At 35.6% G+C, this 122,525-nt stretch overlaps 3 protein-coding genes across 3 annotated transcripts; 1 reads left to right on the top strand and 2 right to left on the bottom strand.

Annotated features, from left to right (window-relative positions):
* The first annotated feature begins 10,487 nt into the window (after positions 1 to 10,487).
* Positions 10,488 to 10,979, top strand: LOC148943915 (protein CFDP2-like). The gene has a single exon (XM_089101282.1). It carries the CDS (start codon positions 10,488 to 10,490, stop codon positions 10,977 to 10,979), a length of 492 nt encoding a protein of 163 aa, XP_088957408.1.
* A 2,929-nt stretch (positions 10,980 to 13,908) lies between these two features.
* Positions 13,909 to 68,162, bottom strand: LOC148943914 (uncharacterized). Its single transcript, XM_089101281.1, has 8 exons — positions 68,035 to 68,162; positions 65,991 to 66,145; positions 33,423 to 33,593; positions 31,176 to 31,178; positions 30,628 to 30,783; positions 20,918 to 21,504; positions 16,959 to 17,333; positions 13,909 to 13,956 (listed from the first exon to the last, which is right to left on the bottom strand). The coding sequence occupies exons 1-8, from the start codon at positions 68,160 to 68,162 to the stop codon at positions 13,909 to 13,911; spliced, it is 1,623 nt and encodes a 540-aa protein (XP_088957407.1).
* Positions 68,163 to 73,025: 4,863 nt separating this feature from the next.
* Positions 73,026 to 98,088, bottom strand: LOC148943913 (uncharacterized). The gene is made up of 4 exons (XM_089101343.1): positions 98,057 to 98,088; positions 91,632 to 91,711; positions 89,668 to 89,838; positions 73,026 to 73,216 (listed from the first exon to the last, which is right to left on the bottom strand). Exons 2-4 carry the CDS (start codon positions 91,699 to 91,701, stop codon positions 73,026 to 73,028), a joined length of 432 nt encoding a protein of 143 aa, XP_088957469.1. The 5' UTR covers positions 91,702 to 91,711; positions 98,057 to 98,088.
* Between the last annotated feature and the right edge of the window lie 24,437 nt (positions 98,089 to 122,525).

Genomic DNA, 122,525 nt, shown 5'->3' with positions numbered 1-122,525 from the left:
AGACAGTCAATATCTACCAAATCATATTATTGAGTTAGGACTAAAGTGAATACATCATTCAAACTTTAGCCTATAAGGTTCCTTTCCTTTTTTCCTATAAGGTTCCTTTCAACCTTATAGGAAAATCCTATGTGTCTGATTGAACCTTTTAGCAGTGGTTACATGATGACTTCTGGTTCGTTCACACATTGCAGAAATCTGTCCGTTTCTGTTAGAACTATGGCTGAAATAACGCTGCGTTATGAGGCAAAATTTCAAATTATTGCAACAGCGTGACCTAGAGTCAAAGCGGTAAAACGACTTATTGGTATCCATATCGTGGATATTCCCTGTAGCTATCATCAAAGCATCAAGTTACGTTCTTACCCTCTTCTGAAAGCTGTTGAGCAAAAGAGAGACCTAGAGTCAAAGCGGTAAAACGACTTATTGGTATCCATATCGTGGATATTCCCTGTAGCTATCATCAAAACATCAAGAAGGGTATTACGTTCTTACCCTCTTCTGAAAGCTGTTGAGCAAAAGAGAGCCAAATGACACCATTTTTCTTAGTTTTCTTATAGCCTGGTTGCGCAGGATCATACAAGCTGGGCTAGCCTTCAACAAAAGTTATAAGATCGTGTAGTTTTTGATGAACCATACTCATGGTTTTATTCATTTAAAAACCTTGCCAATATTCCGTCTTGATTTGACCAAAACTTTGCGGAAAGCTAGACATTTTTGAAGCATGAAAACGAACGGAATTTTTGCATGGATTGTAAATCCACATGAATTTCCGCAATGTGTAAACAAACCATAATTGCTCTGATAGAAAATACATTATAGTCCACTATATCATATGCAGCGCAATGCACTAACCAAGGCAATTCGTATAGAAGGAGTTGTCATTCAGGTTTCAGGATTCAGGAACGGGATGATTTCCCTCTCGCAGTACAGCCATGGGGACGTCCGTGGATGTCTAATCTTCACTTCTTATTCATCAAACACGTATAAACTCTCTTTTTATGAACTGCTTTCAAATGTCCATAATTCTTCCACTTTTCTTCAAAAACTCTATAACAAGAAGTGTAATCACAACATTTTCTTCTACATTTTCTAATCCAACCAGTAATATATTTAGGTTTGGCTGCCTTCTCTTAAGTCAAAAAATTCCACTATTTCTCGTCTTTCTTCTGCACTCTCACGGCACTCTATTAACAAGTGTTCAATGGTCTCTAAGCTCCCACATTTGGGACAATTGTCACTTTCTCCCCAAAACCTTGCTTCGTAAAATCCTACTCCTGCATGGTTTGATCGAAGGTGGAATATTTTCTTTGCTTCAAATCTATTTAATTCTGTGTACAATTAATTCTTTTATTTTTGTTCCATACGTAGCAGATTGCATAGCATGATGGTACTCTTTAGACTTAGAGATGCCCTAGATAAAGTTTTAAGAGAAGAACAGTGTGGTTTGAGGAAGGCAAGAAGAAGGATGGACCAAATTTTCGCTCTCGGATTAATAACTGAGAAGTGCCTGAATAATCAAAAACTGTTAATCTTCAGTTGTATAGTATATGAGCAAACATTCAATTCTGTTCATAGAAGAGCTTTGGCGAAGGTCTTATCCTTGTATGTACCAGACAAATACATTGAAGTGATAAATAATACACATAAGAATAACACTGCTGCGGTTAAGGTAAGAAATAAGGTCAGGTTAAGGTAGGAAATCAGCTGGTTTCGTATGAAATCACGAGTTAGACAGGGTTGTGTTATATCCCCCTTTATATGGACAATTGTAATGTACTTTTTCTTAAAGAGCACAGATAAGGCAACAGGAAGACTCTACTGGACTTAGATCATGCTGAAGCATCCTAGACGAAGGTGTAAGCAAAATGAATGAAGTGTTAGAAGTTTAGAGAGCTCAAGATACTGTATATATAATTAGAAGTAAGTTTACCGCAGATGATTTCTGTCTCTTCATTCTCAGTGCGAACAAAAAGCTCCTCCCACTTCTTCATGCATTAGCGGGTTAGTGTGTGTGCGTCAATCAATGAGAAATGGTTCGAGATTGTATTATTTCTAATTGCGAAAGCAGAAAAAAACTTGGTGAGCCGGCCAAGTGGTTTGCAACTGTCCTATCTCACAGGTATGACTTAATTTACATACAAATTATGACTTAATTTATTATTTATATACAGTGGACTTAACTGATTAGCCTTTGTAGGATTTCTAAAAAAGGAGGCGAGGGGTTAATGAAATTTGTGAAAATCAGGAATTTTTATTTCTTCTAATAACTGGTGGAATAGATGTGATGGTTTCAGGGGCGGATCCAGGATTTTTTTAGGGGGAGGGGGCACAAAATAGGTTGATCCGATAAACTTACGTTAAGAGCAAGTTTAATTACTACAAACTTGCGTTAATTAGGTAAATTACACTACTTTAGACAACTTTAAGGGGCCACCACCCTCCTCTGGATCCGCCGTTGGATGGTTTATCATTTTTTTTTCACGTCATGATATTTATTTTCTTAGATTGTGCCCACGACGTAATTTCCCTTTGAGAAAAAATTGATAAAATTTAAAAATGAAAGATCAATGCGAAGCGCCAAATGCCATAATCAAATGTGATCGCGTTATGGCATTGTTCAAATAGAACTTATTTTTGACTAATATATACAGTGGTTCAGGGTGTGAGAGTAGATTTGAAAATTAATGCTACGGGGACTAAGACGCTAAGCATAGGAATATATGAAGACGAAAGAGTGGTGTTTAGTAAGGAGAAGATGAATCAAGTCGATAGTCTCAATTACTTAAGTGGTATAATTAGTAAAGACGGTGGATGCAGTGAAGATGTTAATAGTAGAATAGCCAACGTCCAGGATGTTTTTTTTCATTTGAAAAAAGTTTAGAAGATTAGGAAAATAAGTCTGCGAACCAGGATTAGAGCATTGGAAGCAACATTAAGGGCAGTAGTGAAGTATGGTTCTGAAGCATGGGTGCTCCAAAAGACGGCGGAAGATTTGCTAGATGTTTTTCAGAAAAATTGCCTTGAAGCTAGAATAACTCGATCCTTCATAGAAAAAAAATTGTTTAAATGAAAGTAAGGATCGACATTAAAACTTAAAACGAACAGAAACTATTCCATATTTGACAAGGCTGCCCCCTCCTCAACGCCTAGCTCTTTAAGCTAAATTTTTTTATTGTTTAAAAAAATAAAGTTGTAAGACAGAGTAAAACTTTAGCGTAAAGAGCGAGGCGTTGAGGAGGAGACAGCCCATTCATATACAGAATAATTACTGTTCGTTTTAAGTTTTAATGTAACTCTTTACTTTTAGTTAAAAAAAACTTTTTTTTATTTAATTTCTAAACGTTTTTGAATTAACGCAGCTTTGATTTTGGCTCACTGTACATAAATAATAAAACGAAATCTGCATATTAATTTTACTTTTTTTGGCTACATGGCTTTCTCGAAGTTTTGTTCTGACGTAAATTACGAATTACTTACGTAACGAACTTCTATATTCGTATGTTTTGTTACGTACATAAGGTAGTGTGCCCCCTAGTCAATACCTTGCTCTTTACGCTAAATTTCGAATTTTGTTCGAATCACAAGTCCCTGAATCACAAAGGCTGCTAATTAGACAAGATAACTCTTTTGAAAGTACAAAAAAAACTTTAGCGTAAAGAGCGAGGTATTTACTAAGGGGCGGACCCCCTCATGAATGTAATAATTTCTAATCGTTTAAGTTTTAATGTTGCTCCTTACTTTCAGTTGAACCAAGCTTCTTTCTTTAATTTAATTTCTGATCGTTTTCTAATTAATGCTGGGAAATCCGGCACCGCCTTCATAGAAATGTCTGTACCCAAAAGGAAACATCCTCCATGGAAAGAACCTACACCGTAATCCTCTCCTCCAGCCCTCCCCCCCACCCTAAAATCTTCCACCTAAAACGTCTGTGTACTTCCAATTAACCGAATCTAGCCGTAAACAATGAACAAAATTCATAGCTTGCATCCCGTCCCCCGGGAAACGTGGGGGATTAAATAATTCTAAAAGACATATTTATTAAATTGTTGACTATGCTGAACCGAATGGCTATCTCAAAATTTTGATTGGGTAACTTCGGGAAAAAAATGAGCGGGGGAGGGGGCCAAGTTGGCCTCCGATTTGTTTGGTCACTTAAAAAGAGCACTAGAACTTTTAATTTCCGTTCGGATAAGCCCACTCACGATATTCTAGGACTAATGAATTGATATCATCTTTCCTGGGGAAAAAACAAATGAAAACGCATCCGTGATCAATCTTCTGGCAAAAAAATATAAAATTCCATGTTTTGCAGATAGGAGCTTCATAATTCTAGAGTATGGTTTTCCAATAGGCTGAATCTGATGGTGTGACTTTCATTAAGGTTCTATGACTTTTAAAGGGTTGTTTAAAAATGATCGGAGTGTGACCAGCCCCCTCCCACGTCCTCTTTAACTGTCCTCTCTCAAAGAATTCCGATCAAAATTTTGAGATAGCTATTATTTTGAAAATAGTCTAAAGTCAAATATCCCTATGAAGGCGACATGGTCCCTCAAATTACCCTGGGCACGGGCTGTAAGTTATGCAATTTAAATATTCTTTACAAAAAGGGTTCGTTATTGGTAAGGAAGGGCCAGATCGATCCTTGGTATCCAAACAGGGAATTCAGAAGTAGCTTTCGAAAAATGCTGAGTTGCCTTCCAATCACTTCCGATTATCGAAAAGGGTACTAGCCATTTCAATTTCCAATCGAATGAGCTCTTTTGAAGTTTCTACGACAATGCTTTCTATGAAAACCTTATAAGCCCCCAGGGCATAACTTTTTACCCTTGCATCGAGATATGTGTGTGGAACTTTTTGCACACACATCAAAAATGAACAAAAATTAATTAAAAAAACTTTCCGAAAAATGAGTTTTTCAAAGAAAAGTAAAGGCCATTTTAAACTTAAGCTCAGCTGATACAAATACCTGTTAAAATTCAAACTCAAAACGACCGGAAATTACTATTAGAGAAAAAACCAACAAAGAGAAAAATCTCTAAAAAAAAACACAAACAAACGAGACTGTGGCCAGTGGAGAGAAAAGAAAACAACAGAAACAAAACAACGCGGATATTTCGCCTGTATACAAACAAGGCGTCTTCAGCACGAAAGACACAAAAGAAGAACAAGATAAAACTAAAAACCAATAAAACCACCACCAAAAAAAAACAACAAAAAAACAAAAATGTACAATCGGCGGAAACTGATCCACGTAGGGAAAAGATGCTAATATAGAGTTACTTCAGTGAGGACACCATAGTAACTGAGGAAAAATAAAAAAAACTGTAAATTACTTTAATTATTCAGTTGCGAAATAATCCCTTTGTTAGCTATTACTGAAGCAAATCGTTTTGGTCTAGCAGGTAAAATAGTCCCCTGGTGATTATTTAAAATCTTTACTCCCTTATTGACTATTGATTCATTCTTTAGAAGGTTATCATAAATTGGATTAATATTTAAATTACCCGTGTCCCTGTTTATGGAAAGGTTAGCAAACATATGTTTTTTTTAATTTCTATGGCTTCCCTGGCCCATTGGGTGTAACCCTTATCATTAGAAATAGCCAAGGCTTCATCAAATTTTACAAAATGATCTGGTTGAAGCCAAATATGCTCTTCTAAAGCTGAAACGATAGTTTCTGTATGTTTGCTTAATTGTAGGGTTTTTTTCTATTGAATTTCGGTGTTCAATAAACCTTTCAACAAATTTTTGGTGAGTCCTAACAATATAGAAATTCCCACAAGAACACGGACTTTTATACACCCCACTTACTAGATTTCCTCGAGTTAAATCCTTACCAGAACTAAAAAAAACTACCCATTGGCCTCAGCGATTGGAAACATGTATCAATACCAAATTTACGTAAAACCCGTGAAAGTTTCTCACCCAAACCAGGTACATATGGTAATGAAATGAAGGTTTTTGATACAACTAAATCTAAAGACTGAGAAACCTCAATAACCCTACTTTTATGTTTAACCCTTCTATTTTCAATTATTTTATCAATGAACTTAATTGGATAACTATTAGAAAACAAATTATCACTCAAGTAAAGTATGTCCGAATGCAGGAATTCTTATGAAAAAATTATAAAGTTTCTATCCAATAGTAAAATTGAAAACCCCCTTTTCACCGACAGAGGATGGCAAGAATGAAAATTTTAATACATATCGTTGTGTTTTAGTTTTCTATAAATCAAGAAAAGTAAATGGAGATCCCTTTTAATTAATAAAATATCCAGAAAAGGTAATTTATTATTATGTTCAAATTCAACTGTAAATTTAATATTATCATCAAAACTATTTAAATGTTTACAAAATAGGTCTAAGGAGTCCAATCTAAGCTTCCAAAAGCACATCATATTATATATGAACCTGCCACAGAAGTAAAGCGATATTCTAAATATGCGTATACCGGAGGTTTCAATGGCATCTATGAATAGATTTGCCAATAAAGGAGAAAGAGAAGCCCCCATAGGTAACCCAAAAATTTGTCTATAAATTTGTCTATCTTTCATACTATTAGAGAGTAAATGAAACCCAAAACGAACAGAAACTAAATAAACAATCATAACAAAAAACATACAACAAATAATAAAATAAATGAATAAATAAATCAGAAAGCGAGTAATTCATTGACATAATACTAACATAAATATTAAAACGAAACAAAATATTTGACTATAATTTGTAATTATAGTAAAAAACTATATTTTGAAACAAAATAATTTGAGTTTGGATTCCTTTCCAAGCTCAAATTACGGCTTTACACATTACATAACCATGACGAGTAGATACTTTCACAACAACACATAACCTCGCATACACATTTTTAAAAACTCGCACAACTGACCGATTGAGACTTCGCTGCTGCGTAATATATATAAAATGAGAATTCACGCTATAATAAAAATCACAAGATACATCTTGAGCAACACGTAATAACAACTCAAAACTGACAGACATTAAATAATCAATAAGATAAAAAAAAATACAACCATAAATAATATACATGAATAAATAGATCTTAAAAAAATTAATTCTTTTAAAAAATTTGAAAATCAAGATTAAACGAAAAAAAATATTTTACTATTGAAGCATAAATGATACTTAAGACAAGCATATATTAAATAAACAATCAATTCAAACTAAAACATAATAGTTATTAGTGTACATGAATAAATAAATCTTAAAACGAGTGAAAATTAAAATTGAATATTTAAATCAAGCTTGAAACGATCAAAAATCACTACAAACAAGAGTTTGGGCATCGCCTCCTTCTCTCACTGTAAAAGTTTAAAACCTACTGCGTCACTGGCACTTTACTGAAAACTACATGCGTCTTGAACACTCTTGGAAAGTATAAACATCATCAAATTTATTATTTGATGTATAATGATATTAATTGTTGAAAGATCCATCAGTTCAAGAATTTATTTCACTGTAATTTTATTTTTATTTTTACTGCTGTAAGACTTAAAGAACTAGAAAAGAAAATATTTGTAATATAATTCGTTTTCCGTTAAGCGCCAATGACGCAGTAGGCTTTCGATTTTTCTTTACATTTAAGGAAGGGGGCAGTATCCAAACTCTTATTTGTAGTAAAACTATATTTGTCTTAACTGAACACTCTGATTTCCTAATTCTACGGATGCAAAATCACCAACAGATTTGTCGAAAGTAAGGACCTCGCTCTTCGAAGTATTAGAATGGAGACTAATTTCGGCATACTCCCTACTAAGCACAGAAAAATTATCCTCAACAGACGATGCAGTTCTACTTAAATTCAGGATGTCGTCAGCGTAATTGAGTATGGAAAGGTCCAATCTTTTAAAACCAAAACTAATTCTAGCCTTTTATTGGGGTGCAACTAGTATATATTATACAACGGTGGTGAAGTTACGCCACCCTGGCGGAGTATATATTATACAACTAGTATATATTATACAACGGTGGCGAAGTTACACCAACCTGGCGGATTCCTTTCCAAACGCAAATTACAGCTTTACACTTTACATAACAATGACGAGTAGATACTTTCACACAACACATAATCTCGCATACAGATATTTTAATAACCGCACAACTGAACGATTGAGTCTTCGCTGCTGCGTACTATATAGCAAATGAGAATGCACGCTAGAATCAAAAGCACGAGAGACATCCTGAGACACAAGGACGAAAAACTTGCCACTATTCTCTATATCCATCAAAACGTTGGCAAGAATATAATGAACATGTTCCTAACTAAAGCCTTCCTTAAATCCAAATCTGTTTTCCGGAGTTGAAAAAGCCTTATTTATATCCTTAATCACTAGTAACTCCATCAATTTACTCAGAACAGAAGAAACTGTTATAGGCCTATAGCAACAACATTGCCGACTATCTTTAGCTTTTTTTCGGAACCCGAGTCAGTACCGGAAAAAACCGGGAAGAAAGAGTCGGGACAATACCAGAATTAAAAAAGATTTGGTAAAACAAATGTAGATGCTGAAGCAGCTTATCACTTGCATGTAATAAATGAAAACCACTTAATTGATCACAACTACGCAAGAACTTGTTTCGAAGGTAAATGATACCACTATAAATATCAGAGGCCGTACCTACAAAACGAATATCTGATTCAGTATAAACTAAACTATCCACAATTAGCGATTCATAGAGGGTTTTTAACACTGGATCAGGTGGAGAAAATTCGCTGGTGAAATAGTTAATCCAGTCACTCTCACTTGGAAGCTCTGAAGCGACACCTTTTGACTTATTTCCCTCCAGTGAATATCCGAATTTCATTTGGGTTAGTTGCAAGACATTCGCTCCTGCAGTCAATAATCTTAGCTTTGTGATTCGCAAGAAACTTAGCAAAACAACGTTTGGCACATAACCGTATGTTAATAACGGCACCCGATTTTGGCCGATCGCAATCATTCCATATTTGGTGCCAAAACTTTGAAGATTTGCAACTTTGTTGTAAAGCCGAATTTATGGACAAACCAGGTATATCTGAACCCCAACGAACTTTCCGTACAGGAACAGGACAACGCTGAGCCCAACGCATTGCATGTGTGATTTCACTACAGTAAATGTTGATTAGAATTTTTTTTTCCGACTCAATAAGGTCCGAGGATTGTAGCAACAGTTAGAAAGGGATCTTCATTTTATCGAGTGTGGCATCAAGCTCTGCTATATAGCAACATTTATTTTCTTCCAGTCACATTTGAATTTCCACTTCCGTTTCTTATCATCTTTTTTAAAGAGAACACTATGAATGACAAAAGAGTTGAAGATTGGTAAATGATCCGATACTGATATGCTAAATTCAACATGGCTTGAGCCGTTCGCAGTCACACCGTTCGAGCAGAGCATGAAATCAAGCGAACTTGTCGCTCCGGATTTATGGATATACGTATGCGAATGGTCATTTGGGAAAAAATACAGATTGGACAGAGCATACAGAAATACGATTTCTAAGGCATCAGAAGTCTCTGAGACCTACTGAGATTTCTTAGTAGGGGCCTCTCCCAGGCCACTGAGAGCGTCCCCAGGTGGCGGATAGGGGAACGCCCTACAGATATGTAGGGTACCTCCATTGAGGAGGAGGCGCGGATCAAGGGAGAATCAACTCCCTGGGGGTCCTTAATTGAAACTGGAGCACCCTTGCCCGGGACTGTAAATACGGGTGGAGGAGGAAGAAGGCCCCTTAAATATACACTCAGCAGGGTTGATAGGCTTGTGGACACGTCCCGTTAGTTACAAATCTTTTCCCAGCAATCGGTTAAGTAGCATGGTGAAGCAGAACACCATTGTGGGAGGACCCTCTATAGGAGGATACCTGCGGAAGGGCGGAGGATCCAGATTTACGGACAACGGCCTCTGAAAGGTGGTGGAGAGGAATAACTTGCCGCCACCACCCTTTTTGCCAAGAAACCACCTCTCTTGAGTATCATGATAAAACGACTCAGTATTATGATCTGCTACCGCGTCCGGGGTAACCGACGAACAACCAATTTTAAATGATGATAATGCGATTTTACATTCCACCGCGTCCGGGGTAACTGACGAACAACCACTTTTGAATGAGGATAATGTGATTTTACATGCTACCACATCCGGGGCAGCTGACGACCCTAGTTCTAGGACGACCCCCACCCGGGGCCAAAATTCACACGGTTGTTTTGCTCCGACGAAAACCACCCTACACTTTGACATGCTAAACATCCGAACACTTGCCAGACCGGGAAAACTAAATCTTGCCCTTGAACTGTAGAAGTACAATTGGGATGTTATCGGCCTCTCTGAGACGCACCTCCCCCGAGCAAGTGGGGAAACCCTCTTTTGAGCCTCCCTCTTCTTGTCGGGCCGAAAGGATGGAGTTCATCGACAAGGTGTAGGATTCTTCGTATCACCAACTGCCAAAAAACCTCTAATCTCTTTCACCCCAGTCTGAGAATGAATAACCGTCTTACGACTGAAGGGAGCTGCCAAGAATATTTCTTTCATCCAAGTCTATGCCCTAGACTCCGTCAGAAATGTGAGGAAGAATGTGATGAATTCTATTTCGCACTACAAAGCATCATCGAAAAAATCCATAAGAAAGACGTACTGATCGTAATGGGGGATTTTAACGCTATAATAGGCACGGATAATACCGGTCAGTCCGATATAATTGGGCGTTTTGGTAACGGTAAACTGAATGCAAGAGGTGAACGATTACTGGACTGCCATCGACGTAAAGTGACCTGGAGATCCCCAGACGGTAAAACCGAGAACATGATTGATTATATGCTTATATCGAAGCGCTGGAAGTCTTCAGTACTAGACACAGTTGCAATACCAGGAGAAGGCTTCGACTCTGACGACACTCTCCTGATTTCAAGGTTCAAGCTAAGAATGAGAAAATTTCAAAAAGCAACAAAAATCCCGAGATTCAGGGTGGATTAGCTGCAGGATCCCGAAAAAAGGCAGACCTACACTTCCACTCTATCTGAAAAATTTCGAGAGATCCTGGTAAATAATTCTTCCTTGACCACCACTAATTAGATAGACTCCTTAACCGAGCAGGCCACAACAACAATCATTAATACAGTGAACGACGTCCTCGGACGAAAAACTCTCAATGAAAAACCATGGATCAAAGATGAGATCATTGCGCTATGTGAGGATAAGCGACTTTTTTGTAATAAATCGACCACCACAGCCGGGATACTTACAAGCTACTCAAGAGACGAGTAGAGCGAGAGATCAGAAAGGCACTACTTAACCACCTGTGGGAGAAATGCGAAGACTGTGAAGCACTGGTCAAGAAAGGGGAACAGCGGAGCAGTTTTCAGAATGGTACCCAAGCTAAGCCGGAAAATAGAGCCGCAGACATCAGTGATCCTGGACAAAGACGGAAATGAGATTAGCGATTCAAAGATAAAACTTGAAAGATGGAAAGAATTCTTTAACGATAAACTGAATCCACCAGTAGCTGTGGATCCTGAAATACTAACCCGCTTCCTCATACCCGACCAAGAATTCAGACCACCAACCCCACTCAGAAACCGAGTCAGAAATCAAGTCGCTCAAACAAGGAACAGCCCCTGGACCGGACGGAGTCACCGCTGAACTCACTAGCGTCGGATCGGATGATGTATCTGATCTGTACCACGCCATTGTATCCGCGGTTTGGGAAACTGGCCACATACCCCGTCAGTGCTGAAAGGCTGCCATTGTTCCTATTCACAAAAGGGGTCAAAGACAGATTGCAGAAACTATCGTCCGATCAGCCTCACGAGCCATCAGTCACGTGTCTTGACATAAGTCCTACTCTGACGCTTGCCTACGCTAGACAATCTTGCCTACGCTGATGATATTGTTGAGCTAGCAGAACTCTGCACAAGAACTGCAGGCACAAGCTGATAAACTCTACGATACCACAATTCCGTTTGGGATGGAGATCAATGCCAGCAAGACCAAAGTCGTCCATCGTACTGCGGAATAGACTTTGCTATTTCTACATTTTTCGCGACCAACTTTTGCGCCATTAATAGTTCGCTTACATTTTCTGACATTTTTGGTTTTGAATTAACTCAAAATAATTTTTTTTCACTTAACATATTTTTGGGGAGGCTAATATCTCATATGAGATATTTTAAAGGGTTTTCCTGTAATAGCTTAGCGATTATAGGCCTAATTACTTTTCTTATATGTCTGTACATCTCCAATGATTTAAATTACAAAGTTTATCACATAACTAGTTCGCATGTTTTCCTCCAATTTCCGACCGTGCCATTTGTAGCGATAAAAAAAGGGACTGAGATTATTGCGGTAATAAAGATTGACCGCGTTAAATGTAATATTATGCTTTAAAGCTGTGTACTTACACCTTATAATTTCTTCCGATAGCGCCACTTATAGCGCAAAAGATTGTGCCATCGAGGCCTGCGCAACAGCAATGGGGAGTAATGTTGATGGTTGACCGTGCCACCCGCTGAAAGTGAGAAAACAAAATATGTAGCTATATAAATGTAACCTCTTTTCCTTGAGTTATATGGAAATCAATTACCTCTAATGTTATGTAGAAAACAGATTCCTGGGAGCGCTACCGCTGGAGGCATACGAACTAATTACCTACTGTGCGACTAGATACAGACATATAAAATAAAATAAACACAAATAGAAAAGCAATAGTTTTATTGAGACTTACATTTAGAGGTACAACAGCGCTTCACTTCAAATGGCGACAACAAAGGCAAGGATTAAATTGGCTCTCAAAAATAATTTTGATGGCAATAGAGACAATCCATAATTGAAACAAAAAACTGTTTTTTTCACTATATCACAAAAATATAACTTCTGCGCTTTACCAGCTTTTTTACGATTGACCCAAGTCCTGTGGAGGGGGCCGCTATTTTGTAATTATGTTCGCAAACTCACTAAATTATGTGAACTATCTATCCAATGATTTGTTTTAAATATTTCTGATGATTAAACGTTCACAACTTAAGCTTACTGTGAACTATGTATCTAGTAGTTTTTTTATTGTCGAACATCTTAGCCAAATTCAAAACCGTCTAGCGTCGTTGAGGCTAAAATGCAATTTCTCTTTTTACTGATAAGGAACTTTTCTTTTTTGAAACTAGATTTAAACATAATTAGAGGAAGTCGAAATTATCTTCAGAAAGAAAAAGATTTTATTTTTTTGTATTTTAAATATATCACATTTTACTCACGGTACAAAATTAACATGAGTAGGACTGAAAACCCTCATGCCTTCTCAAGAAAAATATGAATGTAGATTAGCAGTTTAATTTACATAAGCTAATATTTCTTCCTTAATCTTAATAATTTTAATTTTTTAAATTAAAAAAGTGAAAACATTTAAAAACTTTTTTTTCCTGTAAAGCGCAAATTCCGTTTAGGTCTTGAAAAGGCATGGGGATTCTCAGCACTACTCATGTGCTCCTGCTCATTTTTAGTTTGATAAAGCTCTCTACTTTTCTTTGAGGAACTTATTATGTGGAATTTTTTTTTAATTAGTTACAAAAAGAGGAGACGCCTCGCAATGATTACTAGAAGAACACGTAAGTAAGATACTTAACTTAAATTTGTAATGATTTCAAAAGTTTCATTCATTTACTTGCCAAGATGCCTGGCAAACGAAATGCATAGAAATAAAAAAAAATCTCACCACAAACTTTTTATAAGGACCAGAAAAATTATGTTTGCTCCATCCCACCAATCAAATATTTTTAATTTTCCTCAGCCTCCACCCCCCCCCAAGAAAAATACAATCACCAAAAAAAATTCACAAAAAAATAGAATGTGTGACCTTTTAATAAAACCTATTCACTGTGAAATCTCTGTAATGAAATATACTCGCTTGCCTTTAGGCTCCAGGTACCCACAGTTTATTATCCGCTGGTTGTCTGCACAGCTAGAAATTAGTAAATTAACAGGAGTTACACACAAATATCTATGATCTTACGAACACTTAAGGCAGTTTGCCTTAAGATTATCAACAAACTGCCCTTTCAGTAAGTAACCAAATCTCCAAACTCTAATTTTTATCTCACTTCCAACATTACTGCACACCGACAAGGGTGACCTGAAGGTATCCTTGTGATTTGGAACCCTCCACCCCAGTTGAAAAAAACATATTACATTCAAAAGGACCTCTTTCTATCTAATATGTTAAAAATTGCTTATCCAGACTTGCAAATGTTCAGAGGCTCCCCCCGAGGGAAGAACTAGGGTGGACAATTATTTCAACACTAAAAATAAGAAAGAGAAATCAGATTACTGAGAAGTTAATCTCAATTTATTACGCTAAATAAATAACGAAAAACAAATAGAAACAAATGTAAATTACATTAAAAGAAAAGAAGAAAGTAAAAATACATAAGAACATAAATATACATTATACATTATACATTACAGTAACATACATTATATTATGCATACATTATACATTATATTATACATACATTATACATACATTATAAATATACAGTAAGAAGAACATAAATATACATTCATATTTTAAAAGCTATAGGATGCATGAAGCATTGAAACTTTCAAAAACTTCAATTTTTTTTTCAGTAGTTTCAACAATATTTAAAAATGATCACGACATCAGCAAGGTGTAATTTCAATATTTCTTGAACCCAACACATTATACCACATAAAAGATAAGAAGAAAAATAATACAGAACACAAAAAAAGAAAGAATTCTTACATACAATCCGAAAATAAAGAAACAATAACAAAAAAAAGAATAATGAGTGTAATAAAAATAGTTTCAGAGAATTCCTGATCACGAAAGCTGATCAAAATTTTTAAAGGGTTAGGTCTATATAAAATTCCAAAATAAATAAAAAATAATTTAAGTCTATTTATTGTTTTTAAATTGCTATTATTTCATTTATTTTTAAATGGGATTTAAAAACATAGGAAAAGGGATTTATAAACATAGGATTTTTTTAAGAAAAAATAAATTTCTAAGTAAGATGAAATAAGGTACCAGGAATAGCCTTGTTTATTTATTCATTTTTTTTTGCTAATCAGTGTGCTCAAATCTTGTCTCTTTTGAAAGAAAACAATATTAAGGTAGATCTGAGGATTCTGATATTACTTCTTATAATGTTTTTTTTTTTTTTTCAAACCTCTTTTTTATTCTACCATGTTTTTTCTATACTTAATTTTTTTTTTTAAAGGAGCAATAGCTTCGTTTTGCTATTTTGAGGGATCAGAAGCTTTGTGAAGAGGTAACATTAAGGTTCAAACATTGTGATATTTAGTAATGCTACATTTGAGCAGGGTCTTTCATACTAGGCAAACCAGATGTTGAGCAATTGTCTGGATAAAGTATTTCCTCTAATCCAAATCAATTTAGACCTCTGGATGGCAGCATAATTAATTCTGACCTCCCTTAATACCCTGCTTGTTTCAGAAAGAAGAGAAAAATATGGGTTCGTCCAATCTTCAGTCAGAAGGATAGAGGGGAGAAAGGCCAGATTAGAATGGGTAAAGTTGCTACAGACCAAATGATATTGCTTTCTGAGTTTGTTTTTTTTAGTGGAAATATTACATAAACTGTGCCATTACATTTGCCAACTACACAATTTTGCACATTACAACACTAGAACAAACCAATATTTCTCATTTCTTTACTTCTGCATTAGTTATCCCAAGGATATATAATCGGTCAAAATGACTTCAAAATCTCTTAATGAGCAGATATCACCCACCCCCTTTATCCCTTGAGTAGGAGTCCTTGTGAAAATCATAGTTTTAGGGATTTACGTCTCTTAGGACAGATCAGAAACTACATACATTTTGGTTCACAATGTTGCATTCCCAATGATAAACAATGAAACTTTCATAAAAGATGAGAAAACATTATAGAAGAATAGAATAGATTTTACTGGGGTGTTTACTCAAACATGGATACATGACAAAAGAAAATCACTGAAAAAATGAACAAAATTGTTCCACAAATCAATTAATGAATTGAAAAAAAATATATAAATGATTAGAAAAAAAACAATGGAACGGTTTACAATAGGGTACAGCAAGACCTAAGAAGTTGTTATTGTTGACTATCAACTATCAGGCTTTTTCTGAGAATGGGTTGTTTTACGATTATTAAGATTTAATTTAGAGGAATATTCTCTCTTGCATACATCACACTTAAACGGTTTCTCACCAGTATGTACTCTTTGGGGGTTAATCAAATTGCCAGACACAGAAAAAGTTTTATCACATGTAAAACACTTAAACGGTTTTTCATCAGTGTGTACTCTTTGGTGGTTGATCAAACTGCTTGACTGAGAAAACATTTTCCCACATACATCACATTTATACGGTTTCTTACCCGTGTGTACTCTGGTGCTGAATAAAACTGCTTGACTGAGAGAAATTTTTCTCACAGACATCACTTTTAAACGGTTTCTCCCCAGTGTGTACTCTTTGGTGCTCAATCAAACTGTTTGACCTAGAAAAAGTTTTTTCACATATATCACACTTATACGGTTTCTCACCAGTGTGTACTCTTTGGTGGTGTATCAAGCCGACTGACCCAGAAAAATCTGTCTAACTTATATCACATTTATATGGTTTATACTCCGTGTGCACTTTTCGCTGCATTATCAAATTGCCTGACACACAAAAAATTTTCTCACAGAATTCACATTTGAATGGTTTATCCCCAGTGTGTACTCTTTGGTGAATAATCAGACTGCTTGACCGAGAAAAAGTTTTCTCACATATATCACACTTAAACGGTTTCTCCCCACTGTGCACTCTTTGGTGCACAATCAAATTGATTGACCAAGAAAAAGTTTTCTCACATATATCACACTTAAACGGTTTCTTACCAGTGTGTACTCTTTGGTGCTGAATCCAACTGCTTGACACAGAGAAACTTTTCTCACATACATCATACTTATAAATCGTAAAAGGATTCTGTGTAATAGCAAGTGATGTACTTCCCTGTAGTTCTAACTCAGACGCACTTGGTGAAAAATGACCATGTATAACTATATGTTGACTCGCATCACCAATACATTCACATAAACAAATAGGACATCTTCTTGTCTCACCCACTTGGTGTTTTATAATGTGAACAACAAAATCCCTGTAGTTGCAAACAACTGCAGGGCAGAAAACACACTCTATTGGTGAAAGTTCTTCACAGCCGGTGTCTATGTGAAGATCTAGCACGAATAATGATTTTTCTGCTTTTGCACAGGAGGCGCAACGCCAAATACCAGCTGTTAATTCTTCAATAACCTTCTCTGTCAGCTTCTTTACCTTCACGATTTAAATTACAAAGTTTATAGCATAACTAGTTCGCATGTTTTCCTCCAATTTCCGACCGTGCCATTTGTAGCGATAAAAAAAGGGACTGAGATTATTGCGGTAATAAAGATTGACCGCGTTAAATGTAATATTATGCTTTAAAGCTGTGTACTTACACCTTATAATTTCTTCCGATAGCGCCACTTATAGCGCAAAAGATTGTGCCATCGAGGCCTGCACCACAGCAATGGGGAGTAATGTTAACGGGTGAATGCGCCACCCACTAAAAGCCAGAAAATAAAATATGTAACTATGTAAACGTAACCTCTTTTCCTTCAGTGTTCTGGAAATCCATTACCTCTAATGTTGTGAAGAAATCGGATTCCTGGGAGCACCACCGTTGGAGGCATACGAACTAATTACCTGCTGTGCGACTAGATACAGACATATAAAATAAAATAAACACAAATAGAAAAGCAATAGTTTTATTGAGACTTACATTTAGAGGTACAACAGCGCTTCACTTCAAATGACGACAACAGAGGCAAGGACTAAATTCGCTCTAAAAAATAATGTTGATGGCAATAGAGACAATCCATAATTGAAACAAAAAACTGTTTTTTTTCACTATATCGCAAAAATATAACTCCTGCGCTTTACCAGCTTTTTCACGATTGGCCCAAGTCCTGTGGAGGGGGCCGCTATTTTGTAATTATGTTCGCAAACTCACTAAATTATGCGAACTATCTATCCAATGATTTGTTTTAAATATTTCTGATGATTAAACGTTCATAACTTAAGCTTCCTGTGAACTATGTATCTAGTAGTTTTTTTATTGTCGAACATCTTAGCCAAATTCAAAACCGTCTAGCGTCGTTGAGGCTAAAATTCAATTTCTCTTTTTGCTGATAAGGAACTTTTCTTTTTTGAAACTAGATTTAAACTTAATTAGAGGAAGTCGGAATTATCATCAGAGAGAAAAAGATTTTATTTTTTGTATTTTAAATATATCACATTTTACTCACGGTACAAAATTAACATGAGTAGGACTGTAAACCCTCATGCCTTCTCAAGAAACATATGAATGTAGATTAGCAGTTTAATTTACATAAGCTAATATTTCTTCCTTAATCTTAATAATTTTATTTTTTTAAATTAAAAAAGTGAAAACATTTAAAAACGTTTTTTTCCTGTAAAGTGCAAATTACGTTTAGGTCTTAAAAAGGCATGGGGGTTCTCAGCCCTATTCATGTGCTCTTGCTCATTTTTAGTTTGATGGAGCTCTCTACTTTTCTTTGAGGAACTTATTATGTGGAATTTTTTTTTAATTAGTTACAAAAAGAGGAGACGCCTCGCAATGATTACTAGAAGAACACGTAAGTAAGATACTTAACTTAAATTTGTAATGATTTCAAAAGTTTCATTCATTTACTTGCCAAGATGCCTGGCAAACGAAATGCATAGAAAAAAAAAATTCACCGCAAACTTTTTATAAGGACCAGCAAAATTATGTTTGCTCCATCCCACCAATCAAAAATTTTGAATTTCCCTCAGCCTCCCCCCCCCCCCCCCCCAAGAAAAATACAATCACCTAAAAAAATTCACAAAAAAATAGAATGTGTGACCTTTTAATAAAACCTGTTGACTGTGAAATCTCTGTAATGAAATATACTCGCTTGCCTTTAGGCTCCAGGTACCCACAGTTTATTATCCGCTGGTTGTTTGCACAGCTAGAAATTAGTAAATTAACAGGAGTTACTCACAAATACCTATGATCTTACGAACACTTAAGGCAGTTTGCCTTAAGATTATCAACAAACTGCCCTTTCAGTAAGTAACCAAATCTCCAAACTCTAATTTTTATCTCACTTCAAACATTACTGCACACCAACAATGATGGCCTGAAGGTATCCTTGTGTTTTGGAACCCTCCACCCCAGTTGAAAAAAACATATTACATTCAAAAGGACCTCTTTCTATCTAATATGTTAAAAATTGCTTATCCAGACTTGCAATTGTTCAGAGGCTCCCCCCGAGGGAAGAAGCTTTGTGAAGAGGTAACATTAAGGTTTAAACATTGTGGTATTTAGTAATGCTAGATTTGAGCAGGGTCTTTCATACTAGGCAAACCAGATGTTGAGCAATTGTCTGGATAAAGTACTTCCTCTAACCCAAATCAATTTAGACCTCTGGATGGCAGCATAATTAATTCTGACCTCCCTTAATACCCTGCTTGTTTCAGAAAGAAGAGAAAAATATGGGTTCGTCCAATCTTCAGTCAGAAGGAGAGAGGGGAGAAAGGCCAGATTAGAAGGGTAAAGTTGCTACAGACCAAATGATATTGCTTTCTGAGTTGGTTTTTTTTTTTAGTGGAAAGATTACATAAACTGTGCAATTACATTTGCCAACTACACAATTTTGCCAATTACAACACTAGAACAAACCAATATTTCTCATTTCTTTACTTCTGCATTAGTTATCCCAAGGATATATAATCGGTCAAAATGACTTCAAAATCTCTTAATGAGCAGATATCACCCACCCCCTTTATCCCTTGAGTAGGAAACCTTGTGAAAATCATAGTTTTAGGGATTTACGTCTCTTAGGACAGACCAGAAACTACATGCATTTTTGTTCACATTGTTGCATTCCCAATGATAAACAAAGAAACTTTCATAAAAGATTAGAAAACATTATAGAAGAATAGAATAGATTTTACTGGGGTGTTTACTCAAACATGGATACATGACAAAAGAAAATCACTGAAAAAATGAACATAAATGTTCCACAAATCAATTAATGAATTAAAAAAAAATATATAAATGATTAGAAAAAAACAATGGAACGGTTTACAATAGGGTACAGCAAGACCAAAGAAGTTGTTATTGTTGACTATCAACTATCAGGCTTTTTCTGAGAATGGTTTGTTTTATGATTATTAAGATTTAATTTAGAAGAATATTCTCTCTTGCATACGTCACACTTAAACGGTTTCTCACCAGTATGTACTCTTTGGTGGTTAATCAAATTGCCAGACACAGAAAAAGTTTTATCACATGTAAAACACTTAAACGGTTTTTCATCAGTGTGTACTCTTTGGTGGTTGATCAAAGTGCTTGACTGAGAAAACGTTTTCCCACATATATCACACTTAAACGGTTTTTCACCAGTATGTACTCTTTAGTGCTTAATCAAGCTGCTTGACTGAGAAAAAGTATTCTCACATATATCACACTTAAACGGTTTCTCCCCAGTGTGCACTCTTTGGTGCACAATCAAATTGCTTGACCTAGAAAAAGTTTTCTCACATATATCACACTTAAAAGGCTTCTCATCAGTGTGTACTCTTCGATGCCGGATCAAGCAAACTGCCCCAGTAAAATTTGTATCTCAGACGTAACATTTATATAGTTTCTTCCAGTTGTGCAAATTTCTATGAAGAACCAAACTGCCTGACTCGGTAAAAGTTCCGTCAAATACGTTATACTCGAACAGTGTACCCCCAGTTTGTACTCTTTGGTGATTAATCAAATTGCTTGACAAACAAAAAGTTTTCTCACAGACATCACATTTAAACAGTTTCTCACCAGTGTGTACTCTTTGGTGCACATTCAAATTGATTGACCAAGAAAAAGTTTTCTCACATATATCACACTTAAACGGTTTCTCACCAGTGTGTACTCTTTGGTGCTGAATCAAACTGCTTGACACAGAGAAACTTTTCTCACATACATCATACTTATAAATTGTAAAAGGATTCTGTGTAATAGCAAGTGATGTACTTCCCTGTAGTTCTAACTCAGACGCACTTGGTGAAAAATGACCATGTATAACTATATGTTGACTCACATCACCAATACATTCACATAAACAAATAGGACATCTTCTTGTCTCACCCATTTGGTGTTCTATAATGTGAACAACAAAATCCCTGTAGTTGCAAACAACTGCAGGGCAGAAAACACACTCTATTGGTGAAAGTTCTTCACAGCCGGTGTCTATGTGAAAATCTAGCATGAATAACGATTTTTCTGCTTTTGCACAGGAGGCGCAACGCCAAATACCAGCTGTTAATTCTTCACTAACCTTCTCTGTCAGCTTCTTTATATTCACGATTAGTTTTGGGCCTAAGAGTTTTGGCTGATCCACACCATCAGAACTGCACACAGCAGAATGAATTGTCTCTATAGTAAAAAATTATTTTATTAAAACTAAATAAGGTGAAAACGATTCAATAATTATGTATCATAGCAATTACAAATAAAAGACGAACATTCTATAACTGTTACCTTTTTGGGATCTACACTGCCTACCACTTTCGAATGAAACAAATATGAAACAAAGAAACTTAAAAATACTTTCACTTCATAGAAGAATTAGAATTTTAATAATAATATAATTTTTTTATCAGCTTTAAAACTTGAAAGTCATACGGGATTAAAAAAAATAGATAGGTTTTAACGAATAACTTCCTTTTCTACCCCTCTCCCCTAGTGGAACTTATATTAAACTTTTATCATAATTTTACTTTGAAAACTAATTTAACCGCAACGGTCTATAAATTAGGAAGGCCATTGTGCCAATAAAATTCACACTTGCATAATATATCGCAACCAGGGTTCACACGGCCACGACTTCACGCGCGAATCAGCGACGTTTATCTTTTTTGAAGATTATTTTATTAAATTTCGTGATTAGTTTCAACAATATTGAAAAAAGATAAAATTAACTATTTAAAATTTAATTTAAATTAATTAAAATTGATTTATTTATCTTTAAGAACTAATAGCAGATTCATGCTACAGAAGAACTTCTATAAAAATCGTTCAATAGCAGTTAAATAGTAATCGGCTGTTAATTAATAGACGGGGAGGAAGACCATAAATGGGACACTGAGGGCTGCTTTGACCCTGTCGGGTTACTTACAAGACTGGGGACATTGCAGTCAACACTATTCCCACATGGGGAGTGGCACAATTCAAGAAAATTATATCCTAGTGAACGAGATTCTGAGATTCTGATTAATGGATAATTGCTATGGGCTGTTTTTTTGGTGGGCCAAAACCCCTTTTTCGGGCAAAAAAACCTCTCCCCACTTAATTATCTACTATGGGTGGTATTTACAGCTAACCTTATTGATTAGGTAATTGTAAACCAAAGACTTATCCTTATACGGTACACCAGACAAATACTGTTTTAATGACAATTAATTAAAAAAAAACTTTCCAAAAATAAAGTTTTTCGAAGAAAAGTATAGGCCATTTAAAAATTAAGCTCAGCAGATACAAATACCTTTAAAAATTCAAACTCAAAACGACCAGAAATTTCTATTATAGAATAAATGAAACCCAAAACAAACAGAAATTAAATAAATAATCATAGCAAGAACATACAACAATTAATAATATAAATGAATAAATAGATCTTAAAGCGAGTAATGCTTAGATTGAATATGAAAATCAAGCTTAAAATGAAAAAAAAATTACTATTGAAGTATAAATGAAAATTAAAACGAACAGAAATTAAATAAACAATCAATGCAAACAGACATACAATAGATAGCATGCAATAGATATTAATGTAAATTAGTAAATAAATCTTTAAACGAGTGAAAATTAAATTGAATATGCAAATCAGGCATGAAACGAACAGAAATCACTATAAAAAATAGTTTGGGTATCACTCCTTCTCTCACTGTAAAATTTTAAAACCTACTGCATTATTGGCGCTTTACTGAAACCAATATGCGTCTTGAACAGTCTTGGAAAGTATAAACAACATCAAATTGAATATTTGATGTAGTGGTAAAAAATGGGTTTGTGTCAACCTCAGAGTTTTTATTATCCGATGCTTGAACTATTTTCAACAAAATTGCTATCTCAAATTTTTATCGGATGGGTTTGGAGAGAAAGGACGTGTGGGGACTAATTAAACTTTGGTCTCTTTTGAATATTTAAAAGTGAACTAGAACTTTCTATTTTCAATCAAATGAGCCCTCTCTGAAGTTTATACGACGACCACTTCTACATGAAGAGCCTCTGGGAAAAAAAGTAAATGGATTGTGGGGGGAGGCTAGCTGCCCTCCAATCACTTTTGACTCTTGACACTTTTGACTCGCAGTTTTTTGTTATCAGAACTCTGAACTATTTTTTAACAAAATGTCTATTTCAAAATTGTTATCTGATGCATTTAGGGCGAGGAGGAGGGGGGGGGGTGCTAGTTGCCCTCCGATCTCTTTTGACTCTTAAAAAGTGAACAGAAACTTTCATTTTCCAATCAAATGATCCCTCTCCTAAGTTTATACGAGCATCCCTTCAATAAGAACTATATATACCCCTATAGTATTACTCCTAACTCCTGCCTCCGGGCCCTGGCGGGTTCCGTCGACACAAGAATTTTTCTTATCTGACATTTGAACTATTTTTCATGAAATGACTATTATTTTATCGGATGGGCTTAGGGAAAAAAGGGTGTGTGTATGGGGGGGGGGCTAGTTGCTATCGGATATTTCGGATATCGGATATCTTTGACTCTTAAAAACTGAACTAGAAATTTCAATTTCCAATCAAAAGAGCCCCCTCTGAGGTTTAAACAAGCATTCCTTTCATAAGAACCATATACGCCCCCATGACAACACTTACAACGCCTATACTCCGGGCCCTGGGGGGATTTTTTGTTATCTAATTTTTGAATAATTTCCAAAAAACTGGCTATCTCAAAATTTGTAGCGGATGGGTTTGGGGAAAAGAGGGTGGAGGGGGGGGGGGAAGTTGCCCTTAAATCTCTTGACTTCAAAAGTGAACTAGAACTTTCAATTTCCAATGAAATGAGTCCCCTATCAAGTTTATACGAGCATCCCTTTCATAAGAACCATACATGCCCTTAGGGCATAACTTAGAACGCCTTCCCCTGGGCCCTGGGGGGTTGTATTAACACCAGTTTTTTTCTTATCCGACCTTCGAACTATTTTAAAAAAAATGTCTATCTCAAAATTTTCATCAGATGGGTTTGGAAAAACAAGGCGAGGGGGAGGACTAGCTACGCGTCGGATCTCTTTTGACTATTAAAAAGTGAGCTCGAGCGTTCAATTTCTGATCTAATGAGCCCTCTCTGAAGTTTATTCGAGCATCCCTTTCATAAATTCCATATATGCCCCAGGACGTAACTTAAAACGTCTGCCCCCAGGCCCTTGGGGGTTGTGACGACACCTGAAATTTGGTATCTGACTTTTGAACAATTTTTAACTTAATGGCTATTACAATTTTTTTTTGTATACTTTTGGGGAAAAAGGGGCGACGGGGGGGGGCTAGTTGCTCTCCAATCTCTTTTGACTCAAAAAACTGAACTAGAACTTTCAATTTCCGATCAAATGAGCCATCTCTGAAGTTTTTACGAGCATCCCTTCAATAAGAACCATATATTCCACCAGGGCATAACTTAAACACCTGCTCTCGGCCCCTAGGGGGTTGTATTGACCTTGGAGTTTTCGTTATATGGTCTTTGAGCTATTTAAAAAAAATCTATCCCAAAATTCTTATCGGATGGCTTATCGTGGAGTGGGAGGGGCTAGATGCCCTCCAATCTCTTTTGACTCTTAAAAGTGAACTAAAACTTTCAATTTCCAATCAAATGAGCCCTCTTTAAAGTTAATACGAGCACACCTTCCATAAGACCCATGTATGCCCCCAGGTCATAACTATTTTTAACAAAATAGCCATCTTAAAATTTTTTTGGATGCATTTGGGAGAAAGTTTCCGGACGGGGGGGGGAGGGGCTGGCTAACCTCAAATATATTTTGACGCTTAAAAAGTAAACTAGAACTTTCAATTTCCAATCAAATGAGCCCTCTCTGAAGTTTATATGAGCATTCCTTCCATAAGAACCATATATGCCCCCAGGGCGTAACTTATAACCCTTGCCCCTGGAGATTGTGGGGGAAGTGTCCAGTTCATTCATGTAGTTTCCAAAGCTTTCAAATATGTTGAACAAAATGGCTATATCAAAATTTTGATTAAATGTTTTTGGGGAAATGGTGGGTTCGGAAGAGGTGTCAGTTGCCTTAGAATCACTTTCGACTATTGAAAAAGGAACTAGCCATTTAAATTTCCAATCGAATGAGCCCTTTCTGAATTTTCTACGAAAACATTGTCTATACAAAACCTTATATGGCCCCAGGGCATAAGTTATAACCCTTGCCCTGAGGGCTGTGAGGGGGGGGGGTTGTCATCGTCAAAGACCTAACTTCCAGAACTTAAAACTACGTTGAATAAAATGGTTATATCAAAATTTTGATTGGATGTGTTTGTGCAAAAGGTGGGCGTGAGCGGGGGGTTAGTTTCCCTTTCGACTATTAAAAAGAGCACTTGCTCTTTGAATTTCCAATCGAATGAGCCTTTTTTTAAGTTTCTACGACAATGCCTTCTATAAAAACCTTATATGGCTTCAGGGCATAACTTACAACCCTTGCCCTGAAAGCTGTGGGGGAGTGTCTTCCTCAAAAAAATAATTTCTATTTGGAAATCAACTACGCTGAACAAAATGGCTATCTCTAAATTTGGATTGGATGTGTTTCGGGAAATTGCTTATGACTATTAAAAAGGGCACAAGCCACTCCAATTTCCAACTGAATGAGCCCTTTTCGAAGTTTCTACAACAACTTCTTCGATACAAAGCGCCCTTCTCTAAAGGGAAAAAATAATAAATAATAAATTGTGCCAACATCGTTCTTATATGCCCCCGGGCATAACTTAAAACCCTTGCCCTGAGGGTTGTGGGGAAGTGTCCTCCTCAAAAACATATTTTCTATCTAGAAATCAACTACGCTGAACAAAATGGCTATCTCAAAATTTTGATTGGATGTGTTAGGGGGAATGATGTGCGTTGGGGGGGGGGGGGGGGGCTAGTTGTCCTCCAATCACTTTTGACCCTTAAAAAGGGCACTAGAATTCTCGATTTGAACCCCCATTCGAATGAGCCCCTTTGAAGTCTCTACGACAAACCCTTGCATATAAAGTGCTTCAGCGAAAAAAATAATAATAAATAAATAAATAGATAATAATAATAAAACATTGGAGCCGTATGGCCTTTACTATAGCCAACGCTATAGCGTTGCCTCTGATAACACTTTTTCCTATGTCCAAGAATAACATTAATTTGGTTAACATAGGAAATACGGATTTCCGTATTTTCGTATTGATCATCAGTTACTATGTTCTGAAAATTTCTACTTTCGTGTTAAAGCTATAAAGTAGCAAGTCTCGTATTAAATCTCGAGTTAAGCAGGATTGTTTTCTATCCCCATTGACATGGATTATTTTTATGGACCTTGTCTTAAGAAGCACAAGAAAGGCAATAGGAGAACATGGAATCCAAAGGGGGTAAAACCTCTGGACTTAAAATTGCCTACGGATTGTTTCGGGTACCCAACTAACTGATTATATTTCAAACGATAGTCTGTACGAAAAGTGCAGTTTAATACTGCTTTCTAGGGCTATAATTGAGAGAAAGATTGAGATGGCTAGGGCAAATTCTACGGATGGAAGATGACTGATTGCCAAAGATTGTCCTTTTTGGCCAACCGTCTAAGGTTAAACGGAAAGCAGGTCGTCCGCGGTTGGGGTGGGAGGACCTCACTAAGAAATATTCAAGGGAAATGGGAACTTCCTGGGAGGGCGCAAAGAGGGGGGCTATGAATAAATTGGGATGGAGGAGCAGCGCGTATTTCTGTGTTGGCCTCAAGCGTTTTGGTGCTTCGATTTGTCGTTAGTAGCACTAGTAGTAGTATTTAACTCTGGAAAATAATAGTCAGCAATTTTACTTGCATCTGATCTTTTGCAAAAACTGAGTGAGCACGAGAGGAGGTATAGAAAGCATAGAAAACATAAAGCATAAAATTTTTTGTTGCCACATTTTAGGCACTACCATAGAAGATTTACAAAAAAAAAATGAAAAATAGACTCAAGCATTGGATTTCAAACACTCCATTATGCCTTGGATTTATGTTACCCTTCAAAGTTGTAATGCTGTGAAACGCCTACAGACCTTACTTACATTAAGTGAATAAGACACTTGTATGGCGGGATTCATTTTTTTCGAATCTGTGAATTCAACGAGTCGTAAATATGAAATTACTCATAATTTTCAACAGAGAATTATTTAAACTTGCTTGAAAATTGGAAATTTTACCTATATTTAATGTCTTCAATTTGTTTTTATTTAATGTTTAATTATATCTAATGTCTAATTAAATTATAATGTCTAATTAAATTTAATGTCTTTGTATTTCACTATGACAGATTCAAACTAAATTTCAAAAATGTGCTTGGATGAATGGCTAAAACTGACTCAACTATGAAAGGAAATCATGACTGTCGACATTAACAAACAAAACTTGCAGAGGGAACAAACTTTAATAACCTACGGGCTACAATCTAAACAACCAATGCAGAAATGTAATTGTCCTGTTTTTAAGAAGAAGGAGAGGTAGGAGGAGAGATGCAAATTTTAAACAATGAAATATAACTGTTTTCCTGATTGTAAATAAAAACTGTTGATCAGATTCAGCTTCCATTAGGCCCAAGTTTAAGAAGTTTAGCCTGAAAAACACTTTTGTTAGTACTATTTAAATGCTATAAAAACATGAAAAATTTGATGTCACACTTAAGAAAAAATTGTACTGTTCTCTTTTCTTTATTTAGATATTTCTTATGGTCCTTTGCCATCCCTTTGTCCAACAAAAATAATAAGATTCGTCCTTTCTTGCATCTCTGCATGTTTTGATAGGGTAATTTCACTCCAAGATGTTTTGACTAGAAAGTCTTTAACTCATGTTTTTAATTCTGTAGCTCTACCTCAAGCTCGTCCATATTCAGTACGGTTACCATATTTTACTTATTCTAATTCTTCAACATTTTTTCTTATTTTGGGAATTTTTATGTCGACTTTCAAAATTTTATTCTACGTCATAGTAATAAAACAATATGGTATGAAAGCAACAAAAATCTAAGTTGCTAGGGCCATCGATTTCCTTTAGCCCGAATCTGGAATTTTGTAATTATTTGTTTCTGTTGTTTCTTATATTTTGTTTCTTTAGCTAGTTTAGATTATCCTTATAATTCCCAATAATTCCATTTTTTTAGATTTGCTGCTTGTTTGTGTTAAAATTCACGATGTTATCAATAAAATTTAATTAAGAATGTTTAGTATAATTTAGGTTTGTGTATATTGGCCTGTATTTATATTGATTTGTTGTTTAATATTTATATGATCAGTTTCTTCATTTTATATTTATTTATACTTTCCAATTTTGGAGGTTAATAAAATGCTTGAATTTGAATTATGATATGTTGTTTATATTGTCTGATATATTGTTGATGTTATGCTTGTAAAATTTACGAAAACTTTTATATTTCACAAAATATTTCCTTTTTCTAACTAAGTTCACAACGCCATAAGTTACAAATACCTTTGTCATTGTTGTCCATATTTTGGAAGTCCAAATCAGATGTTAAATTGGTGATTCTGGATGCAATAGCCACAGGTAGCTGTTGATGCTCAGATGATAGAGTTTAGATAGAAGTTTCTATGGTCGTTTCAGCTTCAATTGATTAAGTATCATAAGCTTGCAAAACAAAAATAAAAAAATAAACACAGAGACAGAAAATAAAAAATTGGAATCAAATATTATCAATAATTCAACAATAAATAATAAAATCCTCACAATATAAAAAAAAACAGACTAAAAAAGTGATAAATGATACTAAACATTAGAGCTCAACAAATTTAAGCGTTATAATTTGATTGAACCGTAATAATAACGGTAATAATAACGCATTCTTTTTTAATTTTTCTCTAAAAAATGACCGTATTACATGTAAAACTAATAGGAGATTGAAGTGTAATAACAGTGTGATAATTAATTAAAGGTAATTTGATTAATAGAAAACCAATTACATTATTTAGCACTAAATTCACAAATTTGCATACCCAAATGATAGCTAATTAATTTTTAGAAATAGAAATAACTAGAGCTAACCTATTTATACTTACCGAGAACTAGCTTTTGACACTTGAAAGGCAAAACAGCAAATTATCAGAGCTTCTACCTTACACAATTACCTTTTGAGTTAAAAGTTTAGCCAATGTTAATCTGTTGTTTCTAAGGTGTTCTTGAAAAACTTTACTAAGATGTTCTAAAACTATTAAAAACTATTAACAGTGGGGAAGATGCCCTTGCACTAAAAAGTCACGTATTTATATCATAAAAGCAGGTGTGAGGTTACGATGATCCTTTGCCACTTGTCTCTTGGTGATTGTTTTTCTGTTTTAATAGCATGGGTCTACTCAGATACCAGAGTGGGGTAAAACACACGCTTGCATTTCTTACTATAGGCTACTATGCACCATGGTTAGCTCTAATTTGCTCTTTACTAGGTTGCAGCAGTGATTCTATTCTTCTTGTTATACTGCTCAGTAAAGGACTTAAAAGGGATGCACTAAGTTTCAAACAGGAACAAAATATAATTTTTTTAAGTATGGCTTTTGTATACTTTAAAAAAATGTATTCCGTTTATTTAGTTATAATTCTTGCTTTGCATCACTTACTAGATATTTTATAATCGAAATAAAAATAGCAGTGTCTTTCAATTTGACTTTTTAAACTATATTGTGGCAATAGATTTTTCCAAGCAATCTCTTTCTATTTTTCACGGTAAAGGATAGTTATGAATCTGGTCTGTTTTTGCTACTGAGTTGTTTAGTATTCTAGGCATTTAAACTTCATAATGTTGACTTTTCCATGTAATTAATCAAATTTGGCAATTTCCCTGTAAGTTTTTTTTTAAAAGTAAGTTTTCAGTAAGTTTGCCTTTCTGATGTAAAGTAAAGTAAGTTTTTAAGGTAAGATTGTCCTTCCGATACCCAACGGTCAGTGGTCTGAAAAGCAATCTTACTATCAGATGCAGACTCCTTTCTGAACTTAACAAATGATGACCTTTCCATACCTTAAACCTGATTATTTTAGACAATAATGAGAATAACACTGTTTAACTTTATAGAGCTCCAGGTTTGTGACTCAGAGCATGTGAGACCGCAGTTTCAGAGTTGTATTCTCTGTCAGTGACCTGCATCTGGTATCTTCTTCTCTCTTAAAATTTGGAAATGGAGCGACTGATATGGCATTAGTAGATCAATACTTCAGTAGAGTGGGAAAATGGAAGATGATTACATTTAGTTGGATTGGGGGATGCGTGAAATGAGGAACTTCATTTTTCCAACTAATATTACAACGTTATAATTTTCAAATATACCTTCGTCATTGCAATCCAGATCCTGGGAGTCCAACACAGATATTAAATTGAATATTTTGGATGCAATACTCAAAGGTAGTTGTTGATGCTCATATGACAAAGAAGAATTGAAAGTTTCTCTGATCGTTTCGACATCGTCTGGTGAAGCATATGCAGCTTATATAACAAAAGCAAATAAAGAGATGGAAAATTAACAAAGTAAGATAAAATATTCTCAATAATTAAAAACCCCCAAGACATAAAAAACAGACAATAGATGTGAAAAATGACACATAATATGAAAACTAAACAAATTAAAGCATGATAATTAGGCAAACAGGAACCCAATTTCACAAATTAGCATTTTCTCCACATATTAAATTCGGGCTATACATAGAGTGTGGGACGTTGTTACGTATGCAATATAAAGCTTTGAATATGTGTCTTCAAGTTTAAAATCCTTCCAGAGTATTTAGCTAACTAACACAAAAGCCTTAAGCTTTAGTAGCTAAGACTAGGAATGGAAAAATACCCTTCATATATAATATACTTCAAAAGTGTCCTTCCACTTTCTTCTCCTGGTGCCAACACCTGGGGAGTGCCACCCTACATGGTCTTTGCCACCTGGTAACGCCACTGCTCTTACTGCGTTGAAGTAGAGTGGCTTGTAAGTGTGATTCATACGTAACAATTCTATCTTTGCTTTTAAAGTAGAGCTCTATTTTAGGAGAATATTTGACACTGACTGTATTGTTTTTTGTTCCAACACTTGATTTCCATTGATGAGTTTTCCAAAAATTCAGAAGGCAAACTGAGTCTTACTGTAAACATGTAGTGAATGCTATTTGAAATTATTTGAAAAAAACTACGTTTTCTAAAGAGTTAAAGAGGCTGAGTTACAAGGTCAAACCTTAAAACGTACAGGGATTAGGAGGCACAGTTGGGGGCTGCCGCCCCCAAACCCCCGCTTTCGCAGCCTTTAAATAAAAAAAAAGTTTTTTAAACTGAAAGTAAGGAGCGACATTAAATCTTAAAACGAACAGCAATTATTCCGTATATGAAAGAGGCTGTGCCCTCCTCAACGCCTCGCTCTTTACGCTAAAGTTTCTATTGTTTAAAAAAAGAGTTGTGAGAAAGTCAAACTTTAGCGTAAAGAGCGAGGCGTTGAGGAGGGCACAGCCTCTTTCATATACGGAATAATTTCTGTTCGTTTTAAGATTTAATGTCGCTCCTTACTTTCAGTTTAAAAAACTTTTTTTTATTTAAAGGCTGCGAAAGCGGGGTTTGGGGGCGGCAGCCCCCAACTGTGCCTCCTAATCCCTGTACGTTTTAAGGTTTGACCTTGTAACTCAGCCTCTTTAACTCTTTAGAAAACGTAGTTTTTTTCAAATAATTTCTGCACGTTTTTGTACAGTTTATTACTTATTATTGCTTGACTAACTGTTAGACGATTGTGTATTATTCTTTTCTTTCTCGACAGGATGTTTTAAGGGTCGACCTTGTAACTCAGCCTCTTTAACTCTTTAGAAAACATAATTTTTTCAAATAATTTAAAAAAGAAACTGAGTTTTTTTTAAAAATTTAAATTCAGTATATAAAAAATTTGATCTAACGGTGGATCGAATTCGGGTTTTCCGCCTGACAGTAAGGAGTCTCACTGCTACACTAAAGAGACATAATTAAAATTGTTTTTTAGTAAGGTGATGAATCTTTTTGACGCAAGCAAAACTTGATATTTGGTTTTTGGAAAACAGGGAAGGAGTGATCAGATTGAGCTGAAATTTCGACGATAAGCTTCCAGGCCCCAGGAAAGCTTATCCTCTAAATTTCAGCCCGATCAGACAACGTTAAAGGGGGGTTGTGGTGGGAAAAATTAACATGGGCTAATATAGGAAAACGAGGTTTTTCGTAAATGTAAATTCGGGGGATAATATTTTCGGTCTGAAAATATCAATGGCCCTAACATGTCGAATTCTGCTTCTAATGAGTCCTCATTCAACTGGCTCCGTGGTTAACTGTGGCCTGTAGGCATGTATAAGAAAAAAAAAGAAATGATGCTGAGGAATTGTAAGTGGCTCAATTTGGTTTTTTGAAAACAGGGAATGAGTGATCGGATTGAGCTAAAATTTTGAGGATGATCTCTCGCGCCCTAGGAAAGCTCAACTTCTAAATTTCAGCCTAATCGGACAACGTTAAAGGGGGCTGTGGTGGGAGGGTCCAAACTTCCGGCCCAGTTTACCCCATGAAGATAAAGTCGGAGGAGGATGAAATTTTGCAAGTTTCTTAGTTTGAGCTTGGGCTACAAAATGCAATTACCGCCATCTCTCTGCGACCTCTAGGACATGAAATCGCTTAACATTGTGGTGGGTCGCCTCTTTATAGAGGCACAAGTGTTCCTCCTTGAACTTTATATAACAATCATATATTTTCTGCTGGATTTACAACAATGGAGACAAAACAAATGGAGTGACTGTAATAAATCATCTACAAGTACAAAATATTTACACTAAAATACTTAGCACTACAGTACAAAAGGACACTAATGTTTGATATTTTATTTTAGAACTGAAACAATTTCTTTGAACAAAATAAGCTAATTGTTTTCTATAAAGAAACTTGCTAATTCAAAAATTTACAGGAATTGTTGTCCATAATCTATTGCATAGTTTCATGTTCTATTTTTTATTGTTATGGATTCAGCATTTTCAAATCTAAAGATGATGAACACTTAGCAAAGCATAATTTATTTTAGCTTTTCTCAATAAAATATTACCCAATATATACTATTATACAAAAAACAAATGCTTGATAATTACCTTTATAGTCAAAACATGTGGTGCCTATTTCCTGAGGGTCAGGTCCAAGTTTATATGGTCCTGAAATGCAGCAAAAAGTACCTACAGGAGCATCTTCCCATTTAGGAGACAAAACATTGGTTTGAAAGTCAAAAGGCTCCTCACAGTCACTTGGTAAAGCCTCTTCAACTTCTGAAAGAGAGCATAAATAAACGAGACATCAAACACATTCAACAGAAATGCTTACAAAACAAGCCCAACTACATCCCCATTTTCAACACAATATCCACAAAAATGAATAATGACCCATATAAGGACAGAAATCAAACTATCTTTGGCAAATAGCCAACACAAAATGTAATGCAGTTGCATGTTGTTTGATTTTTGTTATTTTCACTGAAGAGAACTTAAGTAGTAAGAAGAAAAAGAAGCAATCATTTACTCTAGAAAAGCAGCCGTTTTCTTTTTTTAAACAAATTTTATTGAATAACTTACCATTTTTAAAAACAGAATTCTCAAGAATTGCAATAGGCTCAGCCATGTCTTGAATTTGAGGGACATCCATTATATTATCTCTGAAATAAGTTAATGTCATCTATAAAACATATAATACTGTAAACAACACTTGGAAATGGCACTCCAGTTTTAAATTATTACCACAAACTATCCAGATTGTTATACATTCAATGTGATGTATTTTCAAACTAGTATTTTTCCCCACTTTTTCACAACTTTCTTAAAATGTTTTTTTTTTTTTTTAATGTCTGTTTTTTTGCCTTTAATTTTGTTGGAGTAATGAATACATTATAAAAATGCAGAATACAGGCTTTTATTACCTTGAAAAAGCAACACTTTCTCAATCATATTCAAAGCCCAGACTAGGACCAAGGAAGATGCATGATAGTTTAGCTGCTAACCTTGTCTTAAGTCATGTGTTTTGAAAATTATTTTGATGAAAGGCTTGTTGATGGTTTTAAAGATTAAGAAAAAAAAATCAATAAAGCTTTGAAAATAATTTATTGCTTACTTCAAATCATAGAACCAAGATGATAAAAATTAATATTCTGTAGATGATCCAAAGATGTAGCATAAGAATGTCCCTGAGTGTAGAAAATTTATTTCTCCTTTTGGCTAATATGTTGTCACTTTATTTACTAATGTCAAAATAGGACTAATTCTGGTAGTTATCCAAGGCCTTTGCTATTTGATCATACAAATTCTGTATTTTCCAAAGTCCATAACCAGCTGTTCCTACTTGATTTAGTGACAATTGATCTAAAATTAGACGCAAATATAATTTAAATATTCACCTAATAAAAACCCTCAAACACAAATGATTAGCCCCCCCCCCTGCCTCTGATTAGCTTCTGTTAACAATTGACACATCCCCCAAAACACATGTCGTGTGTCTGGAGGTTAGTAAGCAACCCCTTAAAAATTTTCAGAGAATGTCCCAAATATTCTCTTTTATTTGAAATGAACTTAAACAGTGGGTAGCAAGAAACATCAAAACTTCTGGCTGGAGACAATAGTCTACAACAAATAAATACTTGGCTGATTAAATCTAAAAATATAACACAGTAAAACAAACCCATACTTGATTATTCAAATCAAAACACAAAATGCTTGAACATATATTAAAATGTTAAAAATTACTAAAAATATGTCCAAGATAGTTAATAGAATCATTTCTTCCAGCGTTGTAACTCTTATGAGATTTTGACCATATTTGAGAAGAAAATAAAATTTAGTATGTACAATCTTCAAGGGTAAAGCTTGTAAAGATAAAAATGAGTTTATTAAAGCGAAATGAAAATATATAGATTGATAAAGTGAAACCAAATGTATTTTTTTTTTGGTCTTTCATTTCTCTTCATATGCTTCTAAGAATTTTATTTTTTATTTCCAAGTTTGGAAATAGTGTCTGCTTTCCAAATCTCTTTCTCTTCTTTTGTCTTTGTTGTGGGGACAGCTATGCCTTTGGACCTAAGAAAAAACGAAACCTTCTAGATTATAGACAGTAAAAGACAAATAAAAAAAAGAAACTAGATATCCTTTTAACCTTGCTACAGATCCGAGGGAAATTAATTTTTTTTTCAGCAAAAAAAAGATACCCTTTTTACAGATGGAAGTGACTTTTCTCTTACTCCAAAGGGGGTTAGAAAGTTCCATGCCACCCTGTACCATTGCCCTGGAAGTGTTAAATCGTAAATCAATTTGACAATTGCAATTAGAAATGCAAGTATTTTGTGTCTGGATTAATGCATTCATTTAATTCTTTGTGTACTCCCCAACTTATTTACTTCGTGGGATTTTTAGAAAAAGAGTAAAATTTGTGATTAGCTGCTTATATTTTTGAACACATTGTATTTGATGGAAGCTAATTCGATTATTTCAGCTCTCATTTCTAGCATTTATAAGACCTCTCTTAGATCCTCATGTGCCTCCAGAGACACACAAGGGTATTTTACCAAAATAGAAACCCGTCGTTCCATAAAAGTGCTGCCACTATTTTCCATAAATGACATCCAAGCAACTGCAGTGGTCTGTTCTTTTAGCCTAGGTTTAAAAAAATTAAATCTTTGTTGAGTAATTGATGTTTTTGAGCATTTAGAAAGTATTAGGGTACTTTAGCTTGATTCAAGGGACAGAGCCTGTCATGTGTTGTTGTTTTTTCTGTTGGTTTTATATGATTATTTAATAAAAATATATTCAGTGATTTATTTTGTTCTTCTTGTTAGTCATTACATAGGAAGGGCCACTTGAAAGTAATCAAATGTATCAATTTAATATGATAGCAGCAAAATAAAACGTGTGCACAGCGTTTCAAACTATAAGTTCGAAACTATAACTTCAAGCAGTAGTTCTAAGTGATAAAATATACTGTATTAAAAACTGACAGACTTAAATTATTGTTATTAGTCTTTAATATGATTTGTATCCCCAATCAATCTTTTCAGTTTGTGTAAATACACACGTTTAGTTACTAAGGAAAGGTTCCATAGTACACGCTCCTGAGCCATTAGTAATAAATTAGAATCCATCTTAGTGGGAATTACTAAGGATTGGGATTTGCTGATTCCTAAGGAATTGCTATTTTACTATTTGTCGTGAAATAGCTTTTAATACTTATAGTTTTACATAACGTAGTCTTTAATGGATTAACTGAGATTTTAAAGCAGCGTTTCCATTTCATATTTAATGCAAAAAATGGAGAGCAAATAAACCAATGGGAATAGTCTTTTGATCAAAATTATTTTCTTGCAATGGTTTTCAGAAGCAACCACGATAGCTGTTTTTCAAAACTTTGATTGGTATAGACAGACCACATTAGATCGTCAAAGTAGACTTTCTTTCTCGGGAGATTATCACATTCTAGGTGACAATGATTTTCCTGTTCAACCTTGGCTACTAGTGCCTTTTAAGAAGACTGAACAGAATATCAACAGAACAAAAAAATTATAATTTACAACTTTCTCAAACGAGAATTGTAGTTGAACATGCTTTTGGGGACACTGTTAACACGTTGAGATGTTGCTCAAATATTTATGCTCCCGTGTTAAAGGCAGTGAAGATTGTTACAGTGTCTTTTTTTTTACTCACAATCTAATTAGTCTATAAAAAGGAAACAGTGATTTTATTTGTGATAGAGACTCTACACTGACAGTTCACATCAGCATGAATAGGACTCTACACAACCCTTTTATAATCTCACAAAAAAAAGGCTTTGAAAAGAAAAACCTCATTTGTAGTTAGATGAACTAACTTGTAACTTATCTCTTGTAAGTTTCAGTTAAATCAACTTGTGCTTTATTGACAGTTTGATACATTTCTGTTCGATAATTAAAGGATATACACTGGTTTTAGGGACTGATAATCTTCCTTATTCAATATCCCATATATTTTTATTTTCTATGCACACATACAACTATTATTTTCACACTTTGCATGTTTGTCACTTTGACCGTATTGAAAAAAAACTTTCTGGTAAAATGTACTCTGTTTTTTCTTTAGAATGGAAATTGAAGCAAACATTTAATCATGATTTTGTGGCCAACTTATAAGTAAAACTGTGATAATGTTAATCATTTTTACTTAGTCCTGAGATTTTGACCATATTTGAGAAAAAAAAAACTTTAGATGGTTCAATTTCGGAAGATTAGGGTTGTAAAGATAAAAATGAGTTTATTAAAATAAAAATACGTAGATTAATATAGTCAAACCAAATGTATGTTTTCTTGTATTTCATTTCTCTTTATATGCATCTAAGAATTTTCTTTTCATTTCAAAGTTTTCTTGATGTCTTCTTTACAAATCTCTTTCTCTTCTTTCGTCTCTGCTCTTCTTATATTCTATAAAAGCTCGCATTTACTCCTTGTTTTGTTCAAGCAGCTGTAATTTTTTTTACTGTTTGTAGCTCTACATGGCTTAACTTGTTGTGGAGACTGGTATGCCGCAGGACCTAAGAACAAAAGAAACATTCTAGAGTATAAACCATAAAAGACACATAAAAAATCTCCACCTCAGCAAAATTTGCTACTTTTTCTTTCCCGTAAGGCTTCTAATTGTTTTAAATTTATCTTTCATAAGAGTTCTACATACATTTTTCTACAAATTGATACCTTCCCTTGCATATGTTTTGATTTATACTCGCGTTTAGTATATTTTATACCCTTGCATAAACAAATAAAAAGTCAAAGCTTAGATGTAAAAACTTTTAACTTTGAAACCTCTAAAATTATCAACAGTTTTTGTGGTACCAAACTGTAAGTAAGGAGCGACCCAGCACACTAGTAATCAAAAATTTAAAGAACGGAATTTTGATACCAATAGATATATAATGAGAGTCGGATTTTTATGCTGATTTCAAATATATAAGTTTCATCAACTTTAGTCTTGCCCATCAAAAGTTACGAGCCTGGGAAAATCTGCCTTATATTCGAAAAAAGAGGGAACACCCCCCTAAAGGTCATAGAATCTTAATGAGAATCACACCATCAGAATCAGCATATCAGAGAACTCTTCTGTAGAGGTTTCAAGCTCATATCTGCAAAAATGTTAAATTTTTTGCCAGAGATCAGGGATGCATGTTTATTTGTTTTTTCCCCAGGGGTGATTGTGTCGACCCAGTGGTCCTAAAATATTGCAAGAGGGCTCATTTGAACGGAAATTAAAATTTCTAGTGCTCTTTTTAAGTTACCAAAAAATTGCAGGGCGACCAGGCCCCCTCCCACTCATTTTTCCTCTAAGTCACCACATCAAAATTTTGAGACGGCCATTTTTTCAGCATAGTCGAAAAATCTAGTAATTATGTCCTAGAGGATGAATCAATCCCACAAGTCCCTGGGGCTGAAAGTTATGAACTTTGCCCATTGTTTACATATAGTATCGGTTATTGGGAAGTATAAAGACGTTTTCAAGTTTTTTTTTGTTCGTGTGTGTGTGTGTGGAGAAAGTTTTCATTGGGGAAGATAATTTTTCCATGCGCCAGATTTCCCAGCATTACTTAAAAAAGGTCAGAAATGAAATAAATAAAAAAAATTTCAACTGAAGGTAAGGAGCAACATTAAAACAAAAAGAAATTATTACGTATATGAGGGGTTTCACCCCCTCGTCAATACCTCGCTTTTTACACTAAAGTATTATTAGTACTTTCAAATTTATTCTAATTAAATAGCCTTTGTGATTCAGGGGTCATTCTTGAAAAATTCGAACTTTAGCGTAAAGAGCGAGATGTTGAGGTGGGGGCGACCTCCCTCATATACGTAATAATTTCTATTCGTTTTAGGTTTTACTGTTGCTCCTTACTTTCAGTTGAAAAAACTTGTTTTTTTTTTATTGAGTTCCCAAAGAATTGAATTCTGAACATTATAGCTAAAAAAAATCAAGATTTATGCTGCAAAGACAAAACAAATTTCCAACTTAAAAAACTACGACAAAATGTTAACTTTGATGTTTATGTAACCTACATCTTCAAAATCATCAAAAATAAACTGACTACAGATATTTCCCTTTTTTATGGTTTGTGCACAACTAACATAGTACTGCAATCACAAAGCAATATTAGGTATTCATTTTTGTACACAAAAAATATACAAAGCCTACAGATAATTTTTACAGCAGAAAAACTAAGCACATTGTGATAATTTTAAATGGTTAGTATTTCCTTACATATATATATATATATATATATATATATATATATATATATATATATATATATATATATATATATATATATATATATATATATATATACATATATACATTTTTTCTGGTTTGAAAGTAAAATTTATAACCAAGATTTTTTAACCATCTCATAAGTAAAACTTGGTTGACAAAGTTAAGCATATAAAGTAAAACCTGAAATTTTGATCATGGCTTGAAAATCTATGTAGTACTGACAGAAATAATCATAATTTCAAAATAGACATAATAGTCTATTAGATTATCGTTTTGAGTAATAATAAACCACGTTTTTTATTTGTATTAGTTTTTAAGGAAATTTGCCAGTTGCCAAGGATTCTGAAATACAAAAAAAAACAGACAAAAAAAGGTAAATAACAAACCAATTAATTTATTCTCTAAACCTTCTTGTCTAGACGTACTTTCTTCCCCAGGACTCTCGGCTTCACAATGTGAAACATCTAATGTAGTGTCTTTTTTCCGTTTTTTGGTAAAACTACTGGATGAAAATTCTTTGGGGTCAGACCCACAAGCATCTGCCACAAATGTTGGATGAACAGAATGGGCCTGCCCAACTATTTCCCTTATCTCTTCAATAAAAGGGGGTGCATCCTCCAACTTGTTTAGCTCAGCATATCTTATAGAATTTTGTCATAGGTAAATTTTCTTTTACAATTTAAATTGCCTAGGGCTACAACATAGTCCAAAGTGTTTCCCAAATAATTTAAACAGAGATCAAGGATTCCAAATCCAAAGAAAATTACAGTACTGTTTATTCTATCTTATCTCTGAAACTAATGAAAGAAAGGAATGATCTATCTTGCAACTTCAGCCAAAACTAGTTTGGTACAAAACTAGGTCACTAAACCTCTAATTAGTAGTCACTTCATATCTGTTTCAATATATAAAAGTAGGTTAGATCGTATCTAAATTTAGTCTGACCTCAAACTCCATGTTGATTTATGTTGATTTGTAGTTTAAGCTACAAGTTCACGTTTCAAAGTTTTAAAACTAAATAATGCTGTCTCTTTTTTGATTAAGAACAACCGGTCTTTTGGCGAGAATGTTTCGTTTGATCACAAACAATTTTTTCAGGTTTCAAGCAAGTCTATTTTTGCGACAAACATTCAAACTGGTAGAACCAATTCTGTCATTGGTTAAACCGACTGGTGCACGCAAAAAAGCGCCTTATCATTTGGTTTTTACTAGTTTTGGGCGAAGAAATTTACTTGATTGGCTTCCTTTTTACTAGATGTTGCCAAAAACGTGTGCATGTTGCGGCTTTCGCCGCGATACGCCCATTGGCGTGCGAAAGCTAGTAAATACATTTGTCATCGAAATGAAAACAAAACTAAAAATTAGCTAGTGTGTATTTTTTTTTCTGCTTGTGCGACATCTTAATATGATTTTTTTTTGGCCATTAGGCTTATTTGCTTTCAAATATATAAGAAATGTGTTCCTAGTTATTCATTAGGTCCAAACAGTTTCTTCCAGACTCCTAATTTTCGACAGGCTCGGCCTTACTCCATAGTTTAACCAACTTTTCTGATAGTTTTTAGTTTCAGTATACACTTACAAATAACCTTCACAAAATTTTCTGGTGCACAAAAAAAACAAACAAACGACCACGAAAAATTAAATTCAAAGTAAAAAACAATAATAATAAAGTCCGAATCGACAGACCAAATTCGACTGTTTCAAAGCTTAACCGCCGGTCCTCCACCCTCTTCTGTTTCCCAGGGACCGGGTTCGTTCGCTTTCATCTTCCATTTTCTGCATCTATAACTTGGAGCGGGTGGAATCTCCCACTCCAAAACACGTATGGTGTCTCTGAGGCAGAGTTGCTTTGAGTGCATGAGAGCTCCAATTTCGTCGATATTTAATTGGTTTTCCCCAGTCAACTTGATAATATTTAAATTGGAAAACTGCCCCTCTGCACCAGCTGGAGTATTGGATATAGCAGAAAAGGTCAACGTAAACTTGGGGAACACTCTGAACATGGCTTTCCCGTTACCATCTTTTAGTTTGGGAAGCATCTTCCAGAATGTAGGAGGACACTCCAAATCTGATTCTGATACTATTTCTGAAATAAATTCACTTCGAATTTGAATTTCTACGTATTCACTATTAAGGTCCTCCAGCATCTTCACCCTTTCCCTTTCGGTTCTGCAGTCTGTAACAGCAACATGTTTAAACCTTTGTAGAAGAGGGGAAAGTGACATAGTTTCGTTGCTCATAGCTTTCAGTGGATCCAGAAGTTCTAAAGATGTAAGAACAGGGTCATCCAGTCTTATCCTAGTACGGATCTGCTTAGCAAGTTCCATAAGATAAGCAAGGCAGGCTTTTCGAATAGCTTGCACACAGTGACGTCAATCTTCCACTGACTGACTTTCAAGGTGCAACTCGGTATTCATGCCAAGTCTAAAATTTTCAAGCTTCAAAAAGTTTTCAGGACTGCTCACGTTCAGGGAAGTAAAGTTACCTTTGAGCTGTTCAGGACAAAGGAAACACAGCAGAGTAGACGATTAAAGCTCATGGGTACGTCTCAAAAGGCAATGAATCCTTGTTCCGCATGACTGGAACTCAAGGTTTAACTTGTTGATCTTTGCCAGTATATACGAGAGGAAGTATAAGTAGGCCTTATTCACGTCTATATCCACCGCACTTAGCAGCTTTTTGGCTTTATCCCTTGCAGAGCTGTCCGACGATGTTAGGGACAAGTCTGTCAGATACAAATGCAAGGCTAATCTGTTCAAGTAATCTGTTAATTCTGGCTTCAAGCGACAACCAGCGCGTGTTGCTAATTTGCAGAAGTCTGTGGTTGGCAATTTCACAAACTCCTGGAAAACCTTCAGTTCCAACTGTCTCTTAGGGCTTGCACTTATGAAGTTGATGAGTTCCTTCACGAAAATTTCGACTTCAGCAGGTAAGTGCTTCGCTGCAGAAAAAGCACACAATGCAGCAGTATGGCAAGTGCAACCAAAGACAAACAGCTGCGGATTTTCATGCAGCAGCTGGGCTGTTAGGCCGTTTTAGCGCCCCAAATTGACCAACGCATTATCAAGACCAAGCCCAATCATATTTTCTAATGGAACATCAACTTTTTTAAAGTACTTTCTCAGATCCTTTTGCCCACTTGCAGTTGCGTTGTCCACCTTTAGTAGTGCCAGGAATTCTTCCCTCAGGGTATTCTCACTGTCTAACTACTTCACAATAACAACTAGGGACTTTTATCTGATCTGTCTGTGCTTTCGTTGGTGATTATTGAAAAAACGCTCTTCTAAAGAACAGATGCTAAAGTATCCTTGCCATGAAATCATATAATATTTTTAATAATGCCAGTCAATTTAGTTTGCTTCATTTCAGTATGTTTGGCTGTAGCTGAATCCCCAAAAGACTTTTTCAAAACGGGAACAAAGTATCAATTTTTGTCAAAGGAATATCTTCAGCTGCAACTCATGCTGCAAGGCGTAATTCAGTAGCTGACGCCATCCTATCACTGTTCTCTTTTTCTTGCCTTTTCTCGTTTCCAACTGCTCCCTCAACTGTCAGTTGTCCCAATGCTGCTTTTACGTTCTTCTTATGAAGCTAGCTTGTTGCGTGATTCTTCATGACAGTCAAATTTCCCATCAGTTTTTGCTGACAGTATCTGCAATAGGCCTTTTTGCTTCCGTCTGGCGATTGAATAAGGAAAGGTTTCAGCACTGAATCAGTCAACCACTCTGGTCAAAACTTCTGTGCATAGTGCAGCTTCTTAGACTTTTGACCAACAGACTTCCCACGAGTCTCTGAGTCCTCCGCCAGATCGACTGTGGCAGATGTAGATGCAATTTAATCGGATTCCTGCAAAACAATGCTTTCCAAAATTGCTATTAATTCTTGAACACAGTCCAGCCCAGTTTGATAATGTTGCTGATTAGCAAGATTAGCTATCCCTATAGTGTAGGGTGCCTGATAGAACCAGAATAGACATTAAAAAATGAGTTGTTCATATCCTGTATCTACTGGGCAGCATTTCTGTAACTTTACAGTACATGTTACTGAATAACATAGATTGAGAAATGAGTTGTTTTTGGTTAATTTCAAATATAGGATGATAATGATATATTTAGGAAATATTCATACCATTTGACTCAGAGTTTAATGCTGTATCCAAATATAGCAATTATTTCCAGTGTAAGCTCATCCTCTAGATTCTATAAATCAAGCTTTTACGGGGTACAAAGGGATTCAAGGCTGGGCTGCAGGGTTGTAAGTGTGGTGGCCTAGACCCTGAACTCCAAGTAAGCCAAAAACTAAACTGAAAATAGGGTTTTCTATCTGAGAATCTGGAAACTCCAGGCCTTTTAAAATTTCTGGAATTAATATCCTCCAGAAATGATTGTTATATTTGGACTGAGGGTTCAATTTGGCAAAATTCTACTTTAACTACTTTTGGCTGTCTTGGAAAGGGGTTGGGTTATCAGGACCCTCTAGAGAGAGAAGGAGTGGAGGTAAATACTTCAAAATACATTCCCAGACATACTTTAGCCTGTAGACCCAACCCTGGAAGTTTCATTTTCCTAACCCAACCCCTTTCCAAGACACCCAAAAGTAGTTAAAGTAGAATTTTGCTAAATTCAACCCTCAGTCCAAATGTAACAATCATTTCTGGTGGAAATTAATTCCAGAAATTTTAGATATATATTAAAAATTTTAGAAATTTTATATATATATATATATATATATATATATATATATATATATATATATATATATATATATATATATATATATATATATATATATATATATATATATATATATATATATATATATATATATATATATATATATATATATATATATATATATATATATATATATATATATATATATATATATATATATATATATATATATATATATATATATATATATATATATATATATATATATATATATATATATATATATATATATATATATATATATATATATATATATATGTATATATATATATATATATATATATATATATATATATATATATATATATATATATATATATATATATATATATATATATATATATATATATATATATATATATATATATATATATATATATATGTATATATATGATCACCTTGGGTGGTTGGCTTTTGTTTTGATTCCAATAGATTCCCAATCTTCACAAATCCAAGTGGCATTATAGCTTCATTTTTAGTTGGTAAGATTTGATACACAGAAAGCTGATTTTGTCAACCTTTAGACACCGGAAGTAAAGTGTTTGCTTATGAAAATAGTTGACTGCTTGTCTGTCTCTGAGACAGACAAGCAAAATTGTAAATTGTAAAACAGAAAAGCAAAAATTGTAAATTGTCATATGTTTACGATATTTTTTCCCCTGAATTCATGGAAAATAAAAAAGTTTTGTTTACTATAAATCGTGACTTTTTAATAGTTTTTTCTAGATTTCGGGAAATTTACTAGATCCTCTAAATTTACTAGATTTTTTTTTACTAGATCTAGTAAAATCCTACTGACGGTGGCAACAATGAGCATGATCTTTCCCTATATCACCCATTATAAACACCCGGACCGAGGTGCGAGTGCTCCAGAGAAGGTATAAACATAGGCGACATTAGATGTTTTCACGGGTAGACAAGTCAGATATCTCTTGAACGTGAAACTTTGCATCAACGTTGGAACACTAATTTTGAAGAAACTAATTTTGAACTACTTTATTCCAATACATATATGAAAATCGGTACTTAGTAGTGCAATGCTATTATTAGATGTTTTTAGGAATTTAAAATAGGTTTCGAAGTCTCAAGTTGATTTAAAAGGCATTTTGAGAAAGTTTCTACCAAAATACGTGTTCCAGGGTAACTGGACCGCTGATGGCAGATCAAATGAAAGGAGCTGTTTGTACGTGCTAATGCAAGAATAAGTGGGAGGAGCTTTTTGTTCGCACCGAGAATGAAGAGCCAGAAATTATCTGCGGTAAACTTACTGCTATATCTTTATACTGTGATTAGAATTTAGAATCTACATTTCGACATTCCTCATAATTCCTAAAAAGAGTGTGGAAAAAAATTGTCGTTTTCAAATTTAGCAGTGGTTACATGATGACTTCTGGTTCATTCACACATTGCGGAAATCCATGCGGAAATCCGTCCGTTTCTGTCAGAACTATGGCTAAAATAACTCTGCGTTTTAAGGCAAAAATTTCAAATTATTGTAAAAGCGTGACCTAGAGTCAAAGCGGTTAAAGGACTTATTGGTAGCCATATGGTGGATATTCCCTGCAGCTATCATCAAAACATCAAGAAGGGTATTAGGTTCTTACCCTCTTCTGAAAGCTGTTCTTGATTGTTCTTGATAGAAAGCCTTCTTGATTCAATTCTTGAATTACTTTCCCGAGCATCATATATTCTTGAGGGGTGTCCAATTCATTCAAATTTATTCCAACTTCAACTACAAAGTTAGCAAACGTGCCTGCAATTTCATTCCCTATGATTCCAGTGTGAGCGGGAATCTACTGAATGAAAATCTTTTTCTTCTCCGTTGCTGCATCTAGCTTAATGTAGCAGTTTATGACTTCTATACTTGGTTTTGGCATGATGTTAGTATTTGTAATAGCTTGAATAGTGCTATTTGAATCACAATATTTACAAATTTTTCTTTTTCACATTCTTCAGTAAAATCTAGTGAAGGCCTTTCTAATAGCATATACTACTGCCTGAAATACACTGTATTCGGGGGGCAATTTGAATTTTCTTGATATGTTTTTTTGAGGGGACCAAAATGCTATTCCAAAATGCTTAGTTTCATGCAACTTTAAATCCATCAGTAAATACTGTGATATATCCTTCATATTCATTACTCATCAGCATACGAAATGCCATTTCTTCAGTATATTTGGTATATTTGGTTCCACTTTGAAATCCAAATTTGATAAAATCCTGTTTTCCTCCCATGATGGAGGAACTTCTATTATACTCACTCTTAGCATTTTTGATGCTTTGTTTTCTACTCCATGTCTTCTACATATTTTTAAAAGTTCTTCCATACAATTAAATTAATCTCTGGCTTTGCATGCGTTGGCAGTTACTTGTCGTCCCGGTTTAATAATTTTTGACTTAACTGGGGGGTTATTTTCTTTAATCCAAATCTTCTGCACACATTTGACTATTCTCATTTTTTCCCCTTGTTTCCAAGTCTAATAGACCACTTTCTGATAACAGAAAGCTAACAGGTGTAGTTCTCCTGGCTTCAAATGCTATCCTTATGGCTGAATTTTGAATTACATTCAATCTCACAATTGGGCGAATGGCAAGCTGTCCCACATATTGTTAAGCAGTATTCCACTTTAGGTATAATATATTTTGTATAATATTGAATAAGGAATTCTGATGACAAACCTCCGGATATAAAAGCTAAATTCTTCATCATCTATATTCGTTTCAGGCATGCTGACTTAAGATACATCACATGGGTCTACCAGGTGAGCTGATTGTCCACCACCACACCTAGTATTTTTGCTTCATTCACATATTCTATCAGATTTTCATTCAGATATATGTTCTGGAAGGATCCAATCCTTTTCCTAGTGAAAATAGTTGCTTTTGTTTTAGCTGATGAAAATTTCAAATCAGCTTCCTTAGCCCATTTTTCTAGTTTCTGTAAGACCTGGGCCATTAATGTCTTTATTTGGTAGGTGTCACGGGCCATAACCCAGACATTATTATCATCTGCAAAAAAAGGTACACCATCATCTTTTTCACTAATAGGAATGTCAAATGATTCTATATCATATATGTCAGGGCTCAAGGCGAAACTCTTCTTCCTTTCAGATAATCTTCCAACTGCATTAGCATTTGACCTTTGATTTCTGCTTTTATTAGGCCTCCAATCATTTTTCTGTGAAGCATGTTATCAAAAGCACCCTTAATATCTAATAAAACAGCTGCTAGTATCCATCTATTTTGCAAAGCGAAAAGTGCCTCCTGTTTCAAGGATGTAAGACTGTCCTCTGCACTTCTGTTTTTAAGAAAGCCACAATGGATGTCTTCCAGAATTTTTTTCTGGTCCATCACAACTTCTAGCCTTTTTTTGATCATCCTTTCCATCACTTTCCAATCACAGGAAGAAGGTTAATGTATCTGTAGTTTTCAATCTTTGAAGGATCTTTTCCAGGCTTTGGTAACATCACTGCTTCTCTGTATTTCCATTCATTGGGAAATTTTCCCATCTTCCATGCATCATTTATTATTCCCAATAATACTTTTAGCCATGATACAGGGAGTGCTCTAACAAATTGTGGTAATATATCATCAGGTTCCGGAGATCTATTTGGCAAGTTTCTTATTAGATTCCTCAGTTCTTGTTCAGAGCAAGTTCTTGTCTGTTGTATGGCTCATCTTTTCCCTGTGTTCCAAGCTGGCCGGCTTTCATCTCCATCGCTCTCTCCTTTTGGAAGTTGGAATCTTTTCGTCAAATCACTGAGCTCATGAACTTAGCAGCTGCATCAACTTTTCACTTTTCGTTTACAAGAACTGTAGTACCATACATTATTGGAGGGTTGTTTCTGTTTGAAATAGGTCCATTATTCATCTTTTTCATAAATTCATACACTTTCGTAGTGGGCTTTCTAAAGTCAAGGTTATTTATTAAAATACTCCATGCTTTTCTCTTAGCTTCCATCACTGATTTCTGGAGCTTGGCATTTGCTCGGTTTTTTTTTTTAATATGATTGTGTATACTAAATTCAGAATTATATAATCTTCTCCTTTTACTAAAAATCACGTTTGGGTTCAGAGCATTCTTTGTTTTCCATCAGATAGAGCCTTTGTGAGCACTCACTTCCCTATATGGCACTATATTATTGGCTTTTTTCATCGTTGTGTCTTGAAATAATTCAATTTTCCTTGACAATTCCACTTCTTCATCTGTTAATGACTTCACATCAAATTCTTCAAATACCCCAGTAAGAAGGGGCCAGTTCACATTTTTTTATCTTAAATCTTTTCTTCGTTTCACCCCTGAGAAGAGCTTCTTCATTAAGAGTTCAAAATATAGGACAATGATCACTAGATAACTCACTTCCAGTATCACGTTCTATGTTTAATTTTGTGTATATACTTGGGCTACATTATACCAAGTCAATTGTTGTTTCCTCTCCTGTCTGAGGGTTAAGCCTTTTTGGCATGCCACTAGGTGTCACTAAACAAATTGAATTGTTTATTAAACAATTCTCTAGGCTGGTACCAGAATTATTAATAATTCTGCCTTTGCACCAAGATTTGCTGTGTGCATTCATATCACCAACTAATATCAAATCGTCTTGAACTAGAATTTCACTTATAGTTTCTTCTGTTCTTTGACTCAGTCGTCCATTATTTCCCTCTAGATTATAAACATGTAGAACGTTAACTTTCTTGTTGTTTTCCAAAAAAATCTGGGTTCTAGTTATATACAATTCTTTATCTGTAGGTTGATGATGCGTCGATTCCAATTCCTTGTGATGTATATGGTTTTTAATTCCAATCATTACACCTCCTTTTTTTCCATTTATTCTGTCATTTCTCAAAATGCTAAAACCTTTGAACGGACTCACATTTCTAGGTTTAAGCCATGTTTCTTGAATGCAGAAAACATCAATGTCTTTTTGGTAACAGTATTGTAGCAACAAATCTCTTTTTTCTCTCATAATTAAACATGCATTCCAAGATAATATTTTCAGCTACATTAGGGGTTTGATCTATTTTCAAAATCACAATTAACTTGGCAAACCATTGATATGTCACTGCGACTAAGTTTTCCCAATTTCAGCTCTTCTACTAAATCGCAAAACTTATCTATCTTTTCACTCAGTGGTAAGTCTTGAATAAATAAAATGTCAGGGGTTGTCAACATCCCAATCACTAATTTATTTGCTGTCCAATGTTGCAATTCTGCTGCAGTTTTACTTATTATTCTTTTTTCTGGGTTCAAGTTTGATTGCACTGCTTGAGCATAGTTTCTATATGTAATCCTTGCTCTCTTGAAATCCATAACATATTTTTCAGCAACCTCTAACACTTTTTGATTTTCTCTTCTTATGAGGCAAATTAAAGACGTTGATGAGTGATTTTCTTTACAATTTGCACACTTGTATTTATCGGTCCTTTTATCTGTGCTTTCCATTTTAAGTGGACACTCTCGGCTTTGGTGGTTCTTTGCACATCTTAGGCAAACCTCTTTTGATTTACAGTCTTTTTGTAAGTGTCCATACTTTTGACACTCATAGCACTGCATTACCTTCCTATGGTAGGGGAAAATGTCTCTTGTTAATTCCACAACACCAAATGGTACCCGGGATAATGTTGGCTTCAAAAACTACCATGACTGATAGGTTGTCCTCTAGCTTTTGAGGTCTCTGTTATATCTTTGTAGTCTAATAACATCTTTCACTGCAACACCAGACTGGATACTTGTTGGTATCTGATCTCTTGATAAGTACAATGGGATACTTTTCATCACTCCTCTTGGAAATTTTTCTTTCCTTATAACTGTAACTTCAATGTTTAGCACCATTTTCATCTCCAAAGCAGTCTTAAGTGTACTTTAAGATGCAGGAAGATGATGTTACCATCTCTATTAATCTCAAAGTCAAACCTACTTTTATCTTCTACTTGAAAAACATTGTGAGTTCATATTCGTTGGTGAATTTGGCACCTTGCTCAACAGCCTTGATAATAACACTACCACAAATCATTTCAGTTTCTGGAATATCTAATTGAGGAAGATTGAAATTTGGTTGATTTCGGCTTTTTATTGCTTGGCCACTGGTTGTCTGAATATCACTTTTTCTGTGGAAAAACTTCCGTTTTGGAGCTTCTCTTTCCATTTGGATTCTGTCACTACTAATTGGAGATGCCACCCTTCTTTTCAAGTTTTTTCTTCTTTGAAGGAGTTGTCATTGAAACTTTGATAAGAACTCATTCGATTGGAAATAAAAAGCTCTAAAGCCTTTTTCATAGGCAGCGCTGCCTAAGTAAAGAACGATATTGGCGCAATGTATTATTTATTTTTTTATACCAGGGCACTTAATATCAAAGGAGTTGTCATAGAAACTTCGAAAAGGGATCATTCGCTTGGAAATTGGAATGACTAGTGACATTTTTAACAGTCAAAAGTGATTGGAAGGCAACTAACACCCCTTTTACGCCAACCATTTACCCAAACACATCAAATCAAAATTTTGAGATAGCCATTTTGTTCAGCGTATTTGATTTCCAAATGGAAAATATGTGCTAGAGGAGGACATTCCCCCACAACCCTCAGGGCAAGGGTTACAAGTTTTGGCCTGGGGGCATATGAGGTTTTTATAGAAACCATTGTGGTAGAAACTTAAAAAAAGGGTCATTAGATAGGAAATTAAAAGGGCTAGTGCCCTTTTTCATAGTCGAAAGAGATTGGAGGGTAACTAACCCCACTCCCACACCCACTTTTCCCCCAAACAAATCCAACCAAAATTTTGAGATTTTCAACTACGTTCAACGTAGTTGAAAGTTCTGGAAACTTAGTCTTTAAGGATGACAACCCCTCCACAGCCCTCAGGGCAAGGGTTGTAAGTTATACCCCGGAGCGTATAAGGTTTTATAGAAAGTGTTGTCTTAGAACTTCAAAAAGGGCCCATTCGAATGGAAATTGAAATGGCTAGTGCCCTTTCTAGTAGTCAAAAGTGATTGGAGGACAACAAACATTCCTTTCAAGCCCAACATTTCTCCAAACACATCCAGTCAAAATTTTGAGATGGCCATTTTGTTCAACACAGTTGAAAATTCTTGGAAATATATCTTTGAGCAGGACACTCCCCCCACAGTCTTCAGGGCAAGGGTTATAAGTTCTGCCCTGGGTGTATATAAGATTTTATTGAAAGCTTTGTCTTAGAAACTTGAAAAAGGGCTCATTCGATTGGAAATCCAAAGAGCTAGTGCCCTTTTTAATAGTCGAAAGTAATTGGAGTCAACTAACCACCATCTCAAGCCCATTATTTCCCCAAACACCTACAATCAAAATTTTGAGATAGCCATTTTGTTCAACGTTTTTGAAAGTTTTGGAGATTAGGTCTTTGAGGATGACAACCACCAGAAATACCTCAGGGTAAGGGTTGTGAGTTATGCCCTGGGGGCATATAAGGTTTTTATAGTGTTTTCGTAGAAACTTCAAAAAGAGCTCATTCGATTGGAAATTGAAATGGATTGTGCCTTTTTTAATAGACGAAAGCGATTAGAGAGCAATTGACCCCCCTCTCACACCCATCATTCCCCAAACATATCCAATCAAAATTTTTAGATAGGTATTTTGTTCAACGTAGTTGAAAATTCTGGAAATTATGAATTTAAGGATGAAACTCCTCCTACAGCCCTCAGGGCAAGGGTTGTAAGTTATGCCCTGAGGGCATATAAGGTTGTTATACAAAATGTTGTCGTAAAACTTCAAAAAGGGCTCATTTGATTGGAAATTCAAAGGGCTAGTGGCCTTTTTAATAGTTGAAAGTAATTGGAGGGCAAGTAATCCCCCTCTCACGACCACCATTTCCCCAAACACAGTTGGTCAAAATTTTGAGATATTTATTTTCTTCAACATAGTTAAAAGTTCTGGAAATTGGGTCTTTTAGGATGATAACCCCCACAGCCCTCAGGGTAAGGGTTGTAAGTTATGCCCTGGGGGCATATAAGGTTCTATAGAAAGTGTTTTCGTAGAGACTTCAAAAAGGGCTCCTTCGATTTGAAATTGAAAGAGTTAGTGCCCTTTTTAATAGTAGAAAGTGATTGGAGTGTGACTAACTCTCCTCTCACCTCCACCATTTTCCCGAACACATCCAAAAAAAATTTTGAGATAGCCATTTTGTTCAACGTAGATAAAAGGTCTGGAAATTAGGTTGTTGAGGATGACACAACCCCCCACCCCCCACAGCCTTCAAGGTAATGGTTGCAAGGTATGCCCTGGGGGTATATAAAGTTTTTTATAGAAAATGTTGTCGTAGAAACTTCAAAAAGGCTCATTCAATTGAAAATTTAAAGGATTAGTGCCCTTTTAAATAGGCTAGTCAAAACTGATTGGAAGGCAACTAACCCCCCTGTCACGCCCGCCATTTCCCCAAACACATCCAATCAAAATAAATTTCCAGGACATAGAATATACTGATGATTTAAACATCCTAGATGAAAGTGTGAGCAAATTGAATGAGCTTTTAGAGATTTTGCGAGTTCATGGTGCTAGAATAGGTTTAAAATTAATGTTAAGAACACTATGTCACTAAGGCTAAGAATAAGTAAAAAAAAGTGATTTTAGGTATCGAAAAGGTCGATCGAGTGGACAGGTGGTGGGTGCCTTGATGATGTGAAAAGTAGAATAACCAATGCTCAGTGTGCTTTTTAACAGTTGAAAAAAGTTTGGAACAATAGGAAGAAATGTCTTCAAACCAAGATTAGAATATTGGAAGCTATAATGATGACGGTTGTCAAATATGGTTCTGGAGTATTGGCTATCCAAAAACGGGGGAAGATTTGCTAGGTGTTTTCCAATGAAATTGTCTATGGATTGTTTTGGGTACCTAACTGCCTGATTGTATTTCAAATGATAGGCTATAAGAAAAGTACAGTTCAATCTCGCTTTCTAGGACTATAATTGAGATAAAGGTTGAGATCATTAGGGCATGATCTGCGGATGAAAGATTGCCAAAGATATTCCTTTTCGGTCAACCCTCTAGGGTTAAACTGAAGGCGAGTCGACCGCGGTTTGGGTGGGAGGACCTCATAAGAAAATATTTAAGGGAAATGGGGACGTCCTGGGAGGGTGCAAAGAGAGAGGCTTAGATTAAATTAGTATGGAAGAGGAGCGCACGTAGCTGTGTTGGTCTCACGCGTTTTTTGGTGTTTTGGTGAGTCGCTAGTAGTACTAGTGGTAGTATTTAACTCTGGAAAAGAATAATCAGCAATTTTACTTGTATCTGATTATTTGCGAAATTCTGAGTAAGAACGAGAGGAGGATGACAGTAGAAAGCATAATAACTGACACCATTTTCTGGTGCCACATTGCACTTTATTTTTGCGCTACCCTAGACAAGTTTATAGAAAAAAAGACAGAGAAATAGACTAAGCATTGGATTTCAAGCACTCCATTGGACCTAGGGTTTATGTTCCCCTACAGAGATATAATGCTGCGACAAGCCTACAGATCTTAAATGCATTAATGTTTACATTAAGACTTATTTCGATCGGCTCCATCAAAATTATTCCGTTATGATGGCGCTTTTTGCAACTCTGTTTTTTCCTATACGTTTCAATTGGTGTGGTTTATTGGTTAAAAATAAAATATAGGGTGGGCCAAAGCCAACCAATGTAATTCCTTCTTGTTTAGCTTGTAAGTTTGACAACTACAGTATACGGATATGTTACTGCGATGTATTGAGCCGACGGCTTTCTCATACTATTTTGAAGTGAGATTGAAAAAAGAAAAAATAATGGCTGAGGAGTTTTGGCACCTGTTATTTTTTTCAGGTTTAGCTGTAAATCTGAAAGGCTTATTTTATAGTCAGATTACCAGTTTTTTTCCCTTCAACGATGCTTGCACAATATAGTTGACTCGGGTTAGCTACCCATCTTTAGGGCGATCGAAACACGTTACAAAAGAAAATAATTTCTATAATTTCACACTGCTTTTCCATTTACAAAAAAAAATAAAGAGAGAAAAGACGGGCTTAAACTGAATTAAGCTTCTTCCACTACTTTATTTAAATTAAACCCGTTTTTTGTGAACAAGTCACTTGTATATCGGGATTCATTCTTGTCGAATCTGTGGATTCAACGAGTCAGAAATACGAAATTATTTGGAATTTTAAACAGAGAATTATTTAAACTTGCTTAAAAATAGGATATTTTACCTATATTTCATGTTTACATTAAATTTTTCATTATGTAAAATTCAAAATATATTTCAAAAATGTGCTTGGATGAATGGCTACAACAGACACTCATCTATCAAATGATATCAGGACTGTCGACATTAACAAACAAAACTTACAGAGGGAAAAAACTTTAATAACCTACGGGCTACATTCTACACAACTAATGCAGAAATGTAATTCTCCCGTTTTCAGGGAGGAGCAGAGGTCAGAGGAGAGATGCAAATATTGATGAAATACTCTTCATTTAAACCTGACATCATTTTTGATCGGCTGCGGGATCTTTTATCTTAGAATTCTCGAAAGAATGTTTAAACAATAAAATATTATTGTTTGGCTGAATGTAAATAAAAACTGTAGTTCTGAATCAGCTTCCATTTGGCCTAAATTTAAGAATAAATGTCAACTTTGGCAGCTAAAGCTCACGGAATAGGGTTTCAAAGATGGTACGACCAAAGATTTTATAGCTTTTGACCTCAGTCATGGCTGATAGTTTTAGCATGAATCACTCAAGATCTAGGTCTTTTCCCGGAAACATCTTCGTGGCTTCAGAAAGGCTTTCATAGTTTTTGTTCATTTTGTCCAGTAGACTTTCCTTGGCATAGAACAATATTCAGTTATCCAGTGGATCGGCTTCAGGATTAGATATTGCCTCTCCATAAAGAGCAGGTGGACGCCAAGGAATGCTGTTTAAGTTGGAACTTGTCTTATCTGTATTCTTGGACAACCTGTTGAATAAAAGGCATTTTGCTTCCACAATCACCGCTTTGAAAAATAAGCTCTTCTCTTCTCACACCTTGTTTTTCTAAGACTTTTAGAACTTTTTCGGAAGTATTGTACGGCAAACTTGATTCTTTTAATTGCTTATGCAGCAAACAGGTAGTAAACAACCTACTCAGCAGCTGAAGTCCATTTAGGCTGGATATTTTTGTGAAAAACGGCATTAATCCTTTTTCGATTCTTTGTCGAATAAATTCATGCACCCCAAAACTTCAGTTTTACTCGATTTGACCTTCAACTCGACATATATAATGCCTTTCATTAATCTGATTCTTTGCACTTGAGATCAATCATCCAACTCATATAATTTTTGAATTTTGAAACTGGCATGTGGTTCCCTTGGATGGTTGTCGCTCTCTTTACCACCCACAACTCTTAATATACTAACTATCTAACCTGTTATAAAACATGACCTCGACCTTAACGTCTGGCATGTAACTGGTACTAGTTTTTACCGAATGAGGTTTTCGCCAATTCTTTCCAGTCAGTAAGACCGGTGCATTTACCGACTGAGATCGGACTTTTGGAAGATATCAAGTCAGTATTTTCAGGGTTCTTTGTGGTGTCATCCGTAAAATCAGGGGATGCGTTATACCACTGCATTTACCGACTAAGTTTAAGGCTTTGATAGATAATTTCCAATAATTTGCATTAATCTGCTTCCCTTTCTCCTCCTAAAACTTGTCCCTACATTTCATGTAACAGTATTTCTTGCACAGGTCAAGTACGGGATGCTTATCTTGAGCTTTCTGGATTCTTTCCTCGATGGTCCGGGCCCGCTTTACAGTTCGTAAATTAACTGAAACTACAACGCTAGTCATGTTATACGAAAAGAAAATAGTGGTGCCGTCCTAAAATCTCTGCACGACTTTGAAGTAAAGTCCTTTTTCAAGTAAAAAACTGCTATATTTACAGATCGAGATTACGGTACAAGTCATCTCAGTATTTTCATGTTCTTTATTGAACCAAATGAAATATTTTGGAACCGTCCATAAAGTCACGACAGAAGTCGATAAAATCGCTTCATTTACCAACCTAGATTGATGTTTCATTAAATCGGCTGTCCAAAGACATATACGTGAATGTGGCTTTAAGACCTTTTTGCAAAAACAGTTTTGAAATTTAAAAAAATAAGAATCGCTCTATCTTTTTTTCAAAGTTGATTTTTCGGAAAACAATTATACCATGTGGTTGGTAATTTTAAGCCTGATTTTTCTATTCTAATTTTACTTTGAAAATTTACTCATATTTTGAGCTACTGTGCAAAAACAGGATCACATTTAAGGTTTTGCCGAGTTATTTCAGGAAAAAATGGCAAAAAACCATGAATGTAGCGGAGGAAACGTAATATTCCCGGTTAAAGCTTGAGAAGCCATGGCAACACCGTGAATGTTTCATTATTTCAGCAAGGAAGTTAAGGATTAATTGATTTGAAAAATGAAGATTATAATGTAAAATCAATTTCAAGTAAAATGGTTGAAAAAGTACAAAAATAAACTGGTACACCAACGTTTCATTAGTAGATCGTTGATTCGAGTTCATCGTCATAACTTTCTTCGTGTCTGCGATTTTTTTCTTTTTCGCCTCTGTTCGTGCTTCTACATTTAGGCAAAGGCCTTTCTTTCTTCAAGCTCTTCTCTATTAAATCACACTTGGTGTAAGACTCTTCGCCAAAATCTAGTTTGTAAGATGAGAAAAATGACATCTGACAAATTCAGCTTCCACTGCATCAGTTATTTGAACGTGAGCTTGCCCGACTTTTTTTTCACTTTTCCACATTCGGAAATCTTCAGTTTGCATTGACAACACTTCTAACAGTATGCTTCGTGACTCTTTGATGACCGTGCAGACTTTCAAAATCATATATCTGCCTCACCGCAGAGATTTTCTTTTCAGAATTGTCGTGAAGACCATTGGCAGCCATGTGAGCATGGCCTTTGGTAAGAAACTTGAGATGAATTTTCTTCAGATCTAGGTGGCTTTGATCATTCACAAGTAGGATCTGTAAAAATAGTCTAGTTCTTATTCTGAGCTGTGCAGTTGTCAGCCCAGAACTCAAACAATTCAACATCCGAGAAGTTTTCAATGAGCTTTACATAGATGACAATGAGCAATGAGCAATGAGCTTTACAATGAGCTTACATACACTTGCTACGTTGTCAGCGTCACGTTTTTGAACATATTCGTGCCAAACGACCAGTTTTGTATTCACAGGGCAAAATGTTTCGTTGAAGACAGCGAGTCGACTTGTGAAAAAACACTCCTTTATCTATTGCATCATGGCCAGGAGCGAAACCTTACCCATATCGACCCAAAAAATCTTTTCTTTGTCATTTTGTTCATACATTTTCCTTACACTATAGAGAATTTTGGCCGCTTTTGATTTTGATTTATGCCTTTCCCACATTAAGGTTTCAATTTCGGTAATGTCACCATTCAAAGCTTTGTTGTCATGGTACAAGCATATGTCACACATATCGGATGTTGGATTTTTCAAAGATATGTTCATTGACAAAAGTACCTTCCGATGTGCTTCAACTGAGGTTTGTACAAGTGGAATTTTCCTGCGGAATTCTCTGTGCATAGTATTGATTGTAAGAAAGCGATCGAGATAAAGCCTAATCGGTGCATTGTATCTTCTGCAGTGACAAAGGGTTTGGTATTTATATGATGTTTAATTTCTTCTTTTACGTTGATGTAGCGGTCCCGAACGCGTCGCTGAGTCAGAAAACTCTCTTCCTTTTCAACTTTCTCTATAACCATGTGCAGTTCGTGCACGACTGAGTTATTCTTGTACCCAAACATACCCAGGAACATTTTTCGGCATACAATTCCTTTAGAAGAGTCAACTGCCAGAGACCAAAAAGAAAACTATTTTCCTTATTTTCTTTTGACTTGTTTCTTCAATGCGTCTGCTTCTATTCAGTATTTCATAAGTGAATTCAAGAAGAAGAGACAGCTCTTTTATACTCTGTTCGTAAGGAAAGTTCCAATAATTTGCATTAATCTGCTTCCCTTTCTCCTCCTAAAACTTGTCCCTACATTTCATGTAACAGTTTTTCTTGCACAGGTCAAGTACGGGATGCTTATCTTGAGCTTTCCGGATTCTTTCCTCGATGGTCCGGGCCCGCTTTACAGTTCGTAAATTAACTGAAACTACAACGCAAGTCTCAGCTTCTGCAATTAGCATTGAATGAGGCTCAACTTCGGAGGCGTGGAGGTCCAACATTGACGCATTGAGATGGACTGGTTCAACATTTAAGTCAGAGTTTCTGTCGTGAAAGTGACCTCTAACTGAATTGAAAGATGTTTCCAGTACCTGGGGAAAAATAGGGTCCGAATCCAGAATAAGAAAACTTGCATCATTAATGGGATAAGTGTTCATCTCAACAGAGTATTCCGGACACAATTCCAGAGGCTCCAAATTCTTGAAGACGGGACTTTTGTCATATTCGTCGACCTCTAGTTCTGCTGATGGTTCTACAGTTGTTGTGAGGGCTGGTTCTACAGTTATTGCGAAAGTACCTTGGAGTACAGCAGAGTCATGGATATCACTAGATAAAAGTTGCGAATATTACAAAACAAACTCGTAAATGCGCGAATACGTCAGCCGAAATATCCTATCAGTATTTTCATCTTTTTTTTTAACTGAATGGGAAACTGTGGTGCCATCCGTTAAATCACTGCACGAGTCGGTAAAACCACTGCATTTACCGATCGAGACTGATATTTCGGCATGTCATGGCAGTATTTTCATGCTTTTTGTTTAACGAAACGGAAAATCGTGGAAACATGTGTAAAACTGTTGCGTTTACCGACCAAGTTTGAGATTTCTGTAGATGACAAGTCAGTATTTTCGTGGTCTTTATTTAACCAAACAGAAAATTGTGGCGGCGTCTGAAAAATTGTGGCGCGATCGGTTTTACCGACTTTTTTTTTATCAAGGGACTAAAACAATGGGAGGGGGGCGTCCCCACTCCCCCTATATAATACGGCCCTGGATACTACTATTAATGCTACTGCCACAAAAATTACTGATTCTATAGCGAGTACTACTGAGGATATTGAAATGTTCATACGAGGAAATGTCGAGAGGTAAGTTGAACTAAAACAAAACATACTATGTGCATACATACTTCTAAAACAGGCGTATCAGCAATATGTTTGGAACGGCTTACCGTATCAAAATGAAAGTTCTGGGGCATCATGACGAGGATGTTAAACTGACCAAAAGGCAACATGTATCTGCTACTACTGCTATAAATGCTGCTGCTACTACAGCGTCCACTACTACCATATAAAGCTATTACTGCTCCTACTACTACCACTACTACTATGATACTAGTACTATTAAGGCTAAGCGTATGCAGGTGAAAATTTGACTTAATATTTAGGGAGAATTTAAACTAAATCAAATGCACTAAGTACATGCAGATTGTCTAAAGGTCGTATCTCAAGAATATATTTTGGTGTTAAGTCGGAACTATCAGAGAATGCTCAAAGGGGAAAATAATTTTCCACACATATCCGATCAAAATTTTGAGATGGTCATTTTGTTCAACGTAGTTAAACGGCCTAGTAACTACGTCCCTAGAGATATTAGGTATATCGACCCCCTCCTCCCTACAGTTATGAAATTTGCCCATTGTGCTTTAAAACTAAAGCAAAGGGCACAGTGTGTATGCTGGCTGATATTACTGAGATAACTCAGTAATATACCAAGAACAACTGAGGGTATAAACTTGAATCATTCAGGGCTATTACTATTACTATTTCTGCTCTTACAATTCAACTAATTCAATCAATCAATCAAACAATCAATCAATTTATTAATACTAAAAACAAAACAATTACAAACTTAAAGTTTATACACGCCCAAGAAGCTCAGCTTGTAAAGGGCCAACAAAACAAATAATACACTATTATAAAGCACATAAAAAAAATATAAAAAAACATACTTAAAAAAAAAAAAAATCGATCAAGAGACATTTATGAAAATAGGGGAATTAACAGGAAACTTCACAAATAACTGAAAAAAAAATATATATAAACGAATAAGAGATTGAAAATTAAGATTAAAAAAAAAAAAAAATCAGAAAAATATATTTAATTAAAAGAAGACATATAAATTTGGACGGAATGCAAAAAAAAGAAGAAAAAAGGGGGAAATACTGTTCTGAAAATACCCAGTGAGAAACTGCCTTTGCAGAAAGAGATAGAGGGACATCAGGAGGGATGGAGTTCCATAGTAAAATAGATTGATAAACAGGAGACCTCTGACCTGCTGTCGATAATCGCTTAGGTAAAATGAACCTGCGATAAGAGCTACGTAAAAAAGAAGAGTACCTACCTGAGCCTGACAGAAAGAAAAACTACTGCAGAGATGGTGGAAGTGTACCTAGAAAAGCAGAATGTGCTAAATAAAGGTAACTTTAACCCACAATACGATCCAGCAGAGCTATTCCAGTATCATTATAAAGATCAGAGGAAGGGTAAAAACGAGGTAGAAGAAAAGTAGCCTTCACTGCACTATTTTAGGCTCTTTGAAGTGAGCAGAGAAGAGATTTATTAGTACTACCCCAGACAGAACAGCAATAAGAAAGGTAAGGAAAAATAAAAGCATAATAAAGAGAAAGCATAACATCTGGGGGAAGAAATGAATTAACCCTGTATAACATTGAAGATTGGCGGAGGACAAGGGAACGGGTATGAGATATAGGGTTTAAAAGAAAGAAAACAGTCAAGATACACACCAAGAAATGTCACTACAGTAGCTTGCGGTATAATATCGTTCCCATAAGTCAGGATGGTTGGCTCCCTTGCGTCTCTCATACGATAAGGGGTTCTAAAGTGTACAATGGCACTGTTTTGGCTGTTGAGAGTCATACCATTTGACCAGCACCAATCTTTTACTTTATCAAGAAGACCTTGAGCTAGGGAAGTGGCAGATGGCAGGTCCACTGCAGCAATGAAAAAGTTACTGTCATCAGCAAAAAGAATAGGGTGCACAAGGGGATGAAGACCATCAACAAGATCATTAATATAAATTAAAAACAAAAGTGGTCCAAGCACAGAGCCCTGTGGGACACCTTTCACAATCGGCAAGGAAGAGGAAGAAGTACCATTAACCGAAACATACTGAGATCTCCCTGAGAGGTAAGACCTAAACCATTCAAGTGGGACTCCATGCACTCCAAATTAAGATAATTTAGACAAAAGAACAGAGTGAACAACCAATATCAAATGCCTTTGAAAAGTCAAGAAATAGACCCAAAACACACAAGCCCTTGTGAAGGTTAACATGCACAAACTCTGTTGCATCTGAAAGTGCATGCAAGGTAGAAAAACTGGGACAAAAGCCATACTGATGGTTAGTTATGAGAGAATTACCTGCAGTCGTATTAGTACTAAATACAAATGAAGAGAGTCTACAATACACTACTTTTTCAACAACCTTAGAAATTACAGGAAGGAGAGAAATAGGTCTATAGTTTGAAATTAGAGATAAATCACCTTTTTTAAACAAAGCTACAACATTAGCAACCTTAAATAAATGAGGAAAAGCACCAGAAGAGAGAGGTTAGTTATGTGTGAGATGGGGTTAGAAACAAACCGACTAATTTTTTTAAGAACATTACAGCTCAAACCAAAACCATCAACTGAATGGTTACTTGAAAGCTGAGAAATAATGTTAGACATTTCGGTATCACTGCATGGAAAAAGGAAAAATGACTCTTCTGCTAAGGGAAAACTACTTACTCTGCTCTAGGGTGTATTAGGAGTTGAAGGACGTGAGGTGAAACACGAATTGACGGCGCTTGCTAAAGAATTTTTGTCCACGAAAGATCCACCAGCTTTCTTGTAACGACAAGGGGGAGGGGGACTGTTTGATTTTCTTGCGGGAAAGAGCTTCATTAACTACAGTCCAAACCTTTCGCAAATTCCCCTTACACTCATCAATTCGACGCGAAAAATAAAGCTTTTTGGCTGCACGCACTGAAGAAGTAAGCACATTTTTATAAAGTTTTTACTTCAAAAGATCATCCTGTGTCTTATTTTTACATGCAGCCTTGAACAGAGACGCCTTCATATGTGTAGCACTGATCAGACCTCTAGACATCCATGGACATTTGGGTATGGAATTCCTTGGCCTCTTTCTAAGAGGAAAATGCTTATCCAAGAGAGCTCCCATACGACACAAAAATAAATTCGTTGCATAATCAACATCATTAGCTTCAAGAACACTAGACCAATCATTACTCTGAAGACTATGAATTAAATTAGAAATTTCTTTATCTGTGGAAGTTCTAAAAGAAGAGTCACCCTGCTCATCCACAGCAATCTCAGTTTGAGGCACAAAAAATGAAACATAAATAGGGAAGTGATCAGAAAGATCAGTGAAAACAAATGAAAATATAGTCTGTTAAAGTGGCAGAATTTCTAGTAGGGTCAACACGAGAAGGAAAAAAATTTAAGGAAGTAGACCAGCAGAAGAAAGCACATCAAACAGATGGTCACATTCATCACTTGATCCAATATTTAACATATTACAATTAAAATCTCCCAAAACACAACTACGTTTTTTAGAGAAAGACCCCACACAAGAAAGTTGATCAAGCAAATCACAGAACAGATGTGTTGGAAAAGGTGGGAGCTTATAAAACGAATAAACAGTATCACATTCAAACTGGCTTTTCAGATCAATAACAAGAGAATAAACTGTACTACTATTTGACACTACTGATGTAAAAAAAGAATTCAAGGTCGGACCTTTTTCTAAATTCAATATCAGACTTTATAAATAAAGAAATACCCCCTGAGCACTTTGTTACCATTCTGGGGATATGGACAGCAACATAACCATACATATCATAGGCTGTAAAATTTTCATCAGCAGATAACCATGTTTCTGTTAAACCTATTACATCAAAAGGGCAAGAATTATCAGACCACAAATACGATTTCAGACTATCCCACTTATCTCTTATCCCACGCACATTCAAACAAAATACATCAAAGCTACTATTTAAAGACAGTGAGGGTATAATTTTATCACAATAATCAATGGTAGTGTGATAGTTACAGCTAGAATTAACCAAAGATTCAAGGAGAGGGTCAGGCGTTTGAGTCTCTTGCTTAGCAGCCCTACTTGGTTGATCAAATATAACCGAATTAAGAATAGAAGAATTCAAAAGAAAAGAGAAATCACCCATAATTATCACACATAATAAATGTACACATAGAAATATAAGTGGGATGGCACAAATTATCCAAAGTATTGGACCAAAGTATAATGTGACACCAGTTGCTATTACATGAGCTGCAAGTGTGCTGGACTGACAAAAAAAAAAAAATAGAAATTAGGCTACATGAGGGTGAGAGGATCACAAAAAAGCATAAAGAGATATCAGTAGAATGACTCATTTTATTCAAAGTATTGGCCCAATTTATAATGTGGGACCAGTAAATTATGTAAGCTGTAAGTATGCTGACATGAAAAAAAATATAATAGTAGTCAGCCTACTTGAAGGTGACAGGATCACAGACAAATATAAATGAATATCAATGGAATGACACATATTATTCCAAATATTAGCCCAAAGTATAATATGGGTAGTAAAAAATAATGAGAGCTGTATATATACTGACATTACAAAAATATGATAGAGTGCAGGATACACAAGGGTGATAGCATCAAAAAATAAGATAAAGAAATATCAATGAGATGGCATATATTATTAAAAATATTGACCAAAAATATAATATGGGACCAGTCAAAATTATGTGAGTTGCATGTGTGCTGACATGAGAAAAATATGATAGAATTCAGGCTACAGGAAGGCAATAGGATCACCAACCCAGATAAGGAAATAATAGTGGCATGGCACATATTCATCAAAATATTGGCCCCAAGTATAATGTGGAACCAGTCAAGATTATATGAGCTGCAATTATGCTGAAATCACAAAAATATGAAAGAAGTCAGCCTGCATAAAGGTGATAGGATTACAAACAAACATAAGAAAATAAATAAATAACAGTGTGATAACATATATGATTCATAATATTTGCCCAAAATGCAATATGGGACCAGTGAAAATTATATGAGCTGCAAGTGTGCTGACATGACAAAAACATTATAGAAGCCAAGCTACATATGATGGTGAAAGGATCATAAAGAAAAATTAGTGGGAAGGCACATATTATTATAAGTATTAGCACAAACTATAATGTGTGACCAGTTGATATTATGGGGGTTACAAGTATAATGACACGACAAGAATATAATGTAAATCAGACAACATGAAGGTGACAGAATCACAAACAAACATAAAGAAATATTAGTGGGAAGGGACATATCATCCAAACTGTTGGGACAAAGAGTAATATGGTACCAGTCAAAATTATGTGAGGACAGTAAAGAATAATAGAGGAATATTTTAAGAACAGCAAGTAAATCCCTACAGAAACAATGCAATATATTATAAGAAAATAAATCTAAATCCATCACTTTAATTTTTCTGCATTTGCAGCACATAAATCAATTTCATTCTGATTATTAAACTTAACCACTCTTCCAGATTGGGTTTTATACAGGATATCACCTTTACTGGACCAAACATTACATAAGCCAAACTTTGACTTGGCATATGAAAGAAGTTGTAAGCGTGGTTTTGTAAGCGTCTCAGAAAATAGAATCCCTGATCCTTTCAAATCCTTCTTTTGTCTGAGAAGCAGTTGACGAACTCGTAAGTTGCAAAATTCAACAACTATGGGTCTGGGTTTTGCAGATGGTTTGCCAATTCTTTTGGCTGATACAACATCAGACTAAATAATTGGTATGCCAGGAAATTTCCCAGCACATAGTGACAAGAATTGACTTTCAGTGTTTTCAATGGAGGTCTCCTCTTTCACCCCAAAGACAATAATTTGGTTGCTCAAAGCCTGCTGTTCAAAACGGTCATTTAATCTTGCCAGGTTGGACTGGATAGGCTGGAAAGAGTTTTTAAGGTCTATCATGGATGACTCTAAAGTAACCAATGAAGATTCAACAGAAAATATGCATCTGTTATAGCTTTCAAGAGTTTTATCCACTAGATTACTAAGATCTAGGTTGAGGCCAGCATACACCTCCTGCTTCATTGCATCCAGCTTATCTGAAGAGATAGTGACATTATGTTGCATGTATGTCTGTTCCTCTTTCATTTTAACCACTGCCTCATCTACCTGGGAAGAGATCTTAGCCAATATAAGGTCATCAAGTAACCCTTTCACTGAAGATTTAAGGTTGTCAGGTTGTAGTGAATCTGCTAGCATTTTATATGCTATTTATGTGGTTAGTGAGCATGAGTAGTTGCTCAGAAACAGATTCTGATTCAGAGAATTGGATTGAGCTGTCAAACCTTAGTTCACAAGGTGGCTTGAGTTGACTTTTCATTTCTTATCTGAAGTAAACAACAAAACAGGAACAGAATAAGCAGTGGTATAAGACAGTTTGGGTATAAGGCAGGATATAGTCCACAATGAAGTAACAAATTTAAAATACCAAAGCAGATGATTGTGAAATTTGAAAAATAGAAAGCAATCAGCACAAAACATCAAGCATCAACAGTAGCAGTGGTATAAACCCAAGGATTGGTTACTGTAGTCAAATTACAAGTTAAAATTGGTATGGGTCTCACCTGATGAGTCCCCCCTTACACCCCCGGGGTGGGGGCTGCTATGTGTGCCTGCCTTTACCCACTGGTAGGCAGGCAGAACCAGTACTTCAGGACCCTTAAAGTGTTGCTGGTTATGCCAGAAAACCTCAAATTCTGATTTGATCTGATATCCACGTCTTTTCAATTTTCAAATTTTTTGCCAAAAAAGAAAAGAAGTTCTATTATGTTCTATAAAAAGAAGTTCTACAAGTTCTATTTCTCAGGGCAGCTTGAGGAGGTATATAACTAAATTAAACAATGCTATTTGTGTCCAGATTTTCAAAAGGGTGTATGTTGTTGAGAATTATTGAAAAATTTTCATAGAAGAATAAGCCGGATAGATATAAAATATTATATTCCTTTTCCATGAACAACAATATGGCAATATAAAACGAACAGAAATCAATTTTAAAAACTGTTTCTACAAAATGAGTTTTTATAAGAAAAGAAGAGAGCTCCATTAAACCAAAAATGAGCAGAAATGAAGTCAAGTAGTCTTCCAAGCGTAAAACTGCCACAAATAACCATCAATAAATAAGAGAAACTCAAAACGAACATAAATTAAAATGAATAACCGAGTAAAAATGAGCAGAAATTAACATAAGTAGGCCTGAAAACCCCCATGCCTTCTCAAAAAAATATGAATGTGAATAAGAAGTTTAATTTATATATACTAATATTTTTTCCTTAGTCTCAATAAATATGATTTTGAAATTTTAAAGTTTTTTTTTCCTGTGAAGTGCAAATTACGTTTTGGTCTTGAAAAGGCATGGGGGCTCTCAACCCTACTCATGTTGTCCTGCTCATTTATAAAATGAGCTCTTTACTTTTCTTTGAAAAACTTATTGTTGAATATTTTTTTTTATTAGTTACAAAAAAGAGGAGACGCCTCGCAATGATTACTCGAAGAACACGTAAGTAAGATACTTAACTAACATTTGTAATGGTTTCCCATCTGGTAACTCGACTAAAAGAATAGTTCATTCATTTACTTGTCAAAAAGCCTGCCACACGAAATGCAGATATCAAAAAATCTCACCGCAAACTTTTTATAAGGACCAGAAAAATTACATGTTTGCTCCATCCCACCCATCACAAAATTTGAAGTCTACTCAGCTCCCCCCTCCCAAAAAAATGCAATCACCTAAAAATGCTGCGCCAAAAAATGGAATGTGTGACCTTTTAATAAAACGTATTGACTGTATGAAATCTATATAATGAATTATACTCGCTTGCCTTGAGGCTCCAGGTACCCTTAGTATAACATCCACTGGTTGTTTTCACAGCTAAAGATTAGTAAATTATCAGGAGTTAAAAACAATAACCTATGATCTTACGAACACTTACGGCAATTTGCCTTAAGATTATCAACAAACTGCCCTTTCAGTCAGTAACCAAATATCCAAATTCTGATCTTTATCTCACTTCCAACATTAGTGTATAACGAAAAGGGTGGCCAGAAGGTATCCTTGTGTTTTTGAACCCTCCACCCCAGTTGAAAAAAAATATCTATTACATTGCTAAGGACCTCTTTGTATCCACTATGTAAAAAATTGCATATCCAGACTTGCACTTGTTCTGAGCCTCAGCCCGAGGGAAGAATTAAGCTGGATAATTATCTCAACACTAAAAAAAAGAAGTTTTTTTTACTACTTTTACTATTATTTCATATGTTTTAAAATTTCTAAGTTAGGATTTTTTAAGAAAAGATAAAATTCTAAGTTAGGTGAAATAAGGTATCAGGAATAGCCTTGTTTATTTATTGATTTTTTGGCTAATCAGTGTGTTCAGATCTTATCTCTTTTCAAAGAAAACAATATTAAGCTAGACCTGAGGACTCTGATATTACTTCTTAGGCTGTTTTTTTTTTTTTTTTTTGCAAACCTATTTTCTTATTCTATCATGTCTTTTCTATAGACTATTTTTTTCGAAGGAACAATAGCTTTTTTTTGCTATTTTGAGGGATCAGAAGCTTTGTGAAGATGTAACATTAAGGTTCAAAGATTGTGGTATTTAGTAATGTTACATTTGAGTAGTGTCTTTCATATCATACCAGGCAAACCAGATATTGAGCAATAGTCTGGATAAAGTACTTCCTCCAATCAAAATCAATTTAGACCTTTGGATGGCAGCATAATTAATGCAGTCCTCCATTAATACCCTGTTTTTTTTCAGAAAGAAGAGAAAAATATGGGTCCGTCCAATCTTCAGTCAGAAGGAAAGAGAGGAGAAATACCAGATTAGAAAGGGTAACATTGCTACAGACCAAATGATAATCTGAATTTTCCTAGTGGAAAGATTACATTAACTATTCATTAAAAGAGAATAAGCACATGAAAATAAAGTGGCGTCCTGTTAAAGAAGGGCTACTCAAATACCAATTTATCACTCAATTATAAACACTTCACAACAAAATTTTGAGTGCAAGTATATTGCTTTCTTTCACCCTGCTCTGTATCCAGCCAAAATCACAATAACTCATTTCCAAACTTGTTTCTCCCAGCACTTAGGTATTTTTGCACTATGTCAACTATAAGCCGCCGTAAAATATGCCAGTAAAATAATTAAAATATATAAAATAGTGCCAATTTTAGGTCGGTCAGTAAAATTACAGTAAAATACACAATTTTACTGTGATCAATTTTGTCAATTACAACATTAGAACAAACCAATATTTCTCATTTCTTTACTTCTGCATTAGTTTCCCCAGGGATATATAATCAGTCAAAATGACAAAATCACATCAAAATCTCCTAATGAGCTGATATTCCTCCTTGTCCCTTGCGTAGAAATCTTGGTGACAATCATAGTTTTAAGGATTTACTTCTCTGAGGATAAACCAAAAACTACATACAGCTTGGTTCACAGTTTCATTCCCAATGATAAGCAAAGAAACTTTCAAAAAAGATGAGAAAACATTATAGAAGAATAAATGGATTTTTCTGGGGGGTTTACTCAAACATGGATACACATAGTGACTAATTTGGGGGCGGGGGGAGGGGGAGAGAGAAAGTCATAGCCAAAGGGAACGAATAAGTCAAAACAAAAAGCGAAAGAAAATCACTGAAAAAAATGAACAAAAATGTTCCACAAATCAATTAATGAACTGAAAAAAATATATAAATGAGTAGCAAAAATAAACGGAAGAGTTTACAATAGGGTACAGCTAGACCAAAGACGTTGTTATTGTACACTATAAACTAGCAGGCTTTTTCTGAGAATGGATTGTTTTATGACTGTTAAAATTTGATTTAAAAGAATATTCTCTCTTGTATACATCACACTTAAACAGTTTCTCCCCAGTGTGCACTTTTTGATGTTTAATCAAATGGATTGACTGAGAAAAAGTTGTCTCACATATATCACATTTATAGAGTTTTTCACCCGTGTGTACTCTTTGGTGGTGAACCAAATTGCTTGACTATGAAAATGTTTTCTCACAGACATCACAATTAAACGGTTTCTCCCCAGTGTGCACTTTTTGGTGTTTAATCAAATTGCTTGACTGAGAAAATGTTTTCTCACAAACACTACACTTAAACGGTTTCTCACCAGTATGTACTCTTTGGTGCTTAATCAAATTGCTTGACGCAGAAAAAGTTTTCTCACAGACATCACACTTAAACGGTTTCGCACCAGTATGTACTCTTTGGTGCTTAATGAAATTGCTTGACTGAATAAAAGTTTTCTCACATATATCACACTTAAACGGTTTTTCACCAGTGTGTATTCTATGGTGTTCAATCAGATGGCTTGACCGAGAAAAAGTTTTCTCACAGACCTCACATTTAAACAGTTTCTCCCCAGTGTGCACTGTTTGATGCCTTTTCAAATTGCTTGACTGAGAAAAGCTCTTATCACATACATCACAAATATGTTGCTTTGTCCCCGAATATGTTTCTTTAATTCTTTCCAATATTCTGGATTTTTTACTACGCAAGAAACTATTCAAATACATCTTATTATTATCCAAGTTTTTTGCTTCAGAATCCACTTCAAATGAATCAATAGCCTTCTCGATCAGCATCTTCATCTTCACGATTGGTATTGGGCCAAAGAGTTTTGGTTCATCCGAACCATCAGAACAGCACACAGAATGAATTATCTCTATAGTAAAAACTTATTTTATTAATATTAACTAAGGTGAAAACGACTCAATAATTTAGTATCATAGCAATTACAAATGAAAAGTGAACATTCTATAACTGTTACCTTTTTGGGATCTACACTGCCTATCACTTTCGAATGAAACAAATATGAAAGAAGGAAACTTGAAAATAGTTTCACTTCATAAAAGAATTAGAATTTAAATAACAATATATTTTTTCAGCTTTAAAACTTGAAAGTCACACGGGATTTTAAAAAAATAGATAGGTTTTAACGAATAATTTCCTTTTCTACCCCTCTCCCCTAGTTGAACTTATGTTAAACTTGTATCATAATTTTACTTTGAAAACTAATTTAACCGCAACACTCTATAAATTAGGAAGGCCATTGTACCAATAAACTTTGCACCAAAAAATAAATGTGTTTTTATATATGTTTTAATACATAAATGTATTAAAAATTGGGATATAGAGAAAATAGTAACCCCCTTTCACCGTGATTTCTGAACAAACTTAGGTTTAAACTAAATTAATGTTCAGCTTTCGGTTTTAGCCTACAAACATTTTATGTAGACTGAAATGTTTTTTTTATTTTGTTTCAAGTTAATGATTGTCACTTATTTAGATATTTGTTTCAGAAAACAATTTTTTTAGCATTGTAGGAGCATTGAAGTTATGCACAAAACTAAGACACTAGAGATAAAACGTCATACACGTACGTAGTTTTACACCTACGGACACTGTATGACCTAAATTGGCAGCTCAACTGTTCATTTTGTAACTCGTATTTGAACTTTCTCTGGTTTCCTTAAGGTAACAACGACAAGAATTTTCTGCAGGAAGATCATGGTTTCGACTGAAAAAAAATGAAATAACTAAATTTTTGGGCAAGCCCTTAATTCACACTTGCATAATCTCGCATCCAGTGTTCACACGGCCGCGACTTCACGCTTGAATCAGCGATGTTTGTCATTTTTGAAGATTATTGTATTAAATTTCGTGATTAGAACAATACAATACTGACTAATTAAAATTAACTAATAAAAATTCAGTTTAAATTAATTAAAATTGATTTATTTAACTTTAAGAACTAATAGCAGATTCATGCCACAGAAAAACTTCTATAAGAATCGTTAAATACCCGTTAAATAATAATCGGCTGTTAAATAATAGACGGGAAGGAAGACCATACAAGGGACACAGAGAGCTGCTTTGATCCTGTCGGGTTACCCACAAGAATGAGAACATTGCATTCAACTCTATTCCCACATGAGGAGTGGCACCATTCGAGGAAATCATTTGTTTGTCTCTGTTTTGGAAATATTCTGCTTTGGTGGGCAAAAACCTCTTTTTTGGGCTAAAAACCTCTTCCCACTTAACATCTACTATGGGTTGTATTCACAGCTAACCTTACTGATTACGTTATTGTAAACCAGACTTATCCTTATACGGTATACCAGACAAATACTATCTTAATGACAATAACACTTTTTGCTATGTACGAGAATAACATTAATTCGGTAACGTAGGAAATACGGCTTTCCGTATTAATCATCCGCATATCTATGTCCTGGAAAGTTATACTTTCGTATTACAGCTATAAAGTAGCGAGTCTCGTATTAAATCTTGTGTTAAGCAGGACGGTGTTCTATCCCAATTTACATGGATTATTTTAATGGACCTTGTCTTAAGGAGCAAAAGAAAGACAATGAGAGAACAGGAAATCCAAAGGGGAAGTAAAACTTCTCTGGACTTAGGTTATGCTGATGATTTAAACATCCTACATGAAAGTATGAGCAAAATGAATTAAAGTGTGATCAAAATGATTCGGAAGAAAGTGAAACTCTGAATAAGAACGAATGAATAAGAACGAAAAGTGGCGTTCAATACTGCTTTCTAGGGACATAACTGAGAGAAAGGTTGAGATGACTAGGGCACGTTCTGCGGATGAAGGATGACAGATTGCCAAAGATTGTCCTTTTCGGCCAAACGTCTTTGGTTAAACGAGAAGCAGGTCGTCCCGGTTGGGGAGAAAGGATCTCATAAGGAAATATTTAAGGGAAATTGGAACGTCCTGGGAAGGCACAAAGAGGGGGCTTTGAATAAATTGGGATGGAGGAGGAGCACGAGTAGCTGTGTTGGCCTCACGCGTTTTGGTGCTTCGGTGAGTCGTTAGTAGTACTAGTAGTAGTATCTAACTCTGGAAAAGAATAGTCAGCAATTTTACTTGCATCTGATCTTTTGCAAAAATTTAGTGAGCACGAGAGGAGGATGACAGTAGAAAGCATAATACATGTAAAATCACAATAGAGAGCATAGGAAGCATACGGTTACCATATTTTACTTTTTCTAATTGTTCAGATATTAAAACAACTTTTTCTCTTATTTTGGGATTTTTATGTTGACTTTCAAAATTTTATTCTACGTCATCAGTGATAAAACAATATGGTATGAACGATCTTATTGTGATAATGAATAAGAAGCAACAAAAATCTAAGTTGCCAGGGCCATCGATTTGCTTTAGCCCGACTCTGGAATTTTTTAATTATTGAAACTAGAATATTTATTTTCTTTATCTAGTTGGTATTATTTTTGTAATTCCCAATAATTCCGTTTTTTTAGATTTACTACTTGTTTATATTAAAATTTACGATGTTGTCAATAAAATGTAATTAAAATTATTAGTATAATTAAGGTTTGTGTATATTGGCCTGTATTTATATTGATTTGTTGTTTAATATTTATATACTAAGTTTGTTCATTTAACGTTTATTTATACACTCCAATTTCGGAGGTTAATAAAATACTTGAATTTGACTTATGATATGTTGTTTATATTTTTTGATATATTGTTGATCTTATGCTTTTAAAATTTACAAAAACTTTTATGTTTGACAAAATATTACTTATTTCAAACTAAGTTCATAACACTGCTAGTTTCAAACATACCTTTGTCACTGTTGTCCAGATTTCGGGAGTCCGATTCAGATGTTAAATTGGTTGTTCTGGATGCAACAGCCACAGGTAGATGCTCAGATGATAGAGTAGAAATCGAAGATTCTCTGATCGTTTTAGCTTCTTCAATTGATGAAGTATCGTAAGCTTAAAAAAAAAGAGACAGAAAATAGCAAAAGTAGGATTAAATATTCTCAATAATTTACCATTAAATGATGAAATCCTCACAAGATAAAAAAAAAACAGACCACAAGCGTGAAGAATGATACTAAACATTAGACTTAACAAATTTAAGCGTTATAATTTGATTGAACCGTAATAATAGTGTGACAATTAATTAAAGGCAATTTGATTAATAGAAAACCAATTACATTATTTAGCACTAAATTCACAAATTTGAATACCCAAATGATAGCTAATTAATTTTTTGAAATAGAAATAACTAGAGCTAACCTATTTAAACTTACTGAGAACTAGCCTTTGAGGACTGCAAAGAAATAAAAGCAAATTATCACCGCTTCTACCTTTAGGCTGCAAAGCTCTATACTTTCACAAGCCTCTTTTGAGTTAACAATTTAGTCAATGTTACTCTGTAGTTTCTGAGGTGCTCTTGAAAAACCTTACCGAGATGTTCTAAAACTATTAAAAACGCCCATATTAACAGTGGCGAAGGTACCCTTGCAATAAAATGTCACGCATTTATATCATAAAAGCAGGTGTGAGGTTACGATGTTTTTTCTATTTAAATAAGATCCTTTGCCACTTGTCTCTTTGTGAATGTTTTTCTGTTTTAATAGAATGGGTCTACTTAGATACCAGTGGGGTAAAACACACGCTTGCAACAACTTATTTTTGGGGAAAAGGGTGATGACTCGGTGAGCACAGGAATCTAAACAACGCCAAGCTATTAACCCTTTTCAAGTATTTTCAAGTCCGTTTTGAAATTAACACAAAGTCCTTTTCCCTGGAAAGTTATTTTTCAAAAAGCATTTTCATACTATAGGCTACTATGCACCATGGTTCGCTCTGATTTGCTCTTTACTAGGCTGCAGCAATTATCCTATTCTTCTTGTTATACTGCTCCGAAAGGACTTTAAAGGGATACACTTTCAAACGGGAACGTAATATACTTTTGTATGGATGGCTTTTGTATACTTTTAAAAAAAATTCTTTTTGTTTATTTAGTTATAATACCTGTTTTGCATCACTTATTGAATATTTTATAATCGAAATAAAAATAGCAGTGCCTTTCAATTAGACTATTTAAACCATATTGTGGCAATAGATTTTCCTAAGCAATCTCTTTCTATTTTGCACGGTAAAGGATAGTTTTGAATCTGGTTTGTTTTTGCTACTGTGTTGTTTTGTGTTCTAGGCATTTAAACTTCATAATCTTGACTTTTCCATGTAATTAATCAAATTTTGCAATTTCCCTATAAGTTTTTTTTTTAAAGGTAAATTTTCAAAGAAAGCTAAAGAACGTCAGATTGGGTTGTGAGAAGAAGATATATGATTAATGAAAAGAGTGTAAAAAATCAAAGTTTGTTTTTTCGAGAAATGTGTTTGATTTTCCAAAAAATTCTGGGTAAGAATTTATAATTTTATTTAGTTATGGTTGGTCACAGTCTTCATTATGGGCTCGACCAAGCTCAACTGTTACTTGTTTAGCTATGCTGTACCTTATAGCAAAGTACAGTAATTTTATTTTGAAAATAGTAATAAGAATACAAAACCAAATGAGCAGATACGGTTCTTTAACATTAAGAAAGTTAAAAAATCGTATTAAGCCAATGACCAGCACAATTAAAGTCATATAATATTTCAAACTACAAAACAAAAGAAGCAAAGAGGAGACCCAATACACATCTCAAAAGCCTCCAAAAGACCAGAGTACTACTTGTGCTTAGCTGGATATGTTTTTTTTTTTGTGCGGTATGTTCTTTTTTTTTCATTAAACCAACTAAAACATAGCACCAAAATTAATATCTCAAGGCTTTTCAAGTTTAACAGATAATACACTTAAAATGAATTCAAGTAATTTCAGTTCGTTTTTTTATTTTACTTTGTTATTTTTATCTTGGCTTTACAAAATCACTTTTAGTTGCTTTGGGGAAATACATCTACTAAAATTTAATTTTTTTAAGTTTTATGTTTGCTGATTACAAATAAACAAAAGATTGAAATTGTACTCCTTTCTTTGATTGCCCTTCCACAGCCCAACAGCATCCACTACTCAGTGGTGTAAAAAGCAAGGTTGCCGTCAGAAACGAACTACTTTTTCATACCTGACCACCTTTCCATACCTTAAACCTGACTATTTTAGAAAATGATGGGAATAACACAGCTTAACTTTATGGATTTTTTGTGAACATGGAACTTACAACAGAGTTGAGCAAATAATAAAACCTGCGAACTGATTGTATAACGTCCATGATGACCTGGGATGAAAGTAAATTGATATTGTGAGCTCCAGATTTGTTACTCACAGCATGTGAGACCGCAATTTCGGATGTGTATTCGCTATCAGTTACCTTGGCTTCTACTGGTATATTCTTTTCTCTTGAAATTCGGAATTGGAGGGATCGATATGGCATGTAGTAGATCAATACTTGAGTGGAGTGGGATAATGAAAGATTAGTTGGGTTGGGGGATGCGTGAATTGGGGAAGTTCCTTTTTCAAACTAACATTACAACGCTATTACTTTCAAATATACCTTCATCATTAAAATCCAGATCCTGGGAGTCCAACACAGATGTTAAACTGGATATTCTGGATGCAATACTAAAAGGTATCTGTTCAGAGGCACCATTTCAGCCAAACCTTAGGGTGGGCAAGCAATCGACATGGGCCCCGAAGCAGGCTTGTATAAAAAAAAATTGCCTCTAGCTTTATCCGAAAAAAAAACAAAAAACTGCCTTCCGTGGGAGTTACCGTAAAAATTAAGGAAATTGTCTCAATTGCTTTGCCTTTCCTTCTTTCGCTCTTATGCCAAAGGTTCGGAAAAGGCCAGATATCTGAAGAAAGCGGAAACGGTATGTGCGATGTTAAATAAACAGCCGTTTGGGAACCTTAAACTTTTCCTAACCTATAACTTGACAAAAGCCGAACCTCTGTAGAAACTCACGCTTTGACTAAAGTGTATTCTGTAGCAGAATTCTTCAGCTCGCTGCTTACAGTAAATACCTTAGTCCAAGTCGGAGTCACGCTCCGGCTATGACGATGCAAAACTGCTCGATCAAGTATATTTACAAAATCAAAAAATACAATAAAATATTTTGAAACAGATCAGTGAACACTCAAGGCAACAAGGGGAACCGTCGTGGTTTCATCTTCGCAAAATCGTCAACAAGCTCGTTAAAATTCAAGTTTTTGACTAAATTCTTCTATACGAGGATCAAAAGCAGGTGATTAAGACAGTCGTCTCCTGTGGTCAAGCACAGATAGTTTTTCACTATTTCCAGCCCAGAAAACAAGCGTTCATTGCTGGCTGTCGTGACAGGAAGTGTGGCATCAATATGATGATCTGAGATAATTCCTTTATTGGCTGCTGGAAGTGCCTCAATATTGTTGAAGACGACCATTAAGTTTTTTGGCTTTTCCTCCTGCTAAAGCACAAGCTACTTTGAAGTACAAGTTTTAGTTTCAAGAAGACCCTGATCAATGTCCCAGAATAAAGTTAAGAGAATTGCTTGAGGAGCCCTGCATCCATGAACTTGGTAGAGCTGGGGTCCAGAGCTTCGAGTGTACTGAGCACTGAAAGGCTATCTGTAAACCGTCTGTCGAATTCCGCAATCAGACGATCTACAGTCTCCAGGTATTCTCTTTTCAGTTCTTCCATTAGTTGGAGCTCTATTTTTGGATTCAACAAAGTTCTTTCCTGACGTCGAAGTGGTCATGATTTCTTTCAAGTGTTTGATAATTTTTTGGGTTCTTCTAGGTCGTCCCTTCTGACCCGCAGAGGAGGATCCGGTAGCGGGTCCATTCATGTCAGGTACTTCGATTTCAAGACCTTAAGCAAACTCTTTTGCCTTCTCCAAAAGCGATGCAAATGAAGTGTCGGAGCGCAGTTCAGCTATTTCCTTCCTTGTTGCTTGAATCAAGGTGCGGGACCTAGATATTACCAGATCAACTGCCTGAAGCTGCTCAGAAAGTGAGTTTGTCATCCTCACAATTGCTTTCACATAGAGCAACTAGAATATAACTGTGAAAGATTCTATTTTTCTCTGGAGCCCAGCTGCTTCTGCTCGAGCTTCACTATCAGCTTCCTCGCTGACTGCAGACAGTACATCCAGAACAAATTCATATCGGAGTGTTATCTTCGATACTTATCGATACCAGTACGACCATCTTGTCCCAGCACTTTTTCTAATTCCAGGACTGGCAGTTGAGTAGCCTTTTGGGACTCAATTAAAAGCTGATGTCTGGTGTTGATGTAGGAAATGAACGTTTGAGGATTTTGGACTCACGAATAAAATGAGGCAACAGTCCTAACACCTTCAACACAATTTGCAATGACTAAATTTAGTCACTGCACACAGCAATGAATATATATTACTTTTGACACTTTCGCTCTCAGTCGCGTTTGAACACTAGAGAAGGGCCCGCTCATCACGCTTGCTTCGTCGCAGCACTGAGCAACACAATAGTTCCAGTCGAGGCCAAGTTTCACCTCGGTGTCGTGAATGAAGCTGGCTAAACTCTCAGCATCCAGGCTTTTCATATGGTAGCATCCTATTGGTCTTTCTCGTACTTTTCCCTCGTCGAAGTACCTCAGAGGAATGGCGAGCTGTTCTTTTTTCGAATTATCTTTTGTCTCGTCGACAAGAACAGCAAAGCATTTGGCACGCTTAACTTCTTGCACTATTGTAGACCGAAGCCTAGATCCGATAGCTGAAATTAGATCGTTCTGGTATTCGTGGGACGTATAGTGGCCGTATCAACTTTGTAGCTTGAAAAGCGTGGGAGAATACTCGGCGAGAAGATTGCAAGTTTCGACGAAATGTCCTTTGTTTGCTGAAGATTCAGTCTCATCGTGGCCGCGAAAGGCTGTACCCAGTCGCCCCAGTAGGGCCGTTACTTTCAGTAAAGCCTTTACGTGTTCCCTGTTTTCATTCATCTCCTTGTTCCTGTCCGTTGACAAAACAGATGCAATGGGTTGCATCTCCTTGGCTTGTATAGCTTTGAACTTCGTCCTCAAAACTGCACTGTCCCTGTGGCGGTCACTTTTCGCATGCTCTTCTAGAAAGCTTGAGATGTCTTTCCATCTTCTAACGCCGGTCTCAATGAAAGGCCTGGCTCCGTATCTCTGTCCGCGAAGGGTTGACGTGTCGCCAAAGTTTCTGCAGCAGAAACAGAAAACCGAATTTTCCTTAACTGAGTACTCAAGCCAAGGATGCTTTCCATAATACGAAATATTAAATGACCGTCTTAGCTTGCCGTTTGTTGAAACCTGTGCAGGGTACCGTAGCAGCTGTGGTTGACATGGATGGTCGTGGGAGGATGAAGAAATATCAGTAGGACCACTTGAACGATGGTGCTCTTCATCTCGAGTCGTATCTCGTCCAGATTGTGCCTCTTGAGCAGTGACAGGCGCAGTGTCTCTTTGAGTCGTCTCGTTTTCTACTAGCTCGGTCTGACCGACCACCACGTCCTTCGAAGGACCCAAAACGACGGCAATGGATTGTTCGGGTACTGAGTCAGGCACCTGAAAGATATACCCAAACGTTAAAAGCCACTCTTGTACTTTGAAGCACTATTGAACTCATTTTCAACATTTAAACAGTTGCTTTTTTTAGTATGTTAAGTCCAAACTGCGTAGCAATTTCCGCTTTCGGCACAGCATTTCGGGAAAAATAGTGCTAGAACTCCTCCATGGTGCGACAGTTTACTAAAGTATATCGAACTTCGGAAAAAAACAGGAAATTTCAGCAAAGCCAAAGAGGGCCTTTTTCAGATGATTATACATGCGTTGATCCTTATCTACCCGTAAAGATAATATTAGAAACTTTGGGCTTAATGCAATAGCAACCCCAATCGCAAAAAGCCTTTGCAGTAGTCCTTGAATGACTTATTCGGGTGTCATGAAAGATCACAAATAAGCTAAAGGCGCGTTCGATTTGCTGTAGTTTCAGTTACGTCCTTCTCCGTTGTAGGCTTATTTGCATTTTTTCTGCGACGTTCTCCCATTTAGCCTGAAGAACTACTGATAATTTGACCGCCAAACAGGTTCATAATTTTGGACCAAATGGCGAAACGTGAAGCGTGACTACAGCAAATCGAATGCGGCTTCATATCACCAGTCAGCATTGTAGCAAATCTAATAATACAAGCACTGCAAAAGTGTTTGGTTCAAAAAATAAAAAAAAATAAAGAAAAGAAAAAAAACGACAATCTTTAGCTTATGCTTAACAACCCATTTAGCAATGTTAAACATAAAATTAAAAGAACTTAAAAAGTGCGTGTTTCAAAAAATAAAAAAAAGAAAGAAAAGAAAAAAAAAGACAACGTTTGACTTATGTACTTCAAATTGTGAAGCATTGTTATCCATTAAATTAACAGTGCTTTGCAGAAGAAAAAACAACAAAACAAAACAAGATAGAGGTAATCTTAATCAAACAGTTTGTGGTAATGAACTGTAACTAAGGAGCAATCCGACTCAATGGTAACCGAAACTCTAGAAAACGGGTTTTTGATACCAATAGATACATCAAAAGAATCAGATTTCAATGCTGATTTCAAATATATGACTTTCATCAAGTTTAGTGCTAACCATCAAAAGTAACGTGCCTGAGAAAATTTGGCTGTTTTTCAAAAAAAGGGGGAAAGACCACTTAAAAATTAGAGAATCTTGATGAAATTCATACCATCATTTTCAGCGTATCATAGAACAGTACTGTGGAGATTGTACGTTCTTATCTACATAAGCGTGGACTTTTACCTTTTTTGACAGAAGAAAGATTATGGATGCGAGTTTGTTGTTTTTTTCCCAGGGTTTTGGGGGTCATGTTGGAGGATCTGTCCATGAAGGAAGTTTTCATGGGGGAAGGGAAATTGCCATGAAGGGGGTGCCGGACTTGCCAGCATTATTTATTGGTTATTGGGAAGTATACAGACATTTTCAGGAAGGATTTTTTCTGGAGGGGGGGCTGCAGGAGGGGGTTACTCGGGAGAATATTTCCGTGGAGGATGTTTCTTTGGGGTAAGGGACAATTCTATGAAGGGGGCGCCGGATTTTCAAGCATCATTTAAAAAACGATCAGAAATTAAATTTAAAAAAAACAAGTTTTTTCAACTGAAAGTAAGAAGCAATATTAGAACTTAAAACCAACAGAAATTATAACGTATATGAGGGGGTTCTCCCCCAAGTCAATACCTCGCTCTTTAAGCTATAGTTTTTTTTAGTGCTTTCAAAAGAGCTATCTATTCTAATTAAAAGGCCTTTGTGATTCAGGGGTTTGTGAACTGAAATTTTTTTTAACTTTTAACGTGAAGAGCGTGGTATTGACTAAGGGGAGAACCCCCTCATATACGTAATAACATATACGTGATAAAAACAAAAACAATGAAAAAAACAAGCGATACGGCTCAATAGTAATCAAAACTTTTCAAAACGGAATTTTGATGTCAATAAATGTATCAAAAGAATGGGTTTATAGTGCTGATTCTAAATATATAAATTTTATTAAGTTTAGTATTACTCATCAAAGGCTACTAGCCTGAGAAAATTTACCCTATTTTTTAAAGAGGGGGGAAACATCCCCTACAAGTGAAAGAATTTTAATGAAAATAACACCGTCAGATTCAGCGTATCAGAAAACCCTATTACATAAGTTTCAAGCTCATATCTGCAAAAATCTGCAACTTCGTATTTTTTGCTAGAAGAAACATATACGAATATAGAAGTTATTTACGTTAGTTAATTTTTAAATTACTTCCTAATCAAATTTAGAGGTATCCACTTAGCCAAAGAAAAGTAAAATCTTTATGCAAACTTTTTTTACTTATTCAATTACGGTGAGCCAAAATAAAACCTGCATTAACTAAAAAGCGATCAGAAATTAAATAAAAAAAACAAATTTTTTAAACTGAAAGTAAGGAGCGATGTTAAAACTTAAAACGAACAGAAATTATTCCGTACATGAAAGGGGCTGTCCCCTCCTCAACGCCTCGCTCTTTACGCTAAAGGTTGACTCTGTCTCACAACTTTATTTTTTAAAACAATAAAAAACTTTAGCGTAAAGAGCGAAGCGTTGTGGAGGGATCAGCCCCTTTCATATACGGAATAATTTCTGTTCGTATTAAGTTTTAATGTCGCTCCTTACTTTCAGTTTAAAAAACTTGTTTTTTTTATTTAATTTATTGGAAACCAGGTCTACTGCATATCCAGTATTATTTTGTATTTACTGTGTTTCAGTAAAAGGCTAGTTAATTTTAAAAATAACTATACTGCATTGGTTGAGGGGCTATAATTTTTCTTTTATTAAAGAAGAATTAAATGACAGAAAAAAAGGACAGATCTAAGAAAAAAAATAGAAAGTAAAAGAGGATACCCAACATCTGATTTAGCTTTTTCATAGCAGTAAAAAAGAATTAGCTTTTTTTAGCGCCACAGGGAGTACCCAAAGGGACCAAGCTGGTCAACTGATAATTCCTTTGAGGTGATTTTTGGCGTTTTCCTAGCAGGTATGCTGGAACATTTTGAGGGACTGTCCTTTCCTGAACTTTAAGAAGAAAATTTACTCCAATTAATAGAAAAAATAAAGAATAGGCTTTCCGATGATATATGTTTCATTAAAACTGAAAATCTCTATCTCCGGGACAAACCGGGAGAAGTTATATGGTTTTTCTAAGATTTCCGGGAAAGTAGGAGTCGGCTTTTAATTTTGTGTCGATTATTCGAATCTCTTATCCAAGCTCTACAAGCCAGGGCAAGACTGCCCAATCAATTCTAAATAGTTTGGCCAGACAAACTAAAAAAGTCTATAATGGGCGAGATAGGGTGAACATTTAAGGTACCGCATCCCCTTAACACCATATAAACTACCCAGCGCGGTTCATAATAGTAACTTTGGTCCACCAAATTGTGAAAAAAAGAAACAACTTAACAAAACACAAATACTGTAGGTTACTTACTTGCCGAGCCGGTTCACCTGGCTTTTGCTTCTTAATCCATCTGTTCAGAGAAACTTGCTTTTCTGCTTCTTTCTCCTTCTTCAATGCTGCCAATTTACGCTTTTGAGCTCCTGACAAACTCATGAATTCTCAATGGCTCTTCAGCTGCTGATATTAGATAGTAAACTGGCGAACTGGACGAATAATACATGGGTTATATATGGATGGTCTTACGGTTTTAAACAAATTCATTAATTTAAACTGATCTTTATAATTTCCCGAATTTCCCTTTTGGCGCTCCCGACAAAGATGCCGTTTCTAAAAACAATTGCACCCTTTCATTCTATAAGACATTATAGGATTACAATTCAATGGAATCAAAACCAAAATACTTGGCCGGCACGAAAACTTAAGCCTCCAAAAATAAGTATAAAGTAAGTAGATAAGTAGATTTAATATTTGGAAGTAGAATAATCTAAAAATAAGTATTCTACTACCAAAATAAGTATAAGTGGAAACACTGCTCATGATAGCACATAAGAAAGATGTTGAATCAATAAAATCAGAAACTGATATATCACTTCAACCCTTGCACGACCCAGTTGCACTATTAATCTCACTATTATCTAAGTTAATCTACATATAAATGTAGCAGTTTCAAAATTTTGACTAATTGCTAATTGTAATTTTGTTCCTGTAGATTTTGTAAAAAAAAAAACCTTTTTGGGAGGAAGCTTGGGCCCCCCAGAAAAATTAGGGTGGGCAATGGCCCACCCCTGCCCCCCCCCGAAAAAAATGGCACCCCTGTATCTGTTGCTGCTCATGTGATAGAGTAGAATGAGAAGTTTCTCTGATCGTTTCGAAATCGTCTGGTGAAGCATATGCAGCTTACAAAAAAAATTTAAAGAGATGGAAAATTATCAAAGTATGATAATACTTAGCGTGCTGCACATTGACGCAACAGCAGCAACTCTATAAGAAAATTAAAATAAATTTTCTTGTGAATTATTATCGCTTCTAATCAGCAGTTGTACCAAACCAATCCTGCTCAACTCATCCTCAGGGAGATACTGTGGTGTTTCTCCTCCCCATAGTATAGTGCAGACGGTTTGATATCATTCTATTTTCCCTTCTTGTTTTAGTTTTTTTTTTTTTTAAAGCTTTTAACAATAGGCAATGTTTAGAAGTCCTCCAAAAAAAAAGTCCCCCCAGATCCCAAATCAAATTCCAGTGAAAGTGCCATAGTGAAAGATACCCGTCTTGGCTGGTCAAGCATACTATCTCAAAGTTCAAATGATAGCTCTAATTCGGAGAATAGGACAATGATAAGTGTAGGGGCTACTGTAACCATAAATGATGATAATGGGATTCAAGAGGTCCTCTCTAGAAGCTCTAAAAAAAGGAAAATATATCCCCAATCAAAAGCATTTCCCCTCTCCCTGCCCAAGATCCTTCCTCCAAAAACTTAGGAATTTACCTTAAAAGTAATCCTACTACCCCCTTTGAAATAAAAATGCTCACTGCAATAAGAGTTACAATTTTTAAATTGCTAAAATCAATGTTCTCTCATAATAGTAACCATAATTGATCTCTGCTAATAGCTGTCGAAGCTCATAAGTCAACATATAAAATACTTAACCTAAACTACTTTCTCAATACCCAAATTATGGTATATAATTGGAACCAAAAACAATCACCAACAAAAATAGTAGTTTATTACGGTCCCCCAGAGATATCTACTCAGGAATTAAAAGAAGGGCTCTCAGATAGGGCTGGAAACACAATCCCAGTTGAGGATCCATCCCATACCCCTTTGAAGCAATGGAAGCAAATGCTGCCCAACAATACCAAATAAAGCATGTAATGAAACCAATCAAAACCCCCACGTCAATCGCCCCCAATGTATCAAGCACCCCATATAAAACACCATCTTCTAAGCCCCCTAGCTCACATCCCTCTCAGAAGGAATCACCAAGCCAACAAGCCTCCTTGTCCGGTGAGATGAGGTCAGCCTGGCCCCCCCCCTCCCAAGAAGAAACAAACCAGAAACACTACCAGGAATTAATCCCTTAACCGACAAACAGGATGCACAACCAAAAATGCAATCCCCAAATATATGCTTATTCATTCTAAACTGTAATGCAATTCAGGCCATGAACATACATCAACTACAAAAAACAAAAATCATTGCAGAATTGGCAAAAATCTACATCCCTTATGATATGCTCATTCAAGCGCAAAAAGATCTTGCTTTAATTTTAATAGAGCTGAACATTAATACAGAGCCATATGGAGAATAAATCAACAGAACACCAAATATTAATACTCCGGTGGAATGTAAGATCACTCACAGAAAATAAGCTAAATGAACTATTATCTTTTATAAATAATAATTCCATTAACATTGCTTGTCTCCAGGAAACTCATTTAACCCAAAATCAACAAATTAAGTCTCTGGGATATACTATCCTCAGAAAGGATATATCTTCAGAGCGAAAAGGAGATGGGGTAGCTTTATTAGTTAAAAATAATATATAATTTTGTGGCATCAATTTTCCAGATTTTGCAAATGATGTTGATGCAATTGGTATCAGTGTTTGGCTGAATAATTTAAAAACCTACAAAATAAGCTTTTATAACCCTAATGGCCAAACTACAGATGCCAAGGATTTCTTTAATTATATAAATAATTCTAATATGTTAAAAAATATCATTATTTGTGGAGATTTCAATGCCCACAGCCTTTTGTGGGGGAATAAACCAGCAAATAAAGCTAGTAAATTCATTGAGCATATGACTTCAATTAATAATGAATTAGCTGTTGCTACCCCTCCAAACCTGAATACATATTTCAACCCCAAAAGTGGCAGATTCTCCATAATTGACCTACAAATTGTGTCATTAAATTTTTTGAATAAAATTTACATAAATAAAATAGATAGTCTATGTACTGACCACTTTGCTAAAGTTTGCTCCCTAAATGAACCTGCTGAAACTTTATCTCATACCTCCAAATATATCAACACTAACGCAAATTGGTCTATGTTCCAAAATAAGCTAAATGATGAAATTACAAGTTTCACCCAAATTTCATGCATTTCTAACACAACAGTTGACGCACATACTGAAGCCTTGACATCTTTACTAATAAATACAGCTAATTATGCTATCCCCAGGACAACACCTAAGAAAACATTCCCTAAACAAATTCCTAAAGCATGGTGGACAAATGAGTGCCTAAATAAATGGAGAATAAAAAAAGCAGCTAGGACAGAATTCAGAAAAAAACCATCACCTACTACATATTTTAAAAAATTACAAGCAGAATCTAATCGAAAAAGGACTATAATAGATGCTAAATATAAATACTGGAATAATTTTGCAAATAATCTCACCAGAGAAACCCATGAGCCAATTATACATAAAGTCATAAGCCACATCTGTGGGGAAAAGACTTCCCCAAACTCACTCCTGTATGAGCTTATACATAATAATACCCATTATGACAATGATAATGAAAAAGCTAACCTATTTGCAACTCTTTTTGTTAATAAGCTAACATCAAATAATCAAAGCAAACTGTCCCCAATTCCTATGAACCCAAGTACCAACCACGCCAAGGATCCGAGTACATAACTAACCCATTCTCAATCCAGGACTTGAACAATGCAATACATCATATTAGGACCAAAACTAGCGGCAGCTATGACAATATACACCCTACATGGATAAAGAATCTCGCAACATCATACAAACAAGAACTGCTAAATTGTTATAATCACGCTTGGGCATCTTCTATGTTCCCCAATATATGGAAATGTTCGTCCCTCCTACCAATCCTAAAGAAAATAAACCCAAAGATAACCCTGAGTCTTATAGGCCCATAATGATTACTCCTGTGATGGGGATAATAATGGAGAAAATGATCTATCACAGACTCCTCTGGTTTGTTGGAAAAAATAATGTGATCCCACACCCTCAAACTGGATTCAGGAAACACCACTCCTCCACAGATGCTGTAATTTTGCTAACAAATGCAATAAATGAATCTTTCTCAAAAAATAGTGTCCTAGTTGGAGCTTTCCTAGATTTTGAAGGGGCATATGACAATGTGAACCACCAAATCCTTTTAAACAAACTTGCAAACCTTGGAGTACTCCCTAAGCTAGTATCTTTTATTAAATCCTTCATAGAAGTGCGAAGTTTCATCGTTTGTGTTGGATCAGCTTCTTCACCCCAAAAGACAATAACCAAAGGCCTACCTCAGGGAGCAGTCCTCAGTTGCCTCCTATTTGCCCTATATCTCTGGGACATGAACCTACCCCACACGAATCTACAATATGCTGATGATCTGGTGCTACGGTCATCTGGCAACACCTTTCAGATAGCAAAGTCAAATCTGCAAAAGTCACTTTTCCAGTTTGAAAAATTCTCTCAACATTCAGATTTACCCATTGCACCCACCAAGTCAAAAATAATGCAATTTCACCGGAAGTGAAACCATGTTAATGCAAAACTAACTCTAAATAAATCAACTATTCCAGAAGATAATCATATTAATTATCTAGGTTTCATGCTTGACCAAAAACTTAATTTCTACCTCCACATTTCAAACACAATAAAAAATTGCTATAGAAAAACAAATATACTAAAAAGACTTCTTTCCACACCCTGGGGATGTAAGGAGAAAACCTTACTCCAGTTTTATAAATCACATATAAGACCCCATATTGACTATGGGCTCATCGTCTATGGTGCATGTGCAAAGACCCAGATGCAAAAAATTGAAACAACACAAAATGTTATAATACGTCTCATATTTGGTCTTAGGAAACCCACAAGCACCAAGTTTCTGCTTATGGAGAGTGGATTAACAACAAAAAGGGAGAGACGTAGCTTTCTCTTGACAAAAAAATCTTACAAAAATTGAATCAAATAGCTCACACACATTACATAATTGGTTAAGAAATCCAGCCATGTATAGAGGCATTGCAGATGAGTATGCCAATATTCAGAAGAAGTTCCCCATACCAGAAAAGTCTATTGCACCCACTTTCCCCCGATCCCCCCCATGGTATTGGTCAAGTCCCATAATAAATAATGACTTCTCAAAGTGGACTAAAGATTTAACCCCCATTGCTTTTGTCCAGAAAAATTTGCAGAACTTAATATAATTACCTATAAAAATCACTTCCAAATATTTGTTGATGGGTCAAAAAAGAATGAGAAGGTTGCAAGTGGTGTTTTCCTTCCTCACCTGAAAATTGCAATGGGCGAGAAATTATTTAATAATTTATCTATATTTTGTGCTGAGTTAAATGCCATAATCAATGCATTAGAACACCTTAAGGAAAATCAACCTTTGGTTGTAAATTTAAAAAATATCATCATATATTCCGACTCTTTATCAAGCCTTGAGGTTCTGATCTCAGCTCCTCAATATAAGTTGGACATTTCATTTATCATTGTCTCAGTACTATAGATAATCTTGCTTCAAGTGGCATAAAAACTTATTTTCAGTATATTCCTAGCCACTCTGGCATAATTGGTAATCATCAGGTTGATGAAATAGCAAAAAATGCTATAAATATTGACCAGCCAAGTGGGAGACCAATCCCAATTAGAGATATTTACCGATGGAGGCTATCAGATATTAATTTTAATAAGATTAATCCTATCCTTTCCCATTTTGCCAATAAGTATCTTTCTAAAATTTATCATAGAATTCGTTCTGGAACAAATGGACTAAAATGCCTTGCATTCTCATGTAAGTTTTCTAGTTCTAGTGGTTCAATTCCCCTGTCCCCTCTTTGCAGGCATTGTAATACGAATAATGAAACAATTGACCATAGCCTACTTGAATGTAATATGCTGACGTCTGCACAACATACCTTGCTTTGCAAACTGATAAAATGCTTCAAACACCACAAAATATGACTATCAGCCAGGAGCCTAGCCAACTATACCTACACACAGTGCATAGAAATCAATATCTATCATCTTATATTTGATCTCCTTGAGTCAAAATATCTACTGAAAGATATCTGAGAATATCTAATAAATAAGAGACGACTAAGCCAGTAGCTCTGTAGCCCACAGAGTGAAGCAAAAAGAAAAGGGCTAAATAGTACTAACTGAATAGCCCGCCTGATGTGAACTAGAAGAAGAAGATGGAAAATTATCAAAGTATGATAAAATATTCTCAGAAATTAATAACACCCCAAGACATAAAAAAAGACAATAAATGTGAAAAATTACATATTATATGAAAACTGAACAAATTAAAGCGTGATAATTAGATAATTAGGAACCCAATTCCACAAATTAGCATTTTATCCACAGATTAAACTGGGGCTTTAGATAGAGTGTGGGACGTTGTTAGGTATGCAATATAAAGCTTTGAATATGTTTTTGTAAGTTTAAAATCCTTCCAGAGTATTTAGCTAACTAACACAAAACCCTTAAGCTTTTGTAGCTAAGACTAATGATGGAAAAATACCCTTCATATATAATATACTTCAGAAGTGACCTTCCACTTTCTCCTGCTGGTGCCAACACCTGGAGAGTGCCACACTACGTGGTCTTTGCCACCTTGTTACGCCACTGCCCTTACTGCTTTTTGAAGTAGAGTGGCTTGTAAGTGCGTAGAAAAAGTTCATGTTCCATTATTTTATATTATAAAATATCTTCAAAATATTTTTTTTCTACTGAAAATACAGATAAGAAAAATCTCAAAGCTCATATGCATGCCATTCCTTTAAGTGGTTTTATTTTTCGCACCATTTTTTTTTTTTTTTTTTTTTTTTTTTTTTTTTTTTTTTACTAATAATACTGTTTGTGTGGAAGAAGTTTTCACTTCTTCCACACAAAATTCTCTTCCTCTCTGCCTTATTCCTAGAGATGCTATTCTTTTTAACCAAATATTTATAATGAACATCTCACCATTTAAACTTTTGTTTAAGCTGTATTTTTCTAGTTGTTTATGAATTTCTACATATGGTAGAATAATCCCTTTAAAGATTTGCAAATACCATAAATACAGAACTGATCTACGTAACAATTCTGTCTTTCTTTTAAAGTAGAGGTCTATATATTTTCTGCTGGATTTACAACAATGGAGACAAAACAAATGGAGTGACTGTACAAAATCATCTACAAGTACAAAATATTTACACTAAAATACTAACTACTACAGTACAAGACAACATTAATGTTTAATATTTTATTTTAGAAATGAAACAATTTCTTTGAACAAAATCAGCTAATTTTTTCTATAGAGAAATTTGCTAATTCCAAAATTTACAGGAATTTATGTCCATAATCCATTGCATAGTTTCAAATAATTTTTTTTCATCTTGTTATGGTTTCAGCAGTTTCAAATCCTAAGACGATGAAGACCCAGCAAACTCTAATTAGTTCTAGCTTTTCCCAATAAAATATTACCCAATATATTCGATTATACAAAAACCAAATGCTTGACATGTACCTTCATTGTCAAAACATGTGGTGCCCAATTCCTGGGTGTCAGGTTCAAGTTTACATGGTCCTGAAAAGCAGCAAAAAGTACCCACAGGAACCTCTTCCCATTTAGGAGACAAAAAATGGGTTTGAAAGTCAAAAGGCTCCTCACAGTCACTTTGTAAAGCCTCTTCAACTTCTGAAAGAGAGCATAAATAAAAGAAACATCAAACATATTCAATAGAAAAGCTTACAAAACAAGCGCTACTGCTTCCCCTTTTCAACACAATTACCAAGAAAATGAGAAAAATGACCCTTATAAGGACAGAAATCAAACTATCTTTGGCAAATAGTTAACACAAAATGTCAAGATTTAGAGTTGATAAATATTCCTGAAAATTCTTCCACAGGTTATGCAGTTGATTGGCTAATGAGTTGGCTAATCATCTAGTATAAAAAAAGCCACCAAATGATTGGTGGCAATGTTGCTTTTTTCTTTGAATGCTAGTCCCAGTTTCTTTTAGCGTCAAACGACAAAATTGTTCAATTAATTCTATTTTTGCATCTTTCATTCATTTTGTTTCAGATTATATACTAGTAAAATGATTTTGGAAAACATATGCATATACACAAGAGAAAATAGATACCCCACTTCCTGTTTGATAGAAACATTGAAATACTATAGCTGATAATTGATATATTTTCCCTTCCAATTCTAATCAAATAACTGAAAGATTATCACCAATTATATGAATCATTTTTTCCACCACCCCCCTCCTCCTGGAAAAAATCTTCCATTTTACAAGGCTCTCAATTGACAGCAAAAATTTGCCAAGAGGAAAGCTTGCTCCTTTAAGAAACAACAAACATACAAATCAGACTACTTGTGGTCAAACTATCATTAGATTCAATAGGGCTTAAGCTTAAATCTAAGAACAAGTATTGATTGTTGATTAGATTTGTTGTTGATTAGAATAAACAACAAATCCATGTGATGAAAATATTATTTACAACAAACATATAGACAATGTTTCCTGGAAAATAAAACTTGGAATATCTTTGGTATGTTATCTATTAGATATTCACACTTAGCTATACTGAACAAATACCACATATTTATGAAAAAAAACAAACAGTATTTGGAACATAAGAGAATATGCAAAGTGTAGGAAAGAGAATTTGTCTAAAATCTACTAAAAAAAAAACCTAGAAAAATCAATTTTTTTTCACTCCCCCTCCCCTACTCGAAATCTATTGACTGCAATATATAAAACTAGCAACACCTGAACACCTCTTGAAAAAAAGTTTGGAAAAAAGTTTGGGAAAACAGAACTTGGACAAGTTGATAAAACCTGATGAAATTATGTGCTTTTTGCCAAGGAAATAATACAGATAAAAAATGGCAAGACAAAGACAACAAGATAAAAAACTAAAAGCTTGTAGGTTAGTTACCAATATCAGTGCTTAGTGGTAACTGAAAAAAGAAGATAGTTTGCTGTATCCTCCTCAATCACCAACATATACCTTATCATAAACGCCTTTTCTTTTTCTTGATTTATTTACAAATCACAAAAAGATAATCACAGTAAATAAACAAAGATCAAGTAATGTTATGAAAAGATTGTAGGTGATTTGGTTTAAAAAAAAAATACTTATTATAACAGACAGAAACTAGTCCCTATAATTAATATATAATAAATTATTGTAGATAATAATAATAATAAAACTAATCATTATAATGAATAGGTAATTATTGTGGCTGCCTCACAGAATAGACACTTTTAGCAGGAATGCTTTTTTCTTATTGTGTGTAAACAAACAGCACTTTTGTGTAGCAAAATATTCCTTTCATTGCCTAGCTTTTGTGCAGTTTCTTTTTTGTTATTTTCACTGAGGAGAACATTAAAGGCAAGAAGAAAAAGAAGCAATTATTTACTCTAGATAAGCAACTTTTCTTTATTTTTTTTTCTAGAATTTTAATAGATAACTTACCATTTTTAAAAACAGAAGTCTCAGAAATGTTGATAGGCTCAGCCATGTTTGGGATTTGAGGGACATCCATAATATTATCTCTGAAATAACTTAATGTCAGCTATAAAATATATAATACTATTAACAGCACTTGGAAGTGGCACTCCAGTTTTAAATACTTTCCACAAAACGTGCAGATTGTTATGCATTCACTGTGATATATTTTCAAACTGGTATTTTTTTTACACTTTTTCACAATTTTCTGATTTTTTTTTTAATTTCTTTTTTGGTGCCTTGAGTTTTGTTGGAGTAATGCATACATTATAAAATTGCAGAATACAGGCTTTTATTATCTTGAAAAAGCAACACTTTCTCAATCATAGGCTGCACAATCGCGCTGCCTAAGTAAAAAACTATGTTGGCACAATGTAGTATTATTATTATTATTATTTTCTTGGTTTTAGACCAGGGCACTTTGTATTGAAGGAGTTGTATAAACTTCGAAAAGGGCTCATTGGATTGGAAATTGGAGTGGCTTGTGCCCGTTTTAATAGTCGAAGGTTATTGGAGGGCAACTAGCCCCCCCCCATGCCCATCATTCCTCCAAACACATCCCATCAAAATTTTGAGATAGCCATTTTGTTCAATGTAGTTGATTTCCAAATAGAAAACATGTTTAAGGAGGACACTCCCCCACAACCCTCAGGGCAAGGGTTTTAGGTTATGCCCTGGGGGGCATGTAAGAACAGAAAAGTTGGGTCCAGTTCTCCCAAATAAAGTGAAAATGACAGTAAAAACTGAAAATCAAGCCATTTGTTACCATAAAGGTGCAATTTATTACTGTAAAAGTACTATAAAGGTACTTTATAGTACTATAAAGGTAAATCTGTAAAAAACTGATTTGTTTCTGTTGATGCTTGAATTATGCAAGTTTATCTTAGTTTTGACAAGATTTTGGAAGAAACTAAACTTCAGATGGGGTCTGGGTGGGGGGGGGGGTCAAACTGAAGTTTAGGAGGGGCGGTTTACCCCCCTCCCCCTGTTCCATAGCAAGTTACACCCCTGATTGAGCAAAGTTGTGAATTACTTCAAAATATCTTCCTGGGATATGCTTTAGTCTATACAGGCATCCCTGATAGTTACATTTCCTAACCTAATCCCTTTCCAAGATAGCACAATCCATCTTTACACAATCCAAAAATCCATCTTTATTTTTTCAGAATGCCAAAGAAAAGTTCCTCTTTCCCAAAAAGAGGTCTTTTACCCTACAAGTTTAACTATGTTCATGAGACAATAAATTTGAATCTAGCTGCAAAGACAAGCAGCCAAAATCCCTTTCCACCAGTATTCTAGGCTAATTTTGCTCCCTGAGAAGTCAATTCTTGTCTTCTTACTAATAGGATATTAGTCCAGCATTATTTCTACTAGGCTAGTTCAAACTATTAAAATCCAGCATATAAAACTAAATATTCAGCTCCACTAAATTTCAGCTGGGGTCTGAGTGGGGGGGGGGTCAAACTGGGGTCTGGGAGGGGCAGTTTGCCCCTCCTCCCTGTCCTATAGCAAGTTAAAGCCCTAACTGAGCAAAGTTGTAAAGCTGAGAACAGTTTTGTTGTGCTTTATTTAAGTAGAAGATCTATTTTACAAGGTTTCAATTTTAAAACATCAAGATTTTTAAAGATCATAAGAGGTCAGGGAACTCTAAAGGGAGAAAAAGTGGAGGTAGTCACTTCAAAATACCTTCCTTGGACATACTTTAGTCTATACATGCATCCCTGAAACTTTCATTTCCTAATCTAATCCCTTTCCAAGATAGCACAAAGTAGCTAAACTAGAATTTTACCCTATGACAATCACCCCAATGATGCCATATAGCCTTGATGATAGCCTATGCAATGAGGCCTATGCAATGAGGCCTATGCAAATTTCATTTTTATCCAAGCAAACCATTTGTTGGTTTAAATTGGTTACAATTGTTGATTACAAATAAAAACTAATTTTTATGTTAGTAATTGGTCACAGTTAAAACATTGCAAGGTTTTCAAAAATGTTGAAAATTCACCTTTCATCCAATACGTAGGGACATAAACACACATTCTCAGACCCTAACCTGGCTACAGGTACATTCCCAAACAATTTGTTCACCTATTGAAAATATTTAGCCTGTTGTTCTGGTGAAACAAATTAAGGTAGCAATTCACCTTAGAAGTGTGTAATGGTTTAGAGGACTTTAGACCAACATACTCTCAGAATTTCCTGAAATTTTCACCTTAATACTATTAGTTTTAGCAGGAGTAATAGTAGTATTAGATGTAGAAGCAGTAGTAGTAGCATGAAAATATTTCTTTTTGGCTAGTTCAACATCAGTCACAACAAGCCCAGTAAGCTTCAATACAATACTCCAAAGCCCTTCCTAAGGTAATTTCTACAACAAACTGATAAAAGCATGAAAAAAAAGAGAAAAAGAATTAGGCTAAAAAACCAGTATCCAATTGGGCAAAATTATATAAATTGAGAAGTATTGCATGTCAGAGGCAATGCTGTAGCGTTGCCTATAGTAAAGGCCATACGGCTCCAATGTTTTATTATTATTTTTTTTTTTTCCCCAGAGGCACTTCATATGGAAGGGGTCGTCGTAGAAGCTTCAAAGGGGGCTCATTAGATTGGAAATCGAGAGTTCTAGTGCCCTTTTTAATAGTCGAAAATGATTGGAGGGCAACTAGCCCCCCCCCACGCCAATCATTCCCCCAAACACATCCAATAAAAATTTTGAGATATCCATTATCTTCATCGTAGTTGATTTCCAGATAGAAAATATATTTTTGATGAGGATACTCCCCCACAACCCTCAGGGCAAGGGTTTTAATTTATGCCCTGGGGGCATATAAGGGTTTTTATAGAAGGCGTTGTCGTAGAAACTTCAAAACAGGCTCATCCGATTGGAAATTAAAGGGCTAGTGCCCTTTTTAAGAGTCGAAAGTGATTGGAGTGTAACTAGCCCTCCTCCCCCCCCCCCCGCCCATCATTTCCCCAAACACCTACAATCAAAATTTTCAGATAGCCATTTTGATAAGCATAGTTGGTTTCCTGATAGAAACTATGTTTTCAATGAGGAAAGTTCCCCACCACCCTCAGGGGCAGGGTTTTTAAGTTATGCCCTAGAGAAATATAAGATTTTTATAGAAGCCTTTGTTGTAGAAACTTCAAAACAGGCTCATTCAATTGTAAATTAAAGGGAGAGTGCCCTTTTTAATAGTCAAAAATGATTGGAGGGCAACTAGCCCCCCCCCCATGCCCATCATTCCCCCAAAAACATTCCAATCAAAATTTTGAGATAGCCATTTTGTTCAGCGTAGTTGATTTCCAGATAGAAAATATATTTTTGAGGAGGACATTCCCCCAAAACCCTCAGTGCAAGGGTTTTAAGTTATGCCCTGGGGGCATATAAGGTTTTTATTGAAGGCTTTGTTGTAAAAACTTCAAAACAGGCTCATTCAATTGTAAATAAAAGGGAGAGTGCCCTTTTTAATAGTCAAAAATGATTGGAGGACAACTAGCCCCCCCCCCTCCATGCCCATCATTCCCCCAAAAACATTCCAATCAAAATTTTGAGATAGCCATTTTGTTCAGCATAGTAGATTTCCAGATAGAAAATATATTTTTGAGGAGGACACTCCCCCACAACCCTCAGGGCAAGGGATTCAAGTTATGCCCTGGGGGATTATAAGGTTTTTATAGAAGGCGTTGTTGTAAAAACTTCAAAACAGGCTCATTCAATTGGAAATTAAAGGGCTAGTGCCCTTTTTAATAGTTGAAAGTGATCGGAGTGTAACTAGCGCCCCTCCCCCACGCCGATCACTTCCCCAAACACATCCAATCAAAATTTTGTTCAGCATAGTTGATTTCCAGATAGAAAATATGTTTTTGAGGAGGACACTCCCCCACAACCCTCAAGGCAAGGGTTTTAAGTTATGCCCTGGGGGTATATAAGGTTTTTATAGAAGGTGTTGTTGTAGAAACTTCAAAACAGGCTCATTCAATTGGAAATTAAAGGACTAGTGCCCTTTTCAATAGTCAAAAGTGATTGGAGTTCAACTAGCGCCCCCCCCCCCCAACACCCAAAACATATCCAATCAAAATTTTGAGATGGCCATTTTGTTCAGCATAGTTGATTTCCAGATAGAAAATATGTTTTTGAGGAGGACACTCCCCCACAACCTTTAGGGCAAGGGTTTTAAGATATGACCTGGGGGCATATAAGGTTTTTATAGAAGGCGTTGTTGTAGAAACTTCAAAAAAGGCTCATTCGATTGGAAATTCAAAGGGATAGTGCCCTTTTTAATAGTCGAAAGTGATTGGAGGGCAACTAGCCCCCCCCCACGGCCATCATTCCCCCAAACACATCCAATCCAAAATTTTGAGATAGCCATTTTGTTCAGCCTAGTTGATTTCCAGATAGAAAATATATTTTTGAGGAGGACAATCCTCCACAACCCTCAGGGCAAAGGTTTTAAATTATGCCCTGGGGCCATATAAGGTTTTTATAGAAGGCGGTGTTGTAGAAACTTCAAAAAAGGCTCATTCAATTGGAAATTCCAAGGGCTAGTGCCCTTTTTAATAGTTGAAAGTGATTTGAGGGCAACTAACCCCCCTCTCATGCCCACCTTTTCCCCAAATGCATCCAATCAAAATTTTTAGACAGCCATTTTATTAAATGTAGTTTTGTTCTGGAAATTAGGTATTTGAGGATGACCACTCCCCCACAGCCCTCAGGGCAAGAGTTGTAATTTAAGGATTCTCTGAATCCTTCCCATTATTTCTTATGGAAGGGATGCTTGTATAAACTTTGAAGAGGTCTCATTTGACTGAAAATTAAAAGTTTTTGGTCACTTTTTAAGAGTCAATAGAGATTGGAGGGTTACTAGCCCCCCCCCCCCGCTCCACCTCCACGCCCTAAATGCATCAGATAAAAATTTTGATATAGACATTTTGTTAAAATAGTTCAAAGTTCTGATAACAAAAAACTCCGGTGTCGACACAGCCCACCAAGGCCCAAGGGGGTAGTTGTTGTAAGTTATGCCCTGGGGCATAACTTATTAAAGGGGGTTTATAACTTATGGGAAGGAGTTTTGTATGGGAAGAGGTTTTGTATTCTTTCTAAAAGCCAGATTATAATTTGTACTTTACTGAAAAAAAATCCAAATGAGTTTACTGAAAAAAAATGTGCATTGTCAATTTAATATACATATGCTGATATTTATTCCCTAAAATCTTAATTAATGAAAGAATTGTTTTCAGTAAAGCACCAATGATGCACTAGGTTTTAGGCTTCTGCACTGAGGCAATACCCAAACTCTTGTTTGTAGTTATTTTTTATTTGATTCAAACTTGATTTGCATATTCAATTTAAGTTTCTCTCATTTCAAGATTTATTTATTCATTTACAATAATATATATTGTATGTTTGTTTGCATTGATTGTTATTTAATTTCTGTTTGTTGTTTTGAGTTTGAATTTTAACGGGTATTTGTATCTCCTGAGCTTAAGTCTAAAATGGCCTTTACTTTTCTTTGAAAAACTTATTTTTCAGAGTTTTTTTTTAATTAATTTTTGTTCATTTTGACTGCAAAAAGTTTCAAGTTTTTATGGCATGGGGGGGGGGTGCTTACAGTCCGATTATTCTTGACTTTAAAAACCAGATCTAGAACTTTCAAAATGAGGCTTTTTTCAAAGTCTATACGATTACCTCTTTGATAAAAACCTTATATATGAACAATAGACAGCTTGCATAACTTGTGGACAGCTATTGACAACAATGAATGGATTAAAAATATAAGTAAATGGACATCCACCACACGGCTAATATGGGAGTAAAGTTCATTTATGATGCAAATGGATGTTATATTTTGATTGAAGATGTAATTCTAGGTAGGCCTATATATTTGCACAGTAGGGTGGGTGGGGGTATATAGGCCTATTCTGTGAATAAATAGGTTCTAAGAAATTCATGAATTTCTTCAAAAAAACTGGAAAAACAAGGAAAAAGTTAAAGATAAAGGCTTTCCCCCTGCAAAATGTGTTAACTAGGATTATTCTCCATGTTATTGAGCAAGAATCGTCTTCTTAATATGTTTCCTTATGTCCAGCTGGACTCCTATGCTTAAAATACTTGTTGGTTGGTTGCCTAATTTAAAAATTTGTATTTATATACACTGTCAAATTAGCCATCTGGTGGTATCCCTAAGTAAATGGCTAAAAATCTAAGCTAGCCTATTAATATCAAGTAGGCCTATATAAAAGTATGCATTCAGCTCCCCAAAGAGGCCTCTAGTTTTTTCAGAGAATGTCTCAAATATTCTGTTATTTGAAATGAATTTAAACACTGGGTAGCAAGAAACATCAAAAATTGTCCCTGGAGACAATAAATACAACAAATAAACAGGTACTGTTAATAGAATCATTTCTTCTATTATTTTTTGAATGAATATATTGGAAAAGCCCGTCACAATTGAACAAAAGACGGATAAAAAACAAAAGAGAAGAAAACGCACATACAAAACACAACGAAACTTCTTGAAATGAAAATAATCACGAAGGAACTATAATACAACTATGTAAGAATGGCAGTCCACTGGTGGTTACTCGCTTCTACTCTATCACGGTACTTTTCAAGACACGCTTCCACCGCAGTAAATGGATCAGGTACTGAATACCGCCTCATTAGGTAAGAATTACTTGTTCTTAATGGCATCTCAAGTAGGAACTTGAGGTACCTGAAGAATATTCTTCTTATAGTTACTTTATTCGAATTTGTAAGTAACTTCCAGAACGGCGAAACGTAAAGAACATGGGGTAAGGCAACAGCAACAAATATTTGTGCACGCAGCGACCTATTTAGATTACGCTTGGAGGAAACCGAAGCTCCATAAGCTGACCTGATCTTCTTCTCGATGTGCTTTACAAGTAGTGCTCGTGTATGCTGAAGAGTTTCACCGATCGGCAGACCCAGGTATACAATTGACTTAGAGGGCATGACCACCTGTGACCCCAGTTGGATTTCGGGTTGAGAGGCATTCCAGTTAAATAACAGTACTTCACATTTTGTCACATTAAAACTCAACCCGATTTCATCATACTCCATCTCCAAAATTTTAAAGTTAGATTCCAAAGAAGACAAAATTCTTGAAAAGCTTAGAAGGTCATCTGCAAACCCAACTAGGGACACGTCAATGCCTTTAAAAATACAGCAAGGGGCCACTTTTGACTGGGTCGTCGATATGCTGTTGTTGAACAGATCAGGTGATGATACGGCTCCCTGTTTTATACCTTTCTTCACCACAGCAAACCTACGACTTAATTTACCTGACAGTTTAATACAGACCTTGAGCCTACTATACATGTCGTTCAAGGGTTTGACAATAGCACGGTCAACTCCGGACTTTCTCAGCTCAACCATATTCTGAGAATGGATACCCGAATCAAAAGCCCGCCGTACATCATATTCTCCTATAGCTAGGCTTTCTTTCGAAATGTGGGCATCCAGTAGAACATTTGCAACTACATGCAAGGCATGGGCACATCCTAAGCCAGCTTGGAATCCAAACTGGTGGGGAGGCACTTTACAACTAGCTTTAATGTCCGAAATTATGAGCTTTTCAAATAGCTTGCAAAACACAGATGATACAGTAATGGGTCTGTATGATGATGGTTCATGAGCAGGTTTACCCTTTTTCAAAACTGGAGTGATCACACCTAAACAGAAAATATCCGGTACAATACCATGTGTTAGTATAATTTGGTAAGCTATTGCTAAATGCTCCGATAGAACTGGACCACCATTCAGTAGGTGTAGAGCACAGATTTGGTCGGCACCGGTGGATAATTTCTTCTTTAATTTTTGACAAAGGTGGGTTATTTTCGCACTAGAAATCACGAGGTAATTATGCTCTTTCGTCATAAGCTGATCGAGCTCTTCGCTAAACTTTTTATTTTTCACTTCATCTGGTGGGGAGAATTCAGCAGCAAAATAATCTACCCATATTTCCTCATCTATATCACTAGCATTTTGTCCCGTACTTTCTACAGGCCTGGCACGGAGCTTCCAGACCAAATTAGGGTTTTCCATGATTTTTGAAACTGTTTCTCGTTTGAGGCTACTACGATGTTTTCGTAGCTCTTTCGCGAACCGCCGTTTTGTATAAACCCGCAATTCATTGACTACCCCGCTTCTTGGCCGGTCGCACTCGTGCCAAACCCCCAGCCAGAACTTGGCAGCTGCTCTTGCCTTCACAAGCTCACTGTTAGAGGCCCATCCTTTCACTCGCGACCCACGTCGGACGCTACGTAATGGGACAGCAATCCTTTCAGCTACTCTCAAGGAGTGGCAAATTTCGTAGAAATACATGTTCAGTTGCAGGCGTATCTCGCTTTCTGTTAGGCCACAATCCCACTGTAGGAGGTGGAAAGGCACTTTAAATTTCTTCAAAATTTGTTCACAATTGAGCTGGAACTGCTCACGGACTACTTTTTTCCAATCACGTGCTGGCTCAGGCTTGGTTTTTGGAGCACACTGGGGACTGACGGCTGGTATTGCAAAAGAGAGAGGTAAATGATCCGAATAGGCACCGTCAGATCCAACCGAGACTGTCTCTAGGTCCAGTTTGTAAGTTACTACATGATCAAGATTTGAGACGGTTTTTGCGGTACTGATATAGGAATAGCACTTATCCTTCTTAGCAACTTTAAATCCGCTTGGTAAGGCGTTCAGCAATAGTACAGCCCTAGGGCAGGAATGATCGTCGAGATTGCAGTTAAAGTCACCAAGAATTATAACAGGGCATGATTTCTGGACTAAACTGAGGAGGCACTTTCCGAGCTTCTGGCATGCTTTTGCAAACTTCTTTTCTGAAGCGATATCATTATAATTGGTTGGTAAATAAACATTTACGAAAAACACGCCATGCATTTTGGCAGCTTGGAACCATTCATTCTGCTCGACACACACGGGGGGCCCCGAGTTAGAGCGCGTGATTATGGCTAGGCCACCAGAGGGACGACCCCGAGTCCCAGATCTTCGCGCAGGTTGAACGAGGTAATGCATATCCGAGGAAAACTTTAGAAGGTTTACACTATCATCGGTCAGAAAGTGTTCCTGTATGCAAATACAGTTATATTCTTTAGAAAGGTCAGTTAGAAGGGGGATTCTGTCCAACACTTTACCGTTCATATTCCAGCAGAATATCCGATTTTCCATTTACGTGCTAGTGTTAGGCTGGGCTTTGTTAAAGGGACAAGCAGCATGGTAGCAAGAGTGTCTACTAGAGCCGCAGTTTAGGCATTTTTGCGGATTACTACATGGGTTGTTCTTACTAGAGCTGTGACCATCGCCACCGCAGCGCGAACACCTTTCTGGTTGCGAACAGTCAGCTGCTAAATGACCAACAGCATGGCACTTGAAACACCTCCTCGGTAGAAAGCGGAACTCTTCAATCCTGAACAGTTCTAAACAAATCTTCAGCGGGTTCGCGATAGCGTTTTCAAGTGTTTGTCGACTTGCATAGAATAACTTGAACGCTCTCGTAGATCCGCATTGCGCCACTTTATCGCAACCAGCAATTTGACAGAGTTCACTCTCGCTAACTGATGAGGGTACTCTTTTCATGATACCGACAAACTGGGGAACTTTGACTTTAGTGGTTATGTTCTTCCTTTTCATTGCTTCTGCAAGTTGGGTAGCGGCATCTCGAGACTGGACAAGAATCTTCCATTCATCGTTGCTACGTTTCAGAGTAAGAGAATCGGAGCTTACGTCGCTAGGGCAAACCTTTGCAATGAAGTCTTTCCGGGATTGTGGGGACGTTAACTCAGGCGGCATATCGTTTGCTTTCACAACCACCGAGTAAAGTGGCTTTGATGGCGGATTCGCTGCTGACCGGGGAGTGGGTGAGCCCTGGGAAATAGCGTCGCTTATGGTAGTACATTGCTGCGATACCTCGGCGAGCTGCTGAGCACACTGTTCAGATGCAAGTTTGATCTTATCCGCGATAGCCCCTAATCCGGCATCAAACTTTCGACACATCTCGTTTACTTTTATTCTCACGCAGGCACTGACCTCATCAGGGCATTTTTAGCATCTGCATTTTGAAGTTCTTGGAAATCCCTAAAAAGAGAAAAGAAATTGTTGTTTTCAAATTTAGCAGTGGTTACTCTGGATGACTTATTGCTCTGATAGAAAATGCATTACAGTTGACTAAATTATATGCAGCGCAAAGCACATACCAAGGCACTTCGTACAGAAGGAGTTGCCGTTGAAAAGAACTAATTTGATTGGAAATAAAAGCCTCTAAAGCCCTTTTCTGCCTAAGTAAAGAACGATGTTGGTACAATGTATTATTTATTTTTCCATACCAGGGCACTTCCTATCGAAGGAGTTGTCGTAGAGACTTCGAAAAGGGCTCATTCAATTGGAAATTGGAATGGCTAGTGCCCTTTTAATAGTCGACAGTGATTAGAAGGTAACTAACACCCCTTCTACGCCAACCATTTCCCAAAACACATCCAATCAAAATTTTGAGATAGCCATTTTGTTCAGCGTAGTTGATTTGCACATATAAACTATGTTTTTGAGGAGGACACTCCCTAAGAGCCCTCAGGGCAAGGGTAGTAAGTTATGTATTTGGGGCATATAAGGTTTTTATAGAAAGCGTTGTCATAGAAACTTCAAAAAAGGCTCATTCGATTGAAAATTTAAAGGGCTAGTGCCCTGTTTAATAGTAGAAAGTGATTGGAGCGCAACTAGCCCCCCTCTTATGCCCACCTTTTCCCCAAACACATCCGATCAAAACTGTGAGTAGCCATTTTGTTCAACGTAGTTGAGAGTTCTTGGAAGTAGGTCTTTAAGCATGACAGCCCCTCCACTGTAAGTTATGCCCTGGGGGCATATAAGGTTCTTAGAGAAAGCGTTGTCGTAGAAACTTCCTAGTTCCTAATATAATGTTCAAAATTCTTTTAAATGTTTTCACTTTTATAACTTTAAGAAATCAATAAATTATTAATATTTTAAGGAATAAATGTCATCATATGTATATCAAACTGACAATGTACATTTTTTCAGTAAATTCATTTGAATTTTATGAGTAAAGTACAGATTATATTCTAGCTTTTAGAAATCATAAGGATTAAAACCCTATTCAGATTAATTTATGCTCGTTTTGAGTTTGACTTATTTTAATTTCTGTTTGTTTTAGGTTTCGTTTATTTATTGATACTGATTTTGGTAATTGCATTATTGGTAGATTATTTGATTCTATCTTTGTTCATGTTTGGTTTAATGTATTTCTTTACTTTTTTTAAAAAAAAACTTATTTTGTACATAAGATTTTTTGATTAATTAAGAATCGACAGTGATTGAAAGGTGACCAAATCATGCCCATAATTTATCCAAACACATCATATCAAAATTTTGCCAATTTTTCAGCATAGTTGAAAAACCTAGTAATTACTTATCTGGAGATGCCCCCAACCCTCTCTCAGCCCTCACTTCAAGGATTACAAGTTGTGCTAATTGTCCATTGTTAAGGCAAAGAAAATAAATTCCCCGAAAAAGAAGTTTTCAAAGAAATGTAAAGGTCATACTGAACATAAAATTAGATGAAATAGAAACCTAAAATAACTCAAACACAAAACGACCTGAAAATACTTTTAAGGAATATATGAAACCCTATACAAGCAGAAATTAGATAAAGAATCATAGCAAAAAAACATACAACAGGTACTAACATAAACAAATAAATAAATTTAAAAATGAGTAAAGCTTAAATTGAACATGCAAATCAAGCTTAAAACGAAATTTTTTTTTACTTTTGATGTATGAATGAAACCCAAATTGAAGGGAAATCAAATAAATAATCGAAGCAAACAAACATACAATAGGTACTAATAGAAACGAATAAATAAATCTTAAAACAAGCAAAACTTAAAATGAATATACGAATCAAGCTTGAAACAAACAATTATCACTACAAACAAGATTTTGGGTTTTGCCTCTTCTCTCACTGTAGCACTTTAAAGCCTACTGCGTCATTGGCGCTCTACTGCAAACCATGTGTCTTGAACAGCCTTTGAAACTGCAAATAATTTCACTGTAATTTTTAATTTCATCCTCAATGCTGCAATAACTGAAAAAGAAAAAAACTGTCCTATAATTCATTTTGAGTCAAGCACCCATGACTCAGTAGGCTTTAAACTATTAGTAGGGAAGGGGCTAGTATCCAAACTCTTGTTAGTAGTGAAACCATATTTGTCTTGAATAGTCTTGGAGAGAACTAAAAATATTAAACTGAATATTTGATTTATAATGATATTAATTGATGAAAGTTCATGAGTTCAAAACTTAATTTTACTGTAATTTTTTATTTATTTTCAATGCTCTAATAATTGCAAAAGAAAACATTTGTAATATAATTCGTTTTCAGTAAAGCACCAATAACGCAGTGGGTTTTAAATTTTTACAGTGAGAGAAGAAGACAAAACCCAAATTCTTGCTTAAAGTGATTTCTGTTCGTTTCTAGGTTTATTTGTATAATCAATTTAAGTTTCGCTCATTTTCAGATTTATTTATATTAGTACCTATTGTATTTTTGTTTGCTATGATTGTTTATTTGATTTTGTTGTTTTGGGTTTCACTTTTACTTCTAAAGCAAAGTATTTTTGTTCGTTGTAAACTTGATTTGCATTTTCAATTTCAGCTTTACTTGTTTTAATATTTATTTATTCATTTATTTTTGTACCTGTTAGAAGTTTTTCGCTGTGTCTGTTTATTTAATTTCTGTTTGTTTAGGGTTTTTATTTATACTTTAAGAGTAACATATGGTCATATTGTTCTTGAGCTATTGGGACTACCACCATATGGTTAATATGGGTTTAAACTTAATTTGTGATACAAATGCATGTTATATTTTTATTCACGATGTAATAATGGGTATATATTTGCACATTAGGGGGGGGGGGGTAAATACTTTGTAAATATATAGGTTCTAAGAAATTAATGAATTTCTTGGAAAAACTGAAAAAAAGAAGAAAAAGTGAAGATAAAGGTTCTTCCTCTGCAAAATGTATTAACTATGATTAATCTGCATATTCTGGAGTAAGAATTGTTTTCTTAACATGTTTACGTTTCTAGACCCAAACATTTTTGTTGCTCCGTTGTTGCAAGATTTTTGGGGAAATTCCCAAAACTCCGGGGATTGCTAAAACCACATGGCCTAGTGGGCGTATTGGTAAATCCTGGTCTGGATTCACTGGAATTTTCATTTTATTTTCAATGTTGAAATAAGCACAAAATAAAATATTTGTAGCATAATTCATTTTAGTAATGTACCTAATTCGCAGTAGATCTTATACTTTTATCGTAAGGGAAACGGGTAGCAGCCAAACTCTTGTTTTAGTAAAGAATATAGGTATCTTGAAGTTTTGGAAAGAACTACCCCCAGAGCCTAACATACAACACTGGCCTCCGGCCCCTGGGGGTTTGTTTTGAACCTGGAGATTTGTTGTCTGATTTTTTGACTTATTTTAACAAGACGACCATCTATGAAATTCGATCGGATGGATTTTGGGTAGAGGGTAGGAGGCTGGTTGCCTTTTGTTACTGGCAATTTCAATTTTCAATAGACTGAGCCCCTTCCGAAGTTCATACTGCCTTAACTTCCATAAATACATTATATACCCTCGGGGAATAATTTACAACACCTACCCCAAGGTCCAGAGGGGTCATGAAAACCTTGGAGTTTTTATAATATGATCTTTCGTCTATCAAAGGCAACGCTATAGCGTTGCCTGTAGTAAAGGCCATACGGCTCCAATGTTTTATTATTTATATATTTATTTATGTATTATTTTTTCCCCCAGAGGCACTTTATATGGAAGGGGTCGTCGTAGAACCTTCAAAGGGGGCTCATTCAGTTGGAAATCGAGAGTTCCAGTGCCCTTTTTAAGGGTCAAATTGATTAGAAGGCAGACAAACACCCCTTCCACGCCGACCAGTTCCCCAAACACATCCAATCAAAATTTTGAGAAACCCCTTTTGTACAGCGTAGTTGATTTCCAAATAGAAATTATGTTTTTGAGGAGAACACTCCCCCACAGCCCTCAGGGCAAAGGTTTTAAGTTATATCCTGGGTACATATAAGGCTCTTATAGAAAGCTTTGTCATAGAAACTTGAAAAAGGACTCATTGGATTGGAAATTCAAAGGGCTAGTGCCCTTTTTAATTGTCGAAAGTGATTGGAGGGCAACTAACCCCTCTCTCACGCCCACATTTTCCCAAAGACATCCAATCAAAATTTTGAGATATCCATTTTATTTAACGTAGTTGAAAATTAAGGGAATTAGGTCTTTTTGGATGAGAACCCCCCCCCCCCCCCGCCCTCAGGGCAAGGGTTGTAAGTTATGCCCTGGGGATATATTAGTTTTTTTTATAAAGAGCGTTGTCTTAGAAACTTCGAAAAGAGCTAATTCAACTGGAAATTTAAATAGCTAGTGCCCTTTTTAATAGTCAAAATTGATTGGAAGACAATTAACACCCCTTCCATGACCACCATTTCCACAAACACATCCAATCAAAATTTTGAGATAGCCATTTTGTTCAACGCAGTTGAAAGTTCTGGAAATTATATCTTTGAGCAAGACACTTCCCCACAGTCTTCAGGGCAAGGGTTATAAGTTATACCCTGGGGGCATATATGGTTCTTAAGGAGGAAATACTCTTATAAACGTCTGAGGGCTCATTTGATTGGAAATTGAAAGTTCTAGTTTACTTTTTAAAGTCAAAAGATATCGGAGGGTAACTAGTCCCCCCACGCTTGTTTCCCCAAATGCATCCGATAACTAGCCCCACGCTCTCAAAAACCCACGCAACGCTGTAGCGTTGCCTATAGTAACGGCCATACAGCTCCAATGTTTTAGTTTTTTTCCAGAGGCACTTCATATGGAAGGGGTCGTCGTTGAAATTTCAAAGGGAGCTCATTTTATAGCAAGTGAAGGGTCCTAGTGCCCTTTTTAAGGGTCAAAAATGATCGAAAGGCAACTAACACCCCTTCCACGCCCACTAGTTCCCCAAACACATCCAATCAAAATTTTGAGATAGCCATTTTATTCAACGTAGTTGAAAGTTCTTGGAACTAGGTCTTTGAGGATGACAGCCCCTCCACTGTAAGTTATGCCCTTGGGGCATATAAGGTTTTTATAGAAAGCGTTGTCGTAGAAACTTCCTACTTCCTATTAAAATGTTTAAAATTCTTTTAAATGTTTTCACTTTTATAACATTAAGAAATCAAAAATTAATTAATATTTTAAGGAATAAATATAAGCATATGTATATTAAACTGACAATATACATTTTTTCAGTAAAGTACAAATTATATTCTAGCTTTTATAAATCATAAAGATTAGAACCCTATTCAGATTAATTTATTCTCGTTTTGAGCATGACTTATTTTAATTTCTGTTTGTTTTGGGTTTCATTTATTTATTGATAGTGATTTTTGGTAGTTGTATGATTGGTAGATTATTTGATTCTATTTTTGTTCATGTTTGGTTTAATGGAGTTCTTTACTTTTTTTGAAAAACTTATTTTGTACAAAATATTTTTTGATTAATTAAGAATCGAAAGTGATTGAAAGGCGACCCCATCATGCCCATCATTTATCCAAAAATATCATATCAAAATTTTGCCAATTTTTTCAGTATAGTTGAAAAGCCTAGTAATTACTTATCTGGAGATGCCCCCACTCCTCGCTCAGCCCTCACTTCAAGGACTACAAGTTGTGCTAATTGTCTATTGTTAAGGTAAATAAAAAAAAAATTCTCCACAAAAGAAGTTTTCAAAGAAATTTAAAGGTCAGATTGAACATAAGATTAGACGAAATATAAACCTAAAATAAATCAAACACAAAACGACCTGAAAGTACTATTAAGGAATATATGAAACCTTAAACAAACAGAAATTAAATAAAGAATCATAGCAAAAAAACGTACAATAGGTACTAACATAAATGAATAAATAAATTTAAAAATGAGTAAAGCTTAAATTGAACATGCAAATCAAGCTTAAAACGAAAAAATTTTTTGCTTTTGAAGTATAAATGAAACCCAAATCGAAGGGATTTCAAATAAACAATCGAAGCAAACAAACATACAATGGGTACTAAAATAAATGATTCAATAAATCTTAAAACAAGCAAAACTTAAATTGAATATACGAATCAAGCTTGAAAGAAACAAATATCACTACAAACAAGATTTTGGGTTTTTCCTCTTCTTTCACTGTAGCACTCTAAAGCCTACTGCGTCATTGGTGCTCTACTGCAAACTATGTGTCTTGAACAGCCTTTGAAACTACAAATAATTTCACTGTAGTTTTTAATTTCATTTTCAATGCTGCAATAACTAAAAAAGAAAAAACTGTCCTATAATTCATTTTGAGTCAACCACCCATGATGCAGTAGGCTTTAAACTATTAGTAGGGAAGGGGCTAGTATCCAAACTCTTGTTTGTAGTGAAACCATATTTGTCTTGAATAGTCTTGGAGAGAACTAAAAATATTAAACTGAATATTTGATTTATAATGATATTAATTGATGAAAGCTCATGAGTTCAAAACTTAATTTTACTGTAATTTTTTATTTATTTTCAATGTTCTAATAATTGCAAAAGAAAACATTTGTAATATAATTCGTTTTCAATAAAGCGCCAATAACGCAGTGGGTTTTAGATTTTTACAGTGAGAGAAGAAGACAAAACCCAAATTCTTGCTTGTAGTGATTTCTTTTAGTTTCTAGGTTTATTTGTATAATCAATTTAAGTTTCGCTCATTTTCAGATTTATTTATATTAATACCTAATGTATTTTTGTTTACTATGATTGTTTATTTGATTTTGTTGTTTTGGGTTTCACTTTTACTTCTAAAGCAAAGTATTTTTGTTCCTTTTTTAATTAATTTGCATTTTCAATTTCAGCTTTACAAGTTTTAATATTTATTTATTCATTTATTTTTGTACCTCTTGGATGTTTTTTTCTGTGTCTGTTTATTTAATTTCTGGTGTTTTCTGTTTCCTATTTCTGTTTTTTATTTCTGTTTTTATATATTCCTTAAGAGTAATATTTGGTCGTATTGTTCTTGAGCTATTGGGACTACCACCATATGGTTAACATGGGTTTAATTCACTTGTGATGCAAATGCGTGTTATATTTTTATTCAGGATGTAATAAAGGGTATATATTTGCACATTAGGGGGGGGGGTAAATATTTTATAAATATATAGGTTCTAAGAAATTAATGAATTTCTTAGAAAAACTGAAAAAAAGAAACAAAAAGTGAAGATAATGGTTCTCCCCCTGCAAAATGTATTAACTATGATTAATTTGCATATTATGGAGCAAGAATTGTTTTCTTAAAATGTTTACGCTTCTAGACTCAAACATTTTCGTCGCTCCGTTGTTGCAAGATTTTTTGAGGAAATTCCCAAAACTCCGGGGATTGCTAAAACTGCATGGCCTAGTGGGCGTATTGGTAAATCCTGTTCTGGCTTCACTGCAATTTTCATTTTTTTTCAATGTTGTAATAAGCACAAAAGAAAATATTTGTAGCCTAATTCATTTTAGTAATGTGCCAAATTCGCAGTAGGTCTTATACTTTTATCGTAAGGGAAACGGGTAGCAGCCAAACTCTTGTTTTTAGTAAAGAATACAGATGTCTTGAATAGTTTTGGAAAGAACTACCCCGAGAGCATAACATACAACACTGGCCCCCGGCCCCTGGGGGTTTGTTTTGAACCTTGAGATGTTGTTGTCAGATTCTTTGACTTATTTTAACAAGACGACCATCTATGAAATTCGATCGGTTGGATTTTGGGTAGAGAGTAGGGGGACTGGTTGCTTTTTAGTCCCTCGTGACTTTCAAAAAGTCGCAAAAGTCACTGGCAATTTCAATTTTCAATAGAATGAGCCCCTTCCGAAGTTCATACTGCCTTAACTTCTATAAATACATTATATGCCCTTGGGGAATAATTTAGAACATCTACCCCAGGGTCCAGAGGGGTCATGGAAACCTTGGAGTTTCTATTATTTGATCTTTCGTCTATCAAAGGCAACGCTATAGCGTCGCCTATAGTAAAGACCATACGGCTCCAATGTTTTATTATTTATTTATTTATTTATTATTTTTTCCCCAAGAGGCACTTCATATGGAAGGGGTCGTTGTAGAAACTTCAAAGGTGGCTCATTCAATTGGAAATCGAGAATTCCAGTGCCCTTTTTAAGGGTCAAAAGTGATTGGAAGGCAGACTAACACCCCTCCCACGCCCACCAGTTCCCCAAACACATCCAATCCAAATTTGAGAAACCCATTTTGTTCAGCGTAGTTGATTTTCCAAATAGAAATTATAATTTTGAGGAGGACACTCCCCCAGAGCCCTCAGGGCAAGGGTTGTAAGTTATACCCTGGGTGCATATAAGGTTCTTATAGAAAGCTTTGTCGTAGAAGCTTCAAAAAGGGCTCATTTGTTTGGAAATTAAAACGGCAAGTGCTCTTTTTAATAATCTAAAGGGATTGGAGGGAAACTAACCCCCTTCTCACACCCACCATTTCCCCAAACACATCCCATATAAGTTTTGAGAGAGCCTTTCTGTTCAATATAGTTAAAAATTCAGGGAATTAGGTCTTTTAGGATGAAAACCCCCCCACAGCCCTCAGAGCAAGGGTTGTAAGTTATGCCCTGGGGACATATTAGTTTTTTATAAAGATTGTTGTCTTAGAAACTTCAAATAGGGTTCATTCGATTGGAAATTTAAATGGCTAGTGCCTTTTTTAAAAGTCAGAATTGATTGGGAGGCAATTAACACCCCTTCTATGCCAACCATTTCCCCAAACATATCCAATCAAAATTTTGAGATAGCCATTTTGTTCAACGTAGTTGAAAGTTCTGGAAAATATATCTTTGAGCAGGAAACTTCCCCCACAGTGTTCAGGGCAAGGGTTATAAGTTATACCCTGGGGGCATATATCGTTTTTAAGGAGGAAATGCTCTTATAAACGTCAGAGGGCTCATTTGATTGGACATTGAAAGTTCTAGTTCATTTTGTAAAGTTAAGAGATATCGGAGGGTAACCAGCCCCCCCACGCTCTTTTTTCCCAAATGCACCCGATAATTAGCTCCACGCTCTCAAAACCCCACGCAACACAGTAGCGTTCCCTATAGTAACGGCCATACAACTCCAATGTTTTATCTTTTTTCCCAGAGGCAATTCATATGGAAGGGGTCGTCGTTGAAATTTCAAAGGGGGCTCCCTCGATTGGAAATCGAGAGTTCTAGTGCTCTTTTTAAGGGTCAAAAGTGATTGGAAGGCAACTAACACCCCTTCCACGCCCACTAGTTCCCCAAACACATCCAATCAAAATTTTGAGATAGCCATTTTGTTCAGCGTAATTGATTTTCAGAAAAAAATTATGTTTGTGAAGAGGACACTCCCCCACAGCCCTCAGGGCAAGGGTTGTAAGTTACGCCCTGGGAGCATATAAGGTTTTTATAGAAAGCTTTGTCGTAGAAATTTGAAAAAGGACTCATTCGATTGGAAATTAAAAGGGCTAGTGCCCTTCTTAATAGTCGAAAGGGATTGGTGGGCAATTATCCCCCTCTCACGCCATCCTTTTCCCCAAACACATCCAATCAAAATTTTGAGATAGCCATGTTGTTCAATGTAGTGGAAAATTCAAGAAATTAGGTCATTGAGGATAACAACCCTCCACAACCCTCAGGGAAAGGGTTGTAAGTTATGCCCTGGGGATATAATGTTTTTATAGAGTGTTATCGAAGAAACCTCAGAAAGGGCTCATTCAATAGGAAATTTTAATGGCTAGTGCCTTTTTTAATAGTCAAACGTGATTGGAAGGCAACTAACACCCCTTCAACGCCTATCATTTCCCCAAACACATCAAATCAAAATTTTGAGATATCCATTGAGATAGAAATTATATCTTTGATAAGAGCACTTCCTCCACAGTCTTCAGGGCAAGGGTTATAAGTTATACCCTGGGGACATAAAGGGTTCTTAAGGAGTGAATACTCTTATAAACTTCAGAGGGCTTATTTGTTTGGAAATTGAAAGTTCTAGTTCACTTTTAACGTCAAAAGATATCGGAGGGTAACCAGCCAAACCACCCCCACCCCCACACCCTTTTTTCAAAAATGCATCCGATAACTAGTCTCACGCCCTCGATACCCCACACAACGCTATAGCGTTGCCTATAGTAAAGGCCATACGGCTCCAATGTTTTTTAATTTTTTTCCCAGAGGCACTTCATATGGAAGAGTTTGTTGTAGAAACTTCAAAGGGGGCTCATTCGATTGTAAATCAAGAGCTCTAGTGCCCTTTTTAAGGGTAAAAAGTGATAGGAAGGCAACGAACACCTCTTCCACGCCCACTAGTTCCCCAAACACATCCAATCAAAATTTTGAGATAGCCATTTTGTTCAGTGTAGTAGATGTCCCGATAGAAATTATGTTTTTGAGGAGGATACTCCCCCACAGCCCTCAGGGCAAGGGTTGTAAGTTATGCCCTGGGGCATATATGGTTCTTATGGAAGGAATACTCGTAAAAACTTCAGAGAGGGCTCATTTGATTGGAAATTGAAAGTTCTAGTTCACTTTTAAAGCGTCAAAAGATACCAGTGGGTAACCAGCCCCCCCCCCCCCTCAAAAAAATATTTTATCCCAAATGCATCCGATAAAAATTTTGAGGTAGCTATTTTGTTAAAAATAGTTCAAAGATCATATAACAAAAATTCCAGTGTCCAAACCCCAGGGGCAGGCGTTGTAAGTTATGCCCTGGGGACATATATGGGTCTTATGGAAGGGATGCTCGTATTAACTTCAAATAGTGCTCATTTGATTTGAAATTGGAAGTTCTAGTTCACTTTTTAAGAGTAAAAAAAGATTGGAGGGCACCTAGCCCCCCTCCCTCCTCGCCCTTTTTTCCTCAAACCCATCCGATAAAAACTTTGATATAGCATTATTTTAAATAGTTCAAAGACCATATAACGAAAACTCTCAGGTCGATACAGTCCCCCAGGGCTTGAGGGCAGGTGTTGTAAGTTATGCCCTGGGGGAATATATGGTTCTTATTGAAGGGATACTCTTAAAAACTTCAGAGGGCTCATTTGATTGGATATTGAAAGTTCTAATTAAGTTTTTTAGAGTCAAAAGAAATTGGAAGGCACCTAGCCCCTCTCCCACGCCCCTTTTCCCCCAAAGGTATCTAATAAAACTTTTGAGATATCCATTAAGCTAAAAATTGCTAAAAAGTCAGATAACAAAAACTCAGGTGTCATCACAAACCCCCAGGGCCCGGGGGCAGGCGTTGTAAGTAATGCCCTGGGGCATATATGGTTCTTATGAAAGGGATACTCGTATAAACTTCAGAGGGCTCATTTGATTGGAAATTGTAAGTTCAAGCTCACGTTTTAATAGTCAAAAGAGATCAGAGGGCAGATAGCCCCCCCCCCCCCGCCTTCTTATTCCAAACCCATCTGATTAAAATTTTGAGATAGACATTTTGTTAAAAATAGTTCAAAGGTCGGATAAAAAAACTCCGGTGTAAATACAAACCTCCAGGGCCCAGGGGAAGGCGTTCTAGATTATGCCCTAAGGGCAAGCATGGTTCTTATGAAAAGGATGCTCGTATAAATTTCATAGAGGGCTCATTTGATTGGAAATTGAAAGTTCTATTTCACTTTTTAAGAGTCCAGAGAGTTAAGGGCAACTAGCCCCCCCCTAGCCTTTTTTCCCCCAACCCATACGCTACAAATTTTGAGATAGCCAGTTTTTTGGAAATTGTTAAAAAATTAGATAACAAAAACTCCCACCAGAGCCCGGGGGATAGGCGTTCTAAGTGTTGTCCTGGTGGCATATATGGTTCTTATGAAAGGGATGCTCGTATAAACTTCAGAGAGGGCTCATTTAGTTGGAAATTGAAAGTTCTAGTTCAATTTTTAAGAGTCAAAAGATATCCAAGGACAACTAGCCCCCCCCCCACACACATACACTTTTTTCCCCAAGCCCATCCGATAAAAATTTTATAATAGTCATTTAATTAAAAATAGTTCAAAGGTCAGATTAGAAAAATTCCTGTATCGACGCAACCCCCCAGGCCCCGGAGGCAGGTGTTATGAGTAATTCTCTAGGGGCATATATAGATCTTATGGAAGGGATGTTCGTATAAACTTCAGAGAGGGCTAATTCGATTGGAAATTGAAGGTTTTTGTTCACTTTTTAAGAGTCAAAAGAGATCGGAAGGCAACTAGCACCCCCCTCCCCTCCTCCACGCCCTACATGCATCAGATAAAAATTTTGAGACAGAAATTTTGTTAAAAGTTGTTCGAAGTTCAGATAACAAAAAACTCCGGTGTCAACGCAGCCCCCAGGGCCCGGGGGTAGGCGTTGTAAATTATGTCCTGGGGGCATATATGGTTGTTATGGAAGGGATGTTCGTATAAACTTCATAGAGGACTAATTTGATTGGAAATTGAAAGTTGTAATTCACTTTTTAAGAGTCAAAAGTGATCGGGGGCAGCTCTCCTCCCCCCACACTCCATTTATTTTTTTCCCAGGGGCACTTCATATAGAAGGGGTCGTCGTATAAACTTCAAAGGGGGCTCATTCGATTGGAAATAGAGACTTCTAGTGACCTTTTTAAGAGTCAAAAGTGATCGGAGGGCAACTAGCCCCCCAAGCCCTTTTTCCGCAAATACATCTGATAAAAAAATTGAGGTAGCCATTTTGTTAAAAATATTTCAAAGATCATATAACAAAAACTCGTTTACGTATGGCCATATCGTTGAAAAAAGTTCAAAGGTCAGATAACAAAACTCCTGTGTTGACACCACCACCCCCCCTCCCCCCAGGGAGGGGGTGTTGTAAATATTGCTTTGGGGCATATATGGTTCTTATGGAAAGTATACTCGTATAAACTTCGGAGAGGGCTCATATGATTGGAAATTGAAAGTTCTCGTTTACTTTTTAAGATTCAAAATAGATCAGAGGGCAACTGGCCCCCCCCCCTTTCCACGCCCCATTTTCCTCAAACCGATCCGATAAGAACGTTGAGAGAGCCTTTTTTTAAAATAGTTCAAAGGTCAGATAACAAAAACTCCGGTGTCGACACAACCCCCCAAGGCCCAGGGAGCAGGCATTGTAAGATATTTCCTGGGGGCGTTTGTGGTTTTTATGAAAAGGACGCTCGTATAAACTTCAGAGAGGGTTCATTTGAATGGAAATTAAAAGTTGTAGTTCATTTTCCCAGAGTGAAAAAAAGATCGGAGGGTAACTAGCCCTTCTCGTCCTCCACGCCTTTGGGTTTATTGGATGGATAAATCCATCCGATAAAAAATTGAGGTGAGCAAATACATTCTTAGACCACACTGGCTATACATGACAAACGAAACTCAGAGAGGAGAGAAAGTAACAAAATGAAAAATAAAATCAAAAAGGGTGAAAAAACGAGGATTTTGTCAGCCAGCGAACCATGAAGATGACAAAATATAAGAAAATTTTTCGAAAAGTACCTCCGCCAATTCGTCCTAATTGCTAAAAAAAAATAAAAAAAAAAAAAAAAAAAAAAAAAAAAAACGAAAATCTAACCTTTCGAAGTTTACTGTACAAAGACAGAACAGACACTGAATAAAAAACCAGGCAGGAATCAATGAAAATGAATTTACCAAGATGATTGTGCAAGGATCTTTCGTCTTGCAATAATTTTAGCTGGTCTACGACAGTTTAATCTTGAAGGACTCAATCAATATTTTCACCCGAAAAAACTTAAAAGAACCTATTTGCATATCTAATGAAAACCGAAATTGTAGACCAGTTAAAATTATTACAAGACGAAAGATCCTTGCACAATCATCTTGTTAAATTAATTTTAATTTTTTCCGGCCTGGTTTTTTATTCAGTGTGTGTTTTGCGTTTTTACATTAAGTTTAGAAAGGTTTTTTTTTCGCTGGTTTTTTTTTTTTTTTTTGTTTAGCAATTATGACGACTTGGCAGCGGTCCTTGCCGAAATATTTTGTTATATTTTTTCATCATCATGGGTTGCTGGCTGACAAAATCCCCGTTTTTTCAACATTTTTGATTTTATTTTTCATTTTGTTACTTTCTCTCCTCTCTGATTTTCGTTTGTTGAGGTGAGCATTTTTTTAAAAATAGTTCAACCCCCCAGGGACTAGGGATATATATGGGGATATATATACTCTGGGGATATATATGGTTCTTATAGAAGAGATGTTCGTATAAACTTCAGAGAGGGCTCATTTGATTGAAAATGGAAAGTTTTAGTTCACTTTCAAAGAGTCAAAAGAGACTGAGGGTTAATCAGCCCCCCCCCCCACGCCCATTTTGCCCAAACCCATCCGATAAAAATTTTTAGATAGCCAATTTGTTAAAAATACTTCAAACATTACACAATAAAGACTCCGAGGTGGAAACAAACTAATTTTTCACTTTGGCATTTTTACTTTGATACCAGTTTTGGTACTTTGATGAACATTTGATTCTTTTTTTCTTAAAGTTTGATTTTGAAATAAGAAAGTTTTAAAAACTGGATACTTTTTGAATTGAAAAACGAAGAAAAATTAATAAAAAAAAAATTACCGAAAAATAAGTTTTTCAAAGAAAAGTAAAGGCATTTTGAACTTAAGCTCAGCAAATACAAATACCTGTTAAAATTTAAACTCAAAACGACCAGAAATTACTATTAAAGAATAAATGAAACCCAAAACGAACAGAAATTAAATAAACATTCATAGCAAAAAACATACAACAAGTAATAATATAAATGAATAAATAGATGTTAAAGTGAGCAATGCTTGGATTGAATAGGAAAATCAAGCTTAAAACGAAAAAAATATTTACCTATTGAAGCATAACTAAAACTTAAAAGGAACAGAAATCAAACACACAATCAATGCGAACAAACATACAATAGGTATTAATGTAAATTAATAAATAAATTTTAAAACGAGTGAAACTTAAATTGAATATGCATATCAAGCTGGAAACGAACAAAAATCACTAAAAACAAGAGTTTGGGTATCCCCTCCTTCTCTCACTGTAAAAGTCTAAAAACTACTGCGTCATTGGCGCTTTACTGAAAACTATATGCGTTTTGAACAGTCTTGGAAAGTATAAATAACATCAAATTTAATATTTGATGTATAATGATCTGAATTTTTGAAAGATCCATCAGTTCAAGAATTTATTTCACTGTAATTTTATTTTATTTGCAATGCTGTAAGAACTTGAAAAGAAAATATTTGTAATATAATTCGTTTTCAGTTAAGCGCCAGTGACACAGTAGGCTTTTGGTTTTTATTTACAGTTAAGGAAGGAGGCAGTATCCAAACACTTGTTTGTAGTGAAACTATGTTCGTCATGAAAAACTTTTAAAAGAGCTAATAAATTAAACTGAATATTTGATGTCATCAGTTCAAAATGTTATTATAATTTTAATGATTATTTTCAATATTAAGTACACAAGAAAAAATTTGTCATAAAATTAGTTTTCAGTAAAGCGCCAATGCAACAGTTGGTTTTAGATTTTTACAGTGAGAGAAGGAGGTGATACCCAAACTCTGGTTTTTAGTGATTTTTGTTCGTTTCAAGCCGTCAGTAAGCAAGCTTTCAAGCGAAATTCTATTTTTGTCTTCCTGACCTGGGCCTTTGAAAGATAATTTAATTCAAAAGAAGCCAGGGATTTGAACTTTGATTTAGCGGATTGGCGAGGACCAATCTAAAGTCCACCCCTACAGAAAATGCTTTTGTGCAGAAGCGGTATTTTTGTTAGTTAGTCTGCTTTGAGACCCGTTTAGGAAGTCTGTCTTGATAGTTATAGACTTATGTTTTATGACCTTTTGGAAGAATACAAGTAATCTATTTTCTATAGCCGGGTGAGATTATTTTTTCCAGGAACCCAGGCAGGGTAGGAAAAAGATTTTGAGAGAAATACCGGCACTAGTATATCGACAGGGGGGCCGGTTACTTTCCAAAGAGATAGCTAGGGATATTAGGGGTGACCCAAGTGGTGGTACCCTTGGACTTTAGAGTTCGCTGTTTGACCGTTTGATCACGATACCATATCCTGGATCAAGGTATACCTTAATAGGGTGTTATCATACTCTGGTAAGGGTTATGCTAACACTAAAGTTTTGTTATCTGATCGTTCAACTGTTTAGAACAAAATGGCTATCTCAAAAATTTTGATTGAATGAATTGGGGAAAAGAGGGTGTCTTTAGATGGGAAGGGGTAGATGCCCTCCAATCACATTTTACTCTTAAAAGTTAACTAGAGCTTTCAATGTCAAATCAAACGAGCCATCTCTTAAGTCTATACGACCACCCCTTACATAAAAACCTTATATGTCCCCGGGGAATAGCTTAAAACACTTTGTCGATTTATCTAAACCCCGGAGTTTTTTTTATTTGATATTCAACTTTTATGAATAAAATGGCTATTTCAAAATTTTTATACGACGCATTTGAGGAAAAAAAGGGCCTTGCGAGGCTAGTAGCCATCCAATCACTTTTGACTCTGAAAAGGATACTATAAATTACAGTTTCCAATCGAATGAGTCCTCTCCAAAGTTTGTAATACCATCCCTTCCATAAAAACCTCATATACCCCATGACCTTTTTTTGATTTTATTTTTCATTTTGTTATTTTCTTTCCTCTCTGAGTTTCATTTAAGCATAATTTACAACACTAGCCTGATGTTTGAACTATTTTTAACAAAATAGCTATCTCAATATTTTATCGAATGGGTTTGGAGAAAAGGGGCATGAGGGGCAACTTGCCCTCCGATCTCTTTTGACTCTTAAAAAAAGAACTAAAACTTTCAATTTCCAATCAAAAGAGCTCCCTGTAAAGTTTATATGAGCACCCCTTCAATTAGAACCATATATACCCCCAGGGCATAACTTACAACGCCTGCCCCTGGGAAGTTGTGTCGACCTTTTAGTTGGGCTATCTGATCTTAGAATTATTTTTTTAATCTTTACCAGTTACATTTGGGGAAAAAGAGGATGGGACTAGTTCCCCTTCCATCACTTTTGACACCTAAAAAGAGTACTATAACTTCCTATTTCCAACTGAATGAGCCCCTCCAAAGTTTATACAACCATCCCTTCCATATTATATCTGGGAAAAACAAATGAAACATTAGAGCCTCAAGACCATAAGGTTGGTGGAGGGTGGCTAGTTGTCATTGGACCCCCTTTGAATCTTAAAAAAGGTACAAATCTTAAAAAAAGAAATTTCAATTTTTAGTCATTTGAGTTCCCTCCAAAGTTTATACGACTACTTTTCCACAATAACCTTATATGCTCCTGTGGCATAAGTTACAACTTTTCCCCAAGGCTCTGGTAAGGTTATGTTGACCCCAAAGTTTTTGTAATTTGATCGTTGAACTATTTCAAACAAAACAAATATCTCAAAATTTTGATCGGATACATCTGAGAAAAAGAGGGTGTGGGAGGGGATGGGGTACAAGCCCTCCGATTACTTTTTTTTAGTCATAAAAAAATAACTAGAATTTTGATTTTCCTATCAGATGTGCCATCTCTGATGTTTATACGACCAGCCCTTACATAAAACCTTATATGCCCCCAGAACATGCTTTCTAAAAGCAAGAATATAATTTTTACTTTACTGAAAAAACTTCAAATGAATGTGCATAGTCAGCTTAATATACAAATGCTGATATTTATTCTTTGAAATCTTAATTAATTTTTGATTTCTTGAAGCTATAAAAGTAAAAACATTAAAAAAAATTGTCAGTAAAGACAAATTATATTCTTGCTTTTAGAAAGCATAGGGGTTTGAACCCTACTCATATTGATTTCTGCTAGTTTTGAGTTTGACTTTGTTATTAATTTTAATTTCTGTTCGTTTTGAGTTTTATTTATTTATCAATACTGATTTGTGGAGTTGTATGCTTGGTAGATTATTTGACTCTATGTTTGTTCATTTTTGGTTTAATGGAGTTCTTTAATTTTTCTTGAAAAACTTATTTTGTGGAAAAAGTTTTTTTAATTAATTTCTGCTGGTTTTATATTGACATAGTCTTTTTCTGGGAAAAAGAAAATAATAGTTTGAATCTTTCCGGTTTTCCTTTAAAAATTTATAGTTTGGCCTGATATTTATAAAATGGATAAACTTTTTCAGCAACTTTAACAACATAAACTCTTTTGAAAATCATCACATAAACGGTAGTGTTTAATTAACATTCCCAAAAATTATATCTACGCTCTTTCACAGCCTGGATACAATTTCACTCTGTTGATTTGGTAAAATTTTAAGAGTAGAAGTAGTAATAGAAGTAGCCCCGAAAATTTGAACTTAATATCCTCATTCGTTCTTGGCATATTGCTGAGATTTCTTATTGGCAACCAGCATAAAACAGTGTATTTTGATTTAAATTTAAAGCAACATTTATTTTTTAAGTATAATGGGCAAATTATATAATTGTGGGGGCTGACCTACCCAATAACCCTAGATATATAGTTACTAAAACATTCAGCTATGCTAATGACTGTCTTAAATTTTGATTGGAAGTGTCTGGAAAATTATGAGCTAAAGAGGAGGGCTGATTGCCCTCCAATCCTTATTGACTCTCAAAGAGGACACTAGATTTTTGAATTTTCAATCAAATTAGCTCCTTTAAAATAGCAGTGATATTACTAGCTATTATAGAGCATCGCTGCATATGTCCTTATATGCTCTATATTGTTCATATGCCCTTTTAATACCTGCATGCACATAGGTTATTCGTTTAATTGAAACTCCTCTTAACCGTTACCTAAAAGTTTCAACTTAATGCCATTACTGTCTTAGTTACAGTAATTGTGGAAGCAGTATTAAATGAATACACACAGTGTCTTCTGCCTAGCTCAAAATCCAATAACTATGAAGATGTGAAGGTGAAATTTCACACCTTCCTATGAAGGAAAATATTTCTGTTGTACGGATGACAACCTGCCATCCGTGTGCAGGTTGTTAAAAGGGCATATCAGCAATATCTTAGGAACAGTTTCGTGTGTGAAATTAAAGCTTAAGACGCTTGTTGTGGGGGATGTTGAACTAACTAAAAGACAATATTTGCATCATAATACTAATGCTTCTACTCCTACAACTACTGCTACTATTGCTATTACTGCTACTACTACTACTACTGCTACTAAATCTAAGACTACTACTATTAACTGTACTCCTACTGCTACTACTATATTTACTAGTGCTACTACTACAACTAATAAACCTAAGGGTGTTAAGGCAAGATTTTGGGTAATATTTTATTTGTATTGAAATAAATCAAAACACAGTGTGCCCATATAGGTTGTCAAGAGGACGTATCAGCAATGCTTCAGGACCGGTTGATGGTATTAAGTTAAAAATTTCATCGCATGTTAAAGGGGATGTTAAAAAAGGTGCTATTTGCATTCTACTACTAATGCTACTACTATTGCTACGCATTATTACTGAACCTTTTAACAATGCTGAAAAAATTGATGACTCAAAACTTTGTTTAGATGTTTGTTATGGGAAATGATGGGCGTGGGGGAAAGGTTTCTTTCAAATTACTTTGACTCTTAAAAAGGGAACTATAACTTCCAATTTAAAATCAAATTTGACCCATCTGAATTGAATACGACGGCATATTCCATAAGAACCTTATATGCCCCAAGGGCATAAATTAAAGCCCTTGCCCAAGGGCTCTAGGGGGTTGTGCCAACCCTAGAAGCACTGTTATATTTTCTTTGGACTATTTTAAACAAAATTGCCATCGCACAATCTCAATCAAATGCATTTGGTGAAAAGCGGGATAGTCAGGTGGGGGAGGGGGTGCTACTTGGCCTCCATCACTATTGACTCTTAAAATGGAACCAGAACTTCCAATTTCAACCGAATGAACCCCCTCTAAAGCTTATACAACCATCCCTTCCATAAGAACCTTAAACGCCAAGGGGGCATAACTTACAACCCTCGTCCTCAGGCTCTGGTTGTTTGTATCAACTTAAAAGCCTTGTTATATGATATTTGGACCATTTTGAATAAAAGGAGTGTCTCAAGATGTCTATTGGATACATCTCAGGAAAACTAGACGTGTTTGTGTGTGCGTGGAGGGGGGGGGGAGGGCTGGTCACTTTGACTCTTAAAAAGGACACTAGAACTTCTGATTACCAATCCATTACTATCCCCAGGACGCTGGGGGGTTGTGTCATCCCTAGAGACACTATTATATGTTCTTTGGTCTATTTTGAAAAAAAAATCGCTTTCTCATAATTTCAATCAGATGCGTTTAATGAAAGGAGGGGCTGTAGAAAAGGGGTGGGGACTAAATGCCGTCCATCAGTTTTGACGCTTAAAAAGGAACTAGAACTACTAATTTTCAACCAAATGAGCCTCTTCTAAAGTTGAACAACCATCCCTTCCATAAAAACCTTAAATACCCCTTTGGCATAACTTACAACACCTCCCCCTAATCTCTTGGTTTTTTTTCAACCCCAAAATTCTTGTTAGCTGATATTTAGACTATTTGGAATTGAATGGCTATCTCAAAATTTCTATTAGATGCATTTCTGGACAATATGTAGTGTGTGTTTCGAGGGGGTAGCTACCCTCCAATCACTTTGACTCTCAAGAGGAGCACTAGAGCGTCAGATTACCAATCCAATGAGCCCCTTCCGAAGTTTATATGACCACGTTTACATGTCAAACCTTTATATGCCCCAAGGGCATAACTTACAACCCTTGCCCTGAGGGGATTTGTTATTCTCAAATATTTTAATTTCCAGACCTTTCAAATACGTT

This window comes from Artemia sp. Qi Xiang Cuo, chromosome 15, assembly GCF_049724085.1.
Source record: "Artemia sp. Qi Xiang Cuo chromosome 15, ASM4972408v1, whole genome shotgun sequence".
Taxonomy (NCBI): Eukaryota; Metazoa; Arthropoda; class Branchiopoda; order Anostraca; family Artemiidae; genus Artemia; species Artemia sp. Qi Xiang Cuo.
Note: the sequence above shows the minus strand (reverse complement) of the source record. Positions and strands in the feature narration are given on the sequence as shown.

Excerpts from the sequence above, each read along its gene's own strand:
- LOC148943915 (XM_089101282.1), top strand. The coding sequence starts at position 10,488 with ATGAATAACCGTCTTACGACTGAAGGGAGCTGCCAAGAATATTTCTTT.
- LOC148943914 (XM_089101281.1), bottom strand. The coding sequence starts at position 68,162 with ATGGAGGACTGCATTAATTATGCTGCCATCCAAAGGTCTAAATTGATT. Across the intron at positions 17,334-20,917 it reads ATTTGAATGTGCACCAAAGA|GTAAAGAAGCTGACAGAGAA; the intron begins GTACACACTGGT and ends TAAATCGTGAAG. Across the intron at positions 13,957-16,958 it reads TTACGATTTATAAGTATGAT|CTGTGCAGACAACCAGCGGA; the intron begins GTATGTGAGAAA and ends ACTAATTTCTAG.
- LOC148943913 (XM_089101343.1), bottom strand. The coding sequence starts at position 91,701 with ATGGATGTCCCTCAAATCCCAAACATGGCTGAGCCTATCAACATTTCT. Across the intron at positions 89,839-91,631 it reads GACTTCTGTTTTTAAAAATG|AAGTTGAAGAGGCTTTACAA; the intron begins GTAAGTTATCTA and ends GCTCTCTTTCAG. Across the intron at positions 73,217-89,667 it reads CACATGTTTTGACAATGAAG|CTTACGATACTTCATCAATT; the intron begins GTACATGTCAAG and ends TTTTTTTTTAAG.